The sequence below is a fragment of the Oryx dammah genome, unplaced genomic scaffold, assembly GCF_014754425.2.
Source record: "Oryx dammah isolate SB20612 unplaced genomic scaffold, SCBI_Odam_1.1 HiC_scaffold_18, whole genome shotgun sequence".
In the NCBI taxonomy this organism is placed as follows: Eukaryota; Metazoa; Chordata; class Mammalia; order Artiodactyla; family Bovidae; genus Oryx; species Oryx dammah.
In genome coordinates this window covers 47,479,555-47,615,835 of record NW_024070202.1, presented here as the reverse complement: position 1 = coordinate 47,615,835, position 136,281 = coordinate 47,479,555, and the positions used below count along the sequence as shown (strand labels likewise).

At 45.7% G+C, this 136,281-nt stretch overlaps 1 protein-coding gene and 1 pseudogene across 2 annotated transcripts; one reads left to right on the top strand and one right to left on the bottom strand.

Annotated features, from left to right (window-relative positions):
* Positions 1-45,885: 45,885 nt before the first annotated feature.
* On the bottom strand, positions 45,886-119,555 carry CDHR3 (cadherin related family member 3). Of its 2 annotated transcripts, XM_040260813.1 has the most exons (19): positions 119,404-119,555; positions 100,504-100,706; positions 94,130-94,295; positions 90,721-90,818; positions 78,711-78,805; positions 77,863-77,967; positions 72,433-72,581; positions 71,493-71,682; positions 65,635-65,806; positions 64,279-64,381; positions 63,055-63,153; positions 61,389-61,615; positions 58,573-58,744; positions 56,784-57,034; positions 54,611-54,792; positions 52,467-52,480; positions 50,954-50,985; positions 49,225-49,273; positions 45,886-47,507 (listed from the first exon to the last, which is right to left on the bottom strand). In XM_040260813.1, the coding sequence occupies exons 1-19, from the start codon at positions 119,447-119,449 to the stop codon at positions 47,116-47,118; spliced, it is 2,745 nt and encodes a 914-aa protein (XP_040116747.1). In that variant the 5' UTR covers positions 119,450-119,555; the 3' UTR covers positions 45,886-47,115. The 2 variants fall into 2 exon arrangements, with proteins under 2 accessions (XP_040116747.1, XP_040116748.1); XM_040260814.1 differs by lacking the exon at positions 63,055-63,153.
* On the top strand, positions 115,639-116,383 carry LOC120878238 (annotated as a pseudogene).
* Positions 119,556-136,281: the final 16,726 nt, after the last annotated feature.

Here is a 136,281-nt window from a genome sequence, read left to right as displayed (position 1 = left end):
TTGTGCTTTTTGTGTCTTAAAAAGTCCTTCTTACTATCATAAAGATATTCACCCTCTTTTCTTCAGAATATGTTAGTTTTGTTTTTTACTTTTAGGTCTTTAAACCATTGGGAGTATACTTTTGTATATAATATAAGGTAGGGATCTAATTTTAATTTTTTAAATACTCTGTTTTCATGATATTTGTTTAAAAGTTCATCTTTTGTTCCCTCTGTCGTATATCATTTCTGTATTATTTGTAGTTCTTTACATTCTATACCAATCCATATCAGCTCTATCACCCTTTAATTATGTAACTTTACAGAAAGAATTGCCATCTGAGAGGAGGAGTGCCAAAGCACCATCAGTGTTATTCACAGTGGTCTTGGTTGTCTTGAGCCCTGTACCCTTTCATATAAATTTTAGGATGAGCTGGTCACGTTCCTAAAAACCTTTGGGGTTTCAGTTGAAAAGAACTGCTTTGAATTTATGTATCAGTTTTGGAGAATTGTCATATTTATAAAATATATTTATGAGCATGATGTATGCCTCCCTTTATGTCCTTCAATAAAGTTATAATTTTCTGCATAAAGATTTAGATTGACATTTGTATCTTGTAGCCCTGGTTACTATTATACATAGTAACACTTAAGTTATGTTCTAAATTAAATTGTAATTTTTATTGCTGGTGTACAGGATTTCTCTATTATTTATTGACTTTATTAGTTTTTCTACAAGGCAGTCTTTCTAAACCATGTGTATGTGTGTGTCTATGTGTATCCTCAGTTGCTAAGTCTTGTCCGACTCCTGTGATCCAATGGACTGTAGCCTGCCAGGCTTCTCTGTCCCTGGAATTTTCCTGGCAAAAATACTGGATCAGGTTGCCATTTCCTGCCCCAGGGACCTTCCCCACCCAGGGATTGAACCTATGTCTCTTGCATCCCCTGCATTGACAGGCAAGTTCTTTTACCCCTCACCACCTGTAAACCTCTTAGTAATTTTAATAATTTGTAGGTTCCTCTACTTTTTAGATAGATAATTATATCATCTGCAAAGTGATAGTTTTGGTTTTTTATTATGTTTGAAAATTAGAGTAAATATTATCTTTAATTATAGTTATTTATACTTGTCATTGGAGTCTATGAAAAATAGAAAATATGCTTATTTGAAATTACAGTAGCTGCCATTTTGCTTCAGTATAGTAAACCACAGATTTACACCACCTTGGTGTAAATTGGTCATTCTAGTGATATGTAAAATTTGGTCAATATTAACAGTTCTTACATTGTGGAACAGACAAATAAATGGAAAATAGTTACCAGTTAAAATTAAAGTGATTAATACTGTTATATAATTTACAATATTGTCATACAGAGTCTATTTCCTACTGTTAGAATTTGGATTTTACTTGTATAAGAACAGTAATTACAAGTAAAGCCTTACTTGCTAGTCAAATTTGAAAAATTTAGCTGTTCAGTTTTTTTTTTTTTTTGCTGTGCCACACAGCATATAGAATCTAGTTCCTTGACCAGGGATCGATCCCACACCCCTTGCAGTGGAAGCACGGAATCGTAACCAGTGGTCTCATTCTCCATGATAATCTCTCTTACCTATCTATTCCCCAGCAGCTAATGGTCTTTGTTTCTGTTAGTTTACATTTTTTTTAAGTTGTATGTAAATAGAGTCATAGAATACATATTCTTGTTGGACTTCTTTCACTCAGCATAATTATTTTCAGATCTATGTTGCATATATCAACAACTCATTCCTTTTTATAGCTATTACACACAGTGTGTGGATATACCACATAGGTTTTATACCTTCACCTGCTGGTAGATACTTGGGCTGTTGCCAGTTTGTGGCTGATACAAATAAAGTTGCTACAAACATTTATATAAAAGTCTTTGTATGAATATGTTTCTCTTGGGTACATAGGTCATTGTGGATGGGATAGCAGAATCGTGGTAGAAACATTTAATTTTCTAAGAAACCACCAAGGTGGTTGTGCCATTTTAAATTCTCACCAGTAGTGTATGATAGTTCAGTTACTTCACATCTTCATCAACACTTGGTATGGTCAGTCTTTTTAATTTTGGTCATTCTAATATGTGTGTATATCTTTGTGATCCTAATTTGCAATTCTGTAATGGCTAATGTGGGCTTCCCTGGTGGCTCAGTGGTAAAGAACCCACCTGATAATGCAAGAGCTGCAGGGTCAGTCCCTGGGTCGAGAAGACCCCCTGGAGAAGGAACTGGCAACCCACTCCAGTATTCTTGCCTGGGAAATCCCAGGGATAGAAAGAGCCTGATGGGCTACAGTCCATGGGGTCCCAAAGAGTTGGGCATGACTGAGCGACTGAGCACAGTCTTTTTACAGCATGTGTTGGTCTATCATCAGAACTGAAAAGGGAGCTGTATGACTATAGTAGAGATCTCAGATAAATAGGGCCTTCATCACAGTATCATTCTCAAGGCCCTGGAGGATGCTTTGGTTTTCCTTGTCTCCGTTACACTTCATTCTCTTAGCTCCATAACCACACACTAGACCTCTTTACCCTAATTGCTCCTTCTCGGAAATCTTTCTTACCCTCATTTTAATAATTTCACTGCATCTGTTCTCTGACCTTATCAGAACTGCTGGTCAGTCTCCTCACGTTCTGGTCATGTCTTCTGGTTTTACTTTCTTCCCTGACTGGCTACTCCTCTCATGCCAGCACTCTCAACTTCCTTGCCTCGCAGAAGCACAACCACAGATCGTTCTTTCAGCTTTCTCTGTTCCTACTTTAAGACTGAACATATTGCTTGACAAAATCACTCAACTCTGCAGATTGATCTTACTCTTGAAAGTGAAAGTCGCCTAGTCGTGTCTGACTCTTTGCGACCCCGTGGGCTATATAGTCCGTGGAATTCTCTCTGCTAGAATACTGGAGTGGGTTGCCTTTCCCTTCTCCAGGGGCTCTTGCCAACCCAGGGAATGAACCCAGATCTCCTGCATTGTAGGCGGATTCTTTATCAACTAAGCCACAGGGGAAACCCAATTATACTGGAGTGAGTAGCCAACCCTTCTACAGCAGATCTTCCCAACCCAGGAATAGAACCAGGGTCTCCTGGATTGCAGGTGGATTCTTTACCAACTGAGCCACAAGGAAAGCCCGATCTTACTCTTAAATGTCTGAAATTTTACTAGATCTCCTTGGCAACCTTTCCTGGGCAGCTCTCCCATTCTTCACCATGTGTATGCATTTCCTGAGCCTTCTATAACAGATTACTACAAACATGATAGCAGTTCATTACTGACACATCAGTATAATACCCAGCCTGGAAATATACCATCTTATAAATAGTGACTTAGAATAAAAGGAAGTGTCAGAAGTCAATGGATTATAAAAGCATCATTCAGTAACTGGTATTGAGAAAATTGGACATTAAGGGGAAAAGTAAGCTAGATTCTCAACATTACTCCCCTAAATAAATTTCAAATTGATTTAAAAAATTAAATGCCCAACATTTAAAGGAGAAACACAAAATGGATAGTAACATTCCTGGAAAACAGTTTATCCAATAAATATTGATCGGCTAAATGCTGAGCACTCTGCTAGATGCAGGGATACAAGCATGATGGATATACTGTTTCTGCAGTTGAGCCCATATTCTGAGCTATTTCACGATATACACCTAGAGTCTTGAAATTGCAAAAGGTGAAATGTTTTTTCACTCTAGAGTCATTTATATAGAATGCAGGTGTAACAAGTGGTACCAGTGCTTACAACCAGTTAGGACCTTGAATTTACATTCTACCATGAACATTTTCATATTTCTGGTCCTGCTAATTCCACTTTGAGCATCTTAAATGATCAGTGATGTGGTTCTACTCTTTCTCCCTGACAATAGGGAAGTCTTGGATTTGGCCCAGAATGGAACTCTTGAGATCAAGTACATGAGGTTGAACTATGGGTTAAGGAAGTAACTTGGAGCTTTTTTGCAGTGTTCTTATTTGTTTTTATAATTTCACAGAAGGGCTTAAGACATTTGTGATAACTAGCCTAATTGCTCATCTTCATTTCTGGGCAACATCCCCAATATATGGTAGAGCCTCCTCATTACCAACCAATAGCTACTCTAACTTTCTATCTCAAATGAACAGAACGCCATTTGCCCTTTGCCACCAGCTAAAAGACTATTTCCCAGCTCTCTTGCAGCTATATGTACCTTGATGGTTAAGTTCTGGCCAACTGATTGAAAACAGAATGTTGTGTGATAAAATGCTTTTAAAAAAGGGGGTCGGGGGTCGGGGGACTTCCATGGTGGTCCAGTGCCTAGGACTTTGCTCCCAATGCAGGGGAACTGGATTCAATCCCTGATTGGGGAAACAGATCACACAGGCTGCAACTAAGACCTGGCAGCCAAATAAATAATATACTTTAAAAAAAAAAGTGTGACTGCAAACATTTCATTAGAATCCAATCTTAAATAAAACCACTACAGCAAAACTGTGCTCAGTAGGAAACATTAGAAGTTTTCTTTTGAAAATCAGAAAAAAATTTCATTTCAGCACTCTATAGAGACCCTACACAGCACACTAACTCAAGAAAAATAATTTGAAACACATAATGTTTGAAAAGGAAGAAATAAAACTGTCATTATGCAGATAATATGATTGTCTATATAGAAATCCCCCAAAAAAGAGTCTAAAAATAAATGATTAGACATTATAAAAGACTTCAATATGATGAACACAAAAAATACAATTTCTACACACCAGACACAAACAGAAAGCATTTTTAAATATTAATATTGATTTACAATACCATAAAACTATGAAGTTCAAAGGGAAAAAAATCTTTAACAGATGTACAAAATTTATACATAAAAATCAAAATTTTAGAGACAAAGAGCAAGGATAACCCAGATATAACTGAAGAAGGAAAATAAGGAGAGGGGCCTATCTTTGCAGATAAAATGGTTTATTATAAAGTTAGAATAATTTAAAAAGTATGGTATTGATTCAGGACTATACCAGCAAACTGTCCAAGGGATGAAATATAGAGTCCAGAATTAAATTTGCTTATTTGAAGTTTTAAGTCACACTGGAAATAGTGGGAAAAGGAAACACTGATAAACAAATGGGACCAAAAAACTGAAAGAGGGCCTTACTTCATATACAAATATCCAGTCTAGAAGTATTAGCTTAAATATCTAAAGCAAACTAACTTTTAGAGGAAAATACAAGTGAATATCTTTCTAAGTATGATATCATAAAAGATGACATTAACAAATTCAGACATTAAAATGAGCCATCAAAACGTGAAAAGATACTTTCAAGAAAATAAAAGCTACAACTTGGGAGAAGTTATTACAACACAATTACTATGCAGAATAAATAAAGATTTCTACAGACAAATTAAAAAAATAAACTAAACACTGCACAGAAAATTCAAACAGGTGTTTCACGGAAAAGGAAATAGAGCTAAGAAACATTTGAGAAATGTAAATGAAAACCTTACAGAAATACAATTTTACAACTATTGATACACGTGAAGAAGTCTGACACATCAAGTTTGAAGGCTATGTGAATCAATGCAATCATGTTGCTGGTAAGAGTGTAAAGATAACCACTTTTGAAAATAATTTGTCATTTATCTATAAAGTTGTTCATGCTTTAAGACCCAGTAATTCCATATCTAGGTATATACCCAAAAGAAAAATTGGCACCTGTGTAATATAGAGAGAAGATTATTTATAGCAGAAAAGTTTGTTTTAGAAAAAGAAGTGGAAACAACCCAAATATCTATTGGCAGGAGAAAATAAAGATAGAATTTGGTAGAGTCACATAAGGAACTATAACAGAGGTGAAAATAATGAACTATAGTTCTACTAACTACATGAATGTCTCAGAAACAATGTTGAATAAAAAGAACAGGCTACAGAAAAGAAAGTATAATGTGACACCCGTTTTATTAACCAAGCAAATAGGATTATATACTATTTAGATATATATGCATATTGATAAAACTCATTTTAAAAAGTGAAAGAATGACAAACACCAAATTTAGGTGAGCAGTAACCTATGTGTGAGGCAGAAGTCAGGGACAGAGAGGGTGCCCTTAGGGCAAGGGAAGATGGTGGTGAAGTTATTGGCTAGGTGTTGTTTTCAGCAGGTGTTCACTAGCAAATAACAATGTAAAATAAAGCCATGCAAGGAACAATGATGAGAGTGTGTCATGAATCAAGATTTTATATTAATTGTATTTTGGGCACTTGAAATTTCTTTTTTAAATGCTGTGAAAAGTTTAAAAGAAATTGTCCTTAATCTCACTATACCAGTGCAGTAAGCAACTCCTCTTAAAAGTCTCAGTTAATGACCTGGAACATGCCTTTATGACTTTCCAGTGAAGTGTGAAGTGTTGCTGTTCTTGTCAACAAACTGTCAAGCCACTTGTGCCACTTCCAGCGGCTCTTAGGTCAGGGGAACAATCTGGAAGACCTTAGCTAGGAACTTTAGGAAAGAAAAAAGGTGTCAGCTAAGGCTCCTCAGGAACCATGTCTAGTGTATTTTACAAATCTGGTTTCAAAAGCTTCGTTTAAATTCTAGAGAAAACAAATTGTAGTATTGCAAAGTCAATGTTTTAAGTGTCAGCGTTTTGGGTCACGTTTACATCGTAACCCACTTTGTACTTCTGTGTGAGTCATGATTAAAATTTTCTTGAGAACTATGTAGAGCTCTCAGTTTCCATACAGATAGACAAATTTAGAAAGAGCAACCCAAAAAAGGAATCTGGGAGGCTAGAATGTGTATTTTTAGAGCAGCATCCCTTGAAAATGCCAACAAATACGAAGTCCACCCCTGACAGGGCCATGCTTAAAGGGGTGGACACTGATTCATGGAAAGTGACCAACTTAGGAGGAAAAAAACCCACAGTCCCTGCTGTGATTCCAACTAGCTGTACCTCAGATCTGTGCACCTAATACTTCACGTCACGTTAGTGTAATGACATGGAATCAATCAGTAATCAGTGGTCAAGGGATCAGCAGGTTGGGGGGCAGCTACAAGGGACTACTTGCCAACAAAGGTCTGTATAGGCAAAGTTATGGTTTTTCCAGTAGTCATGTACTGATGGGAGAGTTGGACCATAAAGATGGCTGAGTGCTGAAGAATTGATAGTTTTGAATTGTGGTGCTGGAGAAGACTCTTGAGAGTCCCTTGGTTTACAAGGAGATCAAACCAGTCAATCCTAAAGGAAATCAACCCTGAATATTCACTGGAAGGACTGAGCTGAAATTAAAACTCCAATACTTTGGCTACCTGATGCAAAGAGCTGACTCATTGGAAAAGACCCTGATGCTAGGAAAGATTAAAGGCAGCATCATGATGATTGAACAGCATCATCCACTCAATAGACATGAGTTTGAGCAAACTCAGGGAGATAGTGAAGGACAGAGGCTGCAGTCCATGGGATTGCTGAGTCAGACGTGACTTCGCGACTGAGCAACAACGGGGCCATTGGGATGCATGGAGTACCTTTATAGTACTTGGGGCACAACTTTACTATTCATAATGACCACGGAGAGTTTAGAATTATTTTTGCAATTTCTGACAGAAATCATCAAATCATATCTGATGTGTTTGATGTCAAATCCCTAATTAGGAATGTAACTCCCAAGTTTATAACCCTGATCTCATGATATAAAATATAACCCACCAGGCAGAAACATGTTTTATGATGATCTGATTTATGTGATGGTTTCGAGAAAATTTTTATAGTGACAACTGAGGGTTGCCCCTAATTGAAATTTAATTACATCATCGGTGTATTTACACCATAAATGTTTTCCTAAAATGGTGCCCTATGAAACAAATACTTGTCCCCATTATTTCACATTTATCACTTCAAAGTACGTTATCTTTCTGCTTGAATCACCCTTTGAGGTGGCACCTCCAAAATGTCAGCTCAGAGTTTCTCTACCCTTCAGCCTCTGTGATGAGTGAATTAATGATCTGTAAATGAATCCTTAAATGTCCTAAGGAATCTGCCATTTGAAAGAATCCTATTAGAAACCAAAGAATCCTTCTGAAATGCAAAGTACTCTTCTCCTTACTGAACTGACCTGAAGTGGGCTTTCTGGAGGGGAGCAAACCCCCAACAGAGCCCCTGCCTTCTTTTTGGTGGTTCTCATTGTCTTATGGGGGTGGGGGAGAGACCGGGAAGAAGCAGAAAATCTTTATCTCTCTTTTTTTTTTTTCAAGAAGAGTAGGAGGAAGATCGAAAATAGTTAGGTCTGGCGGCTTAATCTGGGTTGCCTGTTTTTGCCAGCAATCTGTAAAATGTGTTTTTCAAGGATAAGAAGTTTGGGCCCTGGGCCAAAGCTCATGCTTGTCATCGACAGGAAGATAAATGATCTCTTTAACCCACTGCTATACTCCATCTACCCTAGTACTTGATTGTGAACACGATGCCTGCTGCAGGCCCAGAGCTGCCCAAAGTTGATCCTTCCCTTTTTCTAGGCAGGACCTTCATGTTCCCAGTTGGGTGCGCGTGACAGGGCCTCCTTCCCTTTGTGGGTGAAATGCCAAACCAGCACCCATCCCTAGAATTGGTATTTAGCTTCTCATATTGCCTAAGAGGCTCTGGAAGAGAACTTGGAATACTCTTCCTTTCTACTCCCCACGAAGGTTATTTCCCAAGAGGTTGGAAGAACATACACAAGGTTCTTACAAGGTCCCAATGGCTGCCAACCACAGACCACCGAGAGTCTCTGGGGCAAGAATCCTGGCGGAGTTTGAGCTTCATGCATGCAGCTGGAGTGGATTGGCACCCTACTCTGCAGTGTTAATGGGATGTTTGCTCAATTGTGTTTCCCGTAAATTTACCACATTAGTGCTGAGGGCAGAGCTCAGAGCAGAAGGTTCAGGTATGAACAAGGGATAGGATTGACAACAAGACAGAGGCGTGACCCCTTCCTCCTTGCCCTCTCCTGCCTTTCCTGATCAACTGAAAAAAAAAAAAAAAAAAGCACTTGTAAAGGTTGAGAATTGTGTTATTCGGCAGTCTTTCTGAGATCTCCAAGCCCAGGAGGCAGTCTCTCAGATAGGTAGTTCTGAGGGATTGCTCCCAAGAGGTAAGGGAGGAGCCAAGATATATATATAGTTCAGTCAGTTCAGTCACTCAGTCGTGTCTGACTCTTTGCGACCCCATGGACTACAGCATGACAGGCTTCCCTGTCCATCACCAACTCCCAGAGCTTGCTTAAACTCATATCCATCGAGTTGGTGATACCAGCCAACCATCACATCCTCTGTCATCCCCTTCTCCTCCTGCCTTCAATCTTTCCCAGCATCAGGGTCTTTTCCAATGAGTCAGCTCTTTGCATCAGGTGGCCAAAGTATTGGAGCTTCAGCTTCAGCATCAGTCCTTCCTTCAGGACTGATTTCCTTTAGGACTGACTAGTTTGATCTCCTTGCAGTCCAAGGGACTCTCAAGAGTCTTCTCCAACACCACAGTTCAAAAGCATCAATAGGAATTTTGCAATAAAGATCAGGTAACTTAAAAGCTGACTATTAAAGAAAATCAGGTACCTCATGTTAATGAATCTAGTGCTTTTCTGCCTATGGAAGATCCAAGAGCCTGAGTTCATTGAAATTGTTCTTTTGATGTGCGCCTTAGCTATCCAGGGCCAGTATCCCGTGCTTCTCCATCCTGAATCCCCTAGGGTGCATTGCTGGGGGTGACTGGAGTGGCTGAGGGCTGGGCAGTGGGCAGCCCGTTAGTCTTTGTCCTGAGTTCCCTCAGGGCTCACTGTCAATCTGACTGTAGTGGCTTGAGGGCCGCTACTTCCTCTGTTTACTGATGTGGCAGGCAACATTTTTCATTCACAACCCCCGCCCATTTCATTCGCAGCCCCCAGGAGGGCTGTTTCCTCAGGGGTGAAAAAAGAGCCAGGGGCGGGGTGGGGGTGGTTCTCGCTCCTTCAGGCATGGCACAGAACAATGCTTCACAGGTGCCTGGGCACACATGAGATTTCCCTCCGCCTGTGCCCCACCCTTCTCCAAGCTTCCGACTGTCTCCTTGTCCATCCAGACCAAGTGGACAGGCCCGGACAAGAGGTGTGAGAGAGAGAGAGAGGCCCTCTGGCCAGGAAGCAGGGGAACCGACTGGGGGTGGGGTGGGGGCAACAGCCAGGAACTAAGTTGCCTGCTCACCCTAGTTTCCCCAAATCCTGCTTCTCAAACTGGGGTCTGAGTGTGAGGAAGACAGGACCCCGACGCAGCTAAGGGCTGGGAAGCAATGGGAGGGATAAGAGCAGCTATGGAATCAAAATGGTATCATCTCCTCGATCCCACTCACAGATTTGGAAAGGAAACATTGGGTGGTTTGTTTTTTTTTTTTTTTTTTTTTTTGGTAACATTACTTTTTAAATGAAGACAAACATTTTTTTCTGAAGTTGGGTCCAGCTAAGCACTATCATTTGTGACTAAAGAGCAAAACCCAAAATAGCTCCCCCAGCCTATAGCCTCCATTCACTTAATGCCTCTCTCACCAGATGCTCCTCAGACTCCCATTGTGTGCCCCAAAGGGACAGTACATTTCTTCCCTCAGGAAGCTCAAAGTCCAGGGATGAGGGGACAAGTTCATGGGTGCTGTCAGGGTGAGAGGCTGGGCTCTGATGGTGACCTGGGAGAAAGCTAGAAAGAAGGGTAGTAAAGCACCAGATTGGGGTGAGGAGCGAGCTCTCTACCAAGCGGTTACACCCCCTTGCTCAGGTCCCCTGCCCTCTCGGGCCCCCATTTCATCACCTGTCAGATAAAGGAGTTGGAGGCACCTGATGTGTCTTGCTGGCTTGATATGTCTGCGGTTCCCTTCACGGACACCTCTGCTGAGCTTTCTGCTCTCCGGGCATAGAGCCCAGCCTGAACACAGTGGGGGTGGGGGTGGGACGGGTGGGCATCATCCTGACTCCAGAAATCAAAGACAGGCATGGCCGGCCCCAGGGTTCCCTGTGTTGCCTGGTGAGTGGGAGTAGTCTGTGATAGCACTGGTCCTGAAATCTTGCCAACTGGGTGTGGGGAGCAGGCCTGGTGGAATCCAGGGTGTGTTCTCCCCAGAGGAGCCAGACTTGATTCTGGCTGCAGAGGAGCTTAGGATTTGTTCTGGAAAAGTGAACACCACAACCCCACCGCAGAGCGCATGCCCCCTACACCCCCAACCGTGTAGCCCTCTCATCCCATTCGTTGGTTGCTAGGCAGTACCTGAAAGGAAGTTCACCTCATGTGGGCAGGCAGCCAAGGGTGCATTTGTAGGGAATTTCATACCGCCTTATTCCACCAAAAAACACTCAATGTTACAGCATAAATGTGAGACTTAGGAGCTCCTCCCTCAGAAATGAACTTGTCCTCCCTTTATGCAGTGCTCTTTTCAAGACCAGTATTTACATCCTCCTGAGGAATTCCTGCCCCCAGTCAAGATTTAGCCTCAGAGGTCTCCTCCTGTCTATCCTGTGGGCTTTCTTTGTGCTCGGGCTTAAGAGTACAGTTCTGCCATTCATCTGTGGACGTGTCACTTTCCCCACCAGACGGACCCTGAGCAGATCCTCGGGAGTAGCAACTGTTCAGGGTGGGGCTTCCATCACCTAATACGAGACCTCTGCCAACACCAAAGTTCTGTGCAGTCACTTTCAAAGACTCTTTTCTTAACTCTCCTTATTTTAATTGTTATGGTCTCAACTCTTTCCATAACAGTTTACTTACTTATTTTGACCTCATTACTGAATGTTGGTGATGGGTCATCTGTGGTCTGAAATATACAGTGAAAAAATGCTGATACTGTTGCCTACTATGATTTCTGGGGATAATGACACAGGGGCCTCATGTCTTCCACCAACATCTATGAATTGTGTCAGGCTAACTTATTAGACCAAAAGTAGGGAGAGACATCAGGCCCATCGCATTGCAGGCAGAGGACGCAGTAATGCAAAGGCTCTGAGGCTGGAGGAATCACAGCTGTTCTAGGAGTTGCCAGGAGATCAGGGCGACCATGGCATACACTTGGGTGCAGGGTGGCAAGCAATCCCTACCTTCAGGCTTCTGCTCATTAATTTATTTTTTTGGTTGTGCCTAAGATAGCCTGGTGCTGGAGAAGACTCCTGAAAGTCCCTTGGACAGTAAGAAGATCCAACCAGTCAATCTTAAGGGAGATCAACCCTGAATATTCACTGGAAGGACTGATGCTGAAGCTCCAGTATTTTGGTCATATGATGCGAACAGATGACTTATTAGAAAAGTCCCTGATGCTGGGAAAGATTGAGGGCAGAAGGCGAAGAGGGCATCAGAGGATGAGATGACTGGACGGCATCACTGACGCAATGAACATGAACTTGGGCAAACTCTGGGAGATGGTGAAGGACAGGAAGGCCTGCCATGCTGCAGTCCATGGGGCCGCAGAGAGTCAGACATGACTGGGTGACTGAAGAACAAGAACAACAAGATAGCCTCGATAACTGGCAGGTCCAAGGAGTACCAGACAGGAACTCCATTCACGGTGACCCCGGGTAATGTCACTTTACCGCAATTGTTTCTGTTTTACTGATGAGCAAGACAATTTGGGAGAACACACCAGTGGTCTGCAGCAATTATTTTCATACATTTATGAAGACTTTTAAAATTCCCAAGGACCAGGGCTGGGGAGGGAGGTTGAACCAGGATGTACGATGGGGTCCCAAGTAATCAGAGAGTGGCATTGAGCTACCTACAGCCTGTGGCCCAAAGTCAGGGAGATTGTTTTTCTTTATCGTAAGTAGAAAAGGTTTTCATTTCTGTGTAATCATGCTCGTGCTATAAAGCATCCATCACTAGGATTCAAAAGAAAGAGGTAACCTCCTAATTTCTGCTAAAGAACTCCTCACGTCCTTGATTCCTGGTGACCATATGACATTCTCAAGACCCTATTTCCCTTCTAAGCCCCTTCCCAGACATTTCTGATCTCTCAGGCAACTCCACTGAAATGCTGAGAGATGTCTAATGCTAGACTTCTTAGGCAACCCCAGAGATTTCAGAAGAGAAAGAAAATTCTCACTGAATAAGCCCTTGTTATGTGACAGGTATTTGTGAGGGAGTTTACATCTGTTTCGTTATTTAATCTTCACAGCAACACAGTGTGAAGCATAGTGTCATTCCCCTTTGACAGAGGAAGAAACAGATGTGCAGAGAGGTTAATCAACTTGCCCTAAGTCACACAGCAGGGTCAGAATTTGATCTCAGATAGTTTAACTCTTTCACCTCCAGCATACTGTGCTTTAGAGACTGGGTAAACATGAGCATAAACATGTGAGGGACAGGGAGGCCTGGAGTGCTGCAGTCCATGAGGTCATAAAGAGTCGGACATGACTTAGCGACTGAACGACAGACATGAGCAGACCTCCAAGCCTGGCTCACTCTGTCTCTAGGTTCTAAAAAGTGTTATCTTTCAAATGCCTCTGTGGAATTCCACTGCCTTTAACTTTCTTGTATGGAAAATAATCACAGATCTTGAGGCTAAATTAACCAATCCAGAGTCACATGTACCCAGTGTTAAAAAGCTGATGGTGATACCAGTGACTTGTGGTGGCTTCCAGAAATCTGCAGGCCAAAGGGCAACTACTTAAAGGCATGGAAATTCCTCTCACACTACTTAACACTCAGAGGTACCCTGGGCAGGGGGTTAGGTGCCCTATCAGGGAGTTATTTACCCTGTTACCTCACCCTTCATGAAGGAAAGAAGCTGGAGTCCTTGGGGCCTGGAAGAACTTCAAGGGAGCTGCCCAACCACCAGGAAGGTGCTGAGGAGCATAGCCCAGCTCAGGGCAGGGCACCCTCTGGCTGAGAGCCAACAGGAGTGTCAGCAGAGTGTCAGAGCCTGTATAATTGCATTCTTCCTAATTTCTGAGGATAGTGAATCACTCTCCCTTCCTGTTTACCTAGAAGAGCTTATGTAGATAAAATCCTCCTGAGAAAGTCATAGAAAGTCACTTAAGAAAACAAGAGACTTATAATGAAACTTCCACATGAAGTTTGCGTGGAATAATTTGCAGTTGGCACGGGGCACTTGGAGGTTGGGAGAAGCCTTCTAGTGAGGTGAGCAAACAAATCACAAATCATTCCAGAAAGGAGCCCTGCTCACTGGATTTTATGTAGGAATGGCCAGCCTTGGAGGCATGGGAAGGGGCCGGGGGACACAGGTGAATGAGGCTTCTTTCACTTTGCTTCAGACTCAGCTCTCAGACCTCAGAGAGTTCCAGGTCCAGTTGCCTCTAAGTCACCCATGTCACCATGGCCAGCGAGACCTTGTCCCTGGGCACTCCACCAAGGAGAACCCCCTCCACTGGAGGCGTCAAACTGACAAACAAGTTAAACAAGAGCCTATGGTGCCTTCCCCGGACAGACCCCTTCCATGCCCTCTGCCTGCCTCTTGTTTGTATGAAAATTGTAGTCTCCCAAGTTGCCTCTGAATCATAAAAGCCTGGCTCAAGAATAAATGATTGAAAGGATGTGAACTGTTAGTGACAGAAGCAGCAACTGGGCCAGGAAAACTGGTAACAGTTTAAGTAGTAAAGCAGCCACATGGCAGTCATAGAATCCCTAGTTCCTAGCCGAAGTACCTGTGCGGTGCTGTGCTTAGTCGCTCAGTTCTGTCCAACTCTTTGCAACCCCATGGACTGTAGCCCGAGAGGCTTCTCGGTCCATGGGGATTCTCCAGGCAAGAATACTTGAGTGGGTTGCCATGCCCTCCTCCAGATCATCCCAACCCAGGAATTAAACTGGGGTCTCCTGCATTGCAGGTGGATTCTTTATCAGCTAAATTACCAGGGATGCCTGAAGTACCTAAATAACAGTATCCGATGCACATTTCCTGAGTTGTTTTACAGATACTAAAAGTGAAGTGAAGTCGCTCAGTCGTGACCGACTCTGAGATCCCATAGACTGTAGCCTACCAGGCTCCTCTGTCCATGGGATTTTCCAGGCAATAGTACTGGAGTGGGTTGCCATTTCCTTCTCCAGGGGATCTTCCCAACCCAGGGCTTGAACCCAGGTCTCTCGCATTGTAGACAGACGCTTTACCGTCTGAGCCACCAGGGAAGTCCTACAGATGCTGAACCCCTACCAAATGGAAGAAGTTAACTACGTGGTGACCATAATCACACAGTTAGTCCCCAGACCTGCTGAAGCCCGAGGATCGGTAATATCAACCCCTGTGACACTACCCTGTTACCTCACAATCAGAGAATTGTGCTGTTGGCTAATCACATACCCTGTGACACACTGCCCTGCCCCCACCTTTCCTTTAAAACTGCTTTCCTGAAACCAGTCTGAGGGTTTTGGGATTTTTGAGCATTAGTTGCACAGAACTCCCTGTCTGATACCTTACAATAAAACGCTACACTTTCCCATCAGCACAACTGGTGTTCTAGCTTTACTCTGTGTAGGTGATGGGACACACATTTGGCTCAGTAATGCTGCTTGCTTTCTGAACAAAGGGCAGGAGGTTGAGACTGGGGAAAGGCGCCCCATGGGGGCAGCGGCTACAGAAGAGTGGATTCCAGCAGCTGCTGGATGAGAAGGGCCCAGATGGCCGTCCCCAGAGAAAAAGGCGGCTCCCAAGAGTCCTCGCCTCCAGGCCAACCAAATGGTGGGCAAGGCACCCGGGAGCAAGCTGCTGACTCTGGCAGCTCTGAGCAGTCTTCTATTCTACAAAAAAAGGAAGGGGAAGGGAATAGCTCAGAACGCTGGCCTGGCTCCCAGAACCCGGGTCCTCCGGAAAGTGGAAACAGCTGCTCAGGCGGACAGCAGGCTTATCCAGCGCAGATATGCGCAGGCTCGAGTCCCTTAGCAGGCGCGGCTGCGCCCACCACACCCCCTCAAGCCTTGCCTCACCAGTGATGGCAGTACAGAGAGCCCTGGGCTGGGAGTTCAAGAGCTGGCTCAGCTCACTCGCTTCATCACCCGAGCATGAGTCAGTGACTCATGGGCACCTCAGAGAGGTTTGGTGGGGAGGACCCACACCTCCCTCCTAGCGGAGCTTCCAGGGCACCCTGGGCCTCGCAGCCCTCGCGGTCGAGGGCGCAGAGAAACGCACCCCCTGCAGGACCGCGAGTCCGCCTAGTTTTGTCCCACGCCGGGGAAGCCACGTTTTGCCTCTTGCACGGTTGGTTCACGTCCTAAGCAGTTCCTGGACCAACCGGTACTTAAGCAGTGTTTATTGTCTGATTAATAATGAGCCCTGTCAGAGGAGGCTTTGGGGCCCACGAATCTCAGCTCCCACTTGGAGCTGTGGGGCCGAGTTGGAAGCCTCCGCCGCTGCAGGGCTTGGCTTTCTTGGATGTAAAATGTGGCTAATACTTACACAGAGCGGATGGGTGCGTTAAACAAAGTAACATATGGCAAGCAGGAGGAGGCCCGATAAATGAGAGTTCTCTTTTGCTGAGCAACTGGAATCCTTGATCACTTCCCTCCAGAGGGAGAGTGTGAAGCTGGCTGAGCCTGTTGGGGCAGGGGCCTTCCTGGTTTTAGGGTCACATCTGCCACCACTAGGAGAGCGGGGCACATCTGCTGGGCTACTGAGCTTACCAAGAGCCCTTATGCTGCGGCTGTGGCCTCGAAGGGGGTGATAGGGTGTGTCCTGTTTGAACACAGCGTGATGTGACCCCGCCCTCTGGAAGGGCCTTGCTGCAACCCGGTCCTTAAGCATCTGTTCTCTCCACTGCTCACCCTGCTCCTCCCGCCTCCCCAGCTTCGCACCTGTTGTTGGCCCTGAGAAGGAAGGGGAGGAGTGGGTCTAACCAGTAACGGTTCTGGAACAGAGTGGGGGGTTTTCAGTGTGAGTGGCTCCAGGGAGCAGGAATTTTAACCCCTGCTTGACCTAAATCTATACAAGCCTCACAGCTATTCCTTCTGGTGGAATTCTGCGTTTCAGTGGCTGTAAGAAGACGGTGGTACATGTTGCTTGACAGCACAGAGCGCACTCGGGTACACTTTCCTGAGAGCTTCACCACAGATCTCAAGGCAGGCAGGAAAGGAGTCCTTTGCCCCATTTTACAGACAAAAGCATTGAGTCCCAGAGATACTGAGCATCTTGCCCAAGGTCACACAGCTTATTAGTGGAAGGATGGGCACTCATTCCCCCTAGACTTGGTGCTCTCCTTATAACAGGCCAGACAGAAGTGAGCCATTGTTCAGCGTCATGTATTGAGTTTGGGAAGATGTTTTGCATACACACACACACACACACACACACACACGTGTGTTTCTTTCCTGGATTCAGCTTCCTGTCACTGTAGGCAGGGAAGGGACATGGGAGGTTATCCCCGACTCCATTCTACAGACCTCACTTTAAGAAAACAGTAGGTAGGGGCTGCAAGCCTTGTGGCATCTCTGGGGTCTGAGAACACCTTTACTCTCGCCCCAGGCACTTTCAGGCTGTCCCCAGGCCCCAGGGCTTGCTTAGGTCCTGTTTCACTGAGGTCCTGGGCTAGGAAGCCTCAGGAGGCACCTCGGACCTGTTCTCTCTCTCAGGCTGGTGGGGACAGGGCCTGAGCTCCCCCTCCCCCCAACCCCTGAGGCTAAAAGGCAGGCAGCTGCTGCCAGGACCAGTGCCTTCTGCACAGAAAGAAAAGCAGTCATTTCAGAGTCACTTGAGAACTCCTTTTATCACACTATGTTCAGAAGCCATGCACCTACTCCCAGCTGCAGTGTAGTCCCCTTCACTGCGGTGTCCCCCTCACTGTGGTGCTGTCCAGAGGCTGCTGGGTGAGCACCGAACAGGGTCAGGGCAGAACCGGGAGGCATAAGAACAAAGACAGCAGAGCCCCAGAGCTTAGATTCAAATCCCAACTCCCTTTCTTGGTTAGCAGTTGGGTAATCTTAGGAAGCCCCTGAATCTGCCCACGTGCCAGATTCTCCATTTGCGGATGGTAATAACACCTACCGTGTGGGTTGTTATGCAGTTTAAATGAGGTAATAGGTGTAAATCATTGGTTGGATGCCTGTTTAGAGTGGTTGCTCAAACCATGTTCACTGTCACTCCAGTGACGTTAACTCTTCTCATGGCGGTGGTGCCCGGCACGTAGAAATCTTCAGGGCTGCTTCCCATGCTTCCCATGTCATGGGTTTCACTTTTAATATTGGAATATTTCCTTGAGGGCGGGAATTTGTGTGGTTACTTTGATATATCCTCAGTGCTTAGAAGACTATCTGGTGCCTAATAAAAGCTTGGCTTGTTGAATAAAAGGAAAAAAAGAGAGAGAGGGACTGGGAAAGAAGCAAGTAAATCTCCTTAGGCAAATGGTTGACAAAGATGGTCCTTGTCTTGGACAGACAAAGGACAGATCAAAGATATGCCTGGCCTGCTGTGTTTATAATGGCCATGCTGAACGATGGCAACCATGGTGGCTTGGGCTGGCTTGGAACACATGCGGGATGGGTCCTGAAGGAGTGAGAAGGGCTGGGATTCAGAGGTCCAAGAGCAGAGCAGGAGGAGAGCCACCCAGGACGATGGCCGTCCCTCAGTCACACCTGACTAAACGTCTCACCATTCTCAGAGCACTGAGTTTGGAAGTGGCACCCAACCCCACTGTTTAGAATTTATTTGTTGAACACATCATTATGCAAAAGCTCACCGTAGGATAAGCTGCATCTGGTTCTCACTCTAAACGTGGGTTCTGTCCCTTCAGGATATTCATTTAGCTGCCTATTTAGTTCTTAAAGGCTAACCAGGAAAGGTTTCCAGATTAAGCCCCAGAGGAAATGTGCAAGCAAGGTTCTGCAGTGGGCAGACCAAGGGAGCAGTGATTGGGTGTGGGGCCTCCTCAAGCCAATGGGAAGGCAGTGCTGTCCACGAGGAAGGAGAGGGGCTTACAACTGAGGATTACAGTCAGGTACCAAGCCAGAAGTCAGTCTGCCCACGTGGGCGCAATACAGTCGATCTGCTGACATGAGGTCGTGGTGAAGGAAAGTGCACTATTAATTGCAGGGCCAAGCAAGAAGTCCAGGCAGCTGGAGCTTAAAGGGCCTGAACTCCCATCAGGGTTTTTAAAAATAGGGTGAGGGAGAGGGTTGCAGGGTGTGTGATCAGATCATGGACATTCTTCTGCTTGGTGGTGAGGTTAATCAGGAGTCAATACCATCAACCTGGTTCCAGTCAGTCTGGAGGGGTCCTCCTGCTTATGGACAGCATACAGTAGTTAACTTTGTCCACCTGGTGGGGATTTCAGTATAACGCAAAGGACTTGGCTCAGAATATTATCTATAGCCCTTGAGGATCTAAAGGTCCTTGACTTTGCTTAAAGGCTGAACTATTATTATTTTGTCTTGTTTGGCTGTTTTCTGTCTGCATTTTCTCACTTCACTGGCTAAATTTAGTCCTTAAAACTCGGGGAAGACCTGGGAGGCCAATGGTTTTCTTCAGATAGGAGGCAGTGGGGGACCTGAGGAGGGTTCTGCGACAGGAAGTCCCCATAGGGTCCTACTTGGTTACAAGGGAGCCCCTCTTTTACCTGGACTTGGTCTAGAAGGTGCTAATTTTCAGCATACTTGTTGTTCAGTCGCTCAGTCGTGTCCGACTCTTTGTGACCCCATGGACTGCAGCACACCAGACTTCCCTGTCCTTCACCATCTCCCAAACCTTGCTCAAACTCACGTCCACTGAGTTGGTGACGCCATCCAACCATCTTGTCCTCTGTCGTCCCCTTCTCCTCCTGCCTTCAATCAACCAGTGAGTCAGCTCTTCCATCAGGTGGCCAAAGTATTGGAACTTCAGCTTCAGCATCAGTCCTTCCAATGAATATTCAGGGGTGATTTCCTTTAGGATTGACTGGTTTGATTCCCTTGCTGTCCAAGGGACTCTCAAGAGTCTTCTCCAACACCACAGTTCAGAAGCATCACTTCTTCGGCTTTCAGCCTTCTTTATGGTTCAAGTACATCAGTACTCACCTCAGTACATGACCACTGGAAAAACCATAGCTTTGACTGGACGGACCCTTGTCGGCAAAGTAATGTCTCTGCTTTTTAATATGCTGTCTAGGTTCGTCATAGCTTTTCTTCCAAGGAGCAAGCATCTTTTAATTCCAGCATATTTACCTTATCATAAGTAGTCTGAAGTCCCCATGGGCTTATGAGGTGATGTGGACTGATTATCTGTCTTAATTCCAGACTGAAAAGATGTTTTTGCAGCCCAGGTGACCAGGCTGAGACCTGAGAGAAGAGCCGAGGGAAGATGCTGAGAATGAGGCCTCGGGGGGTGGGGGTGGGGGTGGATCTGCCTGAGCCTTGGGGCTCTTCACCTGTACTGGTGGGGACAAGAAGGGAAAGGACAGGGGTCCCACTCAGACTCTGGGTAGGAAGGTACTTGGGGAAGGACAAAGAAGACACTCTGTAGGACCCAGCAGGTCAGGCCCCCCCTTTCCCTGGAAAAGGCCCAGAGTCACTGAGAACCATCTGAGGAGAGTTCTCCAGACCTGGAACCCTTCATGTCTCACCTCAGGAGCTAGACCTCATTACGGTCTTGGTTTGCATTTTTCTGGGTGCTGACAAGGTTGGCATCTCCATGTTTACTTAGCTCTGTGTCTTTCCTCTTCTGTGAAATGCCCATCATTTTTGCCTGTTTCTCTACTAACTGTTGATCCCTTTTAGACCCTTTCCGCGTGGCTTGGAGTACCAGACTTCATATATTCTTGATTTGAATCCTTTGTCACTTACTTGTGCATATGTTTTCCGGGTTTGTGGCTTATTTTTTGAGTTTCTTTAAAGCACCTGTGGTGGACTGAGGTTCTCAAATTTAAAGTAGTTGAAATTATTCATTTTTGATTTTATGGTTTTCGATTTTGTGTGTGACTACGCCTTCCCCATGAGACCCACTTCCTTTCTCTTCTGGTCGGATATGGCATCCGCAGGATGCTGCCACTGTTTAGGGACCTGGCCCGGGTCCCAGGTGGGATGGGCAGGCTCCAAGCATGCCTTGATGCCAGGAGGACTACCAGGTCAGGGTGCAGTCTTCACAGTGCCAATGCTGCCAACTGCACAGCAACAGGCACTGGGCACAAACTGCTACTGCTCTTGTGCCAGCCCGACCTCTGCTCTGGGTCAGTACAAAAGGTGCCAGTGAACCAGAGGCTGCAGGAGTCCACGTGGAGGTGAAGGCACCGCATCCGACTGGCAGTTCTCAGTACTGCAAGCAGCACAGAGCTGTCTGCTCACCACATGCCAGGATCTGCCAGGGACCATCTCGTAGCTAATGACAAATTCCTCCTGTCAGGGCCACAAAGCAGGGCTTTGTGATGCTGTGGTAGCCTGCATCCTCCCAGGGCAGGGCTCCAGGCCGAGCTGGTCGGCCCAGGCCACCATGGACAATGGAGCTACAGTGGAGTCTGGGCGAGCAGAGTGGTCAGTGTGAGGAATGGCAACAGCAGGCAACCTCTGGCAGTGGCCAAGTCCACACACGCCTCCCAGGGTGGCTGGGAGGGCAGGGCGTGTCTCACCAGTCACCTGGGCAACTTGAACCTGGTCAAGTTTGGCCAGCACCCAGGCAGGGTCCGCAGACGCCACAACATGATTTTCCTGTTCTCAGTCTCCCACGTTCTCCAGGAGGCCCTTGATAAATAATGAGTCACTCTGGTCCCTGGGCCTGTGTCTGGAGGACATGCTTAGGCAGTGAAGTGGAGAGAAGCTGATAGAAGCCCGTGAAAGGAACCCCAATCCTCAGCTCGCCTTTCTGCTCCAGGTTTGGTTGGAATGGTCCCTAGGGAACTGCCCAGCTGCAGGTCTAACCACCTGAGGTTGATGCTTGGGTTTTCTGAAGCCCAGCTCTCAGGCAAGAAGGGGGAAGTCTGGTTTTGAGAAGGGATACCAGTAAAAGTGGTATTTAAATTGGTGTTTTAAAACACCAATAGCAAATACAGTGGTATCAGGAGATTTTTTTTTTTTTTTTAAGCAAGACGCTTAAATGAAAATTTGCATCTTCCCAGTCAGAAGAGCGAGTCTTGGTCTCTGTGGTTCCCCCTGAGTGGTCCCACGGCTTGAGTCTCATTTCTGCCTCCATGCTCTGCCTGCTGCCTCCCACAACTTCCTGCCCAGGTATCCATCCCTTGGCCACCCCTGGTTATCACACTCACACACGGTTTCCCCTCTCTTTCCATGGACTATGATTCCAACAGTTTCTGTATAAAGATTTACATTTAGCTCAAAATATTTGACAGACAACCTCCCATTATAATAGATTCATATGGAATCCAATATATATTAGTATTAGACTAATTACATATTAGACTTGTAAGATATATATAGAGAGAACATCCAGTAGGTGAGAAACTCTGTAATGATCAAAGCGACGATGAATTCAGTAACCACATTACGTGATATTTTATTTATCCAGTGAACATGTAGGCACTTCTGAAAATCAGCAGTGCATAGGGTGTGCACGCTTTATTGTTTACTCAGGGGAAAAGCAGTAGAGAGTCTGCAGACCTCTCACAAAAGCTCTAGTTTCTTGAAGGAGACCCCATATCCTCAAGCCTGGGCATCCTCTTGAGTCCTCCGCTAAGAGAGAACAGGGCTTATAGACCCAGGTCTTGATCCAGCACATGTATAGCTAAGTCGCTTCAGTTGTGTCCTACACTTTGCGACCCTATGGACTGTAGCCTGCCATGGGATTCTCCAGGCAAGAATGCTGGAGTGGGTTGCTGTGCCCTCCTCCAGGGGATCTTCCTGACCAAGGGGTCGAGCCCTCAGTTCTTATGTCTCCTGTATTGGCCGGCGGGGCCTTTACCACAAGAGCCACTGGATCCAGGGTACCTGGTAAAGTGTGGATCTGGCCCAGGCTGTCTGAGCCCCAGCAAATTCTCATCAAGTCTGAACCTGGAAGGACGACTGGTTGGAATCAGAGGTTCATTACCCTTTTGGGTGATAGACCCCTTGGAATTTTCCCTGAGAAGTGCTTTTTGCAATTCAAGAAATTCTCAGAATCCTGGAGTCCCTCCATAGGTATCATGGACCCCATGTGGCAACTGATTGGATTGGGAAATCTCAAACATTCTTTAATTTCTAAGAATCTTTTATGAGTCCGTGAGGCTTGCTGCTAAGTCGCTTCAGTCGTGTCCAACTCTGTGCGACCCCATAGACGGCAGCCCACCAGGCTCCACCTTCCCAGGGATTCTCCAGGCAAGAACACTGGAGTGGGTTGCCATTTCCTTCTCCAGTGCATGAAAGTGAAAAGTGAAAGTGAAAGTGAAGTCGTGTCCGACTCCCAGCAACCTCATGGACTGCAGCCCATCAGGCTCCTCTGTCCATGGGATTTTCCAGGCAAGAGTACTGGAGTGGGGTGCCATTGCTTTCTCCTTGATGCTTACTGGACTTAAATTCCCTGGCAGAACCTTTCTGGAGGGGTGTTTGCCTCCTCCTCTGCTATACGCCTGTGTGGTCAACCATGACTGTGAGGGGTAACATGGTGCCACCTTGTGCTTCTGTTTTGAAACTGCACCTTTTCTGGGACCAAGCTCAAGACCCCCACTGTCCACCCCCAATTCTCTAACCTCATTTCCTGCTATTCTGATACTGGGCTAATTTTTTTCTGGCTTCAGGGCCTTTGCATTGACAGTCCTCATTGCCTAGAGGTGTGCTTTTGAAGCTATTTATGCAAATATAGTTAGTCATATAACAAATCATGAAAAAAAGGGAGTTTTTATGAAGCTGATTCTATTCTCATTTGACCTCACATTGAGAAAATATCACATGAGCACATTAAAGAATTTTTTGAAATTTGAGGGGGCTTTAAGAAAAGGCTAATAAAAATTATAGAGGGTATATTAGTCAGCTCTCCTTAAGTTTTGCTCCAATAACAACCTCAAAATCTCAGCAACTAGCAGCCACAAAAATCTTTACACTGAAGTTACTTTTTTACTGAGAGTCAGCTATGGCTTTGCTTTCTGAGGTTTCTTCATTGCAGATTGGAGGAGTTAATGAATAGCAGGGCAGTCTCTCACTTTTACCCCCTTCAAAAAGAAAGTGATACTGAATGAAGTAGCCCAGAGCCCCCTCTCCCCACTGCCCCCCATTAACAGCCTTTATGAGGAAAGGAAGGCTCAGAGTTGTGGAGTAGAACCTTCCTCTGGCTATGGGGATACTAGGTTCTGCCTTCCCAGAGCAGGACTGAAGCTGTCATTGCCCCAAAGCAGGAATGGGCTGCAGCCTTGGGTAAGGGACTGGAGATCTGAGCACTGGAGCCCTCCTGCTGCCAGCCAGGACTCAGAAGTGCCCAAGGTTGCACAGTCCCTAAACCTTTCCACTATAATGCTACAGTAGGGGAATGAGAGAGTTTCTGGGTGCTGTAAGAGGGCTTCGGGCAAAGGCAGTGAGAAGGAAGAAAGAAGAATCATAAGGAGAGCATAGGCCAGGAGGAAAGAGGGGGGACACGGAAGACCTGGGGTGTGTGGCAGGTCTCTCCAAGACAGCTGGAAACTGGCCTGCACAGCCAGCTTCCGCTGCTCTCTCCTTCGAGGAAGCACCATGAGCCAGCAGCTAAGCCTAAACCTCATTCTGATCCCTCACCTGAACCTCTTCCCACAGATGAAGGGATGTTCGAACAGACCACCTGGAACATAGATGGGTGGTTTGTGTCCTTCCCTTGAAAGATCTCTTTTCTCAGCCACAGGAAAACAAGTTTTAAAGTGGATTGGGAAAGAGGGGTGGGGTGCAGATATGGAAAGAATGAGGAGGGAACAGATGGTGCCTGCTAAGACAACCAGATTTTTCCCCCCAGTTAATCTGGGAATGACCTAATTTACATAGTATTTGCATAAATTTCCATTTCAAATTATAGCTGTCCTAACTTCAAGTATACAGGAGAAAATAAATGATATCAGGCAATCTACTGTAATTGAACTCAAGCTGACTTCTGTGAAAGGCAGGTCAAGCTTTCAAAGCCCGGCAGATGAGAGGAAGGAATTTTGTGGCTGTCCATTAGCAGAAGGGGGCCTGGAGAAAGACTCTCCACCTCTCAAATTAGGCAAAGTTACCACGGGTCCATGGTCGGGTCAGAAGAGATGTGGGGAGATGAGGAAATTCAACCTCTTCTCTCTCTACTCCCCCTTCCGCTGTGGGACCATCCTGGAAAGAAACAACATTAGGAATGGAGCAGAAAAAGCAGAGCCCTGTCCCGAAGTCAAGGTGGTGGCGGGGGGCCCTGCCCTCTCCAGGCCCAGCAGGCTCTACAGTTGTATGGAAAGTGGGTGTTGCTTCTGCTCATCCCCTACATCTGTCTGGATACTTTGCTCTCCATCCACTCATTCTTAACTTCCACCACACACCCTCACAGACACACCAACTGCATGAGAGTCAGAACACACACATGCCCTAGGGGGTACTGAAATGTCAGTCACTGTCACACACCAAGCTTGTCCCAGGTCGGAGAGGAATCTCAGGTTGGCTCCATCCACTAGATGTCCAGTCCTTCTGTCTCTGTCTCTCTCTCCATCTGGGATTACATCAGATCTGGGGAAGTGGCAGGGCAGTGAGCTTCGAGGGCAGATTAGATGAGGACAGAGCCATAGCTGGAGGCTGGGATGGTATCGTGCCCTGTGGGGATATGTTGGCTGCTGCAGAAGAAGCTCCCACCATGATGAGGGGAGGCAGCCAGTGCCCTCAGTAAAGGTCACTGTGTCTGCTGACAACTCCTGAGGACTGAACTCGGCATCTTCAGGGTCTGCATCCCCCCTCACCCCACTGATTTCTCTGCACAGGGCCCACCCCTCTGTTTCCCCCCATCTCTGCCCTGAGAACACGGTGGGGGAAGCCTTGAGCCTGAAACAGCTTTGGTCAAGAAGATCCCCTAGAGAAGGAAATGGCAACCCACTCCAGTATTCTTGCCTGGAGAATCCCATGGACAGACGAGCCTGGTGGGCTACAGTCTATAGGGTTGCAAAAAGTTGGACAGGACTGAAGCAACTTAGAACAGCACAGCGAGTATAACATACACAACAAAAACTTGGCACAAACAATAATAATATAAAATATCTCATGAGTAACTTTAAAATCTTAATTATAAGTTAAAATGATAATATTTTGGATATATTGGGTCAAATAAGATGCCTTATTAAAATGAATTTCACCTGCTTCTACTTTTTTGTGGCCCCTAGAGAATTTAAAATGACATATGTGGCTTCTATTCTGAAGTTGAAGCCAGAGATGCTCCCTCATGGCAGCTGCCTCGAGACAGAGCAGAGAACAGCTTGGCTCCTGGAGATGACAGGGAGTTTGAAGAGAGGAGGTGTTAAAGTCCAGGGAGAGGGGAAAGACGTTTATTAATATTTCCCCCAAAATTGACTTTGCCATATATTTTGTTGGGAAGGTGTGACCCAGAGACCATACAAGCCCAAAGAAAAATTTTAAAAAAGACCAGAGAAAAGTGTTGCTAGTAACAGCAAGATAATTGGGAAGAGAAAGGGCAAGGGGAGAGGTCTGAGTCTAGTGCTGGCCGATTTTTCAAAGGCTGAGCTTCTTGAGTTCTGGCCCCAACCTTCCTTAGGCCAGGCTGTGTGGTGCCTGAGGGCGGCAGGGGCCCCTGGATAGCTGCTTGGCCGTCAGTCAGTCCTGGGGTTAGAATGATGCTCCTGCCGGCCAAGGAGAGGCTCAGAGGCAGCCTCAGTAAAGCCAGGTTATCTCATCCAGCTTCTCCTTTAAAGGCCCTTCACCAGCAAAACCATGTTTTGGGGGGTCATCCCATAGCATAAGAAATACCACTTTAATACTTAAGTACTTAAATACTTTAAGCCAGGGGTCAAGGCCCCATAGTAAATATTTTAGGTTTTGCAGGCCAAGCTCGAGTCTGCCATGGTAGTGCAAAAGTTACCCTAGATGATATTCAAATGGATGAGTGTGGCTGAGATCCAACAAACACAGACACTGAAATTTGAATTTCATGTAAGTTTCATGTGTCAGGAAATTTTTCTTCTTTTGATTTTTTTTTCATATAAAATGATTCTTAGCTCATGGGTCTATAAAAACAGGCAGAGGGTTAGATCTGGCTGGTAGGCCATACTTTGTTCTAAGCAAACTCCAAGGCAGAAGGTTGGGTCCTCATCAATGCAAATTAAGAGTAGATTGATTTGATTTATAGAGGAATCTAAGGAGAATATTCCTTGAATGTGTGCATTTAAAGTAAGATTTGATTGTAAATTTTTCCTGACACAAAATGTTACCTTGCTTCCTTTCCCTACTTTGGTGTTTTTTAAATAGATATTTGTCATCTTGCAATGGCACCCCACTCCAGTACTCTTGCCTGGAAAATCCCATGGACAGAGGGGCCTGGTAGGCTACAGTCCATGGGGTCACAAAGAATCGGACACGACTGAGCAACTTCACTTTCACTTTTTACTTTCATGCATTAGAGAAGGCAATGGCAACCCACTCCAGTGTTCTTGCTTGGAAACTCCCAGGGACAGTGGAGTCTGGTGGGCTGCCATCTATGGGGTCACACAGAGTTGGACACGACTGATGCGACTTAGCAGCAGCAGCAGCAGTGTACTGCAAAACTTATGACCAGCATTTTTGGAAGAATAGAACAGAATAGAATAGGATAGGGTAGGATAGGATAGCATAAGAGAGAATAAAATATCAGAATTCATCATACATAATAAAGTTTGATAATGGAACATTTTATAGCTGTGAGTATATTCATGTGCATATTTTATATATGTATATGTGTACTGGGTTGTAATGCTAGAGATGTTTTTTTATAGTGGATTTTGGTTAAAAAGTTGAGAGCTTACCTTGATGAGTATTGGGGAAAAGAGGGGTTGAATTTCTAGTCCTCCTAGATCACCCTCAGGGTCTGGAATTTCTCTCTTCACCCCTGTGCCCCTGGGGGTTCCTTTGCTGATCCACCCTAAGAACCACGGGTCACATGTCCTCACAGTGATACACTGGCAGACGGGGTACTGAGATGAGGAAGGCACAGGCCGCACTTCACTGTCATTTTCATAGCCCACTACACCAGCAGCTAGTTCACCCTGCACCTTGAAAACAGTGGCTGGTGCATAAGAGAAGCTTGGCAGATGTGTGTTGCCTGAATGAGTGACCAAATCCGGACAGCAGGGTTGCATGTCCGAGTGCTCTGAGATGTGAGGAGTGCTCTGAGATGTGAGGAAGCACAGTGCAATTGGGGAACCGAAAGAAACTCAGTGAAAGTGACCTCAGTGGCTGTTCTGCCAGCTCCCCCTCCCGCCTGAGCTTACAAAGACTGCTCATCAGGGCATAGAAGGTTTTGGAGCAGACCACTCCTCCCCAACTTTTTCAGTTGTTGTTCAGTCGCTCAGTTGTGTCTGACTCTTTATGACCCCATGGACTGCAGCATGCCAGGCTTCCCTGTCCTTCACTATCTCTTGGAGCTTGCTCAAACTTATGTCCATTGTGTTGGTGATACCATCCAACCATCTCATCTTCTGTTGTCCCCGTCTCCCCCTGCCTTCAGTCTTTCCCAGCATCAGGGTCTTTTCCAATGAGTCAGTTCTTCGCATCAGGTGGCCAAAGTATTAGAGTTTCAGCTTCAGCATCAGTCCTTCCTTCAGGACTGATTTCCTTTAGGATTGACTAGTTTGATCTCCTTACAGTCCAAGGAACTCACAAGAGTCTTCTCCAACACCACAGTTCAAAAGCATCAATTCTTCGGCAGTCAGAATTCTTTTATGGTCCAACTCTCACCTCCATACATGACTACTGGTAAAACCATAGCTTTGACTATATGGACCTTTGTTGGCAAAATAATGTCTTTGCTTTTTAATAGGCTATCTAGGTATGTCATAGCTTTTCTTCCAAGGAGCTTATAATTTCATGGCTTCAGTCACCATCTGCAGTGATTTTGGAGCCCAAGAAAATAAAGTCTGTCACTGTTTCCCTTGTATTTGCCATGAAGTGATGGGACAAGAGGCCATGATCTTAGTTTTTTGTATGTTGAGTTTTAAGCCAGATTTTTCACTCTCCTCTTTCACCTTCATTAAGAGGCTCTTTTGGTCCTCTTCACTTTCTGCCATAAGGGTAGTGTCATCTGCATATCTGAGGTTATTGATATTTCTCCTGGCAATCTTGATTCCAGCTTGTCCTTCATCCAGCCTGCCATTTCACATGATGTACACTGGATATAAGTTAAATAAGCTGGGTGACATTATACAGCCTTGATGTACTCCTTTCCCAATTTGAACCAGTCGTTGTTCTATGTCCAGTTCTACCTGTTGCTTCTTGACCTTCATACAGGTTTCTCAGGAGGCAGGTAAGGTGGTCTGGTATTCCCATCTCTTTAAGGATATTCCACAGTTTGTTGCGATCCATGCAGTCAAAGGCTTTAGCATAGTCAATGAAGCAGAAGTAGATGTTTTTCTGGAATTTTCTTGCTTTTTCTATGACTCAACAGATGTTGGCAATTTGATCTTTGGTTCCTCTGCCTTTTCTAAATTCAGCTTAAACATCTGAAATTTTTGGTTCACATACTGTTGAAGCCTAGGTTGGAGAATTTTGAGCAATGTTTTGCTAGCATGTCAAATGAGTGCAATTGTACAGTAGTTTGATTATTCTTAGGTATTGCCCTTCTTTGGGATTTGAATGGAAACTGACATTTTCCAGTCCTGTGGCCACTGCTGAGTTTTCCAAATTTGCTGGCATATTGAGTGTAGCACTTTAACAGTATCATCTTTTAGGATTTGAAATAGCTTATTTCCTCAGGGCCATGAGCTCACCTGAAGACAGGACCATCTACCTTACTCAGTGAGAAATGCTAGTTATCTCAAAGACTTCAGAAAAATCCCAGCAACCCTGTAGAATTGTCCATTTCTGGGAGACTGAGAGTCAGGCAGTGATAGGCTGGGTGTTGAGGTCAAGCAAGGCTGGGCTTGTCAGAGAGACAGATGAAGAGGACTGTCCCAGGAGCATCACCATAAGCAGCCACAGCTCCTTCCCTTGTGCAGTCACCACTTAAAGAAATTCCTCCCCATGGCTCCTTGGAGACTCCTGCCCTTTGGCTTTGTGCCCCCAGGCTTGTGGTGGCATTAAAGTGCTGCTCCTTGTCACTAGGCTCTTGTGGTTCTAAGTGCGGTGGAGGCAGCTCTGAGGCGTGACTAGATCCCTCATCCTGGGGTCCTGCCACGTGGGTCCTATCTGAATTCCTGCCCTCAGAAACTGGATTTGAGGAAATCCCATAACATGAGTTAAGGAAAACTGGGGAGAGGGAAAGCTCAAGAGGCCAAAGGAGAGCCCCAAGACACAGGCAGACATTGTCACATTCCCCCATCCTGTTATCATTCCTGGTATCAGGGTGAATGGGCTCACAGGGTTCACCAAGTCGCTGAAGGAAGACACATGCTCCTGGGCTCCAGGCAGAGGAGATGTGCAGGCATTACCTGGAGCGTTGTGATGCCTCCTGGGAGGCGGTGGTAGAGAGGAAGCCTCAGTCTGCATGAACATGAGCTTGGGTGTAGCCCCTCCTGCTGGGAGAGGAGGCTTGGTACCAGCTAGCTGATCAACGCCACAATGCAGAGAGCTTCCAGGGACTCATTCCAGGGCTACCGCCCTTTACACTGTGACCTGCGGGCAGCTGCACACTCATTAGCATTCATGTCTGCCTCTGGCACAGCCCACTGAACACCAGCCAGCTGGCTGAGACCCTTCGTGTGCAAAGAGAGTCTGTGTTGTGCAAGAGTTCAGATAGTCTTGCATGTGTACTGATGGCTTCAGCTGTAACTGCCGCTCAAACCAAGAGCTGAGACTCTGTGACTGGACTCACGCCAGTCTCTGCAACGTGAACTTGGAGTAGACCGGGAGGGAGAAGGCAGAGCAGGAGACAGAGCAGCTTTCCCTTGCTGCTCTCACAGTCAGAGATTTGGTTGTGACATTTCATTCTGTGTTGTTCTATCATTTTATTTTCTTGAGGTGAAACAAACATCTGGTGCGCAGATCTTCATACATTTTAAAGGCCTCTCCCAGCCTCTGCACTGTTGTAACGCCGCCCCTTTCCTTCCCGCATGTTCATTTGAATATGAACTTAATGGACGCTAAATAAGTCAGCAGAGTTGCTCTTTTTCATGCGGTTGAGCAGATGTGTTTCTGAGGAAATGTGCTTGTATGGGCAACCTAAGCCTCTCCACCCAGACAGACCACAGGCGCAGCCGGCCTCTGGCACCCAGGAGAGTGCTCCAGCCACCTATCTGGGGGAATTGAAAGTGTAAATGGCACCCAGCCTCCTCTGTAAAGTTTCCTCCCCCCCACCCTCTCCCTTCCTCTGTATGCTAAGGACCCTGGGGTTCTTCAGTAAGGAAGGGACGGCCCCTGCCCTTGAGTGGTACCGACCAGTCCATTGCAGAAAAATCATCTGTCCTCAACAGACTTGATGGATTAAAAGCAGGGATTGATCTTTCAAGTTCCACCCTAAGTTCCAGCACTTTAGGAGATTCCTGGAAAAGCAGGACAGGCCAGGGAATGCTCCGGGTTGACTCATCCTTGGGTTGAAAAATTCTTGCCTAAAGTCTGACATTCCCAGTCTAAGACTTGAGAAGACTCGTGGAGGTTCTTGAGGGCAGCTAAAAGCTGGAGCAATCACCTGGGCTGGCTTTGTCCCCTCTCCCCTACAAAGGACTGTTGCTGAAGCTGTGTTGTGAGGGACCCTGGTGTGTGTGTGCGTGTGTGTTGCTCAGTTGTATATGACTCTTTGAAACTCCATGGACTATAGCCTTCCAGGCTCCTCTCTGTTCATGGGATTTTTTCAGGCAACAATATTGGAGTTGGTTACCATTTTCCTCCTCCAGGGAATCTTCCTGACCCAGGGATAGAACCTGCATCTCCTTCACTCCTGAATTGCAGGCAGATTCTTTACCTGCTGAACAGTCAGGGAAGCCACATGCAACCTGGGCTCAGGCACAAAGCAGCCACAAGCTGGGCGTGGGCTTTCAGGGTGTCTGTCTTCCCAGTCAGGCAAGCGTTCCCAGTATCAGGTGCAGCTTGATGTAGGAGAGAGACAGAGCTCCCAGACAGTGAGCCTGGCCCTGCTTGCTCCTATTAACCCAGTCACTTAGCCCTCTCTGGACTTTCCTCTCCTCATCTACATGGCAAAGGGGTTGAAGCAGCTGACCTCAAAGCTATTCACAGATTTAAAACTCCACAGGGAATTTTCTCTCCTCTAAACTCTGCCCACCCCATAGAATTGTTCTGTGACTGGCCCGAGGTACATCAGAGCCCTGCAAGCTGCAAAGCACTGGACACACCAGCCTTTCCAGGGACGATGATTCTGGGAGCCCTGTTTGGTCCAGAAATCCTCCCAGATACTGTTCTTAATGGATTTGCCAGACTCTTAGATCAGCGATTTAACAAAAGCCTGGCTGAGCCCGGATTAGGTTTCTGGGAGCCAGGACCTGGGGGGCCTGTCCGGTTGAGCCACTTTCTCAGAGCCACGTGACTCTCACAGACCAGGAGGCAGGCGGGGTGGGGGGCCCTCCCTCATGTCTGTCCCCTGCTCTGAAGTCCTGTGCACAGTGACATTGAGCAGCAGTGCACCTAAAAGGGACGCCCGACTGAAGAGTGGTGGGTCACTCACGCCCACCAGTGGTCAACACACTTCGCACAGAGTGAGGGGCCCCAGTCCAGACCGGCAGGTTCCAAGTTGGCTGTCACATTTGGCCATCTTCTCTGGAACCCATGACTTTGCCCCCAGGGAGGCAGGAGGAACAGAGCTGTGAGGAGAACCCTGTAGTGGCTGCCATGATGTATGATGTTTCTGCCACATTTACCTAGAAGGGCTTCAAAGTGCAGGCAGCCCCAGAAGGTTTCTAGGGGAAGTTCTTGTATCTCCTTGGAAAATCCCATTTAGCTGGAAAAACAAAAAACAAAAACAGCAAGGTGTTTACCGCTTACACGTGCAAGATCTTGTTTAACTTGCACACTTCTCCAAGGGGCAGACTTACAGCATCGTCATCCCCATCTTACAAGGTAGGAAACGGAGCACAAAAATGTTAAATGACTTACTCAAGGTCACAAATGTTTGACCCCAAGTATATCCAATATCAGAGTGCATGCCCTTAACCACTAAGCCACATCTCCTCCAGAGTGGGAATAAGTCACCTTGGTTTGTACACGTAGACCAGAGGCCACTTTTGACTTGAGATACTGCTTGGCAGCCAAGGTGGAAAGAGTCCTTGGTTGGTGAATTAAATACACAATGAACAAAGACCCCATAACTTTGGAGAAATGAGCTACCAAAGCAACTTCAGATACAACAAGGAATTAGACTTTACTGATGGTGTTCTAGACCTTGAAGCAGTCAGTCCAGGGGGAGAGGGTGCACCCCTGGTTTAATATCTTAGCCCAACCAGAGTCAATGTCAGGCCAGGGGAAACTCCATGTTGAAGTAGGGGGCGCTCTGGTGAAGCCCACCCTTCTCACCAGATTCCTTCCCATTGTCAAGCCTACTAGTTATGGATTTTTTTTTTTTTTTTACTAAGAAAGGAGGCAGCCTAGTATTTTTCAATTTGCTGAAAAATCACACGGTGAGTTAATGCTAGAGCTTGCAGTACTCCATATGTGTGGCTGGTCAGAGATGGGCCTCCCAGGTATGAACCTTTGGTTATTTTGAAAGCACTTTGGCTCAAAGCTGGATGTTCTGGAGTTGGCCTTAGTGGGCTGATGCCATACCACAGACTAAGCTAGGAACAAGTGGGATACCAGCACATGGGTATTCACAGCCCTCTCCCAGGGACAGGGGAAGTAGGCCATCATCAGGCTTAGGGAAAGGAGTTGAGAATGTTCATATCTCTAAAGGTACTTGACCCACAATGAGGGTAGCAGCTGGGAGCTCTGTGTCAAGGGAAAGGGGTGTTTAAATCCAGGCTCTCTCCTCAGAGTTTCTCAAACCCAGTTAACCCTTTGGCTTATAGGAAAATAAAGCTGACAACTTTCAGAGACAGCCAGTACGTGTGATGCAGCAAGAATAGAGGTACTGAACCTGAAGCCAGTTCTTCACAGTTATTATTAGCATCCATGTCCCTCATCATTATGATTTTATTCTGTTATTTAAAGAACAGGAGAAGTTACCAGACACATTGATCATGGGAGTGATCAAACACACCATTCCTGGCTAAGAACACTGCCTTGGTCATAGCCTCCAAGGAGAGAAGCGTCCTCAAGGCATTGCTCATCCAGACTTTGCCGTGTTTTGACCACACCATCCTTTGGCCACGTGTGATTGGACAGAGGAGGATGCTTGGCCCAGGACCACCATGCATGGACTGACTGGTATTGTCAGATGTGGTCCAGCTGGATCAAAGATCATTCAAGTTAGATCTTTCTCTCTTTGGGAGTTGATTTTGGAAATGAAGAGAAAACGAGCCAGCTGGTAGCAGGACAAGAATCATGGAGATACACTTAGAAGAGGGGTGTGAAGATTGTTATCGCTGAGTCACGCTTATGCTGGAAATCCAGGACCAATGGTTCTGAACCCAAACGCCTGTGCACACGGGCTGGCAGCTACCCTCACAGGTGGGTACCATATTGTGTTCAAGGTGGAGGATGTAACTTTTGTTGTAACTGAAGATATATGTTGTTACAACAGTGCACCTCAGACAGAATGTTGAGGGAAGTGCTTCAACATGTAGAATGGGAGAATCCCAAATGGGCACATTGTATGGGAGAGGTGTGAGAGGTATAGCGCACTGACAAGCATGGGCAAAGGAACCTCGTGTTTCCTAGGGTGTGTGCAGACTTGGTTTTGTGAGTACAGAGCACAGTTGGGGCCATAGCAGTTATCCTCAAATGAAAACACAGGCTTGAAGAGTAATCAAGTGAATGATATAAGTGGGGATGTAATTTAATCCCTTTGAAGCCTTGCCAAAAATTCTAGCGTTTGAACGTGCACCATGGAATTAGTCAGGACCCTTTTAGTTTTAAGTGACAAAGACTGAACTCAAATTAACTTACAAGGGAATTCATGGCTCATATAATTAAAAAATCTAAAGGATGGAACTGATTTTGGTCCTGGCTGGATCCAAATGTGCAGTATCATTGGAAATTAGGGGTAGCTAATTTCCTGGTAGCTCAGTCGGTAAGGAATCTGCCTGCAATGCAGGAAACCCAGGTTCAGTCACTGGGTCGGGAAGATCCCCTGAAGAAGGAAATGGAAACCCACTCCAGTATTCTTGCCTGGAAAATCCCAAGGACAGAAGAGCCGGGCAGACTACAGTCCATGGGGTCACAAGAATCGGACATGACTTAGTGACTAAACCATTGGAAATTAGTATCTATCTCTTACTCTTGCTTTCCCCCAATAGGCTTTATTCTTTGGTTGGCAGCAACTCCCACACGTGACATGATGGCAAGCACTGGCTTCATGTTTCATGCTTACCTCCCCCCAGCTGGAGAGCCTCAGCAGAATAAGAGTAATTCCCTAGCAATACAGCCCAAGTTCCAGGGATGGCTCTCATTGGTCCACCTTGGGACATGTATCCATCCCTGAACCAATCACTGAGGCCAGGGAAAAGCAGCAACCTAATTGGCCTGGCCTGAGTCCTGTGCTGCAGCTTTGGATCTAGGGCAAGATGTCAGTACCAGAAGACGGCTTAAATTAACAATAGAAAAATGGTTGTCCCTGGAGACATGTTGAATAGGCAGTCACACTAGATATCCACCTCGGCCCCAAACAAAGTAGTTGATGACAATCTCTCTGAGGTAATGATCCTTGAACTCCTCACATGAACCTTCTTGAATGCTGAATGACTTTCTGATTCCAGTGTCCATGAAAACTAACTATAATTTAATGGCAGATTTATCTATCAGGGTTCTTATTAACAAACAACTAACTCACTCTAGTATTCTTACCTGGAAAAGCCCATGGACAGAGGAGCCTGGTGGGCTACAGTCCATGGGGTCGCAAAGAGTTGGACATATCCCAGTGACTAAACAATGACAACTCACTCTACTTTGTTTAAATAGAAGAACAATGTATGAGAGGCTATTAGTGGCTCACAGACTCTCCGGCAGAGTTAGAGAAGAGGGCTTGAGGCTCTGCAGCTGTAAACCCTGGTCCGGTCACAGGCTTGATCCCACTGCCTCTGGCTCCTGTTACTGGGAGTATCTCTCCCTGCCCTGCCGCCTCTGGGGGCTCCACACTCTTTGCCATGCTTCTCCCCGATCACAAAGATGCAGTCCTGTGTGGCAACTGCTCCCTTGCTTTTTCCTCTTCTATTTAAGTTTCACGTTGCTGCATCCAACTGGCAGAGCCCAGGTCACATGTCTGTGTCTGAGCTGCAGAAGTGATTTGGGAAACTGAGTTCTGATCTCCATCCTAGTGAGGCAATGGCCCTACCATGGCCTATTTCCGTAACTTAGGAAGGCTATTCAAATGATGCTGGGCTGGCACCAATATGACCCCCATCCACTACACCACACTCCAAATAGTCAGGTCTTCTGCATCTTCTGGGTTCTGGAGAGATCACACAATGGAGCTAATGTTCTTTATCTCCATAAGTGGCTTCCCAGTAGATCTGTATCTGATTTTTGTGACCAATGGAACCCAGTTAATGTGGGTAATTTGGCAATGTAATTTAGATAAAATTTAGCTTGGGGATAAGTGTTTCCTTGCCAGTAAGATTGGATTGCCAGAGCTCATGATTTTTTCGCCAAAAAGAAAGCCTTCAGTGGGTCTCTTGATGGTCCCTGTAAAACATGCCTCATGAAGCCCTCCCAGGAGTGCCAGCCCACAGGCATTTAATAGGCCTTTTCACAGAGCTCTACAAGTGCCACCCTGGGCTATGATTTAACCACAGACCATCCCCAGCCATTGATAAGAAGCTGAGTTGCCAGGCAAGGGTCTTCTTGGCCTGATAAATTCCCCCTGGAGTCTAGAATCCTATAGCAGCACTTGCCAGGAAATTGGATTATCTAACCTCCCTCCTGTGCCCTCCATTGCCTGATCAGGAGCTGAAGTCATTCAATTAAGAGAGAGTTTTTGAGCATTTACTATGTCCCAGGCGTTGTACTAACACTGGACATACTTTGCCCCCCAGGGAGCCTTCAGACAAGTAAATTAGCCAAAGCTCAAATGGCGCGAAGGAAAGTAAGGAAGGGGATGAAAATGTTCAAGTGCCATTATTCAGAAAGAGATGCTTAGTTTTCATTTTTAAGCAGACTTATTGATCAGAATGATGATGGAAGCCATGGTCTTTGACCTAATGTAAAAGCATAGTCATATTTTCCCAACACGTGATCTAACAAAGAAATTGTTAGATCTGGAATTGGTGAATTCATTTATGTAAAAGTCTTTTAAAGGTAATGCCATTAAATGCATTCAGTTAGATTTAACAGATGAAAAGAATTAAATCAGAATAAATAATGACCACATCAGAAAATCTAGCCGCTGCAGTCAATTGAATATACATAACTGACTGTAGTAGGAAGTCTGGTCTGTGGCTCCTGGGAATGCGTGGAATTCCTCTCAGAATACTGACATATTCCATAAAGCAAAATATGGTCTTTGACAGCTAGGGAAAAGAGAACGTTTCTGCTCTAGACCCAGAAAACTCTCTTCATCAGGCCACAGGCCTCATCGTTTCCACGGAGGCGGTAAGTGCCCTCAGAGACCACTAGGTGTCGCTGTGAACCTGTGAGAACGCGGCCTCACGCTGCGGGCACATTTCAGCTGGGTCTGTTTTCAATCAACACGTTGTCAGTTTTTCTATCCGAGGCCCCAGGGGTGTGCTAGGAATTTTTATTTCCTGAGAAATCCTGTGATTCAGCTGCCCTTTGTTGGCCCTGCGCTAGAGAATGAAGGCTGTGCTTGCTCTACCAGCTCGCCAGGCAGGGGGCTCCCAGGCAAGGGTCTTCAGGCCACCAGCCACCTCTCCTCTCTCTGCTCTTCATCGTTAGCTTCAACTCTGTTGTCCCCCTCCCTTTTTGCCTCTTCACTTTCCTTTTTATCTTCCTCACCTGGTGCTCAGCAACACTAATGAGCCCTCAGTTGTTCCATGGGAAGGGCCCCATCCTGGAAGAATGGTCCAAGCCCTGGTGAATTTCAAGACATCCAAACAAGCTCCAGCATCAACTAGCTTGTACATTCTGTCCTCACCTTCCCCTTCTGATTCTACACTCAGCCTTGCCCCTTCTTCTAAAGCAACCCCAAGATTAAGGCAGTGTTGGGGTGGAAGCAACAGGAGGCTAAGCGGAATTCCAGACCCTGGTCCAGCATGAAGGAGGTTAGAAGCCACACCTACTTTCAGACCCCACCTGCCTCTATCACTTTCTGGCTCTGAAACCTCTGGGAGGTAACTCAGCCTTTCTAATCCTCAGTTCTTCATAGGTAAGTGAGAGAGTACCTCCAGATGCATTATATTAAAAAACATTATAAATACAAAGGACTCCATGAGATGTTGCACGTTATAAGCATTCTATAAACGCAAAGTGATCTTAATTATTATTATACAGACATTTAGACACATCAGCATACACTCAAACAGACATTCTCTGGAACCTGTGGCAAGATGGTGTGTTAAGGGAACAAAATCCAGGGGTATTTATTCAGAGATTCTAACCCTCTCTGTATGTAAATCAACAGTGATAAAGTTGTTCTGAGTCCAGCTGGGAGATGTCTTCATCAATAACCATAGTTTGCTTGGCAAAATGCCCGATCACTGTCCTGTGGTCTTCAAGGAAAAGGCCACTCATGGGTGCTGGCCACTCCCTCCTTCAGGTTTGGTAGGGCTGTCCTGGTTTCCAGCAACCACACTGCTGTTGTGGGTTTTTGTGGGTGGCCACAGGGTGGAATCCTGACTGTGGGAGCCCTGTGGCTGCTCTCTGCAGGGCCTGCGGCCTCATACTCTGAAAAGCTTGGGGGAAGTTTTAAAGAGAGGACCCAGTGTATTGGAGATGGTTTCTGGACCACTCAGAGGAAGCCAAGTGGCAAAAAGAGCCCCTGCTGACCAACATACATAACTGCGGCCCCTTTGCCTTGGGGAGGAGGAGGCTGTTTCTGACTGAACCAGATCTTGATTTAACATCTTTGGAAAGCACTTGAATACTCATAACCAAGAGGAGACTGCTTTCATTGAGCAGGTGACTGGTAGGGAATGCGTGTAGAACCGAGCACAGAATAGACCATGCCTTTCACACAGCCCAAAGCTGCATGCGCTGGGCTTGCAAGGCTGCAGGAGGCTAGTGGCTATTTCAGATCCCAGCTCAAGCCAGAGGGGAGAGGACACTCTCAGAGCACATCTGTTGGTCCAGAAGCTGGTAGTGATGCTGCCTCTGTGAGGGTTGATTTCTGCAGCTTGGGCTTTCAGGGAAGAAGAAGCCTTGGGCTTTCAGGGAAGAGATACTTGGTCAGAGGATCTGTCTGAGGGTTCAGTTATCTGACACCTTTCCACACCAGAACACAAATCAAAGGACATAACAGCCCTTCAGCATAGGCTCCAAGGAGGCACACCCAGGTTAGTGTCCTGGCTCTGTGACCTCTGGGCAAGGTCCACCCCCCAGCTTTCTCATTAACATGCAGCTAACCAGGCTATCCTCACAGTGCTGAGGATTTGGAGTTCACGTAACTAGTGTACCGGAGAAGGTGATGGCACCCCACTCCAGTACTCTCGCCTGGAAAATCCAATGGATGGAGGAGCCTAGTAGGCTGCAGTCCATGGGGTCGCTAGGAGTCGGACATGACTAAGTGACTTCATTTTCACTTTTCACTTTCATGCATTGGAGAAGGAAATGGCGACCCACTCCAGTGTTCTTGCCTGGAGAATCCCAGGGATGGGGGAGCCTGGTGGACTGCCATCTGTGAGGTTGCACAGAGTCGGACACGACTGAAGCGACTTAGCAGCAGCAGCAGCAGTGTACCCAGCCCATGTTAGACACACAGTTGCAATCCGGAGGTTTGTCCAGACCTGTCTGCAGACTGCTCAGGTGCAGAGGAAGCTCAGTGAGGTCAACCAGCACTCCAGACCATGGGCTACCTCCTCATGCCAGACCTTGACAGTGTCTGGGAAGGGCTGACACTATCACATCCTGGGCCGAAGGATGAGATAAAACATTTTAAAACATTTGTCTGTTTCAAAAGTTTGTGACAACCTAGTGGATTGAAGGTGAGAATGTAAAATAGTGCAAGGACTTTGAAAAACAGTGTCGTGGATTTTCAAAAAGATCAATATAGAAATATCATATGACCTAGCATTTCCACTCCTAGGTATGTAACTGAGAGAAATTAGAGTGTGTCCATACAAGAACTTGTACACTAACTAACATCCAGTGCACATTATTCATAATAGCCACGAGGTGGAAATAACCCAAATATCCATCAGTTGATAAGTAGATAAATAAAATGTGGTATACTCATGCAACAGAACATTATTCAGCCATAAAAAGGAATAAAGCCCTGATATCTGCTACAACATAGATAATTCTTAAAAACATGTGTAGTGAAATAAGCCAGATAATACAAAAGGACATATATTATATGTTTTCTATTCATATGAAATAGCCATAGAGACAGACAGTAGGTTAGTGGGTGTTAGGGCTTGAGGAGTTAGATAGTGGTGATGGTTTCACAACTCTGTGAATATACTTGAAAACCACTGAATTTATTGGTATGTGAATTAAATCACAAAACCAATAAAATTGTTACCAAATAAAAAAAGACAGCTTAGCATATCATTTGGAGGGTGTTCTGACTGGAAGAACAGATGAGATGGGCAGTACAGGGAATGGAGGAGCTCTTGTGAGCCTCATCTATAAATCAGATTAACCAGCTTCCCTCCCTCGGCTACAGATTGTTTCTGGACCCTGCAGGAATCACAAGGCTTCTGAGTGCACTGGGGACCCACATGGGCAGTGAGATGCTCTCGTCTAAGGACTGGGCCTGCCTCACTTAGCAGGCACCACACAGGAAAACTGCAAAGCTCAAAAGCATGCTTAACACTTGCAAGGATCATGTTCTCCCAAACCCAAATCAGGAGTGATAATTATGGTTCACATTCACAGGAATGGTAGGAGATACCATTTTAAGTAGTGACTGTCTGCAAAAATCCCATCTTGAGGCTCTGGTTTTCCAGGACACACTCACCTCCCTATTTCCTTCTAAACTGATTTGCTAAGAACTTAGATTCTCTTGGAAGTCACAGGCCACGGGTCTTCTTTTGTACAACTCAGGTCTCCTAGTAAAAGGCTTTTAATCAGAACTGTACTTTTTTAGATTGTGAGCTAATCTAATGCATGGCATGGATGAATAAGGTACCTGCGACCTTTTCCACAGCAGGGCACTGAGTTCCGATCGAGGAAACACCATCCAAGTCTGTTTGCTCTGCTTCTATGAAGCTTGTTTGGAATCTTGACAGGACTCAGTTCAATGCATAGAAACACTGAGGGCTTCTCTCTCACAGTGTGCTTGTGCGCACACGTGCGCGAGCACACACACACACACACACACACACCACCACCACCACCACCATCACCACTCCAGACAGCAATAACAGTGGATTTCACAGCCTGGTCAGGGGGCAATTGCATTCAGGAAGCATTGTTTGGTGTTACGTGAAATAACTGTATTTGGAAGCTTCCACTGAGGGAGTAGCTCGACCCTGCAGGGGCACCTTTATTTCGATGGGAATTGGCCCAGGAGAACTCAGGGCTTCTTTTGTAGCTGAAGCACTCCTTCCAAAAGTTCTTCAAGGTTTCCATGTGCCCACCACCCTGAACCAAGCCACTGCCATCTCATACCTGAATTAATCCAAAAGCCACCTCATTGGCCTCTCTACTTCCACCCTTGCTCCCTGCCTCCCTCAAGTGAATTCTCAGATCAGCATTCTGAGAGATGATTTAAAACAGAAAATATGTTGCACCCTTAACCCTGCCATGTCTCCTCATCACATTCAGAGCAAAAGCCAAAGTCTTTACCATGGTTTACAAAGCCCTACACGATGAGCCTCTCATCCCTCACTGCCTCATACACTCCACAGACTACACACACCCAACCCTACCCCCAGATATGTGCCCACTTTCCCACAGACACCTGTGCAAAGGCATTTCCTCCGGTCCTCATGTTCATCTCTGTTCCTCCAGCTAATCCTCAACCTGGTTTTCCCTTTGTGCTCTCTACCTGGGGTGTCTTACCAGTTACCTGCACGACTCTTTGCCTGCTTCCACTACTTGCCTCTCACCTAACTGTGGGCCTTCCTTGACCACACTATTTAAAGCAGCCATGCCCACCCTTCATAACCCTGACCTTGTTCATAGTTCTCAATAACTTTTACCACCATTAAGATATCATATATTTATATATAAGGGATATATATACCTATGACATGTGCATACATATGAGGTATACCTACATGTGATATATATGTACATGTGTATAACTGTTCATCTATCATTTCTATGGAAATAAACAAAGGCTAACTATATGAGAAAAGCAAAGCATATTTATTTGTACCTTACTATAGTAAGCAAGTCAGCCACCATCACTCTTGTTTTGGCAGAGACTCAAAAGCAGGCAGAGGAATGGGAAAGCTTTGTAGTGGAACAAAGGGAAGGCTCGAGGTGCTCTGATTGGAGGCTGTCAGCCTGGGAAAGCTGTCGGTGGGCTCACTGGAGGGAGTACATCCTATGGTGTACATTTAGTTTTCTCTGGCTGGTCCTAAGTTAGAAGTGGAGATAAAAATTAGGGAAGCTAACTGTTATTAATCAAGACCTGGCCACTTGGGACTGATATCCCAGGTGGGCTGCCGTCTATGGGGTCGCACAGAGTCGGACATGACTGAAGCAACTTAGCAGCAGCTACAGAACTTGTTTAGCTTCCTGGATTGTTACTAGAAACAGCCATTCCGCTTCCTGCAAGTCTGACTTATGGCAGGCTGGCTTCCCGGGCTGTTTATTGTAGATAAGGGGGTTGGTTTCCTGGGCAGGTTGCTACAGGTTGTGTGGGCCCAAGTTCTATTTTTATATATGGTTGGACCATCATCCATTTGAATATTCAGTCTCTCATCCCTCACTAGAATGTAAACACTAGGAACATTGTTTTATTTACTGCTCTCTTCCCGGAGCCTAGAGCAGTGCCTGGGACCTAATTGGCACTCAGTAACTATATGTTGATCACCATCACATTTGTGTAAATCTAGGTAGAGAAGAGGTACTCTGCTACATGACTCAGGTCGGAAACCAGCTGTCACCTTGCTTAATTCTATCCAGTTCTACAAATGCTTGTTGAATACTTGCCACGCCTCCAGAAGGCTCTATATTGGCTGTGGTTATTCATCCCAGGTGACACAGGACAAGCACTGGCTAAAAATTGATTGACAACCAAGATTCGGAATGCTTTAGCCTTCGCTCAACATTCTCTTCTCTCCCACTGCAGACTCACAGCTAGCTCTAAGAGTCCTTTAGTGTCCAGGTCATCCCTCACACTTTCAGAGACTGCTGTGGCCCCATCTGCTTTCTCCCATGCCCACTACCCATGAAACTCATTTATTTCCCATGCAGTGCCAGCAGTGGCTGCTGTCTTTTCAAAGAACTGGTTGTCTCAGTTGTATTGTTCCTTTGAGCAGGTGCCACATCTCACCTCCCACACACATAGTGGGGTCTCGGTGATCTGAGTCTAACCCCCATTCCCCACCCCATCCTGTGACTGACCTTTTCCCTGGCCTCAGAATACATCCATCCTCCACATAAGGAAGTCACAGCTGACTCAGAGCTGCCATCCAGAGTTTATAAGCAGTACACTGTTCAGATAACCCAAGATTGGGGCCCCTCCTTGGGCATCTCAAGTATTTTCTAATAAAGGCTCCCTATTAAATTTGCTTTTTTGGCCAAGCTGAGCAACATGCAGGATCTTAGTTTCCTGACCATTGATTGAATCCATGTCCATTGGGAATGTGAAGTCTTAACCACTAGACCACTAGACTTGGTTGTCAATCTACCAGACAAGTCCCCACATTAATTTTTTTAAATATTTAAGTGATTCTGAAATATATCCTCTTCCAAAAAGGAAATTCCAGACTTGGGTTAATTTATCTTTCAAATAGAACACTCAAAGAACCAAGAAACAGACCAGGATGAGAATGCAACTAGAATCTTCGAGGATGGGTCACAGCAGGCTGCCTGTGGCCACAGCAGGCAGAGTGTAAGCTCTGCAAGGGCACGACCCTGGGGCTGCTGTGTTGACAACGAATCAACACATAGCACACAGTATTCGCTCCGTAAACATTTACTGAATGAATGGGAGGTGTAAACACACACATTAAGTTTGAAGTTAGACATGCCAAGTTTCAATAGCCATCATTTTCTAGATTCACTCATTTGGTTGCTTTAATTTTCTCAGCCATTACAAAACACGTTACACAAAAAAGCAAACGATAGATCTACAGACGTGAAGTGAAGTGAAGTTGTTCAGCGTGTCCGACTCTTTGCGACCCCATCAACTGTAGCCTACCAGGCTTCTCCATCCATGGGATTTTCCAGGCTGGAGTGGGTTGCCATTTCCTTCTCCCTACACATGTGAGAGAGGGCTATAAGGAGCATAAGCATCATTGCCCAGTTTTTCTTCACATGTGCCCTGAACAAAACGGGACAGCGATGCAGACCCCGCTTCCTACTGAGCACGAGGGAAAGCTCCAACTTCAGAATTCACCATGGGCTTCCACATCCCTCGGTGGACCCCTCTGTGACCTGATCTCTGAACATGTTTGCTTTAATTTTTAATGACTCAGAATCAGGCAAGTCAACATTAGGTACAATACATTTACATGTGATTAAGTCCTTGGGAAAGAAATGTGAGAGAACTTTTACATGGTTCCCAGTGGAGAAGGAAATGGCAACCCACTCCAGTGTTCTTGCCTGGAGAATCCCAGGGACGGAGGAGCCCGGTGGGCTGCCGTCTATGGGGTCACACAGAGTTGGACACGACTGAAGCAACTTAGCAACAGCAACGATCCCTGGCTTGATTTTACTCAGGTAATTTATTTTTCAAACCTGGTTTAAATGATCTAGCCCTGGACCTGAGACTTTTGATTGCCCCTAATTTAATAGTCTAATATGCAAAAGAAAAAGGCAGTTTCTTTTGGCAGAAGTTTCCTGGTACCACTCCTGACCCATATCTTGGGCTCCTCAGTGTTCACATCTTGGGGCTTGGAAGACAATCAACTCTTCCTGCCCATCACCAGGGAGAGAAATGACTCTTCAAGCAGACCCTGGACTCTGAGAGGTCCCTCCCTGGGCCTAACTTAAATCTCTCTTTCTGTCCAAGAAGCACGATCCCTTCCTGCCCTGTCATCACAGGAGAAGGGAGAACAGCTGTTCACCACCCTCCTTTTAATCATCCTTAATGGGCTTGTAAACAGTTATCAGGCACCCCCTTCAGCCTTTTCGGAGCTTCATTTTACTTACATTGAGGCTGAGAGCTTCTGAGGAAGGCCTTTTACTTGGGGCTCCACAGACTTGCCGAGTCTTAAATGGGTAATCAGCCACTTCACCCACTTTAACCTCCACAAATGAGCAGCTCTGCCTTCTTTGCAAAATTTAAACCTATTCAAGGGAGTTCCCTGGCAACCAACCCTTTATTAATAAATCACACTTGCTCTAGGCCAGGACGGGGCATTTTCTAAATGTTTCTTTTTCTTGAGAAGTCACACCACTGACAGCAGGCACACAATAAACAGTGCAGCTGCTCCCGCCCAAGTTCTGCATTTGCAGGATGGATCCTGGCTGCCTCGTACAGGCCATCCCGGGCCTGGGGGAGTTCTCATCTGATACCCCAACCGGGAAAGTGGGTACTGCTCCAATGGACTCTCATCTAGTCCTTTCCTGTGGTCACAGCAGCTAGGGAGCAGGACATGGAGCGAAGGTGAGGATTGCTCGGCCTCCACCAGGCATACACGGAAAATATCCATTTCCTGTTCCATCACAGGGAGGCTTTATGTTTGGGTCATTGCTTGTGCCTACGGCGAATGTCTCAGCTGTCTGAACGGCTAGGGCTTCCTGCTGTGTCTCTACTCTGAGTCCTATGGTCTCCCTCAAGAGGAGGTAGAGAAAGAGCTGGACAGGTAGGTTGCCGGGTTGATGTTGTTTTAGCTTTGCAAAAAAGAGTGGCTTTATTTCAGAGGAGTTTTCACCAGGATGGCTAAAATGAAAAGGACTGACAACACCAAGTGTTGACCAAGGAGGAAAGCAATCAGTCGTTGCTGGTGGAAGTGTAAACTGGAGCCACCAACTTCAGACTCCGCAGATCCCAGCAATGGCTCTGGCCATCCCACTCCTAGGAATAGGCTCAGAAGAAACAAGTGTTTGTGCTACCAAAAGGTGTGGAAAAGGAAGTTCACTGTGCTGTACCCTATAATAGTAAAACAAAACAAAACAAAACAAAAAACTAGGAGCAGCCACCTAAATGTGGGATGGATAAATGACAGATGGTAGATTCCCTCAATGGGATAAGATATACAGTGAAGAGACCTGGATGGTTAAACACAGATGCTTAGTATGCTTAGTAAAAGGAGCCAGACACAAAAGAGTGTGTTCTGTGTAATCCCATTTATAGGAAATTCCAAAAAGGCAAAAGTAATTTATGACAATAAAGACCCGAATAGTGGTTGCCTCTGGCAGGAGTCTACATGGTATCAAGCTGAGTGCCTTAGATCTGTGCATCTTATTGCATTATCGGTTTTACCTTAATGAGAAAGAATTAAAGGTATCTAGTGTGTTTTCTTCTTTCCAGATGAACAACTTATTATTTACTCATCCTTTTTTCCCCCACTGCTCTGCCTCTTTAGGAAAAGATTAGAGGTGATTTACAATGGTGTTGAACTGTATTTATCAGTGAAGAAATCTGGGAGACACCAAAATTAAGGCAGGAAAAAAAAAAAAAGGTGGAACCAGATGGGAGGGTAGCCCTCAGAATTTAGGCAGTGGGTCTCCTGCACTGTCCAAGGGTGAATGGAATGGAATGCTGCTTCTTAGAGTCAACATGAAGAAGAAACACAAGTCCATGTTCAAGTTAACAGTCCAGCTGATCAGAGGCACAGATGATTGAGCAAAACCACTCCTGGGCCATCTCAGAAAAAGGCCACTCTGGGATCAAACCCATTTCTGTTTAAAGTTTGTCAAACATTCCTTCTGGGACCCTGGATCCCCTACATTTTCTGCCTCCCACCCTGCCCTCGAAGAATGTAAGGTGACGCAGCATCCAGACGGTCAAGTTTGCGCGCTGTGTTGCCCAGTTCACGTCTCCGGGGGCCGTCTGGGGGATGCCCCTCTCGTGAAGGCTGGGTTCTGTTCTTTGGGGTCCTCGGCATGCTGGCCTGGCTCCTGGGCCCCAGGCCTGCACCCTCAGCATGGACTCGGATGCTCAGACCATCTCTTTCCTTGTCAGTGCTCCTCGGTGGCCTGGTCCCTTCCCGAGGGACAGGTCTTCTTGGAGCAGCTCCCTGGGGGCTGGACTCTTTCCATTTTGGCATTTGGGTTAAGGAGTCTTTCCACTTTCTGGCTCCAGTTTTTGAGTTGAATTCATATATTGCCCCAGTAACTAGGGGGAAAAAGAAACACACAACCAGTGTATAAACAAAGGAATCCAAGTGCTTCTCTGCTCCCTCCTCTCCACTCAGCTCTCATCTCACCCCCAGCTAGAAAGAAGGAAAGCAGGCTTGTGAAAAACAGACAAGCTTCACCAGCCTGCCCTTTCCAAGAGCTGAGCTACATGGCTCTGACCACACGGGTTGCAGATCTCAATGCTACCCTAGAAAGAAAGGTTTAAGAGAGTCTCTTCCCCAGTGGCTCAGATGGTAAAGAATCTGCCTGCAGTACAGGAGACCTGGGTTCTATCCCTGGGTCAGGAAAATCCCCTAGAGAAGGACATGGCAAGCCCCTCCAATATTCTTGCCTGGAGAATCCCATGGACAGAGGAGCCTGGTGGGCTACAGTCCATGGGGTTGCAAAGAGTCAGACACAACTGAGCGATTTCACTTTCACACTTTCACAAGGTGACCTCAATGGCAGGACTAGAGGCCACAGAAGTCCGGAGCTTCAGATAAATTAGGTCTGTTTTCTCATGGAGTTACCCATTACGTTCTGATTTGTTTGTTTAAAAAGACCCCCTGAATCCCTGCTATAAGCAGGAACCCACCAAGTAAGAAAAGAAACTTTGATTTTTATTTACATTATGTTAGCAGAGATTTACAGACACAGACTCACAAATCTGGCCTCTATTGAGATGATGCAAGGGAGCCATTTTTATCATGTCGGTGCCAGCAGACGCTAATTGGTGTTTGTTCACATTAGTCCAGTTGGCTCATTTCTTCCTTTTTCCTTCTCTCAAAAACACAGACGCAGGAGAACAGCCTCGGCCCTTCCTGGCTTTTGCCCCAGAAGATCTAGTTTCCAGCGTGCCCCTGCTCCTGCAGCACGAGTGGCCTCTCAGGCAGAGGATCCCACCAGCACTTATGCTAATGTGGGCACATTATGGTAACAAGTACCTAATAATAGAGGGAAATTTAATTCCAGCAGCAGCAGCAGCCTCCCCTGGAGAGGAGCCATCCTCCTTCCGAGGAGGACCGAGCTGAGCCGTTCACATGTGAGGGTGGCAGGAAGCCAACACACTTGCCTCCCGAATTTGGTTTCCTTCCCTTTATTCACGTCTATAATTGAGCCTTTGTAAGTGAAGGGATGTGTGTAAAGGAGCTAAATTTGGAGCTGATTTCATGGGGGTGATGAGAGCTCTGGAGGCCAGCTTTACCTTATGTTCATCTTGCCGACCAAGAAGAAATTCTTGGCCCTGATCGAGGGAAAAAAGAAGCCAAGCTTGCCATTTCTCCATATCTCTCATTACCAACAGGATGGTGTTAGAAGCATTCAGAAAGGATGGGAGGAGTGGGGACGAGGGTGGGGGGAGATGGAGTCCCAGAAAGCAGGAAAAAAAAAAGTGGGTTATTTCACAAATTCCTTAGTTGGTTTGTGATTCAGGAAAGGGAGGCTAGATAGAGGCATAGTCCTTGACTGGGAGCCTCTCTGTGGAAATCTTCTGAGGCCTCACACGTGATCGTATGCTTGAATATCAGCCAGCCAGCTCTGCTTTGAGCTGATCTCATGCTATAGGGAAGGCTTGAAGGGTCAGCACTGTGTAGGCACCACAACCAAGTGAGGTGACAGACTTGAGTGAAGAGCAGGACATCGGATAGGGTCCTCCATGACTCTATCAGCCTGGAATATGAAAAGCCCACTGATAGGCGGCACTGCCATGTAATTACCTGGGTCTGTGGCTTCTCCATCAAAGACTGTGTTTATCTGGACTGTTTCCTAAGGAAAAGAGACAGTTTCAAGCACAGCTCTACACTCTTCCTCCCAGGTGAGGCTGCTCTTCCTTACAGCCCAGATTGCTCACCCAGGGCCGACCTGACAGTTATTTTTTCTATAGGTGTCATGCTAGGTGCAGGGGACACAGCAGTGGAGAGGCAGAGGTAGTTACTGCTTGCAGTCAAGCAGGAGCCATTGATAAAGAGGCACTGCAGTATACAGTGACGAAGACGATGATGAGAGAATATAGGATACTATGGGGTCTTTGGGCAGGGGGTGGGAAGAAGCCATTTAATGCAGACTTGGGGGATAGGAAAGCATCCTGAGTAAATTCTATCTAAGCTGCACAGAAGGAAGAGAATAAATGCCATGCAACACTGGCCAAGGTTGACATCATCCAAGATCTGCCAGGCAGATGTCACACACAGGACAGGCACAGAGCCGAGGCTAGTGCAGTGTTGCATCTGGGGCTGGCCTGCCTCACCTAAGCCTAGGGCTCCAGGCCTTTTTCTTCCCCAGATCTGTACTCTGTGCCGCCCCCCAGGATCTGACCTCTGCCTCATAGAAGCACCCCCACCCCTCATGTAGTGCCCTTCCATGATGCCATTCTTCAGCAGGCTCACAAGGATGGTGTTTGGAGTTTAGTGGGCCTTCCACCCCTGTTTTCATCATATAAGCCATTACCTACTCACTTGCCCACAACTCCCTGCTGTGAAAAGAGAAGGAATGAAGATTGTATGGCTTTCAGCCATTTGATCTGCTCAGAAGCTTCACCTTTTACATTGTTGGGAATTGATTTATTTAATCGATGAATTTCATTGTACATAGTTCTCAGTCTCTGTGTGGCATCACAATAAGATCCAGGAGACAGGGGATCACCTCTTCCTTCTGTTTGCACACAGACTGGTACTTATAAGCACTTAGGGGACAGGTCTGAAACAGCACTTCCTCCTAGTCTTGCATATCATTTCCCAAACTCATGGGTCTTGGGTCATAACAGAGTCCTATTGTCAGGGGCTAGGGAAACCTGGAGTGGTCACCTTCAAAATCTGTCACTTCCCATGGGGTGCATCAGATCAGTGAGAGAAAAGCAAAGAGGTCAGGTGAAGAGGCACCTCCCCAGCTATCCTGTAATGCTTCGCATTTACATGAACTCTTCACAGTTTTCACGATATTTCCCCACCTGTTATCTCATTCCGCTGATGAGGAATCTAAAGCTTAAAGAGGCTGAGGGACCCCCAAGGTCAAGGTCACATGGCCAAGCAGAGAGAGCCATTCCCAACCCCATGCACTACTCTTTTTCTATCACTTTTCCCACAAGGTTGTGGGAAAGCAAAGCAAAACTAAATCCCACTGAAGGCTGAAGCACCAGTTCTGGTCTTTAAGTTCCTCCCCACCTCCCCCAACTCACTCTCCTGGAGAAGTGGTGTGGATAATAAACACCACTATTCAATATTTATGAAATCCAGTTCTTCTGCGAATATATCAGCAGACAAGTTCAGTGGAGGGAACAAATTCTATCAGGAGCTCGTCACACAGCAATCAGTTCCAGTGGCCACGTACAGGCATCTCCCTGAATGATAAACACTCCCACGGGGCTGTGGCAGGGCTGCCTGGGAGGAGGACGAGAGCCTACCACCCCACCCTCCCCCAACCAGGTATCCAGGGGTCAGCCGTCCTTACCACCATGACCTCTCTCTTTGTGTTTTTCATTTCTGCAGGGAAGAGAACAGAAGTTAAGCTTCTTGGACACTAAATTGACCTTAAAATTCTACTTCTACCATGAGCTCTCATCTTCTCTGAGCTTAGTATTGCAGGCACAGCAAAGAATTTTCTGTCCCCAGACATTTTGTTGACAGCCTTCCATCTTCTCAGAAACACACACACATCATACACAATTAAAACAATTTAAAAATTCTTTTTCCATGTTATTGTTATTACTAGAAATTAGCTTTTAAATGGCTTTGTACGTGCGTGCTAAGTCGCTTTAGTTGTGTCTGACTCTTTGCGACTCTATGGACGGTAGCCAGCCAGGCTCCGTTGTCCATCAGACTTTCCAGGCAAGAATACTGGAGTGGGTTGCCATGCCTTTCTCCTGCGCATCTTCCCAACCGAGGAATCAAACCCAGGTCTACTGCATTGCAGGCAGATTCTTTACCGTCTGAGCCAGCAGGGAAGCCTAGTGCCACTGGGAAGCTCAAAATGGCTTTATAGGTAAATAAGAAATTTAAAGTTGCTACATTGATTGTGTGAGAATTCTTTGCATCATTACGCCCTTTTTAAAAAGTAACTAGGATGAGAGATAGTTTGTGAAAACTCTCACTTATTACAACTATCTCATTTGATATGATCACTAACTGCTACAGTCGAATTTCTAACCCTGTTTAGACAACCCTTGTGCGTGTCAGATGCCTGCACCAATGGCTGGAGTGGTCAGAGCAACCATTTATCACAAACACTCTTTCCAGTTCTTTGCCCGTCCCTCCCCATAGCTTGGATTCTCCCTGAGGCCACAGCTTTGGTGGCAGTGGTGACCTCTCCTCAGATGGACCTTGCGCTATTCACCAAAGCCCTGAAATCACTCAGGTCTCCCAGCGCATCTGACTGCACCCAGCCCTCATTTCTAACTAGCCTAACCTAAATAACATGAGAAAATGACCAAATCCATTACACTCTGAGAATAAAGTATCATTTATCCGTCAAAAAAGAGACATTGGTCTAATACGGAGCACTAGCTGTCCCCTCCGTGTGCGGCAGTGCATAGATTCTGTGTTTAACCCACAGAGAATTCTTCATTCCTGACCTGCTTGGTGGGGAACAGACCTTTAGATGCTGATGTTGAACTGACTGGAGGAGACTCAGTAAGGAACAGGCAGGACCAAGTGAGAGATCTGAGTGGGCCAAAGGGCCCTTGCAGTCGGCCCTGCCCTCCCCTCCCTCCAGCTGCGTGTGACCTCTGTTTCATTTCATCCACAGATGAAGCAGCAGAAAACCCACTAAGACAGGACTGTGCCCTGATTTTCCACTAAGTTGGAGTGCTTTTATATATTAGATTGGCCGAAAAGTTCATTTGGTTTTTTCCACAAGATGTTACAGAAGAAACCTGATTGAACGTTTTGGCCAACCCAAGAGTACAACAGAGCCAGCAAAAAAGACAACAAGAGCAACAGGCAAAGGTACCTGGCATCATACATACCTACTCTCTTCACCCTGTGAGGGGAGAAAGGGGGGACAAGAATTAACCCGAGAGTATTCTGCCCTGGTTTACACGTGACAACATGGAAGCCTTTGGGCAACTCTGTCCCCCAGGATTCAGAGTCTGATTAAGAGAAGGACCAGGTCTGGGGACTAAAGTGAAGACTGGACTCCCAGCCCTGCTTCATCACTACTGGGTTGGGACTAAGGAGGTTCTGAGAATTTGATGAGCTTGAAAACTACTGCTTTCTAGAACTTCAGGGACACTATTTCCTCTGACACACTGAGGGAGGGCCAAGACCACCCCCATCAGACGGCCTGGCCCTTCTTCCTGGCTGGGCTTCTTCCCCAGGAGCCGTCTGACCAGAAGCAGTGGCTCACCCTGGGAAGGTTCAGCGACTAGGAGTTAAATTTTGGCTTTCTGTAACATGAAGAGCTGGACGCTTGGATGTTAAGACCCTTCCTGTGATAATCTTGAATTCTGCAGTTCTGTGACCTTAATTTTATTCTTTGTTACTGGACAAATGCTGGTTGCCATATGATACAACAAATTGCCAGAGAGGCCAGGTCTGAGTCTGAATCACCAGCTAGTTTTCCCTTTTTAAGTCAACCTTGTTGAAAACAATATTTCAAATGTATATGAAAGCAACCAGGTTCAAGGTGCATATTTAACCACAAATTGCATGTGAGTTGCCATGTCTGCAGGATTACTTCCTTTAAGAACTTCTGCCCAAATCCCATTGCAGAGCACCACCATCCTTACAAGCTTAAGCATCACTCTTTTGGAGCCAGTTTTTTTTCTCAGATCAATTTGTGAGTACAGTCCAAATAAAAATGCCTTTTTTAATTTCAGCAGATGCTCAGGGATTTCTTACCTTGAAGTCAAGGTTGCCAATAGCAACGAATGTCCCCAATAAATATGGCAAAATGCAATGCACATCTTTATGCTAATACCTTATACTTTTATACAGTCTTTCATCCATAGACTTAAAATTATTTGACAGTACTAGTTAATCTTCAAAATACCTTTAAAAGATGCATGTATCTTATCACCCCTTCTTTTTGCCAGTGAGAAATTCCAAAATTGGGGGTTCCAATACCACAAGATACTTGAGTGTAGAGCTAAACTTGGAATCTAAAGTCCTGTACTCACTGGGACTCAGCCATGAAAAATCATGCAACAAGATTTTAGAGACTAGTGTATTATGCATTTACTCAACATCAGGAACAGTGCTAAGTGCTTCCTTTGCATTTGCTCATTTAATAGTTTGGTGTTCAAATAAAGAAATTGAGATTCACAGAGGCTGTCATTGCTTAAAACCATGTACTCAGAAAATGGTAGAGCCAAGATTTGAACCCTAGCCTTATCTGACTCCAAAGCACAGGCTGAGAAACCCTCATGTTCTCATTGTAAGAGCTACTGAGACTCAAGAAACTGGCTCTGGAGAACCTTATAACAATTCAGTGCTTTCTGCACTTCACTCTAGTACCTCCCTTTAGCTGGTAGTAGACACTCTATAGAGCATCACTGAAAGATGCATATTAGTGAGCAGATGAGGATCCAAGGGAGAAGAAGCAGACCTGCATTTACAGCCCTCGAGAGGGAGGGATCAGGGCCATGTGCAAAAGAACAATGATTATTTAGTCACATCAAAGCCCAGTTGAGTCACTGGAGCCAGAAGCTTAATTCCCTTATAAATTTCTCATGCTTCCTCTAATTCCATCCCATTCTTTAAATATTCCACAAATAACAGCACAGCATATTCTACTGCTACTCATGACTGGCCTTGCTTCTGAAGCTTTTATCTAGGACAACGTTACCAAGAAGTTGAAACCCCAATTTCATTGAGAACACATCAAGGACAGGTAGGTGCTAGGGAAAAGCGAGGGAAGGGCTTTCTGGTCTGTCAGAAGGGCTTTCTGGTCTGTCAGAAGGGTTTTCTGGTCTGGTTTGGTGAAGGAGATCCACCAGGACAAGGAGAGCTGGATGCCTTCCCCATACCTCTGTTTGCTTCCTTTATTCCATACACCCTCTCTACCCTGTGGAGAAATCTGAACTGTCTACCTTTTCTTCTCCAGACATCACCAGAAGCAGTGTCCTCTGAAAGGAAATGATGGAAGGAACCCAGCCCACTGGCAACTTACAGAGGCTTCTTGTGCGTTTCAGTCTTGCAGGGACAGTGTCTGCGGATGGCTTTGGCCAGCAGTATGATCATAGACACCAGGAGACCCAGAAGCAACATGGAGCCCAAAGTGATGACAAAAGGCACATACCAGGCAGATGGAGAATATGCGTTCTTCCTCAGGATCTGGTAGGTGACCCTTGGCTTGAATGGTAGAAGCAGGAGAGTGAGTGCGGGCTGGCGGTGCCTCTGACTTCAGCACCCTCTCGTGTTGGGTGGCTGAGTGTTCCTTCTGCACTTTGTTCTTGCTCTAAATATCTGATATCTGTGTGCTCATCATTCTAGCTGCTTTACCCATCACCTTATTTATAGTCTTGCCATACATCATCCAAGGAAATGGCAACCCACTTCAGTATTCTTGCCTGGAAAATCCTATGGACAGAGGAGCCTGGAGGGCTACAGTCCCTGGGGTCGCAAGAGTAAGACATGACTTAGCAGCTAAACCACCATATGTGATCCATTAGACCAAAGCCCAGAAAATATAGGGGACTGGGAAGCGACTCTAGGCTTAATTTCATTCACTCTCTTCCCTTTTCCCAAAGATAAAAATTCCATTGCCATTTTTTTCCCTCCCGAATCATGGCATAATCTAAGGACTAATATAGCCATTGTCTTTCACTGGGAAGGCATGAGCCATGAAAGTTGTTGTTTTTTTTTTTTAATAGTCTGTAGGCTTCTCAGTGTTCACTCACTACCAGCTTCATTGCCAGCTGAGCAGGCTGTTATTACAGTGAGACCTCAAGTTCAGTGTTTGCTTCCCAGAGAGGGAGACAGATAACAAACAAGTTATAGAGATTTCCAGATGGGGGATGTCACAACTAGGTTGTGTAATAAGTCCCAGAAAGATGGCGGTTCCTTATTCAGAGGCACCAACTGGCTCCTACCATCACTGAAAGCACTTGAGGTCCCCTAATGCCTCCATTCATTGGAAGGAGAGGAGAGGAACATTGAGCAGCTCTTGGTAAGACTTTGAGAAGCAGAATTTGAACACCTATCATAGGTTGCTTTCTGAGGTTCTGATTCCTTCTGGTGTACTCCAATTGTGGGGCTGCTGGCCAAGGGCACAACTTTTACTAGGAGCAGGAGGAAAGGGGACAAAAGAGTCTGTATGAATAGAAGCCAGTTGATCAAAGAGTCAGGGGCGATAATCCTCTTGTTAGATTTTAAGATTCTCCCCTCCTTTATCACACTGATTCTATTGTGACACCTGCTTATTTTCTTCCTACTGTTTAGGACAATTTGTAGTTAGTTTATTAATTTGCATCCCTACTTGTAACCCATCTCCCTCTCTAAATCAGAGGTACTCAAACTTAAGTGCAATCAAAAGACTTATTGAAAACAAATTTCTGGACTCTATCTGCAGAGATTCTCATCCAGTATACCTGGAGGTGTGAAATTCCAGGTTTCAGCATTCTTCCCTAGAGGTCGTAGTGATGATCATGGTCAGGGAGGTATAACTTTAATGTTCTGGGGTGGGCTGAAGAATTTGCTCTTCTAACAAATTTTCAGGTGATGGTGATGTTGCTAGTCTGGGGACTCCACTCAGAACCACTGACCTATACTAGTAATATAAGCTCCATGAGAGCAGAGATCATTTTTTACTTATTTACCAAAGTGCTTGGTGTATTATAGGTATTAAATTCGTATCTGCAGATTGAATGAATGGAATTTTTTTGGAGTGGAGGTGGGGAGTAGAGTACAGTTTGGCAAATAATGACTCTTCGAAAGAAGTAGAGAAGAGCATCTGGCAGCTTAGCTGCTCTCATGGACAATGATTCACAGTGGCTCTTAGGAGCAAGCAGAGGGGCTTGTGAAGGCAGCATGTCCATGGATATTGGCTCCTTTGTCACAAGGACTCTGGATGGTCAATACCTGATCTCTCACAAGTCTGCATAAATGCACATCCTTCTTTACCAGATTAGGAAAAGTTAATGGTGCTATAAGCCCAAGGTCTCATCCAGATCTTTTTCTACCACCCAGTGATTAATCCTATCCAATCCCTGGTTGGTGGTGCTGTCAGTATCCTAACACTTCAGCTCTTTTCAGTCCATCCCATATTTCTCCTAGGTCAGAGGGCCCCACCAATATCAATTACAGGGGATGTATCTGAGAAGTCCAGCTCCCAGAGCCCTTACCTTGGGAGTTGTGGTGATAATCGTGGTTGGGTGAGGAATGACACTAATACTCAGTGTCACGGTCCCGGTTTCAACAAGAGCCCCAGCTCTCTTCCTGCTGGACAGTAAGTTGTCATCGGTTATGTAGACCAGCAGTTTGTAGTTCCAGATCTTATCAAGCCTACTAGCATAGTCAAAGCGAGTCGCCAGGATCAGGCTTGTAACATTGGACCCAGCGTTGGGAGAGAAAGTGAAATGATTGTTGATATTGCCTAAATGAGATTTGATGCAAGGATTTTGGGAAAAAGGAAGAAAAGAGCATGAGAAATAAAGGTTTAAAAGAAAACACCATCCAGTCTTTTTCCTTAAACATCCACACCGCAGATGTAGATTGTTTCTGATGTACCAGGGTGGGGTCAATGATAGACTATGATCCTTATCTACCCCAGAGATTTCATGAGTGAAATCTGGTTGTGTTGCTCACAACCAGTGTGGCTGCAGTGAAAACAAGAGCAGAAAAGGGCACCGGCACGTGTGTCTCAGGAGAACGGCCACCATCCTGCTGGGCGTCAGGCGGAAACCGAACAGTCCTGGTGCGGTCAATGACACCTTCAGCATTAGTTTAGTAACCACGTGTAACTCATACTCAGACCAGTGGGCAGCAAGAAGGAAGGGGGGCCACGGTCTCTAGCCATAGGCCAAAGTCACTCCACGCCTTTCATGGAACGTGGCTGGTCACACCAGTGACAGATGACCCTGGAGTCCCCTAAAGGAAGGTACCGCCTGCTCAGGCAGGGACTGCAGTCCCCATATCTGCCTCCCTCCACCCTCCCGTGGTGGGGGCCGCAGGCTCACAGTTTCAGGAGCCCAGAGCAGAGAGGCTGCCCCTCCCAAGCAGCCCTTGCTCATTCCTCCGATAGCTCCAGACTCGTTACCGACTGAAAACCAGTAAATGGAACAAGGGATGATGCAATTGTTACTCCCTTAGCAGCAAAGTGCCCCGTTGTAAAGACCTGGAGGGTTCTCAGTATGGATTATTTCCATCTCTGGCAGTCACAGTTGCTGTCTCCAGGCAGGCTCTGCCCCTGGTGACACAGCCTGCTCGAGAGGCTTCCTGCTGCCTGAGTTCCTGCTTTGCCAGGGCTCAGTGGGTGGCCAAGCTGGATTTCTACTCTCTCACGTGAAATTGCTCTGCTTGTTTGGGTTTAAATCTCTGGCCCCAGCACTTCATTAGATGAGTTATTTTGGTCTCATTTCCATTGAGGGGTGCTCTTTTTTCTCTCTCCCACAATGGTATATTTTTAAAGAGAGAAAATGAATGGAGCAGAAGAGAATTCCTGAGGACACGTTTCAAAATGCATTTAATCTATTTCATCTATTATTATCCAGAGAGAGGTTTGGGATCCCCTGCCCCCACTATAAGCTTGCAGCAAAAGAGCTGGGGGAGGAGTTGAACTAAAATATTTTTTTAACTACACTAATCTGATTCATGAATCATGAGACAGGCTGAGAATGGGAGGGCGGGAGTCACCATCAAAGGGATTCACCCTTCCTTGGGCCTTTGGGCAGCTAAGCATGGGAGTCTGGGAAGAATTAGGTGAGAAGGGGAAGCCAAGGCAGGAAAGAGGGGTTCCAGAACCATTAGACCCCTCATCCTTGCTTTCCTCATTCAAGACAGCCCACCCCTCACTCGGTGCCAGATCAGTATGTGAACTCTGCCTCCCCACCTCTTCTACCTAAACAGCTGCTGCAGCCTCCAACACCAGGAGCCCACAGCAAGGATCCAGGAACACTGACATCAATATCATACCTGCACCAATGGAATAACGAAAAGACCTAGGGCTGGAATCAAGGTCAGTACATGTGAGCTTGAAGTTGTGAATATTTGTGCCAACTTTCAGATCCACTGGGATGGCCAGGAAATATGAGTTTGGGGTACAAATTGGTTTTTCATCATTTTCTTCAATGATGTTCACAGTAACCTAGAGCAGCAAGAAAGTGGCCTTGTGAAGTAGTTATCATTTAGTCCTTACTGTGTGCCAGGCACTGGGCTGTGTGCTTTTTGTGAATTAGTGAGGTTTAACCTCACCTAAGATCATGGAATCCGGTCCCATCACTTCATAGGAAATAGATGGGGAAACAGTGGAAACACTGTCAGACTTTATTTTTGGGGGCTCCAAAATCACTGCAGATGGTGACTGCAGCCATGAAATTAAAAGACGCTTACTCCTTGGAAGAAAAGTTATGACCAACCTAGATAGCATATTCAAAAGCAGAGACATTACTTTGCCGACTAAGGTCCGTCTAGTCAAGGCTATGCTTTTTCCTGTGGTCATGTGTGGATGTGAGAGTTGGACTGTGAAGAAGGCTAAGCGCCGAAGAATTGATGCTTTTGAACTGTGGTGTTGGAGAAGACTCTTGAGAGTCCCTTGGACTGCAAGGAGATCCAACCAGTCCATTCTGAAGGAGATCAGCCCTGGGTGTTCTTTGGAAGGAATGATGCTAAAGCTGAAACTCCAGTACTTTGGCCACCTCATGCGAAGAGTTGACTCATTGGAAAAGACTCTGATGCTGGGAGGGATTGGGGGCAGGAGGAGAAGGGGCCGACAGAGGATGAGATGGCTGGATGGCATCACTGACTCGATGGACGTGAGTCTGAGTGACCTCTGGGAGTTGGTGATGGACAGGAAGGCCTGGTGTGCTGCGAATCATGGGGTTGCAAAGAGTTGGACACAACTGAGCGACTGAACTGAACTGAACTGACCTGAACCTCACCCAAGATAGATAATATGATTATTCCCACTTTATAGATGGGGCAACTGAGGCTTAGGGAGATTAGGTAATTGACCTAAGGCTATTCATTCAGTTGGTGAGTGGTGGAACTGGGATTTGAACTAAGGTACCCTACTCCAAGTCCTATGTTATTACCTTTATCATGTGTGTGTATGTGTACATGCATGTATGCATAATATACATAATAATGTATTTCCACACCCCTCACACACATGCATCTAGACACATGCACTCATCCCCAGATGATGCTGAGTTGTTTTTTCAGTAACAATGATGGATCTGTGGTGACCCTCCTATGCTTCTTTGCTTGCTGCCTCTCTGAGTTGGAAGTGCTACCTTTAACCTTGGAAGATAGAGCAATGGCTCTCAACACTGGTTCCACTTGTCTGGCCCACTCCAGACCAAGTGAATTAGACTCTCTGGAAGTTGGTGCCCAGGCCTGTTTTTTACGTTCCCCAGCTGATTCTAACACACAGTCAGGGTTGAGAACCACTGGGATAGAAGGAGGCGACCCGGCTTAGCCAGGCTCTCATCTGTAACCCAGGCTATCAGCACCACACTGAGCTGGTGGTGCTGGCAGGCCACAAGCAGGGGCCAGCCTGTTCTCTTTCATCACCATCTTTTATGCCTGGTGAATTGGAATATGGACTGGGATGCCTGCCAGCACAGAACATTGAATGTCAGCCCTGAAAGGGACTTATGTGATCATCACCCTTTTAAAAAGCTTATGAATTTTTGAGTCGTATCCATTCTACCTTTGAAATTTGGGGATTTCAGTTATTCCTGAGCCTGGGAATAAATTGAAATGTTCTCTCTAGTTAGCTCCCAGAGTGGACTCCATTCATTCCTCTCAAAAACCCAACCTAACAAACACAACAATTACCTTCAACTAAGCACATCTTTTCCTTAGCTAGCAATGCTGAGTCTCACACATCGTTAAAAACATTGTCCCACTAATTCAAAGCAAGTCATCAGAGGAACTGGACTATTCAGGCATTGGGTTATGAGGTGATTCTCCAGGTGAGAGAGAGAAATCAGGGTACAAAGTAAGCATTGCTCAGACCCCCTTGGAAAATTGGGATCAAAGTTGAGAAATGAACTCTGCCTCCTAACTCTGAACCAGTCATTCTTTCTATCACACAGGGATGACTGCTGCTAGCTGAGTTCATTTTGCCTTATGCTTTTTCACTTTATTAACAAGAAAGACCAAGAAATATTTCCCTCTTTGTGGCCCTCATATTATTCTCAAATAGTCCTAAACACTGTTAGCACAGACCCAGGCTTCTCAAAGTATGGCTATGGACTAGCTGCATAGGCGCCACTTGGAAGCATGTCAGAAATATAGGTTCTCAGGCCCTACTCAGACCTCCTGACTCCTGAAATGCATGTAACCAGATTCTCAACATCAGATGTGGCAAAGCAATATAGTCCCATGTCTAGCCAGATAGTTTTTTTTTAAGACCTAGCTCACCTGCTGTGATGTGGGTGGGTTACGAATAGGGGAAAACTTCGAATACTTGGGGGTGATCCACAGCACCAGCCCACCACAAAAGCAAGAGGAGATTTAACAGCAACAGAAGGAAGCATGCCCCCAGGGCAGCCTTCCATCTCAGTGCTTCTCCCAGTACACACAAACGTGGGCTTACAGATGTCAGTCTTTACTTCCTGGCACTCCTGTGTGTGTCTGATTGTGCTGTGTGGGATACCATTAGCCACTTCCTGCAGGGGGTGCCCTTTTAAGATTCTTTATTGCTACAGCCACACCTGGAGGGTGCCAGGGAGACCCAAAGTCAACCACTTGGATGCGTGTGAATGCACCACAGCCCCACTCACAGTGACTGAGCTGCTGTCCTCGCTGTTGGTGGCCTGGATTCGGAGAATATAGACAGGGATTGTTTCATAGTCTGCTTTAGTCACCAGCTGGAGTTCTCCTGTTTGGGGATTAATCCAAAATATATTTGGATACTGCTGGCTGGCCCCCCCAGCAGAGATGGAGTATGTGATGCGGCTCTGGGGGAAGTCTTTATCTGTCGCTTGCACTCGTCCAACCCGGGTTCTAGCTGGAAGAATAAAGTACCTGTGATTACTCCTGAGAATAATATCTGAGATTAGTCCTGCTTTGGGGGTGAGGGGAGGAACCAGGAGCAGACATTCTCAGTGCCATGGGCCGACAGACTTTTAGAGGCCTCTTTGCTGTTCAAACTCTGTGTGTTTTATATCTTCAATTCTATTACATTCAAATTACGTTAATGACACCCACTAGGAAACTGGCCATGTGATCCAAGCAATACTGTGAAGTGTAAAAGACAATTCATGCCTTTATATAGACTCCAAGTATGCCAATTATTATATGATCATAACACTGGAAAGAACATCCTCCCATATACATCTTTTTACAGCAGTGTTGTCTTTTTTATTTTTCAGATTTTTCTCTAATGAGCCTGGGGTGCTCTTATAAGCAAAATAAAAACTAATTTTTAAGGGGTTAGCCACAGGATGATTAGGATATTTTTGATTTTTAAATCCTGTTCCATTTGGCTTATTTTACAAGTCTTGTTGGTGGGGCTGCTGGAATTTTGTCTTGCTTGTTTTGTAGTTCTTCCTCATAAATTATACTCCTCAAGGGCAGAATTTTCTTTTATTCAAATACATAGGCTGGCATTATGTGTTTGACTCAAAACAGGTGATTAACAATTGTATCAGGATCTATAAATTCATAAAAAGCCCATTCCTGTTGCATTTGTTATTCACTGGGTAAGGCATAAGGAACTAAAAGCATTTTCTTGAGACCTGCTGTTTGTGTTTTGTTTAAAATGTAATGTCAGGAAATGGAGCTCATCATAAAGAGAGAGAATGAAATTAAGAGATTATTTTAGAGGCAGAGTTTTGGTTTTGTTTGGTTTTTAGTACAGAAGTAGCCACAATCAAAGGCTGTAATAAACTCTGATTATTGTAGAGTTAACAGTGTTCTCTTCAAACTGGGAGAGACAGGGAGAAACTCAGCCTGATTGGAAGGAGCCTGCAGAAATCAAGAAGTCCTAAAGGGTGGGAAAAAGGGGCCTCCAGGGAATCCTGTGATGGAAAGAGAGAGCATCTTTATTTTGTTTGTAAATGAGAGAAATCTAGAAATGGGAAGCCTTCTATTTTTAAATCTCAATTCTGAGTGAGCTGGATAAAAATCACAATGGAGACCAAGGGAAAACTTGGGCTGCAAAAAGAGAGGATTAGCAGAATCAGGCACCCAGACAAAGAGGCAATCAGGGGGTTCAGAGAAATGCAGTTTAGTCAACAGTTTTTTAAATCTAGATTTCACTTGAAGGGCTCCTCCACAGTGAGGACAATTTAAAAAGAAGTAAGAGATGCAGTAAACAGGAATCAGCGGTGATTTGCTGTGCATAATACCACCAGGGCCTCTGGCAGGGAGCCTCCCGCCGCCCAAGTGCCTCCATATGAATGGGTCCCTCAAGGGCCCTGCAGTCCTGTCTTGTAGGTTACTTACGTGGGCTCAGTTCTGACACGGCAAATACATAGGATGGACTATCAAAGACAAGAGGAAACTCATTTTCTGGGCTTGTTAAGATATAAATGTAGATGTTATCTATAAGTGGAAATAGGAGAAACATTAAATCACAATACAGGCATCTCTCGATCTGTTGCCCTTTATTGTAATTTGCAGATAACTGCATTTTTTTTGCAAATTGAAGACTGTGGCAACCCTGTGTCAAGCAAGTTGAAAAATATGGCACTATTTTTCCAACAGCATTTGCTCACTTTTGTGTCTCTGTGTCACATTTTGGTGTTTCTTGCAGTATTTCAAACTTCTTCGTCATTATTATATTGTTATGGTAATCTGCGATCAATTAACTTTGATGTTACCATTGCAAAAAGATTATGACTCACTAAAGGTTCAGGTGATGGTTAGCATTTTTAAACAATAAAGTGTTTTTAATTAAAGTATGTTCATTACTTAAAATTTTTTATTATCGTTCTTTTGGCTGTGCCATGCAGCTTATGGGATCTTAGTTCCCCGACTAGGGGTCAAACTCATGCCCCCTGCGTTGGAGGTGCAGAGTCTTAACCATCTAACCCCCAGGGAAACCCCTGTACATTATTTTTTCAGAAGTAAAGCTATTGCACACTTAACAAACTACAGCATAGTGTAAATATAACTTTTATATGCACTGGGAAACCAAAAAAATTCACATGACCTGCTCTATCACTTTGTGCCAAGTCAAGAGTTTGAACAGGAACTTGACAATTATAAGGAGACACAGATACGGGGCTTTAAGTAAGGAAGTAATATGATGACATTTGTGTTTCCTGAAAATCACTGTCAGAAATGTGATGGGTGCGTTGGAAGTGGGCAAGACTAAAGGTGGGGAGAAAGACTCTTAAAAGACTCTTAGCACTGTAATTCGGCTACAGAAGAGGAGGTTCTGCCTTAGAGCAGTACTAGTAGGATGGGGATGGGGTACAGTGGAGGGGGAGGCACCAGGTCTTTGAGATTTTAGTAGGTGACACAGAAGAAAGGATCTGGAGACTGATTAACTGTTCTTGGTGAAGGACAAGAGGAGACTGGTCTGATTTTCAAGTGTTGGGGGTGTTGGAAGTCTCCTTTTGAATACCAATACATCCCCAGCCCAGGACTAAGCATGGTCTAGCACAGTTTAGTCACTTCAATTTAAGGAAGATGCTTTATGAAATAAATCAAAATGATACTTACTTTTATAGTAAGGAGCAGCAACATCCTGTACCTGAATTATCATGGTATATTTATTGCCGGCTGCTAGATTACTTGGATTTTCATAATCTAGATCACCAATCAACTAGATTAAAACAGAGAGATCGGATTACACAGAATAAACAATCCTTTTAACTGAACTGACATTTTCATATACTGTTGGTGTACATGTAAATTGCAAAACCTTTCTGAAAAGCATTTTGGCCATAGAAGGAGCTTTAAAAAGTTATGTCCATGCCCTTACTCACTACTAGAGGACTTATTTGATGGAATTTAACAAGAGACAGAATCTATGTTTAAACATGTTCATCAAGCACTATTGTCCAGCATAGGCTCAAGACTTCAAGTAAGTTGAAGAGAAACATGATACAGAATCCTACATGCAGGGCTATTTCCATCATTTAGAATATTTATGGATATATGTATAGACTATACATAAAATTTGTGCACAGGGAAGCAGACAAGAAGGAAACATATCAACATGTTAATAGTGCTTATTACTGAATAGTAATGCTTTCCTGTGTTTCCTGGTATAGTAAACATGTATTAATTTCTTAAACAGAAAAATATAGAAGTTATTTTTAGTTGATGTGATGAATAAAATTGGTATAACTCTTGAGGATGGGAAGTGAAGAAGGGGGTAGATGAGATGATGGCTGGTGGGCTGCTTGTTCTTCCTGAGGCTTTATCTCTGATGCAAAGACCACCTCCCCCATCAAGACCACTCCCTTTAAGACCTCCACCTCCCCTGCCCTTCTATCTTTCTCCTTCATTGTCCCCACAACCGTCCGATGGGAACCTTGTTGTGAAAGATCTCACACAGCTCACTGAGACCCGCCTTTCATGCCATGTTCTTCCATTTCGGTATTGGCCCCTGTAGAGATACTCCTCTTTTTCTTATCCTCCTTTGGGTCTCCCATGGTCCTACAGTGTGGAATTTAACAAGACACGCTCATGACCCCAGGCCCTGCTCTCTCTCAACTCACACCACTATGGCCAGGAAAGAGCCCTGAAACAAACAAAAGTGCTTGAGCCCAGAGGGAACAGAGGTGACTGTGGAGGCAGCTAACCGGACTCACAGGCTGCCAACTGCGAGCCATGCAAGAGAGAATCCAATCCCTAGCACCCCAGGCATGACCATGCATAACGAACAATTTCTGGAACTTGGGTAAAATAAAGACCAAATGGGGAAAACAGAGTCACTATCAGTTTGTCAGTTACAGTCAGTCGGAGAGGAAGTTACTTCGGAAATTTCTCTCTGTGGGGCAGCAGGAGGACTATGCATGTTAGACGAACCTCCCCAGTGCCGTTTCGATGATGCAATGCCCATTAACTGACCACGATTTTCCCAGAGCCAGCTGGATCCTGTAGAAACCTGCTGCCTCTCCCCACTCCAGATGGCATGGTGAAGTTGAATCGGTTGTTTGGTGCTTCGCTGTCATCATCAAAGCAGAACTTGTTCAGGTCCAGAAGCGACGTCCCCCTGGCTGCTCTCTCAGGCACCATAATGCTGGCAAAAAGACACGATTCAATATTTTCCTCAACAAATGGTGACTGAGTGTTCCTTCTAACATAGGCCTTAGGCTAGACAGCCTAACTTTCATTTCAACTGAAAGCAAGTCTGTAGTTAAGGCACTGCCCACCCAGCTGGCGTCCCCGCTCTGTCCTTGCCTCCTTTCAGAAGATTCTTAGCCCAGCAGCCAGAGGGAGCCTGTGAAAAGTGTTGTCAGATCATCCCACTTCTCTGCTCCTAAATCCCAGAAGGCTCCGTATTTCCCTCCAAGTCCTAACTCCGATCTATAGCATCTTTCATGATGCGTGCGCGCCACTCACCCCTACCCCTTACCTGTCTGAGCTCATCTACTAACTCTTATTGTTCATTGCCCTCCTGCCCTGGCCTCCCTATGCTCCTGGACACTCCCTGGGCCCTGGCCTCAGGGCCACTGCAGTTACTGTGCAACGCTCCTCCCATAAATGTGCACACTGCTTGCTCTTTCTCTTTCTTTAGTCTTGAATCAATGGCACCTTCTCAGGAGGCTCCCTGGCTACCCCATCTAGAATGTCAACACCCTTGTCCATTGCTCCCTCTCCCCTTCCCTGCTTTACGTTTAATGCTTGGCACTTCTCTTTTTTCAATACACTTATATAGTTTACTTACTTATCCTGTCTATTACCTGTCCCGTTCCCCTGACCCCTGGCTCCAAGAATGTAAGCTCCACAAGGGTGAAGATCTTTATCTGCTTTGTTCTTGGCATGCTCAGGAAATACTTGTTGAATGAATGAATGGTAGCTTATGGGACTAGTACAGGAGTGAAGAAAAATATAAGAGAAATATAAATTATGTCCCTGCATGCAGGAATTGATAATCTGATTGGGAGAGATCCCTGTACCCCTACACCCCTCCGCTCCCATGCTTAGAAGATTACAAGTTCCTCTACTTGTGTTCTCATGACTTCAAAGGCATGGAAGGTCCTCCAGACACCTTAGCATCATTTATTCAATAGAGGCTTATTAAGGGTGGAATTCTGGGTCCCAATCTCAGTTCACTCCTGGAGTGAGGCAAATATTAATAACACGCAAATGAGTAAAGCTGCTGCCAAACTCAGAGGCATCTGGTCAAGCCCAGCTTGGAGTGGAAGACTCCAAGGAAGTGTGGTTGACACCTCCAGGCTTCAGTTCATTGAGTGTCTTCATGTGTCTCCAGGTTTCAGTTTTTCCATCTGGAAAATAGACTTGTCAGTTAGCTTCTGCTACAAAACAAACCAGCCCAAAACCTAGGGGCTTAAAACAATGGGCACTTATTCTTTCTTACAACACTATTGGTTATCCATTTGCTTTTGCTTCTAGTCCTGCTTGGCTGGTCTGCCCAGTCACTGATGGCTTGCTGGGGGCTGATGCTCCCGGAAAGCCTCACTCACACCTCTGGTGGGAAGGTGGGTGGTCTCTCCTTTGTATTGTCTCTCATACTCCAGGAGGCTAGGCTGGGCTCTTCTCATGGAGATCTTAGGAAGTACTACTTCCAAAAGTTGCAAGAGAGGGCAGATCCCAATGCGTAACACTTTTCAAGCCCCTGCGTGCCATGTTTGTGAATGTTCTGATGGCCAAAGCAATTCACCTGGTTAAGTCCAGATTTAAGGAGTAGAAGGAGATACCCATCTTTCAGCGGGAGGAAAGGCAAAATCACACTGCAAAACAGCCTGTGTATAGGCAGAGAGGAATTTGTATGAGTGCTGTTTTTTTTTTCCTTTTCTTTCTTTCTTCCTTTTCTTTTTTCTGTACCTACCACAATCATGTTTTGCCTTGGGAAGAATTTCTTATAAAAATATATTATGGCTGTCATGAGAATGTGCCTGGAAGACTTTCAGCTGAGGGAAGATAATGGACTGCAGATCCCAGCTGCCGGGCTCTAAAACCCATTGCTGGATTTGCAGTGAGGTCATGTGCCAATGACAGGGCAGGACAGAGATACTAAGGCAGACTCATTCCTGTCCTGTGACAGCTGACTTTGGCTCCTGGACTCCCCATTGCCCTAGCCAAGTTCATGGACTGCATAGCTGACTAGAACATTCTCACCCACGCATCCTCCCTTGTTCCTTTACTTAGGTCAGGCTTGCATCACAATCTGATGGCTCTTGCAGCCTAGCCTAGCTCTGTCCCCATCTTCTCCCATAGGCATTTCCACTAATAAAACCCTTGCGCTTTTAATCCTGTCTTGGCATCTTGTTCTCGGAGCATCAACATGAGTTAAATTCTCTGATACTCTGTACTATCACTTCTCTCGGCAACCAAATTATGCTGCTTTCTACCTTCCACATTAGCTCTTCATGGCAGCTAAAATGGGCTTGGCAAACATGGAGCCAAGTCTGACGGCGAGGATGGTCTTGGGCTGCTGAAGATAACTGGGTTTACTTCCAGGAAAGTGGTCTTTATTGCAGGTGTAACTACATTTCCATGATGCCACCACAGGCAAAGATCGCCTCTGTGTCTCATCTGGACAGGAGTCCCAGCATCTCTGCTCCTATCTTGATTGCATGATGTCTGGATGCTTAGAACAGATACTGTCTGTTAAATACCAACTCTATGCATCCTCAGTTCAGTTCAGTTCAGTCGCTTATTCGTGTCCGACTCTTTATGACCCCATGAATCGCACCACGCCAGGCCTCCCTGTCCATCACCAACTCCCAGAGGTCACTCAGACTCACACCCATCGAGTCCATGATGCCATCCAGCCATCTCATCCTCAGTCGTCCCCTTCTCCTCCTGCCCCCAATCCCTCCCAGCATCAGAGTCTTTTCCAATGAGTCACCTCTTCACAGGAGGTGGCCAAAGTACTGGAGTTTCAGCTTTAGCATCATTCCCTCCAAGGAAATCCCAGGGCTGATCTCCTTCAGAATGGACTGGTTGGATCTCCTTGCAGTCCAAGGGACTCTCAAGAGTCTTCTCCAACACCACAGTTCAAAGGCATCAATTCTTCGGCGCTCAGCCTTCTTCGCAGTCCAACTCTCGCATCCATACATGACCACAGGAAAAACCATAGCCTTGACTAGACGGACCTTAGTCAGCAAAGTAATGTCTCTGTTTTTGAACATGCTCTGTATTTCATCTCCTCATCACCAAGAGGTTTGTATTCTTGTCCCCATTTTACAGATTAAGAATGACTGGTTCAGAGTGTTTCAAGACCTATCCCAGAAAGCTGATATATCTAGGCAGTATCCTCTATTGTTAGTGTAAAGAGGCACAGTACATTTTACTTTAGGTTCCATCAGTGACTCTCCAGGCCCTAAAGGGTTCAGAAATATGAGCTCTGAGTACAAGTCTGCAGAAGCCAGGAGGCTGCAATCATGCAAAGACTCTAGGGTCCTGAAGCCAGACATTTCACGCCCTCCAAAAAAGGCCTTCACTTTCAGTTGCTTAGGGCCACCTGGCATGTTCTTTTCATTCTCTCCTGCCACTTGGTATTTTCCCCCTAAACGCATGACTTGGAACACCACTCCCCCTCATTCATCACTCCCTGCCTCAAAGGCAGGCTGCCCTCACTCCCAGTCATCTGACCACGGTTCCTTCCCCATGCAGAGGTGACAGGCCCAGCCGCCTTATGAGTCGTCGACCTCCTCCGCCTACGGCTCACAAACAGCTTGCCAGGCGCTTTCAGCCAAGCGCCTGACAATTTACAACCAGAGCGGGGCTGTCACGGAGCCTTTGATGCCTCCATCGGGGCCATGGGCTCATTCATCACCAGCCTGGGAAAGCCGCAGGGGCTGTTTCTATCTCCGGGCTGCCCGGACCCACGGGGGTGGCGGGAAACACAGCACAAAGCCACCTGCCTCTTTGGATCCCTGGGCAGCTTGGGGCCCTCCCACCCACTTCTACCTGAGTTCCCAAACCCCACTGCAGGGTCCACGCCAAGATCCCTGAAGAAGGAATGCACATCCAGAGGCGAGGCTGTCAGAGCCTGTGGCAACACCGGTTCTGTCCTTTGGTTCAGTTTTGATCTGATGGTGTTTTTCCGCTCTGGTGTGGTGGGAATGGAGAAGACACCAAGCATGGGAGGATGGTGGGCGATGCGGTCCAGGGTTTCCCAGCCCCCGGAGTGTGCAAATGAGGCTAGGGTTTGGGAGTAAAAACTTCCTCTTCCAAGACGGCAGAAGAAGGAGCCCTTTTGTTGCCCTTTCTCATGCTCTGGCTTTCGAGGAGAGACTGCAGGTTACACCTGCTGGAAAAGCCCAGAGCCCTCCTAGAACCTTGTTTGGAGTTATCTTTAGTAAAAAACACAGTTAGCTCAGTTCCTGGCTGGTATTGACCTTCAAGGCTCATTTGAAGAGAAGATTATCAAGACAGTCTAGGATATTCAAAATGTGATTTTACCAGCTAATATGGAATGCAGTCTGCAAACTGCCATCTCACACATCAAGGGCTCTGTACTGCAGGAAGCCACAGGATACACTTATCAGAAGTGCATTGAGGGGAGAAAATTGACCAGGAAGATTGGAGATAGCACAGCCTCTCCAGTCATTCATACCCAGAGTTCTTACTCTTCAACCGTCTTCCCCCACCTCTCAGGGCAGGAGAACAAAGGAGAAAGCAGGAGGGTCTAGAAGAGCAGGACATGAGGAAGAGAATTTCCCAAGATGCACTGGAGCTACACAGTAGCCTTAGCATAGATTTAGATTCACAAAGAAAGTGAGAGTGTAAAGTTTATGGATCATCTCTACTGCATTCCGGACCAGACTTCTCTTAACAGAGGTGGGTTTGATTTATGTAGAAAATGGAAGTCCAGTCCTAACTATTCAAGACAACTGTTCCCACCCATCAAACAGATTCTGCTGTTGGGGTTGGGATAGGAACTTGTCAGATTTTCAAGGCTATTATTGATTTGATAGGAGCCTCAGCAAGAAGCAGATGGCAAATTAGGATAATTCTGGGAGGTTTAGTAAAGGAACTATTACAGTGTGTACACAGGGTACATGAAAACCTCTTGGAGTTTGCCCAAGTTCATGTCCATTGAGTCGGTGATGCTATCTAACCATCTCATTCTCTGCTGCCCAGAAAGATGGTACTGTTTTCCAAAAGACATGTTAACTTAAAATCACAGGGGACTTTATTTAAAAATAATGGTGAGTAGATTGTGAGACAAAAATCAGGTCAAAATATCCAAAAGAACTTGTATCTGTCTTTCCCCTCTTCTCTGCTGCCTTTTGTTTACAGGCAATTAAGTTGTGTAAAGTGAATTAGATGCTTTGTTTTAAGTAAACACTTGGTTTGATTTATTCATATTACTGATGGCATGCTTCTCTGGGAGCTCCTAGTTACTGGTCCTAAGTCTGAATTATCTATTATAACTGCTAACCCACAGTACGGTCTTGCCGTGAGTCGAATAAATAAAGAAAAGTCACAGTCCAGAGAGGGTCTGACAAGTCCTGTGGACCTGTCACCAATAAAAATGAACGTGTTGTAGAGGAGAGCAAAATAAAAATATTTTTTTAACAGAGTAAGGAAATGAAGAAGGGAGATACAAATAGGAAAGAAAATGGAAGAGAGAGGAGAAAAAATGAGGAAGGAAAGTTTCTCACTGAAAGAGACAGTTCAAATCCACTTATTTTATTGAGCATGTCTCCAGTGCCCACAATCCTTCAGTCCCCACCAGACTATAGCAGAGAAGCCAAGGGCCCCTAAAAGGGGTGACGTGAGGCAAATACCTGAAGGTGAACTTGGTGCATGTCGAGGGGTTGTCATTAATATCTTCCACAGTGAAGGTTATCTGCTTGCGATTCTCTTGACCCCCGGAGGGTCTATCCTTCACCAGAACCTCCAGAGATATGACGGGATTTTGTCTTAATTCACCTGCATCTCTGTCTATCCTGCGTGCCACTTGGATGGCCCCAGTCACTGAGAAAGCAAAGGTCAGAACATGGCTCTCTGGAGAGAAACGAAGAGTCAGAGACAGATGAAGACTTGGAGTAAACTGGAAAAGAACGTTTTGATGTGAGGACTGGCTTACAAAGAGAATATCCTCTATACACATACAAAAGAAAAAAACAAAAACAAAACCCTCATGTAAGTTCCTGTCTTGGACATTGATTGGTCTGGGTTCTCTGTTCAGGAGGTTTCAGGGTTAAATAAAATGCCTTATTAAAATGAATTTCACCTGTTTCTACTTTTTGTGGCCCCTAGAGACTTAAGAATTACAAATCTGTCTTCTGTTTCTTTTGGACCGTGCTGGTCTGGGTTCTCTGTTTAGGAGGCTTCAGGGTACCCTCACAATAGTGAACTCATTTGCCCCTAGACACCCACCTGCCTCAAAGGGGAAGTAGTGATACAGCTGTCGCACAAGACCCTGTTCAGTGACCCCAACCCCTAGGCCAGCTGCTTTTAGTACACCTATTATAGGAAATTCCCTGCTGGCCCAATGGTTAGGACTCTGTGCTTTCACTACTGAGGGCCTGGGTTCAATCCCTGGTCAGGGAACTAAGATCCAGCAAGCCATGAGGTGCAGCCACAAAAATATACCTATTACTCCAATAACTTATAATAGTCTATAGATATAAAGGCATGCCCCAGACCAAAAGAGAAAATATTTGTAAAACAAGCCAAATGGCTGAATTTAGGAATACACAAGGATGTATGTGTTTGACTTACATTGATTGATCATGAAATAGCTGTTGACAGTAGTGATGCTGTAGAGAAGGAAGCTGGTAAAACCTCTATCATCAGGGTCCTCCGCTGTGATATGGGCCACGATGATTCCTGGACTCAGCTCCTCAGGAATGGTGTACATGTGCGTCAGGCTGGAACAGAATTTCAGCAGACACAGCTAATTTTCAGGGGCACAGGAGGGTGGAGTCTGGGAGGTGGGTATTTTGGTTCAAGCTAAATATAGCGCTGAGCTGTTGGAATTGCATCAACGTTGTTTGGGAGGGAGAACTCAGCAGCTGAAAAGAGGGGTGACTGCCTTTTGTGTTTCCAAAGATCACGTCCCTGTGGATGCAAAGAAGTCACCACGCTGTGATGGCAGCGATTTATATCGGCTTCAGTCCCTGCCTCCACGCAGGCCTGATGCCATTTCAGATCAGTCTCAGCATTCACATCTTTTAAAATAAGGATCATTGGCCTGTCCAGCTGTCTTCTCTTCTCCCAATATGTGTGCAGAAGTCCCCTAAATTCTTTTGAAAATCCCTCTGGACACAATATCCAGAGCCATGGTTTCCTGACACCCATCCCATAGCTGCTATTAGAGGTTCACAATAAATCATGAACCTTCTCTGTTCTAGTGTCTCTGCTCACTTTTTAGTTCTTTTTTTTTAGGCCGAGGAGGCAGAATTCATGCACAGAACGTGTATGCTTGTCCAAGTTGTGTTAACCATGAGGTCAGTTCTCTGAAGGGAGAAACGAGCCCCCCGCCAGAAGCCAAGGTCAGCACACTGCCCTCCAAGGATGACTTCTTACAAGGTAATCCCAAATTACCAACTTACCCACCTTTCTCAGACTTCCACTACCTTGCAACAAGACAGATAGGTTTGAAGTGTTAACTGCACAACTTGGTAATTGAGTAATTTTGCATGTACCAAGGGAGGCTTATTATTTAAAATAACTCTGCAGAAAGTCCTTTTGTGGAGGAAAAATCACTTCTGTGGGGCAAAGTCATCTCTATCATCTCTAATTTCCCGGTCTCCTAAATTTGAGTTTTCCCACGCGGGAGCTTCTTTAAGAGGGGAATGCTATAGCCTATATCCAAAGGATTGAACTCATTTCATGAGCTCAGAAAGCCTCTGTGTTTTCGTGCCATCATCTGCAGAGCCAGAGGGAGGAAAAAGGGGAGGGGACCTCTGGGGGAGTCAGAGGCAGGCCCTCCCTGGCCAGGCTCCTCCCCAGATCCTGGGCCTGCCCTCGCTTGTGGGGTGACCCCCTGAAGGCTCACTCCACTGTTGGGGGACAGTAATCTTGTTCAGGCCAAGAGGCCACCCCAGGGCTCTGGACCTCTCACCACTGGTAGTCCCACAGAAGCCACCTTTCATTCTCAGGGAAACTGTGCCACCCACTGGGGTCCAGGGAGGGACAAAGTTGGTGTGTCCAGGGAAGCAGGGGTGGCAGGAACCAACAGCAGCGACAGAGGGGAGAGGGATTCGGCTCTGGCTTCTCAGGCTGCACCAAGCCCTTATTCTACTGTGTGAGAGCCCCTGTTTCTAACATGTTGGATTTTTTGGGGGGATGCGACATTGAGGGGGTTCTGTTAACTTCCAACAAAGAGATCGCTAAGACAACCATGCTACCTTCACAGCCTCACCCTTGCTACCCCAAATGTGGTTCCTGCTTTTCTAAACCAGCTTCCTGAGGATGTGGCATCTGCAGACAGACCTCTAGCCCCTCCAGACCACTGAATTAGGATCCACATTTTCAAAGATGCCCAGGGAATGTGTAGGCACTTTAAAGTTTGAGAAAGACTACATGTGTAAGGAATTGGGCTTCCCAGGTGGTGCTAGGGGTAAAGAGCCTGCCTGCCAGTGCAGGAGATATAAGGGTGGTGGGTTCGATCCCTGGGTCAGGAAGATCCCCTGGAGGAGGGCATGGCAACCCACTCCAGTATTCTTGCTGGAGAATCCCATGGAAAGAGGAGCCTGGCAGGCTACAGTCCATAGGGTTGCAAAGAGTTGGATACAACTGAAGCAACTTAGAACAGACACATTGTAAGGGATCCTAGAGGTAAAAGCCACAGGTTCCCAGCCTCTCATAGAACAGACAGAGGACACCTTGGGAGAGAAATCCCCTTCCTCCCAGCCTCCTTTTTTTTTTTTTTTTTTTTTTCCTAAGACAGTGGTTTGCAGCTGCAGGTGATTCTGTTGTTTGTCACAACTAGAGGAGCAGGCTGCTATTGGCATGTAGTGAGTAGAGACTACGGATGCTGCTTAACAACCTGTGATGCCCAGGACAGCCCCACCACAGAAAGTATCCTTCTTGACATGTCAGGAGTGCAGCTGTTTAAGACCCTGTTCTGTGGGCTCATCTAGTCCACGCTGGGTGCTCCAGGAACTCAGGTCCCATGAGGAGAACTGATCAGGCTATTGGTGAAGATACAATTGCCTAGATAGAACATCCTTTCCTTGGCTGACTTGATATTGAGCCTGGCAGAAGATAAAATCTGTGGTTCATCTGGCTTGAGGATCCAAGGCCCAAGTGTGTATAAAATATCACTTAACTTAGAAGTGTCACCCTGAGACCACAGCAGAGATCTGTTCATATGCACTAAAACCAGGACCCTGGCAGTTCCCTGACAGGAGAAGCTCTGATATTACCACTCCCCATACTCTTCTCTCCATGACACTGGCTCACCAGAGCCAGGGCCCATGGCCACACTCGGGGGAAAGGAGGTGAATCCGGGATGACCTGAGATGGTGTCTTTTAAGCCTCTAAACTGTGTCTACACTATCTGGCACAAGGTTGAAAAGGACTGCGAGTCAATGGAAAAGGGGTGGGCAAAAAAGAGAAAGACCCTCCTGCACAACTCTAAAACAAGGATCTCTGCAAAAATATAGAGCACTCTGCCTGTGATGTAGATGGGTGAATGTAAGTCAGGTTTTCTTCTACTCAGCTGCCCAGCTTTCATAATGGCAGCATCCTGGAGTGCATGTTGCAAGTCCAGGAAACACTGAGACATTTGTCACCATCCAGGAATACAATGGTGAGACATTTTCAACAACAGAAATAGTACTTGAATTGATTGGGTTCATTGCAGAACCTTAACAAATAGTCAAGAGAGGAGAGTTGCTTCCACATTTTTCATTTCTACTTCATACTCAAACTCAGTCTACTCAAGTCCATTTGAGGAATTAATTGTGTTAATACTGAACTAAATAACTTATGTTTAATCCCAATTTTCCAGTAGTCATGAATGGATATGAGAGTTGGACCGTAAAGAAGGCTCAGCACCAAAGAATTGATCCCTTTGAACTGTGATGATGAAGAAGACTCTTGAAAGTCCCTTGGACAGCAAGGAGATCAAACCAGTCAATCCTAAAGGAAATCAACCCTGAACATTCATTGGAAGGACTGCTGCTGAAGCTGAAGCTCCAACACTTTGACCACCTAAGGTGAAGAGCTGACTCACTGGAAAAGACCCTAATGCTGGGAAAGATTGAGGGTAGGAGGAGAAGGGGGCGGCAAAGGACAAGATGGTTGGATGGCATCATCAACTGAAGGGACATGAGTCTGAGCATACTCAGGGAGACAGTGAAGGACAGGGAAGCCTGGTGTGCTACAGTCCATGGAGTTGCAAAGAGTCAGACACGACTGAGCGACTGAACAACAACAAATGTTTAGTCCAAGCACTGATTTGGAGGGAAAGAAGAATCATGGTTCAGGGAACCAGGAAACCCTCAAAGTCAGCATCCAGTTTGAAACTGAGCAAACCTGTTAAAGGAGCAGATGGCCAAGGGACTAGGTTTGCTCTAACTGAGCAGCCACCCTGCCCCCTTTTAGATCACAAGTCCTTCTAGACCACAAGCTCTTGCAGACCCATCCCTACCGACATCCAGGGGAATACTCTGAAAGAAAGTTGACTATTTTTTTCAAAAAAATGTTTAGACAGTCACATAGTTCATGCTTCCTGTCTGGGATGGAGCCTAACAGGTTCATCTCTCAAACTGAAAGTGAGAACCAGAGTTCCAGAGCCATCTCTGGGGGCCTCACCAAACAGCCAAGGTCATGTTCTCTTTCTGCAGAGGCGAACTGCTTAATTTTGAAAGACATAGTTCAAACCAGATGGCCTACAAGTTCTGTCCCGTGGGTGAACTTGACAGTCTGCTTTCCCACCTCACAGACTGGGAAGGGGATCACAGAACGTGTCAGCTCCAGCCCCACCACCGTCACCTTCCTCTGGGGATCACTGATGAATCCTCATTGCCATGTTGGCCAATACTTGAGTCCGAATCCAGGCTGGAATGTCACAACTATTTATAAGCTGCCTGTACTGTGCTCCTGCAGGAGCCTGTCAGCAGGAATGTACTGAGTCATCCTTCTGAGCTTAACCTGGCAACAGGCATGGATGGGAAATATTTCATGGGAGTATCTCTGCTGCTGTTCCCTTCACGTTGACACCCAGCATCTGGGCTATAGATTGTGATAATATCCAGAAGTTTCACAACGGTGGTGTGTTTTGCCAAAAGGCACTCAGCCTGTGAGTGGCTTTAATACCTCAATCTCAGAATACTTTACAAGCATTCTACATAGTTCTGGGGCCCAGTGGCTTTTTGTTGGTGGGATCTCCTGAGCTGAATTTATTCCATGAATAGAGTGAACCAAGGCAGGGCATTTTGCCAGTTTCCTTATTGTGGTTTTTGAGCCTGGCTCAGAAACTGGGGCAGGCAGAATTTTGTAACCAGTAAGTCAGGCTGTTTGCAGAGTCATATGCTGGCTCAGAATCCCACCTCCCTCTCCTAAATCCTCCTATGGGTGACAGGCTCTGGTCTCCCTTTTGTGCCTACGCTACTGCCGGGCACACTCCCGCAGGCCGTCTCCACCAGATTCACTTCCTCATGTCAACTGTATGGAGGAGCTGCCAGACACAGGTCCTGGATCCACCGCAGCAGGAAGAAACTCAGAGCACCCAGCAGTGAGCCGATCCCTTAGGCATCATCAAAACAGCCCTTCCCTCAGTCAGAGACAATGATATCCCAAGAGTGGAAAATGATATCCCAAGAGGAAGGAAAGTGTCTGGACTAATGACATTCTCTAGGATTGTGCTCTTACTAACAGTGAGTGCTTTATCCTATGAGTACCTCATATTTACCTTCTACGTGTGCCCATTGGCAGGCCTTGCACAAGGCCAAGGTGTGTGACCCCCACCCCATCCCCAACATCCTAAGAATCCCATGGTGCACATGTCTACGGGCTGTGGAGGCCGGGGAACTGAGGTGGAAGGTGGAAGTCCAGAGGCCCAGGTAAAGGACCCTGATGGTCTGGAGCCTCTTCCCTCTCCTTTTATCTCTCCTCCAGGCAGGGCAAGGGGCAGCCCTCCACTGGAGATGAAATGAGTCTGAAGAGACTTGAGACCCCTCCCCATGCCCCAAGGCCTACCTGGTGAAGCGTGGGATCTCATCATTGATGTTCACGATGTTCACGTGCAGCTCCGTGGATGCTCCGAGTCCTTGACTATCTCTCACTTCCACAATGAGATGATAACTGTCAGGAAACAGCCCAAGTCAGGGAGGGAGTCAAGCTTTGCTGACACTACCACAAATGAGGTGGAGGGAGTGGGGAAAGTGTCTTTCCCCTTTCTGGCCACCTCCTCTCCATATGCCCCTGCAGAGTTAGATCTTCTTTCCTCATCTCTAAGACCCTTCCATTTGTCATCCTATAGTTACTGTCCATGGCTGCCATCTCATGGTCTCCACATTACACACTCTGTCCTCATCCTTCTTCATGATATCCCAGCAAAGTGCCTTCTACACCTATGTAAGGAAACCAAGGCTGTGCAGATTAAGCAGCCCTGGTTTTCATACCTGGTGCAGAGCCCAGAGCCAAACATGGTTGACCCCAAAACCTCTGTGTTTTTGTCCTTGAACCCTGGACTCTCCTCACCTCCTTCCTCAGAGGCCTGCTTGCCTCCACCGTTTTGCTCTAATGTCAGTGGACAGCTCCGATGGCTACCTCCCTGGAGCCAGAAGGGCATCCAAGGCAATCCTCCAGATGCCCCAGGGACCCTCTCCCACACCTTCATCCCTGTGGTCCAGAGAGTAGGATTTTTGGACAGGGAAGGAGGCCTTCTGGATAATGGCCTTGCTCCTGATCCCTCTTTGGAGCTCACTACCCCCTGAACCTGGCAGCAAGGCCACAAAACACTCAGGGCCTCCCTGGCTGCACCAGGCCTGCTCTTGGACCCTCAGATAAAAGGTACTTCAAGTAAGGTCATTGGCAAAGGCTACCTGCTGTGTCCTGCTTCAAAGTCAAATTCTGTTGTGGAGAAGAGAGTCCCGTTAGCAGACATTCTGAAACTCTTTGAAGGGGAAATCAGGAGATACTAAAAAACAAGGGAAAAAGCATAACTAAGCACACCTATGCAGCTTTCCCCAGGAAGTGAGGTTGTTCACGTCACATTTTATATTCATGGCCCATGGAACCTTTTTGATGCAACAGAATGAAGGCCCAAATGGGCAGTTCTCTGGCTTAATGGTTCTTGATTCAAGAAAACTCTGGATCAGTTGGTCTGAGCCTTTGACCCTGATTGGCAGTACCCTGAGAAGCTGGTCACTGGATCCTATATCAATTACAGACAATGCACATAAACAGCCCCCTGCTTCTGAGTCCAGCCACCATATTCTGACTTCTGGCTTTGATTCAATCATATGATGAGCACCCATGGATAGACGGGGTGGGCCTCCTATGGACTGGTCCTTAGTAGGATGAACAAATAAGCCTGTGTCCCTTTCAGAGCAAGTGATGCTGGGTCACTGGATCCTACATCAATTACAGACAATGCACATAAACAGCCCCCTGTGCATCAGATGAGGGGCTTGGTGATGAGGCCACACCTTTGGGTACAGTTCCAAGGAGGGTGGCCAGCCTGTCCTGGTTTTCTTGTGACTTACCTGGGTTTGACACTGACGGCCCCAGGCACACCAGGACTGGGGGTCACCCTGGCTCAAAGCCCCGCTCCTTCCTTCCCTTGCCATGTAACCTAACCTCTCAGAGACTCCTTTCTATCGTTTATTAAGAGGGAGGTTTTAATCATGATAAGTTAACTCAACCCTCAAGTTATTCCTGTCTGGAAGCCTTAAGATCCCAGCTGTTCCAGCCTCCTGAGATTCCGGGATCCTGGCTCACCTGCCCATTGAGTGTGCTTCATGGGCATGGTGGCTCCATGCCTGTGACCCCGGGGAGGCTGGGAGCCCCTGGAGGGCAGGAACTGCATCCTGCTCAGCTCAGAGTCCTTGTGGCGCTCTCAAAAGGAAAGTCGAGAGGAACTCCAGATGTCCTGCCACCATTCCAAAAGTCCCCCAAATGTCTCAGTCCACTCCAGAGGAACCTGATTTCCCTGCACTGCCTCGATGTTCACGCCGAGTATCGACTCACACCATGGTGGCACGTGTGACAGCCCTGTGGGAAAGCCTCGTGGGAAAGCCTCGAGGGAAAGCCACAGATCCCTGTATAAACGCGACGGGAAGCCTGACTCTTCTGCTACAGCTCGGGAGGAAAGCGGACGTGCATGTCCCCACTCGAGACGAAGACTCCCCTGTGGAGACTCCAGAATTACCCCAAGATCCATGTCAGCCCTGATTCTGACTTCTGGCTTTGATTCAATGTCTTGGCTTTAATCAACACTGTTTCAACACAGCTCCCATGTATTAAGAAATAGGACAATCCTAAAGGAAATCAACCCTAATATTCATTGGAAGGACTGATGCTGAAACGCCAATACTTTGGCTACCTGATGTGAAGAGCTGATTCATTGGAGAAGACCTTGATGCTGGGAAAGATTGCAGGCAAAAGGAGAAGAGGGGATGACAGAGAATGAGATGGTTAGATAGCATCACCCAGTCAATGGACATGAATTTGAGCAGACTCCAGGAGATAGTGGAGAACAGGGGAGCCTGGCATTCTGCAGTCCATGGGGTTGCAAAGAGTCAGACATGACTTAGCAGCTGAAAAACAATAACAAAGCAAATATGATTCAGTCTCTTCCCTTAAAAGAACTTGGGACATGATGTGGTATGAAAATGTTCACAAGTATTGTTCATTGAAATGATGGCAGAGAAAAGGGAAGAGACAAGTGCGAGAGAAAATAACCTTAGCAGGTACTGGCGTCAAAGTTGGAAGCTAGCTTGGACTCTTTAACATTTTATTGAAGAGCTCTGGCAACTGGTCAAGTCTTTGTACAAGTTGGGGAATTGAGAGCCTGTCCTCCTTGGTTCCCAGTGCTCAGCCCAGCTCTCTTGTGGGCCCCCCTGCCCAGCATCACTTGCTCTGAAAGGGACACAGGCTTATTTGTTCATCCTACTAAGGGCCAGTCCATAGGAGGCCCACCTCGTCCATCCATGGGTGCTCATCAGGAACATGGAGTCCCTTCCTTGCTCCCATGATGAAGTCAAGAAGCCGGTGAAGGCTCTGGATCAGAAGAGCTGAATCCAAGTTCTGGATCTCACCTCAGGACCTGGGACAATTCCATTCCTTGCCTGTAATTTAGGGATGAGACCACCAACACATGTTATGCTGCTGCTGCTAAGTTGCTTCAGTTGTGTCTGACTCTGTGCGACCCCATAGATGGCAGCCCACCAGGCTCCCCCGTCCCTGGGATTCTCCAGACAAGAGCATTGGAGTGGCTGTGTTATGGTGGGGATTAAATCAAATGCACACAGTATAATGAAGAGGGCTGCAGCAACATGTGAGGCTTGCATATTTATAGCCATTTATTCCAAAGGGCTTTAAGGGTAGAAGCTGTCATAATTTGCAACTAGGATGAGGGATGATCCCTGATCAGATCAGAAGTGAAGGTTTTGTGACCAGAGTCACAGCCCCTGAAGTCTAGAATCAAAGGAAACACTGCCAAGCTTTCCAACCCAGTGATTTGCTGTGTTGTGATCGCAGCTGAGCTCCCCGTAGAGAAGAGAGAATGCACAGAAAAGAGATGAAAGCTCTCCTTTGGGGCCAATATAAGATTTTAAAACCATTTTGAAGTGCTTACTTTCTGTTTATTATTTAATAACATTTTCTAGCTGTAATGAACGTATTTTTAACACAAAAATTGGGAAAGACAGAAAAGTTTAAAAGAAAATATTAATCACCTATAAAATCTCATCATTTTCCTGAATAGCCTTCTGTTCTTTTCTATGTAAACATACACTCTCCAAAAAAATTGAGATGATGTTCTAATCAAAATCATAATATTTTGTTCTTTTGATTTAGAGCTTGAGCATTTGCCCATATTCTTGTCTTATTTTACAGCCTGGTTGGTTAATGATGATATAACATTCTACTGTAATGGCTTGCTTTACGAAGTCTTCCTTGCTGGTTACTTAAGTGCTTCCAACCCATTGTTAAGAGGAAATATTTGGGCAACGCCAAGGACTGCCCTTCTCTCAGTTCCCACCACACTCCCTCTCCAAATTGTATGAACACCTTGGCAGCACTCAGAGATGTGATACTTATCCCAAGTCCCTCACCGACTGACTGGCGGGGCTTGCAGCTGGCAGCATGCGGAGCAGTTCTGGCTCTGTGAGCAGAGCTTTTCCTGCAGAGAATCCTCACATATCCATATATCAGAGGTCCAAGCTGAAGGTGCTGGAATGTAGGGTTCAGAGCCTGGCAAGGCATTTAGTACATGCACCTGAATCGGTTGGCCTTTTCGCATGTGTTTTAAAATGCTCTAGGAGATAGATCCCCAGATCTGGTTGTTTTCCAGACAGTCAAAGTCTTGGGATGCAGAGATGACAGACAGCCCTGCTCTGCTGAAGATGACGGTCAACCAAAGGAACAAACAAAGATTTGGACCAGGCACTCTAGGAGAGATAAATGTAGGATATGATGGGACACAGAGAAAAGACTCTTAAATCCGTCTGGAACGTGAGTCACAGGTTGGAGCCTTTGAGTCATGAAGTGGCTCTGGATCCAGATTGGAGCCCGACTACTGAATCTGAATCCTGGTTCTACCACTTTCCAGCTGTGAGAACTTGTGCAACAAAGAGGAATACTAATGCCCCATGCAGTGATCACGCCAAGTTCTAGACCTGTGCCCAGCCATGATAAGCCCTCCATGTATGCTACCTACTACTGTCCAGTTAGAATGTGAGATCCATGAGGGAAAGGGCTTCATTTTAGTCACTGCTCTATCCCTGTGCCTAATACCTAGTAGATGCTCAATCAATATTGGTTAAATATTGGGACTTTATTCTAGCCTTTTCCCATCTGAGACCAGCATTCCCACCTTAAAGAATCTTAACAAAACAAAAGGACAACAATAACAAAAATCTTGCCAGCCTTTATAAAAAAAAAAAAATTCTGTTTCGATTTGGTAACGCTAGACTGGGGTATGAAATCTCCAGTTATGTCTCCTGTCTCAGCAAGGAAGAAAAAAATCAACAGCAACAGACAGAAAAGGTGGAGAGCTGGAGAATTAGAATATGGGGACTTTCTTTTACATTTTTATTAAGAGGCTGATTTCCTGGAATCCTGATTTTTTTTCTTTAAGAGCCAGGCTAATTTCCTTTATCCCTGAACTTATGAGCTTGTGTTAATGGGAAGAGCAGTTTTGTACTTAGAAGGGAGATGATATCCATAGACTAAAAATATTGTGTCATGTGGCCATTTGCCAGCGACTCAGCAAAGCTTTCTGTAAAACCTGGCATTCTCTCCCCTTTTTAAAGGCTTGTTTAATCAAAGCTGCTCCCTTGATATTCATTCTTGGAAAACAGAAATTAAATAGAATGAAAAGCAGCGGCAGCCCCTCTCTGCTCCAGCACTGGCTAAGAAAAGTCCTGAGTAATCAGATCAATTCGGTGAACAAACGCTTGTCAGACAAGCTCTCTAGCCTCCCTGCAGGGAATATTCCTTTACCACCACCCCAGATTTCTCTATTTGCAGCCCCTTGGCAGCAGCATTTTGCTCATGGACATAGAGCTTCGGGGTGGAGGACGTTGAGCGAGTTTCCTGCCCCATTCATCCTTTATTGTGCCACCAGTTCGAGGAGGAGGGAGGATGTGAGAGAGCTGGCCCAGTTTCCTGAAATGTCAGGCTCCCCTGGGAGGATGCGCCACCTCCGGGCTGGCTTCCCCCCCCACCCCACCCCCCGCCGCTGCAGTTGACGTCATGGGTGAATAATGATTCAACCTGTGCTGGTTTGCAGCCCTCGGTTGCTTCCAGGCCTGCAGTGGAATCAAGCAACAAGCATTCAGCCTTCCAACTCATAGGAACACAGCAGGCAGTTTCCAGGGGCCAAGTTTCCAGAGGGAAAGCAGGACTCTGATTCCTTCCAAGTCTGAAGAGTGCCAGTAACTTCACCAGCCACTGAGAGCATGCCTCCAAGCCCACCCAGAAGGTCCAGAGAGAGCAGCCTCTTCCTACTGGGCTGGGGCAAGTTGTAAATACGGCATCACAGTCCAATTATTTTTCAGTGTAAGCTGAACATTTTATAAAAGCCCCATTCCTCTCTTTTCACCCTTCCTCCCCAAACCAGCTCAGAGGTGGGAGGTGGGGGATGCAAGTGGGAAGGAAGGGTACCTAGGAGAAAAGAACAACTATCATTTAAAAAAAAAAAAAAAAAGCCCAGGTCAAGCCTTTAACTCAGCTGGACTCGGCTTGTGTATGTATAATCATGAGGGTGAGCTAGGTGGGTTATAGACAACTATTTGTTTTTAAGGTGAGCCACATGTATAAATGCAAAATGCTATAGATATACCATCCTTTACTGAGGAAGCTTCAAACTTTCCTTTCTTCTGTCAGTCTTTTTCCCTAACCATCAGCCTTGGGTCTTGTTCTTTGATTCAGTCTTCACTAATCTTAAGGACAACAATCCCCTTCTCTTCAAGGAAGTATCTCTCCTGATGTCTGAATAGTCATCAGTGGTGGTGTATTTGGAGTAGGAATTATCCAATAACACTGCTTTTTCCTTTCTTAAGCAGTCTCACAAGAACCTTCGGTGTAAAGCATTTTGCAAAGACTTCCGGTGGTGACTTCTGAGTTAGGCAGATGCCTGGGGGGCAGTGAATGGGATGTATGTGTGTGTGCACCTGTTGTGGGGGTGGACGTCCCTGGGGGAACAGGAAGGGTGCTATCACTCAGGAAAGAAAGGGGCAGGACACCAAGGACAATTTGCCAGAAAGGGGTAGAAGGGGATGAGCAGGATCCCTTCGTTCTCACTGGCATTACCTGGCCCTGGCAAGGACCTCAGTTCCTTCCCTCATCAGGAAATAGAATGCTGCTCAAGGCAGCTTAAAAGTCCCATCCAATGGGCCAGGCAGGCATCTGAGAAGTTGCTACCACTTTTCAGAACCATGAACAAGATGGACGCGGAGAGAGAACTGCCTCCCCCTGTTGCCTCTCCCGGTAGCCCAGCTGGTAGCAAGGTTATGGCTCTTTTGATTTCATCCTTTGTCTGCCCTGGTGAAGATAAAGCACATTTCACTTTATGCAGAAGTCCTTCCCTAATGGAAAGGCCAAGAGAAAGCCCCTTAATGGAGGAATTGCTGCACTAGATCACTTTGCCTCCAGCTGTGAAACTGATTAACGTTCTTTGAGTCTCTGAGGAGGTTTTGCTGCAGTCACGGTGGCCATTTCCAAGCAGCAGGGGGCGGGGAGTGTGGGAGTTGAGTGGGAGGGAGTGGGGCCCATAGAGCCTCCTTCAGGAGGTGGAGAAAGGGCAGGAAGAAATGCCAATGAATATAATTATCCACCTAGGGACCATTCTGCATGTCTTTGTGTCCTGATGCTTGCTCTGAGCCTGCTCCACGTGCACCCATCACAACACAGAAGGTGCATGGGCAGGGGAGCAAGTACTAGGTCTCAGCCACACCATCCAGCACAGAAGCCACCAACCACAGGCACCTGTGATCACACAGCATTTGCACTGTGGCTGGTCTAAAGAAAATGAGCTGTAAGGGTAAAATACATGAGTCTGAAGGCATACTATGAAAGAAGGGTGTGAAATATCTCATGAATCATTTTTATGTTGGTTATATGTTGAAAGGATAACAGTTTGGATATATTGAGGTCAACTAGGCTAAAATGAATTTCACTTGTATTATTTCACCTTTTTCATAGGGCTACTAGAACATTTAAACACATAGCACTCATTTCTGACTCACAGTCCAGCTCTATTGGGCAGTGCAGGTCCAATCAATGTGCAACCATATGCTTTAAAACTTTCTTTAAAACAGAGGGAGCAAGAACCACCATGTGACCCAGCAATCCCTCTACTAGGCCTATACCCAGAGAAAACTGTAATTCAAGCAGACACATGCACCTCCATGTTCACTCCAGCACTGTTTCCAACAGCCAGGACTTGGAAGCAACCTAAACATCCATCAACAAAGAATAACACGAAGGATAAAGAAGATGGGGTACAGTGGAGTAGTGCTTAGCCAGAAAAAGCAACAAAATTGGGCTATTTGCAGAGATATGGATCCACCTATAGAGTGTTACGGGCCTTCCCTGGCGGCTCAGAGGGTAAGGTGTCTGCCTACAATGCGGGAGACCCGGGTTCAATCCCTGGATCAGGAAGATCCCCTGGAGAAGGAAATGGCACCCCACTCCAGTACTCTAGCCTGGAAAATCCCATGGATGGAGAAGCCTGGCAGGCTACAGTCCATGGGGTCGCAAAGAGACACGACTGAACAATTTCATTTCATTATAGAGTGTTACGCAGAGTGAAGTCAGAAAAACATACATATATTAAGGAGTATATGTGGAATTTAGAAAAATGGTATGTGTACACGTGCTCAGTATTGTCCAGCTCTTTGTGACCCTATGGACTGTAGCCGCCAGGCTCCTCTGTCCGTGGGATTATCCAGGCAAGAATGCTGGAGTGGTTTGCCATTTCCTCCTCCAGGGGATCTTCCCAACCCAGGGATCAAACCTACATCTTTTGCATCTCCTGCATTGGCAGGTGGATTCTTTACCACTGAGCCACCTGGGAAGCCTGATTTGCAAAGCAGGAATAGAGATACAGATGTAGAGAGTAAATGTCTGGATGCCAAAGGGGAGAGGTGGTGTGGGAGGAACTGGGAGATTGGGATTGATGTGCGTGGATGCTAAAACGCTTCAGTGATTGGGATTGACACATATATACTATTGATACTATGTATAAAATGGATACCTAGTGAGAACCCACTGTATAGCCCAGGGAACTCTTCTTAATGTGCTGTGGTGACCTAAATGGGAAGGAAATCCAGAAAAGAGAGGATATATGTGTATGTATAGCTGATTCATTTTGCTTAACAATAGAAACTAACACAACACTGTAAAGCAACTCTACTCCAATCAAAATTAATTAAATATAAATAAATAAAAGGAAGGGAGCAAATACAGTGGTTTTTCTATTAGCCTCAGTTTACACAGTCTGTGACAGACAGTTTCACTTTATTAAGTTGGCTAAGGGTGGAGATTTGTTGTAAATCTCCACCCTTGGGGTTGGGGGTTCTGGAGCTGCTCTTGAACTAGCTTTTTATTCATCTTTCCTCCTCTAGTTGCTGCCACCAGCAAGGTGACTCCTGGATCCTGGAACCCACCAGGTAAGATGAAATGTACACACCAAGCTCAGGTGGCTTCCTGCACATGTGTTGGTGTTTTCTTTAAGTCTGTGCTTGTTTATTCAGGCCAGTGATTCTCAAAGGGCAGAGGGCATCAAAATCACCTGGGAAGTTTGTGTTCCAACTCAGCATTCCAACAGAGGCTGGGAATCTGCATTTTTTGAAGTATCCTAAGTATGTCCGCATGTAGGGCTGGAAACACTGTCTGAGAAATACTCATTGTTGCCAGCCTTTTTGACCAGACCAGTCACGCAAGGTATCTGGCAAATATGCAGATTCTCAGGCCCATCTCAGACCCATAGAGTCCAAAACTCCAAGGGAGAGACCTGGGAAGTGTGGGAAATAGTATCTTAAAGCGGTGAAATAGGTCGGACAGAGAAAGAGTCATATTGGATGACAACACTTATATGTGGAATCGAAAAAATACAACAGACTAGTGAGTATAACAAAAAAGAAGCAGACTCACAGATATAGAGAACAAACTAGTGGTTACCAATGGGAAGAGGAAAGTGGCAAGGGCAATATAGGGGGAGGGACTTAAGAGGTACAACTATTAGATATCAAATAAGCTACAAGGATGTATTGTACAACATGAGGAATATAGCTGATATTATATAATACCTCTAAATGGAGTATAACCTTTAAAAATTGCGATTCACTATATTGGACACCTGGGAGTTGGTGATGGACAGGGAGGCTTGGCGTGCTGCAATTCATGGGGTCGCAAAGAGTCGGACACGACTGAGTGACTGAACTGAACTGAACATATACTATTGTACATCAACTATATTTCAATTAAAAAAAAAAAGCAGCCGTTCTTAACCCTGGGTTTGCAAGAGCTCACTCAGGGTTAGAGGATCAGGGTTAGAAAACCAGATGCCTGGGGCCACACCCAAGATCAGTCACATCAGACTCCTCAGGGGTGGGACCCAGATCTCTGTGCTTTTGAAAGTTCCTCTGGTGGTTTCAATTTACTGCCAAGGTTGAGAAGCACAGATTTGGTCAATAGGAAATTAACCCATCTCCTTTCTCCTTGTAGGAAGCAAAATATGTCATTTAGTACCCTCAAGCGGCCAGAATAAAATGTCTGTGTATAAAGGTCACGGCATATTACTTCCTAGACTGTTATTACTTTTTGCTAGTCTGAGAAAGTTTCCTTCTAGATTGTGCTCACTGCTCCTGCGGGCTGGCTGTGACTTTCCGTGCAGCTGTTAGTCCCAGCACAGGTGTTAAACACTTCATTAACAATTTCTGCTGCAGTGCCCCATCCCCAAACAATCCTAAACTCACTGTAGAAGCCACAGTTGCAGCCACCCGGTTCCAAGCCCCTGCAACTGCTCTCTGAAATCTTTGGATGGCATTACATTTTCTTTTAATGGAGCAATACCATTGTATTGGGCTTCCACAGTGGCTCAGTGGTAAAAAACAAACAAACAAACAAAACCTGCCTATAACATAGGAGACTCAGGTTCGATCCCTGGGTTGGGAAGATCCCCTGAAGGAGGCCATGGCAGCCTACTCCAGTATTCTTGCCTCAAGAATCCCATGACAGAGGAGCCTGGAGGTCTACAGTTCATAGGGTCACAGAGCGTCAGACATGAATAAAATGACTTAGCATGCACACACCTGTTGTATTTGCTCCCAACCTGGGCTACTTTCTTTCATCTAAAAGGGTAATGACCTGACTTAGGACATACATTTGAGGGGGCCATGACCTTGTTCCTCTGCCTAATTTGGGGAAGATATATTTTAAAAATGGAGATTTAAAAATAAATATTTTTCTTCACAGCTGAGATTCCTTCCACTCTGATGCCCACTGCCTCTTGTACAAACTTTATAAATTTTATTGAGTTATCATTATTTCTTGTATGCATGAATGTCTCTCACCTAGCCTATAAACTTCTTGAGGCACAAAGATATATCTTATCCATCTTTGTCTCCAGAGCAGCTAATAGGAAGCCTGGCACATAGTGGATTCTTGGTAAATATTGAGATGAACCAAATGTAGAAATGAGATACTATGCTTTGGGTTGCTAACGTAATCTCTATCCAAAAATCCCTTTTCCCCCAGTCACTACCAAGCAACAGTTGCATAGGACATGGTTCTGGCCAGTGAGAAGTAAGCAGAAGATCTCTGGGTAGGGTTTTTAGGAGGGTCTTGGTTTTTCCACCATAAAAAGGGACAAATTAAGTTGGCCTGCTCTGTTTACCCTGTACCCCTTCCTGCTTTCTTTTTTTCTTTTTTCTTTTTCTTCCTGCCTGGGACTTAGGGGTAAAGCCTGGAAGTGCAGCAGCCATATTGTAATAAGGAGGTGAACAAAAAGAGAACAAAGCCAGCATGCACTGGATAGAACTGCAGAAAAATAGGAAGAAGCTAGATTTCTAAGGGTGGCAGCTGTGCCAGCCCTGGACTGCTTGCATGCCTGCCTCTGGTCTTCTATTATGGAAGAAAACTAATCCCATATTCACCCTGTGGTTAAATTTTCTGTTACTTTCGGACAAACACATTTGTAACTTATAAAACAAGTGTGTTATTAATAAGTATGCATTAAAGCACCTAGTATTGCTCTTAACACATAGTAGGAACCCATTAAGAATATGAATATTAATCACTTATTCATGCAAATAGAATCTTGGATGAATGATTGGGTTGGTTGGTTGTTTTTTTGACAGAAGGATTGTCTTCTAATGATAACAAACTGATAACCTTAAAACAGCTTTGTTGCAAACCCTGTAGAACCATATTCTATCGGACCTGGAGTTCACTCCCAAAGCTCTCTTCTTCCTGTTAGAGAAAGTAGCCTTGCTGAAGCTGTAAATCAGGCAGCGGATGCAGAACAGCCTCCTTGTATCGCCAGTTCCCAGGTATCATATTTCAAGTGTTTGCTTCTCTGTAAGGCAGGTTTTCCAAGGTTAGTCAGGAGGCATTAGCTTTTGTTTTGTCCTCTCCAGCCTGGGCTGCCTGGCTGCAGGGGGTACACAGGCCCTGCTGGTGGGCAAAACTGGGAGCTGAGGCATCCTTGCTCAGGAATAAACTAGGAAGCCTCTCGGTCTGAGGGTGAGTAGTTAGGAGAGCTCCATTGGAAGACCCCTTGAGGAAACTGATTAAAGGTGGAGATCAGCTCTCAGACTGGACCGTGAGGCAGCAACGCCTCAGGACTGTGTCTCCTGCTTTCCTTCGAGGAAGTCCTCCTTTACTTTGGAATTCCTGAGATTCTCTTAGAATTTTCTTTTAAAACTGGCTCCAAGCCGTTTGGCTTCATCTCTTGAAAAGGAAGTGTTATTGCCTGCCTTTGAGGTACACATTTCACGTTTATTTTTGAATAATATAGCTGTTTTTTAATTACCTTGGAATTAAAAAATGCTGAGCAATTTCGATACACCAGGCTAGGTGACTTTCCGTGCATTATCTAATACTAATAATCTCCTTACTGTGGTTCTTGTTATTCTATTTTTCTTCCATTTTACAGACGGAGAAATTGAAGCTCAGAGAGGTTAAGAACTTGTCCAAGACCACACAGAACCATGGATTCAATGTGGGATGTCTGTCTCCAGAGACCCCTCGCCTATTCCAGCCTCCGGCTCTGTGCCTGGAGGTGGACAGCACTTCCCTCCCATTGCCACTTTCCAGCCTGCCCCACTGAGACTCCAGGCTCCACACAGAAAAGCTGCTTTTCCATTTAATAAGGAAACTTACATTGAGGGGTAGGTTTTGACTTGTGTCTTCTGGATCGAAGGCCTCCACCTGGTAAACGAATCCAGGCTTTGTTCCTTCCACTATGTAGAGGTCTAGACCTGTACCAGGGTCCAAAGAGGAATAAGACACATTTTATTAGGTAAAGCAAAGGAGGAATTCCAAAACCAGGACAGCCATTCACAGTCAAAGGGAGCCAGGCGTATTGGTGTTGTGGGAAAGAAGACAGCTATAGTAAAGGCTGGCCTACTGGCCAGCTTGTAGGGGTGGATCCCTTTATAGGGGTTAATAAAGAGCTAGGGTTGGCCAAGCTGGTGTCAAGTCTTTGCGTATCTCGCAGGCTGAGGGGTGACTAGAGGGAAGGAAGTAATGAGGGTAGAGAAGTGGAAAGTAGCCCAGGTGGGAATTTCCCATGTGAGGCTGCTCCCATTCCAGATCCACTTTCGTGTGTCCTCTCCTCTTAAACTGAACCAAGGTTACCCCTCAAGTGCAGTCAGCATCTCAGCAGAAAGTCACTGAAATAAGAGGCCTCATAATGGAACATAGAGGAGATGGGAAAAGGGAGAGAGAGGGCTACGGGGGGCTCAGCAAAAGGGACCAGAAATGGATGTCATCTACTTCAGAGTTCTTGGCAGGCAGCAGGAGGGCAGGCAGGGTCGCTGGGTACCGCCAGCCCTGCCTGAGGGGCTGCCATGCTCCACTCCAGTGCCCTCTTTCTGAGAAGTGACTAAGAATTTTAACATTAACTCACTCTTTTGGAGACACTGTGCTGAGGGCTTATATATTTTCTCCTTTCATCTTCATAACAGCCCTATAAAGTAGATGTTGTAATAATTATCTCCACCTTACAAACAGGATTAGAGGAGTTGTGGGGTTGTCTCAGCTGGTAAAGAATAGAATCACAATTCAATAACAAAAAATGAATAAGATATCTGAATGTTAGTGAGCAGTGTTATGGGGAAAAATCGGGGAAAGGAATGTGGTGAGTTGGATTGCTATGTTAAATAGAGGGCTTCTGGAAGGTTCACTGACATTCGTGTCAAGATTCTTAAAGGAGGAGACTTAGAGAAGAAGGGGAAGGAGCAGAGGAAACAGTGGATGCAAAATGCCAGTGTAGAGTGTGCCTGGGGTATACACAGGTGGGTGAAGAGATGTGAGGGAGAGGGGATGGGGATTGGTAGGGGCTCATCAGATCTTTTGGGGCCTTAAGGAGACTCTGACTCCCGGTGTTTAATAGGATCCCTCTGGCTGTAGGGCAGGGAAGCCAGTCAGGTGGGCACTGCCGTGGCCCATGTGAGCCATGGTGGAGATGCTGGGGAGGGGCTGGGTTTTGCATAGACTTAGAACCTGGTGGGATTTCCTAATGGATTTGATGTTGGGTGTGAAAGACAGAGGGGAGTCAAGGATAACTGTGAGGTTTGGGCCTGCAAAACTAGAAGGATAGAGTTGCCATTAACTGAAATAGGGAAGATGAGAAAAGCAGATTTGGGCAGAGATGGTAGGAAGGGGGGCTTCCCAGGTGGCTCAGATCGTAAAGAACCCGCCTGCCAAGCAGGAAACTCAGGTTCGATCCCTGAGTTGGAAGATCCCCTGGGGTAGAAATGGCTACCCACTCCAGTATTCTTGCCTAGACAATCCCATGGACAGAGGCAGCCTGATGGGCTACAGTCCATGAGGTCCCAAAGAGTTGAACGCGACTTAGCTGCTAAACAAAGATAACAAATGGTGGTGGGGAGGGAGGCGGAGCGGGAGTCAAGTGGTCGGGGGTACATCTCAGTTTAGACTCCAGCACCAGTTCCAGGGTGTGCGTGGGGTGGGGCGGGGAGGGGGCTTCCCACACCACCAAGCACTTCTTTAAAACTGCCTGGGTGTCCCACAATCCAGCTCATTCAGACACTGTCTACCCAGAGATAGTATCAGACTTTACGGGTGCGGGGCTCCATCCTACAAGACAGCCCCTGCCCCTTCAGATGCCAATCACAGGCCTAGGTGGGCCCCTCCGCTTCTGACCAACCAGGTCTAGACTGGAGGTTCCCACAGTCCCCTCCTCAGGTTGGAATAATTTGCTAGAGGGGTGTGCTCTAGTGCACTCAAGGAAACATTTACTTACTAGATTGTTGATTTATTATGAAAGGATGTAAGTCAAGATCAGACAGATGAAAGAGATGCATAGAGCACAGTGTAGGAAAGGGGCAGAGAGTTTCCACGCCCTCTCCAGGCACCCATCCCCCCAGGTTCCGCATATTCACCAAGCGCTCTGAACCCCTTTCGGGCTTTTATGGAGGGTTCATTGCATAGGCCACTGTGAAATCATTGGCCGCTGCTGACTGAGCTCAGTTTAACTCCGTCTCCAGCCTCTACCCCCTCTCCACTGTTCAGCCCTCTAATCACATAGTTGTTTCCCCTGGTGGGCAGCCCCCATCCTTAGGTGGGGTCTAAAAGTTACCTCATTAATGTAACAAAAGACACCTTTATCACTCTCATCACTTAGGAAATGCCAAGAGTTTTAGGATTTCTCTGTCAGGAGGGAAAGAAAACCAAATATATATTTCTTACTATAAATCACAACATCACAGATACCGATTAGACATCCAAATGGAGATGCTGGGTAAGACAGTTTCTATTTGAGTCAAGAGTTCAAGGGAGAAGCTGGTGTAGCAGCTTCCTAATTATCTTGGAAAACAACTCTTGCATGTGTGTGATGTGACTGAATTTCTAGCTGGCTTTGTCCAGAGGATAGTAGAATGCTAGGTTGAAGTTTAGCCATCTTACTTGATTTTAATATTAACATGCTATACTAAAGCAGATTCCCTATGAGAAGACCTCAAAATAGTTTGTATAAAATATAATGTTGATAGGTTAATAAAGATGACTAGAAAACAAGCCCCCCAAACAAACAAACAAAAATAATGATGGACTTGGGAGCTGTCAGTGTATACATGGTCTTTGAAGCTAAGAGTTTAGGGGAGATGACACAGGAAGTCATCTTATGCTCCAGTCCCCTATACTGTGTCTACTCTATAGCAGATCCCAGATACACAGTCCCCTGGAGGTGTTGGCATCCATGGGGAGGATGTACCATGGAAGTCAGCGGCCGGTACCCAGTGCTGAGCCTGAAACGGTCTCAGCCCACATTCCTCCAGCATGATCCACTTGCGGACCCTGAGCTCCAGCTCCCTCCCCAGGATCAGGAGAGGCCCAAGCCATGGATGGCTAGGGCTTTGTAAATTATTGGGTGTTATTATTGGGAGTCCTGGGCAGGAGGACATTTCATTTATTCCCTGTTCATTAAGCAGCTGCCTTTTCCAGAGAAACAGCTGTTTGTTTATTTACTCTTCTGTTTTCCTCCATCCCCCAGGGTCCCGCCTGATGCCGCTGTTTGGACTGCATCATACTCCCCAGTGTGTCTCACCTTTTGCCAAGTTACCCTGAAATTCAGGCGGTTCATTCACATCTGTCACCTGGACCGTCAGGACCTGAAGGTCAGTGACAGCCACGTCATCCTTCACATAAATCTGCAAGTCAAATATGTGTGGTCCTTCTTCAAAATCTAATTGTTCCATCCCGGTGGTGACAACCTAAAAGCAAATGCAGAAGTCATAGTAACCATGTGTTAAGAAAAGATCTGTTTTGCGTGTATACATTTTGCAAATGGATATTAACTAGCAAAGAGGCAACCAGCATCCTGAAAACCATCTTTCCCTCACTGTCAGGGGAATGGGCTGTTTTGCCTGAGTCTTTTCTACATAAACCCCATGACACTACACTAAAAGGGCTCCTGAGTGCGCTTTTCACAAGAAGACACACATTCAGGAGACATCCTGGTTCCATCTACTGGAGATGGAAAGCATGAAAGCTTTAAAGCCTGTCACTATTTGGGGTAGGCTCCTAGGCAAGTCTCTTAGATACCCTGCATACAGTTTGATTTTCTCTTCTTTAAGAGTAAGATGCCTCACTTCCCTGGGATAGCTGTTAAGTTGCCTCTTCACTCATTTCTCCCTTCTAATTTTCCAAGGCAATATCCAAGACTAAATAAGAGGAGAAGGATAAATCTGCAGAAATAAGAAATGATATTTATTTATATCAATAGCCTCTTTGGGTTTGGGGGTGCATTTCTACACAGCCTCCCACTATTGGAAACGTGTGCTCTGCACAAATGTTTTGGAGATGTGGGAGGGGCACCAAGAACCAGGGCCAGAGACATATCACTGGAATCTAATCTGTGGCCAACAGGAACCTTGGTGGTGCGTAGTGGGAGGGCCCTGCTGAGGTTACTTAGAGGCCAGTCTCTGACCCCTCACATCAACAGGCACATCCCTGCCACCAGCTTAGCTGTGGAGCTCCAAGAAAGCCCAGAGCCCTTTGCACATCAAGGACTAAATTTCATCAATGTCTTAATTATGTCTCAATTAATAACCTTTTGGTTATTAGTGCAACTGGGGCCAGGCAAGGAGGCCTTTAGTATTCTCTGTTGAGAAGAACACTTAGCTCCAATCCAGTTTCCATCACTGGACTTCCGTGTGACCTTGGGAACATTACTTGACTTTTCCCCGATTTCGTTTCCACATGACTATCATTAGGTAAATAAGTCTCACCCTAGTTAAACAACTGGAGTATAATACAAGATATGAAAACAAAGAGCTAGATCAGGGTACTGTGGAAAGTCAAGGAGAAAACATTCATTGTGAGATGTGTTTAGTCAAGGAGGACTTCATGGAGGAGGTGGTGGGCATCATGTTTGACTTTGCATAAATCTGGATTGATTATGAGAGGAGAGGATGATCACGGATGTGAATGAACCCATGCTGTGGAGGGAGCACATAGTGAGGAGGGTTGAAAGAGACATCGCAGTACTCCTGTCACCATCCACGAGCAGGGTCAGCCTAGGCACCACACAAGTGGAGATAACCTGCCTCTCTGCTTGGCACATGGGCAGTGAGAGGCAGCATAACACGGAGGTCAAGAGCTTAGACCCTGGAGCCAGACTGGCTTTAAAGCCCAGCCTTCCCATGGCTTAACCTTGCTGTGCCTCAGTTTCCCTAGCTGTAAAGTGGGGATACTGATGGCATCTGCTTCCTAGGGTTGTTGTGAGGATTCCATGAACTAATCCATGGGTTACTTAGATCACTGTCTGGGGCTGAGTGAGCACCCAGCAAATGCTGCCTTTTGTTGTCATTAGATGTTGAAAACTGTTCAGTGAATGGGCACCCATCAGAGCTGCTCCCCCATCACAACTATTGACTCTGCTTCCTGACTTACCCCCTAGCTTCCAGCTAAGCCTGGAGCCCTCTTCTGAATCCCATGCTTCCAGACCCTTCACCATAGTGTTCCCTATTGACAGCCCTTCTCCTTGGGACTGGTTCAGTCATCCTAGAGGAAGGAACTAGAACAGTCAAGTAAGGGTCTCAAATGTTGTCTCTTGAAACCAGAGGAATTGGGTTGCTGCCAATACATGGAAAGGTTGCTTTTGTTGTTGTCTTTATCAGCATCCTTCGATAGCTCAGCAGGTAAGCAGAGGACTGTAGACCTGATAGATGTGGACATCCTTAAGTTGCTGGTTTGATTCTGGATCAAAGGAAATGCCTTGCTTGTTAGTTTGTCAGCAGAGTAGTAGTGCAGCAGGAGCATACTGGGCCCATAACCCAGAGGTCGATGGATCAAAACCATCCTCTGCTAAGTGTCCTCTTCTAGAGAAGGGAATGGCTACACACTCCAGTATTCTTGCCTGGAGAATTCGAGAGACAGAGGAGCCTGGTGGGCTATAGTCCATGGATTGCAAAGAGTCAACATGGCTGAGTGACTAACACCAGCATGAATTAAATGTTCATGTGCCAGGCTCTTGCCCAGCTGTTTTGTGGAGTATTTTATTTAATCATCACAACAACTAGGTGTAGGTTGGGAAAACTTCCCCTATTTCATTCATCAGGAGACCAGGGCAGGGAGGGGAGAGAATTCCAAGAGTCATGGCTGAGAGTGGTGGAGCACTCTCCCCCCCCTTTAAGAAAAGTGTTTATTTGCCTGTGCCAGGCCTTAGTCGTGGTGCGTGGGATCTTTAATTGTGCTATGTGTAATCTTTAATTGCAGCATGCAAACTCTTAGTTGCAACATGTGGGGTCTAATTTCCTGCTCAGGGATCAAACCCATGTCCCTGCATTGAACATGGAGTCTTAGCCACTGGACCACTAGGGAATTCCCTGATGGAGCCTCTTTGATGGTGGGCAATCTAGCTGCAGAGTTTTCGTAAAAGAAGATAAGTTTGGTTTTAGGTTTGAGGTTGTTTTGGACAAGACTGGGACACGACTGAGCAACTTCCCTTTCACTTTTCACTTTCATGCATTGGAGAAGGAAATGGCAACCCACTCCAGTGTTCTTGCCTGGAGAATCTCAGGGACGGGGGAGCCTAGTGGGCTGCCATCTATGGGGTCACACAGAGTCGGACACGACTGAAGTGACTTAGCAGCAGCAGCAGCAGCAGAGCAAATCTAAAGTGTCCACAGTTCTAACAACAGCAGATGAGGACAAAGGGGCATCAAGCTCAGAGGTGTGCTAATGGCAGGGGAGCAGCTGTGGCTGCTACGTGACCTCAGAGAGTGCCTGCTCTAGCAGCTCGGCTGTCACACCTCCGTGACTCCTGGGAGCTTTCCTTCTTAGTGCTGCTCCAGGAGGAAACCCCAGCGATGAGCCTCAGGCATCCCTCTTGCTGGGCAATAATGAGGCAATGCAGTGTGGGAGTGATGAACAAGGGTTCTTGGGGTCAGCCTGCCTGATCTCAAATCTGAAGTCTGCCACCAGTTAGCTATGTGAGCTTGGGCAAGTTGCCCAACCTCTATATGCCTCAGTTTCCCCACCTTTAACATGCAAATAATAATAGCATAGCACTTCATAGTGTTGTTATGAGGATTAAATGAGTGAATTCACAGAAATGTTTAGGGGAATTCCTGACATATGTTAAGTGTTCCGTAAATGTGAGTTATTGTCATCATCATCATTAATCCTCCTCGTACCCCTCACATGCCTCCATCATTAATCCTCCTTACCCCCAGAGTCTCAGCAGCTGTGTCCCAAAGCAGGGTGGCCTGGCCTCTGGCATGACTGGAGGTCACCCTTAGGAAGTCCTACATGACTGAGTCCCAAGGCCAAGAGTGACAGACCTCTGGGCTGGAGACCTCAGAACCTCACAGCTAGGTGACCTTGCAGAGTGTCCAGGAGGAGTCAGGTTCTGCCATAGAGATGGCATCGTCATGTTCTGTAGGAACAGCCCTTGTGAGCAGTTTGGGTTGGAGAATAGGATCTTCCTGGAGGGGATGGTTGATGATATTGGGTAGTTTCTGGGGAGAAGCAACCAGTCGTTAAGAACGTGTGAACCTGTGGCCTATCCTAGTACTGACACAAGGTCCTGGGTAGCTGCAGACTGTGGTGCCAGGAGGGTACCAGGATTGGGACCAAATGCTGAACATTTGAGCCCAGATCAGTGGAATGGCTAAAAAATTCTCCATTTGTAGAGGTCAAGAACAGGATGGAATTCCTCCTTGACTGACAGCCGTGTTTGAATCACATGTGATGTGGGGAGGGGATATATGAGAGTGAAAGATTTGGATACTTATCCAAACAGTAATAGCTGTGCGTGGCAATTGGAGGGGACAGAGCCTGAGACTGGTAGTAGGAAGACCTGAGTCAAGTTCTTATTTCATCCTTTCTGGCTCTGTGATATCAGAAAGATCAGTTAACCTTGATGTCTCATTGCGATCTTATTTATAAAATAGGGATTTACAACTTTAATAGTGATAATATCAGTGTTAGTAGTAACAATTAAGAGATCAGGATGTGAATGTGCTTTGAAACCTCTGCCAATCTGAAATAGTTTGGTCATCCTCATCATTAAAGGCAATAGACTGCAAGAAGCTGAGAATGAGGGCTCTCAAGGGGAAATAACCCAAACATCTGTCAACTGATGAACAAATAGACAAAATGTGGTATATCCATATAGTGGAGTATCATTCAGTCATTTCAAGGGAATGAAATACTGATCCATGCTACAATGTGTGTGACCTTTGAAACTTTATGCTTAAGTGAAAGAAGCCAGTCATTAAAAAAAATACAATATGATTCAATTCATATGAAGGGACAGAATGGGCAAATCCATTAAGACAGAAAGTAGGTTAGTGGTTATCAGGGCCTGGGGGGATAGGAGACAGGGGAGTGACTACTAATGGATTTGGGGTTTCATTTTGGGGGATGAAAATGTTCTAAAACTGGATTGTGGTGATGGTGTGTGAATAGAGTAAAAATGACTGAACTGTATACTTTCAATGGGTGAATTACATGCTATGTATATTATATCTCAATAGAGCTGTTTTAAAAAAAATAGAGCTCTAAAGCCAGACTGCCTGCCTTCCAGTGTCAGCACAGCAATAGCTGTGCAACACAGGGCAAGTTATTTCACCTCTACTAAATTTTTCCTCATTTCCCCTATCGGTACAAAGGGGACAATCACACAAATAAAATCACTGGATTGTTGTGAATATTACAAAAGAACACATGTCAAGTGCTTTCCGCAGTGTCCAGCGTATACTATGTGCTCTGTAAGTGTAAGCAACTGGCAAGGCTTAGAGGCACAGATGAGCAACCACTGTTAAAGATGAACCAGATGTCAAGGGAGCAGGTCTGCAGGCAGGGAAGTCACAGGAACGGTAGCTGGGCCCCAGGAATGTGCACTGGATGCTGAGGCGGAGGTTGCCTGAATGTGTGCTCCTTGCGTGCCAGAGGGCCCACCCCTGGGGTGAGGAGAACACAAGATGCTGGGCTCTGGCCCCCAAGTCCATGGGCTCCACAGTGTGTTCTGAGGCCCAGATATGCACCCTTTTTGAAAGTTCCCTTAGTGACTCTAATCATCACCTGGGTTTAAGAACATCTCGTATGTTTCTCAGAGAGGCAACCAAGCTCAGACCAAGCAAGCCCACTGGGTACCCCTAGAACCCAGAACAATGGCAGGTGGGAGCTGGGGCAGGGCTGATGATGACTGTAGGAGGTTCCTGTGCCCACTGAGGAATGAGGTAGACATGGGAGAGAATGCACTCCAACGGGGTCCAGACACCTACACCCTAAAGACACCCTTAGAAGGCCTTTGAGGTTGTCAGTGGAAAACATGCAATCAGCAGGTTCATCCTGCCTAAGGAGAAGTGACAACTTTTGGAAAGACCAGATGACAAACTAGAAAACAGAGCCACAGTGGCATAGCTCTTGAATGTGATTGACTGGATCTGAATTGTCCAAGAAGAAACATTCATGCAGTATGGCTAGACATCCAGACTTATATTTTTATTAAGGGTGTGTTCTTCCATATGCAATATCTTCTTATAAATTTCCTACTGAAAAATCACAGAATCATAGAAAAGAAGAATCACCGGGTACTAGTTCATCAGGGTCTGGTTTCTAAGGAGATAATTACACAAACTATTCCACCCAGGAATTCGGCTACCATTGGCACTCCTAACACCTGTTATCATATGAGGGTGATTGGCAATAAGAAATGAGCCTTTTATTTGTAACAAATTGGACATACTGTTCATTTGGACTGGATTAAATGGAGGGAAAAAGGTCCAAAACCTACAGAGGCATCTAGCACAGAATGCTCTAGAATGCCCCGAACAGAATGTCCAGATCTCACAAGAGGGAAGATTAAAGCAGGAAAAGAGGAAGAAATGACCACTGATCCAGAATTCCACCCATACCATCTTCAGGGCCCCTCTTTGTGAGCAGCTCCCTTGGGAATAAGACAGTGCTTACCTCAAAGTCAGTGTCCGACAGCCAGTTCACCCTGAAGGCCCGAGTGAGGGGACTGGAGTTGATTATCAGGGGAAACCCTGGGACCACAGGTGACAGTGATGCTGATAATTTCACAGAAAACATGTGCACTGAAGTCTCAGGTGGAGAATTCTCTGCCACTTTGCTCATAGCGGGTAAGTGGATTAGCTGTAGTGCCTGTCCGCCTGCAGATATAAAAAGGATGCAAAACCACATTAGCACAAAGCCTTGTGCTGAAAACAAGGACTTAGCAGCTTGGTTTGTGGCTTCAACTCGTAGCTCAGGGCGAAGCTGGAACCCGGTCACTCTCCAAGAATGAAGATTCTTGCCAAGAGCTGGAAATGGAATGTGAGATCTTCTTGGAGCCAAGAAAACAACCACCACTATACAACCATGAAATCTGCTTCTGACATTCTGGAAATAAAGCTTCTGTTTTTCCAATTACCTCTCTGCTTCCTTTTGTATTTCTCCCAACTTTTGTAGAGAGGCAGGGAGAAGGAAACGTGAAATTTTAGAACATGACACCCCCTTGAAGGACCCAGTCTGGCCACAGCATCCTCTGTCTTACAAAGGCTAGGGAAACTTCAAGAGTTTATTTTCCTTCTCTGTGTCAGTGTTAGATAAAGAGAACATTGATAATGGGGTGTGCTTGACTGGAGAACTCCAAAATCACACCTCTCCCCATATCCCTAAGTATAATCTCATGGACAATGACTTGTTATCATTAGATGCTGAGGGCATCATGTACAGCCTTGATCGGGACATTGTGCTCAATAGAGTAACTCCTGTTTCAAAGAGAAGGAAGTGAGAGACTCAGGGCAAGCCTGTGAATTTCCTTGGGTTGCACTACAGACAGGGAATTTTATGATGTCAGAGAAAATGTGTTATTTTTTGCTACCAGGAAAGCTTTGGGATGGTCTAAGTTGTCTTTGACACTCTAGAGGATTCTGCCAGCACAGAGGAGAGGAGTGGGCTGTGATCTTTATGCTTCTATAACAACACTACTGTAGGGGCTGAATAGTGCCCCCTCCTCCAATTCATGTCTACCCAGAACCTCAGAATGTACCTTATCTGCAAATAGAGTCTTTGTAGATGGAATTATCTACATCTAGTTAATTATCTATCTAATTATTATCTAATTATCTAGTTAAGAGGAGGTCTTGCTGGATTAGAGTGAGCCCCAAATCTAGTAACCAGTGTCCTTATAAGAACAGGACAGGACACAAAGACACACACAGAAGGAAGAAGCATCATTAGGACAGAGGTAGAAACCATAGCACCAGGACCCAGGGACCCCACAGAGACTGAGACAGAACTGTTTGAGCATCTCCTGTGGAGGTGCGGGTCAGCAGTGGACTACCACAGGGGCAGGGGCTCTGGGTGGGGCAGACTTGGGTTGGCATAAGCCCTCCTGGAGGAGGTCACCAATAACCCCACCATAGCGCTGCCAGAACTTAGCAGGACTGGGAAATAGACTCTTGGAGGACACAAACAGAACCTTGTGCACCAGGACCCAGGAGAAAGGAGCAGTGACCCCACAGGAGACTGACCCAGGCTTGCCTGTGGGTGTCCAGGCATCTCCAGCGGAGGCGTGAGTCGGTGGTGGCCTGCTGCAGGGTTGGGGGCACTGAGTGCAGCAGTACACGCATGGGACCTTTTGAAGGAGGTCACCATTATCTTCATTAACTCCACCGTAGTTCTGCCCCCAGGTAAATAGCAGAGAGGGAACACAGCTCCACCCATCAATAGAAAACTGGATTAAAGACATGAACAGTATGAAAAGGCAAAATGATAGGATACTGAAAGAAGAACTCCCCAGGTCAGTAGGTGCCCAATATGCTACTGGAGATCAGTGGAGAAATAACTCTAGAAAGAATGAAGGGATGGAGCCAAAGCAAAAACAATACCCAGCTGTGGATGTGACTGGTGATAGAAGCAAGGTCCGATGCTGTGAAGAGCAATATTGCATAGGAACCTGGAATGTCAGATCCATGAATCAAGGCAAATTGGAAGTGGTCAAACAAGAAATGGCAAGAGTGAACGTTGACATTCTAGGAATCAGCGAACTAAAATGGACTGGAATGGCTGAATTTAACTCAGATGACCATTATATCTACTACTGTGGGCAAGAATCCCTCAGAAGAAATGGAGTGCCATCATGGTCAACAAAAGAGTCTGAAATGCAGTACTTGGATGCAATCTCAAAAATGACAGAATGATCTCTGTTCATTTCCAAGGCAAACCATTCAATATCACGGTAATCCAAGTCTATGCCCCGACCAGTAATGCTGAAGAAACTGAAAATGAATGGTTCTATGAAGACCCACAAGACCTTTTTAGAACTAACACCTAAAAAAGATGTCATTTTCATTATAGGGGACTGGAATGCAAAAGTAGAAAGTCAAGAAACACCTGGAGTAACAAGCAAATTTGGCCTTGGAGTACAGAATGAAGCAGGGCAAAGACTAATAGAGTTTTGCCAAGAAAATGCACTGGTCATAGCAAACACCCTCTTCCAACAACACAAGAGAAGACTCTACACATGGACATCACCAGATGGTCAACACCAAAATCAGATTGATTATATTCTTTGCAGCCAAAGATGGAGAAGCTCTATACAGTCAACAAAAACAAGACCGGGAGCTGACTGTGGCTCAGATCATGAACTCCTTATTACCAAATTCAGACTTAAATTGAAGAAAGTAGGGAAAACCGCTAGACCATTCAGGTATGACCTGAATCAAATCCCTTATGATTATACAGTGGAAGTGAGAAGTAGATTTAAGGGCCTAGATCTGATAGATAGAGTGCTTGATGAACTATACAATGAGGTTCGTGACATTGTACAGGAGACAGGGATCAAGACCATCCCCATGGAAAAGAAATGCAAAAAAGCAAAATGGCTGTCTGGGGAGGCCTTACAGATAGCTGTGCAAAGAAGAGAAGTGAAAAACAAAGGAGAAAAGGAAAGATATAAGCATCTGAATGCAGAGTTCCAGAGAATAGCAAGAAGAGATAAGAAAGCCTTCTTCAGTGATCAATGCAAAGAAATAGAGCAAAAGAACAGAATGGGAAAGATTAGAGATCTCTTCAAGAAAATTAGAGATACCAAGGGAACATTTCATGCAAAGATGGGCTCGATAAAGGACAGAAATGGTATGGACCTAACAGAAGCAGAAGATATTAAGAAGAAGTGGCAAGAATACACAGAAGAACTGTACAAAAAAGATCTTCACGACCCGGATAATCATGATGGTGTGATCACTCACCTAGAGCCAGACATCCTGGAATGTGAAGTCAAGTGGGCCTTAGGAAGCATCACTATGAACAAAGCTAGTGGAGGTGATGGAATTCCAGTTGAGCTATTTCAAATCCTGAAAGATGATGCTATGAAAGTGCTGCACTCATTATGCCAGCAAATTTGGAAAACTCAGCAGTGGCCACAGGACTGGAAAAGGTCAGTTTTCATTCCAATCCCAAAGAAAGGCAATGCCAAGGAATGTTCAAACTACTGCACAATTGCACTCATCTCACATGCTAGTAAAGTAATGCTCAAAATTCTCCAACCCAGGCTTCAGCAATACATGAAGCATGAACTTCCAGATGTTCAAGCTGGTTTTAGAAAAGGCAGAGGAACCAGAGATCAAATTGCCAACATCTGCTAGATCATGGAAAAAGGAAGAGAGTTCCAGAAAAACATCTACTTCTTCTTTATTGACTATGCCAAAGCCTTTGACTGTGTGGATCACAATAAACTGTGGAAAATTCTGAAAGAGATGGGAATACCAGACCACCTGACCTGCCTCTTGAGAAATCTGTATGCAGGTCAGGAAGCAACAGTTAGAACTGGACATGGAACAACAGACTAGTTCCGAATAGGAAAAGGAGTACGTCAAGGCTGTATATTGTCACCCTGCTTATTTAACTTCTATGCAGAGTACATCATGAGAAACGCTGGACTGGAAGAAACACAAGCTGGAATCAAGATTGCCGGGAGAATTATCAATAACCTCAGTTATGCAGATGACACCACCCTTATGGCAGAAAGTGAAGAGGAACTAAAAAGCCTCTTGATGAAAGTGAAAGAGGAGAGTGAAAAGGTTGGCTTAAAGGTCAACATTCAGAAAACGAAGATCATGGCATCTGGTCCCATCACTTCATGGCAAATAGATGGGGAAACAGTGGAAACAGTGTCAGACTTTAATTTTTTGGGCTCCAAAATCACTGCAGATGGTGACTGCAGCCATGAAATTAAAAGACGCTTACTCCTTGGAAGAAAAGTTATGACCAACCTAGGTAGCATATTCAAAAGCAAAGACGTTACTTTGCCGACTAAGGTCCGTCTAGTCAAGGCTATGGTTTTTCCAGTAGTCATGTATGGATGTGAGAGTTGGACTGTGAAGAAAACTGAGTGCTGAAGAATTGATGCTTTTGAACTGTGGTGTTGGAGAAGACTCTTGAGAGTCCCTTGGACTGCAAGGAAATCCAACCAGTCCATTCTGAAGGAGATCAGCCCTGGGATTTCTTTGGAAGGAATGATGCTAAAGCTGAAACTCTGGTACTTTGGCCACCTCATGTGAAGAGTTGACTCATTGGAAAGGACTTTGATGCTGGGAGGGATTGGGGGCAGGAGGAGAAGGGGACGACAGAAGATGAGATGGCTGGATGGCATCACTCACTCGATGGATGTGAGTCTGAGTGAACTCCGGGAGTTGGTGATGAACAGGGAGGCCTGGCGTGCTGCGATTCATGGGGTCGCAAAGAGTCGGACACGACTGAGCGACTGAACTGAACTGAACTGAACTGAGCATGGCCCCACCCATCAGAAATAGACCTAGTTTCACCCTAAGTCAGTCTGTCCCATCAGGAAGCTTCCATAAGCCTCTTGTCCTTCTCCATCAGAGGGCAGACAGACTGAAAACTACAATCACAGAAAACTATCCAATCTAATCCCATGGACCACAGCCTTGTCTAACTCAGTGACACTATGAGCCATGCCATGTAGGGCCCCCCAAGACGGATGGTCATGGCAGAGAGTTCTGACAAAACATGGTCCACTGGAGAAGGGAATGGCAAACCACTTTAGTATTCTTGCCTTGAGAACAGTATGAAAAGGCGAAAAAAACAGGACACTGAAATATGAACTCCCATCTGGGTCGATAGTACCCAATATGCTACTGAAGATCAGTGGAGAAATAACTCCAGAAAGAATGAAGAGACAGAGCCAAAGCAAAAAGAACATCCAGTTATGGATGTGACAGGTGATGGAAGCAAGGTCCAATGCTGTAAAGAGCAATATTGCATAGGAACCTGGAATGTTAGGTCCATGAATCAAGGCAAATTGGAAGTGGTCAAACAGGAGAAGGCAAGAGTGAACATCAATGTTTTAGGAATCAGCGAACTAAGATGGACCAGAATGGGTGAATTTAACTCAGATGACCATCATAATGTGGGCAAGAATCCCTTAGAAGAAATGGAGTAGCCATCCTAGTCAACAAAAGAGTCCAAAGTGCAGTACTTGGATGCAGTCTCAAAAATGACAAAATGATCTGTTTCCAAGGCATATCATTCAATATCACAGTAATCCAAGTCTCTGCCCCAGCCAGTAATGCTAAAGAAGCTGAAGTTGAATCGTTCTATGAAGACCTACAAGACCTTCTAGAACTAACACCTAAAAAAGATGTCCTTTTCATTATAGGGGACTGGAATGCAAAAGTAGGAAGTCAAGAAACACCTGGAGTAACAGGCAAATTTGGCCTTGGAGTACAGAATGAAGCAGGGCAAAGGCTAACAAAGTTTTGCCAAGAGAACACATTAATCATAGCAGACACTCTCTTCCAACAACACAAGAGAAGACTCTACACATGGACATCACCAGATGGTCAACACCGAAATCAGATTGATTATATTCTTTGCAGCCAAAGATGGAGAAGCTCTATACAGTCAGCAAAAACAAGACCGTGATCTGACTGTGGCTCAGATTATGAACTTTTTTCCAAATTCAGACTTAAATTGAAGAAAGTAAGGAAAACCACTAGACCACTCAGGTATGATATAAATCAAATCGCTTATGATGAACAGTACAAGTGAGAAATAGATTCAAAGGACTAGATCTGATAGAGTGCCTGATGAACTATGGACGGAGGTTTGTGACATTGTACAGGAGACAGGGAGCAAGACCATCCCTAAGAAAAAGAAATGAAAGAAAGCAAAATGGCTGTCTGAGGAGGCCTTACAAATAGCTGTGAAAAGGAGACAAGCCAAAGCAAAGGAGAAAAGGAACGATATACCTATTTGAATGCAAAGTTCCAAGGAATAGCAAGGAGAGATAAGAAAGCCTTTCTCAGTGATCAGTGCAAAGAAATAGAGAAAAACAACGGAATGGGAAAGACTAGAGATCTCTTCAAGGAAATTAAAGATACCAAGGGAACATTTCATGCAAAGATGGGCTCAATAAAGGGCAGAAATGGTATGGACCTAACAGAAGCAGAAGATATTAAGAAGAGGTGGCAAGAATACACAGAAGAACTGTACAAAAAAGATCTTCACCACCCAGATAATCATGATGGTGTGATCACTCACCTAGAGCCAGACATCCTGGAATGTGAAGTCAAGTGGGCCTTAGGAAGCATCACAACAAACAAAGCTAGTGGAGGTGATGGAATTCCAGTTGAACTAATTCAAATCCTGAAAGATGATGCTGTGAAAGTGCTGCACTCAATATGCCAGCAAATGTGGAAAACTCAGCAGTGGCCACAGGACTGGAAAAGGTCAGTTTTCATTCCAATCCCAAAGAAAGGCAATGCAAAAGAATGCTCAAACTACCTTACAATTGCACTCATCTCACATGCTAGTAAAGTAATGCTCAAAATTCTCCAAGCCAGGCTAAAGCAATACATGAACTGTGAACTTCCAGATGTTCAAGCTAGTTTTAGAAAAGGTAGAGAAACCAGAGATCAAATTGCCAATATCCATTGGATCATGGAAAAAGCAAGAGAGTTCCAGAAAAACATCTACTTCTTCTTTATTGACTATGCCAAAGCCTTTGACTGTGTGGATCACAACAAACTGTGGAAAATTCTGAGAGAGATGGGAATACCAGACCACCTGACCTGCCTCTTGAGAAATCTGTATGCAGGTCAGGAAACAACAGCTAAAACTGGACATGAAACAACAGACTGGTTCCAAATTGGGAAAGAAGTACGTCAAGGCTGTATATTGTCACCCTGCTTATTTAACTCACGTGCAGAGTACATCATGAGAAATACTGTACTGGATGAAGCACAAGCTGGAATCAAGATTGCCAGGAGAAATATCAATAACCTCAGATATGCAGATGACACCACCCTTATGGCAGAAAGTGAAGAGGAACTAAAGAGCCTCTTGATGAAAGTGAAAGGGGAGAGTGAAAAAGTTGGCTCAAAGCTCAACATTCAGAAAACGAAGATCATGGCCTCCGGTCCCATCACTTCATGGCAAATACATAGGGAAACAGTGACTGACTTTATTTTGGGGGGCTCCAAGATCACTGCAGATGGTGACTGCAGCCATGAAATTAAAAGACGCTTACTCCTTGGAAGAAAAGTTATGACCAACCTAGACAGCATATTAAAAAGCAGACATTACTTTGCCAATGAAGGTCCATCTAGTCAAGGCTATGGTTTTTCTAGCAGTCATGTATGTGAGAGTTGGACTATAAAGAAAGCTGAATGCCGAAGAATTGATGCTTTTGAACTGTGGTGTTGGAGAAAACTCTTGAGAGTCCTTTGGACAGCATGGAGATCCAACCAGTCCATCCTAGAGGAAATCAGTCCTGAATATTCATTGGAAGGACTGATGCTGAAGCTGAAACTCCAGTAATTTGGCCGCCTGATGCGGAGAGCTGACTCATTTGAAAAGACCCTGGTGCTGGGAAAGATCGAGGGCAGGAGGAGAAGGATCGACAGAGGATGAGATGGCTGGATGGCATCACCGACTCAATGGACATGAGTTTGAGTAAACTCCAGGAGTTTGTGATAGATAGGGAGGCCTGGCGTGCTGCAGTGCATAGGGTCACAAAAAGTCGGACGTGACTGAGTGACAACTGAACTGAACTGAGAAACCATAGTGATGCAGCTACAAACCAAGGCATAGCAAACAACCCCTAGAAGTCAGGATGCAGGTGTGGAGAAGCATCTCTCTCAGAGACTCTAGAAGGAACCAACCCTGTTGATACCTTGATTTCAGATTTCTGCGTTCCTGAATTGTGAGAGAATAAATTTCTGCTGAGTTAAGATATTCAGTTTCTGGTAATTTGTTATAGCAGCCCTAAGAAACTGATACAATTGCCACTTACTCGGTGTTCCAAATAAATGCATTCTGTAAAATGCTTTCCCTCATTTATTCCTTAACACAATCCTTTTGGATAAACATTAGTGTCATTATTTTACAGATGAGGAAACTGAGCTGAAGCACACACAGTGAATAATAAGTAACAAAGTCAAAATTTACACCAAGGTCACCTTCTCAGTCAGCTTCCAACCGTGGCCACCATTAACCATTGGGGACAAAGTCCCTAGAATGGCAGGAGGTACAGGCAGGACAGATCTACAGGGTGGAAAGATCTGAAAAGTGCAGAATTTCTAGAAACAAACAAGTCATGGGAAAACATTGGCTTTTATAGGAGAATGCTTTTACTTCAAATTTGAGGGAGGGGAGGCAGAGGAGCAGGTGGAAATGCAGGAAAAATTGAAATATAAACACATCCATTGATACAAGCATTCCTAAATCTAAAATCATCTGATTTCATTTAGAGAGTAAAATGCATTATGCATAAGTTAGTTTTTGCTGACAGAATTATCTGGTTTTATGGACAAGGACTGTGCAAGGACTCAGAAATATCAAAATAGCTGAGGTTTAGGGTGATGTGAATACAAATGGATTTTTTTAATCTATTAAAATTGACTTTAATATTATAGCATTCTTGTGATTAAAAAAAAAAAAAACCCAGCAGCAATATAGTATGTCTAGAGTATTTAGAGGCAAAAATTTCCCCAAAATAGTTTTTAAAAATGAGCAAAATAATTGCTATGGTGGGTTGGGTTTTGTGTGTATAATCCCCTCAGGCCTTCTTTTCCCAGCATTGGAGTCTCCAGCACACCGCCCTGCCCAGCCAAGTTGTTCACAGGACTGTTCCCTTTCGGCTCAGCAGGGCAAGACAGTCACGAGCAAACAGAAAGACTGGCAATTTGTTTCCAAGGACCCCACCTGATCTTGCTGCAGTGATTTGTGCCTCTCTGACCAAGGAAAGAGGCTTCTATGTATGTTTAAGCAAAGATGTAACTCATTAGATTTTTCTCATGAACAGCCCAGGTTAGGGCTTCCCTGGTGGCTCAGTGGTAAAGAATCCTTTTGCCGGTGCAGGAGACACAGGTTCAATCCCTGATCCAGGAAGATCCCACATGCCATGGGAGCACCTAAGCCTGTGCACCACACCTATTGAGCCTGTGCTCTGGAGTCCAGGGACCACAGCTACTGAAGTCCGGGTGCCCAAGAGCCTGTGCTCTGCAACAAGAGAAGCCCCAGCAATGAGAAGACCGCACGCTGCAACTAGAGAACAGCCCCTGCTCGCTGCAACTAGACAAAAACCTGTGCGGCAACAAAAGCCCAGCACAGTCAAAAATAAATAAAATTTGGGAAAAAAATTGGCAAGCTTTCTCTGTAAAGAGCTTGATAATAAATATTTTAAAAAGAGAGAGAGAGAATAGCCCAGGGTAAGGTAGCTCACAGCCCAAAGGAACAGACTAAAACTAGTAACCACTCACGTTCACTGAGTACCTATGCACCGGGCATCGTGCTAAGTATGCCTGATTTCATCTGCTCTAACCATGGTCCCTGGAAGTAGGCATCACTGCCACCACTTCACACCCCTGAGACTACACACCCAGTAAGTGGCCACGAGGGCCCTGGTTCATGCATCTGGGTCTGTAGATAGCAGACTGCGTGTCTCTACTATAGGCTTTTGATCCATGCTTGTCAGATGACCCTGCACGTGAGATGAGTTGTGGATATTCTATAACCTGGTAACACCATAGCAAGATGGTGCTGGGGCCGGTAAGAGATTGGACTCTCTACCCAGAGGTTAGATTAGGGTGATGTGACATGTAAGAGGCCTTTTAGGGGAACAGCATAAGGAACAGGGCTGGAGTATTAGCTTGGTACAGTCTCACCAATGAGAGGCTTGCTAAGCCCTACTCAGAGGTTCACACAACCTCAACCTCAACAGGAAGATTACTGCAGCCACCAACCTTACTGTGGTAAACTGGAGAGATTGCTTACCAAATATCCCCAGTAGATAGCCTCTACTTTGCTTTGTGGGTAGTATATCCCTTGATCTTATTGCATTAATCATAACTTCAATAATTTCTGAGTTTGAGAGGCTAATTCTAGAGAAGAACCAGTCTTCCAAGCCACAGCATCTGACTCCAGGGGCAGGGCTCCTTTTCATGGTTCCATGCTGCCTCCTTACACTTACAGGGCTTGCCCTGGTCTGCCTTGAGTGGTCCCACTTCCTCATGGTGGTGAGGGAAGTACTGGGGAGGGAAAAGCGGATCTATCCAGTGACCTCAGGCACTTTGTGTTGGAAACTGTCTGGATAAAGCCAGACTGTGTCTGTGAATATTTCTGTGGACATTCTTGCTGGATCTGTTCTGCTCTTCTACTGGTGGTCTTTCCTCCCAGGAAAAGGTTATGTGTGCCAGAGTGGTGTAGCTGAATTCTAATAACTTTGAGGCAGACACTCCAGGGACATTGATAAGGCAAGTGGCCAAGCTGGGATCTCCCAAGTCTTAGTCCAACAACCAATTCCTCCAGTTTCTTTGCTATTAAAAGCAGTGGTAACAGTATTAATAGTAATAACTAGTGGCAAGGGTCCACACTCTAAAAATAGAGCAATTAATATGGTATGGAATTCACCAAATATTCAATTTGTTCATTCTACAGATAAGTTTAAGGGACGTGTCCAAAGGCACTCTGCTAATCAGGCCTTCCCCGGCAGAGGGAAGGCCAGGAACCAGGGGCCATCTCTCCCTAAGACATGACGCACTTTCCTTCCAAACTTTCTCTGGTGGTCTGAGTGCTGGAGATCAGGAAAGAGGCTTTAATAGAATTTGACTTACACATGCATCTTAATTAAGAAGCAAATTAGAATTGCTTGATGGGTACACTTTGAAAAAGAAAAGGCACACAAAATGACTATCAGTCACTGAGTCCACTGAAACATCTAGCCTATGGCCAAGAGCTTCAATGGATGGTGGGTTTGCTTGTTTCCAAATAAGCGAAATCACTGCCTTGCCAGAAAGGGTCCAAGGAGGCCCCCTCCCTGGAGCCCGTGTTGGGATAATGAAGGCCTCTGTAGCCGCCGTTCCAGGGGAGGAAGCTGGCCACCTGGGTCTCTGACACCAAAGGTGATGAGGTGGCTCAGGAAGTGTGGGGACAGTCCTTCTTCTCCCTCAGGGGATGTAGCTGCTGTCTGACTTACTACTCTGTTTTCAGTACACAGGGCAGTACTCATCTGAGGCTGTCGCTCAATACATGCCTCTTTCTTCTGGTAACTAATCAAATCGTAGCAAAAGAATCCAGAGGAATGTTGTGAAAGGGGCAAGAGAATTGGAGTCAGAGCCAATCTGAGTTTTGCTGCTACGTGACTGTGTGGCCTTGGGCTGGTCCCTCAAGTTCTTTGGGCCTTTTGTCCACTCTGTCTCTCAGGGATGTGGGGCTACACTGGAGTGGCCATTAAACATTTCCAGTTGTTCAATTGTTCAAGGAGATGCACAGGACCCAAATGAGAATGCTTCCACATCCACAGTTGATTACAGAAAATGGAGACAGTATAGCAGTTACATTAAAGTAAGGATGTGCATCCCAGCTGAATGCTGCCTCATAGCAAGAGGACGGGAGAGGCCCAGAGCCAGCAGGCTCCTGCTATCTTCTTTCCCTAAGGCCATAGCTAAGTGCACTTGCTCAGACCAGAAACCACCATCACTGATACCTTGGAAACAGTGAATCCAAATTAGAGTCTCTGCTGGAACTGTTTGTATTGAGTATTTCGCTGGTCCTATAGGCACCATCCTGTTACATAACTAGCCCCAACAGCAGAACCCTCTGATGGGCTCACCAAGACCAGGGGCAAATCGTCAATCTCACCCTCATCAATGAACATTGCTTTTAGGCTGGGGCAGACCATCCACAACCTCTAGGGACCCATGGTTACAATGCAGTGCTATTAGTCAGCAGCCTCCTTGCCTTGAACGAGAGTTAGCTGTGTGCAGGAACTTTAGCAAAGCCACTTAGACTAATTCCAGTCCTACTAGAATTCACTCTCATGGGTACCATATAAGAAAACACATATGTTCAGTACACTATAAAACATTGTAGAATGTTGTTGTTTTAGCATATGCAACATCTTCCTGTGTCTTTCATTTTCACAATGTTATTCCTTCCTGGATGGGATGCTCACCCACCCACTTTGGGGGGCTCATTCACGCCCCCCAAAGGCTAATGGAAGGTAGGACACAGAAGAAAAGGTGGTGAGACTTCTAATGATTCTGTAAATGACACTAGGTCATCATTAGCAAGAGAGGGAGGTGTTTGTCTTGGAGCATCACTCTGGTTCAGGCCTGAGAAGGGCGGGTTTCTTGCCAACATCTAATTCTGTGGAGATGGAAAAGCAGACAGATTCCAGTAACTTGAGTGTTTCAGCAGGAGTGAGGGAAAGACAACCAGGTTCCCTTGGAAAAGGAAGAGGAAAGTGGGGCTGAGAGGAGAGATGGCCTTTGCTTTTCTGAGGTTGTCTTAATAGGAAAGAGACATGGTAGAAAAGAGGAAACTTTTTGTAACATTCTTTGGATCCCATATATAGGATTGATCACCCACAGAAAGACTTTCTGGAAATGGACTACATCTTCCTGCCTTTTCAAATGATGAGAGCATTAAGAAGGATGTACACCTGGTCCTCAAGGAGTGTAAGACACTGAGCCTTGGGCCTCTTTTGATTTCCTGACTCACCTAGCTGGGGGCCAGGCCCAGATGGTAGACTTGTGGATCACCCTAGAGAGATCAAGATGACCTCACATTTGGTGCTCAGTGGACAAAACTCAGGTCAACGAGCCTGATACCTTTTTTGAGTTCAAGTGGATCTTCTAACTACCAAGGAGAGCCTTCTCTCATTAAACACCCTGGCATTTTTCATTTCTGTGAGACGCAGACAAAAGCTAGTTCCCTGGAGACTTTCTCAAAGTGGAGACAGCCTCAGTGTGCAGTGGATTTAAACATACTGAGGGGCCTTTGCTAAGTCCTCCATCTCCCAGGAGTGACACGTGTTTTTTGGTACTGATGGAGCCAGAGATTGTTTCACCCCAACTCTTTCTTGTGCTATGGCTGAGAGTCTTGTGGAGTTTATGTTTTTTAAAGGCCTTGCTTTCTAAGTTGTTACTGGAAAGGGACACTTTAGCATCCCGAAGAGAAAATATTTTCTTTCCCTCATCTTAATAGGAGGTGAAAAAGACAGACGCCAATCTCAATGCCAATATTAAGCAGGCAGAGGATCTGAATTTCTGCATTTGGGGGATATCAGTAAATGCGGAAGGAAAAAAACAGGCCCCCAAAGGGATAATGATCAACAACAACAAAAATCTATTAGATACCCTGTGTGTGTTGGTACTCAGAGACCACAGAGGAATAAGGAATATGAAACCTGTTATTGTAGGGCTGGCATTCCAGTTGAGGATTCCAGGACAGACACATAATGGATGAATTATAACTCCTGCTACTTTCCATTGAGCACTTATTCTGTGTTCAGTTCAGTCGCTCAGTCGTGTCCGACTTTTTGCGACCCCATGAACCACAGCACGCCAGGCATCCCTGTCCATCACCAACTGCTGGAGTCTACCGAAACCCATGTCCATTGAGTCGGTGATGCCATCCAATCATCTCATCCTCTGTCGTCCCCTTCTCCTTCCTTCAATCTTTCCCAGCATCAGGGTCTTTTCAAAATGAGTCAGCTCTTTGCAGCAGGTGGCCAGAGTATTGGAATTTCAGCTTCAACATCAGTCTTTCCAATGAATGCCCAGGACTGATCTCCTTTTGGGTGGACTGGTTGGATCTCCTTGCAGTCCAAGGGACTCTCAAGAGTCTTCTCCAACACCACAGTTCAAAAACATCAATTCTTCCATGCTCAGTTTTCTTTACAGTCCCACTCTCACCCTTGGCACCCATTCCATGTGCAGGCAAGAGGAGCTCCAGGGTACAACAGAAAGAGCACCCACTAAAAGCTAGGGCAATCTGTGAAGGCTCTGTGGAGGAGGTGGGACTTGCCTGGACCTGGAGGATACACACCAGTTAGACCAAATGAGAGGAACAGAATACTGGAAAGTGTTACTTTGTCTGTGATTACTTTGGTGATGCCTGTTTCCAATCTGCTAAAGGCAGGTACTGTGACTGCCCCCCTTCCCCAATCCTCTGTGACCCTGGTGTTTTTGAGATCAAGGGTAAGGAGCAGGTTTTCAGACTCACCTAAGAAAGTAACAGAGGAGCAGTCTGCATCACAGCAGACCTTCCAAAAAAATTGTATTTGACATGTGGCAAAAAAAGTGCAGTGCAGTGTGTGGTCTTTTGGAGGGAGAGGGCTTAGAATATGGTTTTTATTTTAAAATCTCAAGTATTTCTTGTAGATTTTTGTGATATGTTTCTTTCACACATCTGATGAGAAGATTCCAAATGATTATGTTTCAGTATGAGATCTGGGTTTTTCTAACCTCACTTTTCCCCTAATGACAATAAATGTCACCTCTTAACTCAAATGATTATGGTCCTAAAAGCCTATATTTCTGGGAAAATCTCCAATGTTTAATTCAAGTAAGAGTCTGAGCAGCTCAAGGCCCAACTTCACACTCACAGTTCCTCCTGCCCTCTAAAAGTTCAAATATTATTAGGAGAACTGTGATTTATTTATCTATTAACAGAACAAAGGGGAAAAATCAAATAGTCTTATTTATAGGTCTTGAGAAAAAAATTTGATTTAAAAATCCATTTTGGGCTCAGTCAGACGGGCGCAGAGATGCTTCTGGAAGTAACATCGTGATGGCTGCCCAAGGAGAACCCCAAGTTCAGTTCAAATTTGTATTGGTTGATGATGGTGGTACTGGAAAAACTACATTCATGAAATGTCATCTGACTGGTGAATTTGAGAAGAAGTATGCAGCTACCTTGAATGTTGAGGTCCATCCTCTTGTGTTCCATACCAACAGAGGACTGATTAAGTTCAATGTATGGTATACAGCTGGTCAGGAGAAATTTGGTGGACTGAGAGATGGCTATTATATACAAGCTCAGTGTGCCATTATAATGTTTGATGTAACAGCAGAGTTACTTACAAGAATGTGCCTAACTGGCATAGAGATCTGGTACAAGTGTGTGAGAACATCCTGATTGTGTTGTGGGGCAACAAAGTGGATATTAAGGACAGAAAGGTTAAGGCAAAGTCAACTGTCTTCCACCAAAAGAAGAATCTTCAGTACTATGACATTTCTGCCAAAAGTAGCTACAACTTTGAAAAGCCCTTCCTCTGGCTTGCTAGAAAACTGATTGGAGACCCTAACCTGGAGTTTGTCGCCATGCCTGCTCTTGCCACGCCAGAGGTGGTCATGAACCCAGCCTTGGCAGCACAGTATGAGCCGATTTAGAGGTTACTCAGACAACTTCTCTCCCGGACGGAGATGATGACCTGAGAGAAAGTGAAGCTGGGGCCCAGAGTCGGAAGTCTAGTTTTATAGGCAACTGTCCTGTGACGTCAGTGGTGCAGCGTGTTTGCCACTTTACTACATAGCTAAGCAGAACACGTGCTTAATCTTTGGATGCTGAAGGAGATGCATGGGCTTTGGAGTGAATGTGGCAGTTTAAAAAAAAACAACCTTCATTTTTTGGACCCGCATATTTAGGTGTTTTGGAACACAGTTGTTTCCTCCCTGAGTTTCAAATATAAGACTGCTCTAGTCACATGACAGTATTGAGAGGTGGAAGCTTGTTTGTTACTGTCATTCCCATTCTTTTCGTTTAAAATCAGCATGAAGTTGTATTTCAAATATCTAAGCAAGTGAATTCATCTTTTGTTTAACTGAGCGTTTTAAAACCACTAACAGGGAAAGTTGTGCCATGTTACTACCTGAATTGCCTTTGCTTTTACCACTTAATTTGAAGTCAATTAGGTTAAATGCTCCTAACTTTCTGTATACTTGAATTATTTCACACAAATGTAATGACAAGTCAACAGTATTGTATTTGATAAGTTGTTCAGTTCAGTTCAGTTGCTCAGTCGTGTCCGACTCTTTGCGACCCCATGAATCGCAGCACGCCAGACGTCCCTGTCCATCACCAACTCCCGGAGTTCACTCAGACTCATGTCCATCGAGTCAGTGATGCCATCCAGCCATCTCATCCTCTGTCAGCCCCTTCTCCTCCTGCCCCCGATCCCTCCCAGCATCAGAGTCTTTTCCAATGAGTCAACTCTTCGCATGAGGTGGCCAAAATACTGGAGTTTGAGCTTTAGCATCATTCCTTCTAAAAAAATCCCAGGGCTGATCTCCTTCAGAATGGACTGGTTGGATCTCCTTGCAGTCCACAGGACTCTCAAGTTGTTAAGAGGTGTAAATAATATCAATAGTTAGGCGAAAATAACATCTATCCCACCTGCCTTTGGGCTTAGGTAGTGTCACCTGGAGATGAGATTTATGTGACCTGTCAAAGGTGGCATTTGCTTCAGACATTTCAAACAGTTAAAAATTATCTTTGCATTTTATGACAAAAGTGACCATTTTCTAACGTAGAGCCTGTCAAAGTCCAATGAGTTCATACAAATGGTTGCAGGAACTTGAGGGACTTCTCATTTGTTAAAAGTGAATATAATTGTGCATTTACTTTTTTGTCTTTTGATGTTACACGTTTAATGTAAAGTTGGTATTCTAGGAAGATGTTCCATGTTTACCTACTGTGAAGCACTCCCAAGCTTTAAAGGTTATCAAAGATTAAAGATTTCATTGTTTGATGTTTTTTCTCCCCCCAAAGAATTTTTGTGGGTGGTGTAAGAATACCACAGGGTGCTGCAGCATAAAAGTAGATCTTAGGTAAGCTTCTCAGTGATGTGAACCGAATGCCAAGCTTTCAGTAGATTAACCACTTATATTGTATGGTTTCCACATGTAAACATGAATTGGGTCTGTCTTGCCTAAGTTTGATCTCACTGGCACCATATTGTAGCAATTAGAAATCAAGACAAGCTATTTTGCTCTTGTAAGTACTACTGTACTATAGTTCAGTTTACCAAAGTTCTTGAAAGAGATGTCCAATTATCCTTAAATGATTACTTTCCTACCTAAAAGCAGGGAAGGATCCCTTTTAAGTATATGGAAAAATGGACTATAAAGGGCAAAAATGGATATATTTTCATTTGTTAAAATATTGAATAAATATTAATAGATTCACTTACAAAAAAAAATCCATTTTGGGATTTCTTTGGTGGTCCAGTGGTTAATACTCTGAGCTTCCAATGTAGGGGTCATGGGTTTGATCCCTGGTCATGGAACTAAGATCCTATATGCCAAGTAGCCAAATTTTAAAAAATAAAAGTCCATTTTTATTTATAAGCAAATAGCCTAAATAAGAGTAAAAGCTAACCCCTTAACATATAAAACATTTCTATTTCATACCAAAATTTAACATGATGCTTTATGGAGAACAAGACAAGAGTGTACACTCTTATCATTATTTATCAACAGTCTGAAGGCATAGGGCCAGTAGTTGAATAAGAGAAAGAAAAGAGATATAGGAGAACAAGGAAGGAAAAGTATAAACATTTATTATTTTCAAACCTGGAAAATCCATGAAAATCAATAGAAACATCATTACAAATAAGATAATTCATTAACAGAATTCCATACATTATATAAGGATCAATTAAAAGATAAAGGGCAAAAGAAGATTTCATTTACAAATGCTAAAAAAGAAAAGAAAAAGAACTAGAAATATAATCAAAATGTGCAAGATCCATATGAAGAAAATCTCAGAATACTCATGAGAAAATGAAGACTTGAACATGTTTCTAGAACCCTGTTCTTGAATAGAAAGACTCAGTGTCGTACAAATCAGTAACATTTACTAAGCATTTACTAGATAACAGACATTCCTCTAAGCGTTTTACTGTATAACTCATCAAAGATGTAAATTACCCCCAAATTAATCTGCAAATGTAATATGATTGAATTCTATACATTATGCATATACTACCTATTCAAAAATAAGATTTAATTTAAAAAGCTCAATTTCAATAATCCCAGCTGACAACACTGAAAAATCATCCAAGATTCTTGAAGCACTTGAATAAGGAAGAGGGAGTGCCAGGAACAGGAGGTGAATCTTTGCCTTCTATCAGAAGTTTTCTTCTCTCAGGACTCAGACACTGACCCCTCTGTACCTCAGTTTCCGCGTAGGGTGACTTGGCAACCTCAGCTTGCCGCTAGAAAGCTCCAGAGTAAGGCCAGAATCTGCACAAAGTCTAGCTGACATACACACAGAGCTCTGCCAGGAAAGCTCTTTCCCAGCTTTAGGTCTTGAAAGGACTACACAGGCCAAGAGGGGAAGTGGAACAGTCTGTATAAACATGGATTAGATGGGGCTTTTGGGGCACCCTCTTCTCCAGATATCCCACCCCGGCCTCACAGGGCTCCCTGATGCTGACAGTCCCACACTTGAACAGGGCCCCCCAGGGGCAATTTCCTCCTTCGGGGACTTTATCACACAATGATATCTAGCAAACTGAGTGGGCCAAGTCAGGGAGTAAAACGGAGCTCCTACCTGACAGCGCACCCAGGAGAAGCAGGAAGAGGACGACCTCCTGCATTTTGATAGTTCACTTCTGTGTACCCTTCTCGTGCATCGTCCAGGGCCTGAACCCCGCGTTATCACACCTGGGGTCTATTCTAGGTGCTGCTCACCTTCTGCTCCTGGCTTTGTTGCCACTCAGGAAATCAAACAGAGGCTTTGGTGTCACTAAGGGAGACTCCAAACACCACAGGACTGTTTGTGCTCTGATTACCTGCTTCTCTGATGGCATGGTACCAAGAGGTCAGCCAACCAGCTGATGGGGTCAGCTCAGAGCCCATCTTGAAAGTCCACATCCAAGGTGCGTCTGCACAGAGAGCCCCAGAAGAGAAGTCAAAAGAGCAACGAAAGAGCAGAGACACTGAGGTGATATGAAAAGCTGAACACAGCAGTGCCATCCCCGACAGGCTCCGTCGTCCTGTCACCAGGCACCTTGTCATCCACAGAAACGGGTAGGAAGTAAGAATTTTTCTGCTGTTCTGAATTGTTGAGTCAGACTCAGATTTGGAGACTAAAGCATTCATTCTAAAGAGAGGAGCCAAGAGCTGGGGCCAGACCCCTCCTCAAGCAGACTCCATCCGTGGCTCCCCGCAACTCCCCCTCCCGCCCCGGTAGCCCTCAAAGATGTCTGTGGAGGAAGATTTTGGTGGAAGCTTGAATGCACAGGGAAGTGATGTGGCCCGTCCCTGGGGCTGCATTGCCCTGCTCCATGCTTCCATGTCCTGTACAGCCCTGTGTGAGGCTCCAAGCCCTGGTGAGTGAGACACAGCTCGAGTCCAGCATCCACTCAGACAAGGAGCAGTGGCCGTGCAGAGGGAGGGTGAGAGTAGAGCAGCCTGTTCCCTCAACGTGGTGCAGTAGGAAGACAGTGGACACAGTGGAAGGAAGCAGGACTTGGACCCTCTCTTCTGTTCCTTTCACTCAAGAAATGCCTGCCGGGGGAGGCGTGCCCACCCAGCCAGCCCAAGGTTGGTGGCAAGAGACGGGTGGGGGCACCAGGGACATGAGCCACTGGGAGACCCTCAGGAGCTCTGAAGACTACATGTGCCCCCTAGTGAAGCAGCATCTGGATACACAGAGGTCAGCCCTGGCCAGTTAGTCTGTAAGAGCCCCGAAAACTGCCACAACAGACTGAGAGAGACAACACGGAAGGCCAGCTAAGGAGTCATGCTTGTCCCCTTCCCTCACCTCCTCCCCAGGCAAAGAAACCAGAAAACACCCCACACCCAGGTGCCAATGCTGCAGCAGGGGAGAGGCTGAAAGCAAGATTTAAGTTGAGATTGAGACGGAAGCTGTGAAAGCTATCAAGGACGATGACTAACTGAAAGTGAACAGGAAACAAGCTATTAAGGAACAAGAAACGGAGCTGTAAAGGAGGCAGATGAAAAACAATGACTGGAGGAAACAAAGCCGTTTCTGTTTATATGCCCCTGGATCGAGACTCCTAGATAAACCAGTTACAGCCGCTCCTAGGCACAAGGAAAGTGAGGCTCAGAGAGGATGCGTAACTTGCCCATTATGTCCAAACCTTTGCCAAGCCCTTTCTAGCCTCCTCAGTGACGCTTACAGCCTCTTTTTCCAGTTTGGCTGCCACCACTGGGGCTTAGGGGCTTCCCTTGTGGCTCAGCTGGTAAAGAATCCATTTGCTATGTGGTTCGATCCCTGAGTTGGGAAGCTCCCCTGGAGAAGGAAAAGGCTATCCACTCCAGTATTCTGCCCTAGAGAATTCCATGGACTGTATAGTCCATGGGGTTGCAAAGAGTCGGACAGGACGGAGCGACTTTCACTTTCGCTGGGGCTTACTTAGGTCCTGGCATCTGACTGAGACGGTCTCCATAGCATCCAATGAATCCTATAGGAAACCATCAGGTTATTTTCCCAAAAGTACAATTTTGATCCCTCATTTTTCCCTTGAGAAAAGTCGACTTTTCCTATATAAAGCAGGAAGTGAGATTCAGAATATAATGTCAGTCTGTAGGTAACTTTCTGTCTAAAATAGGTAAATGGCAAGGATAACATAGGTTTTGTTGTGTGAGCTTAGGCAAATTACTTACCCTTTTAGAATCTCAGTTCCACTTCTACAAATCAGGAAGAATAACCTGTGATGGAGCATTATTGCAAATAGTCCATGAGCTAATGAAGTGAAACAAACTGGCCCATAGCATGTGTTCTAGCAATACTGTATTTTTCCTAACAGGGCTGTAGTGAAAGCTGCAACATAGTAGGTAGTCAATAAACGTGGGCTGAAAAAAAAGATGAAGAAACAGTTGCCAAGTTACCAATTCTCACCTCTCAGTTTTTCCAGTCATATTAGTTACTGTAAATAATCCATTTCATTATGCATAATTAAAGCTGAAGTGATGCCTCAGATTAAGTTATGGAAGACGTCAGAATAATTAAGGCTTTGAATGAAAGAAACTCACATCTGTTTAATTTTCAGCCTGACTGCACAGCGTTCTTCACGTTGCCTTGTTTTCACCAGAAATAGGGGAATCTCCCGTTCCCTCCCCTCTCTGGTCCTGGAATCATAAAGGTCAGATTTTGGGATCTGCTATGGGTTTTTTTTTCCTCCTGTAATGACAGCTTCTATTTCTAGGCCCTAAGGTTGTTTCTGCCATTATCGTGTTATATTGTCCTTTTGTCAGCTCACATCTCCTTCTGAAATCATGTGGTCCAGGTATCTAGGACCCAGCTGGGCCAGAATCACACAGAGGCTAAACAGGACCCTGAGGCCCCCTGCTCTCTTGTTCTGACCTCTGAGATCCTAAGTCCTGGTTCCACCCAGGTCTCAATCAGGTGAGATGAATTGGGTAGCTTGAGGGCAGGCAGCCCTCTGGGGTCACATGGAAGACCTGGGGAGACTTCCGCATCATGTCTGGCCTAGCGATGGCTCAGACCCATAAAGCACCTGAAGGGACTTTTCTGGGATCCAGCTACTGCAAGTGTCTAATTTGCTAGCAAAGGCGTTGTGTTCTGAAGATTCATCAAATTGGAACTTGGAGCATACTTTCCTACAGATGGATGACTTGCCACCTACAAACCCTTACGTTCTCTGTGCCAAAGCCTTTGACTGTGTGGATCACAAGAAACTGTGGGAAATTCTGAAAGAGATGGGAATACCAGACCACCTGACCTGCCTCTTGAGAAATCTGTATGCAGGTCAGGAAGCAACAGTTAGAACTGGACATGGAACAACAGACTGGTTCCAAAAAGGAAAAGGAGTATGTCAAGGCTGTATATTATCACCCTGCTTATTTAACTTCTATGCAGAGTACATCATGAGAAACGCTGGACTGGAGATTGCCGGGAGAAATATCAATAACCTCAGATACGCAGATGACACCACCCTTATGGCAGAAAGTGAAGAGGAACTAAAAAGCCTCTTGACGAAAGTGAAAGAGGAGAGCGAAAACGTTGGCTTAAAGCTCAACATTCAGAAAACGAAGATCATGGCATCTTGTCCCATCATTTCATGGGAAATAGATGGGGAAACAGTGGAAACAATGTCAGACTTTATTTTGGGGGGCTCCAAAATCACTGCAGATGGTGATTGCAGCCATGAAATTAAAAGACGCTTACTCCTTGGAAGAAAAGTTATGACCAACCTAGGTAGTATATTGAAAAGCAGAGACATTACTTTGCCGACTAAAGTCCATCTAGTCAAGGCTATGGTTTTTCCTGTGGTCATCTATGGATGTGAGAGTTGGACTGTGAAGGCTGAGCACCGAAGAATTGATGCTTTTGAACTGTGGTGTTGGAGAAGACTCTTGAGAGTCCCTTGGACTGCAAGGAGATCCAACCAGTCCATTCTGAAGGAGATCAGCCCTGGGATTTCTTTGGAAGGAATGATGCTAAAGCTGAAGCTCCAATACTTTGGCCACCTCCTGCGAAGAGTTGACTCATTGGAAAAGACTCTGATGCTGGGAGGGATCGGGGGCAGGAGGAGAAGGGGATGACAGAGGATGAGATGGCTGGATGGTATCACGGACTCGATGGACGTGAGTCTGAGTGAACTCCAGGAGTTGGTGATGGACAGGGAGGCCTGGCGTGCTGCGATTCATGGGGTCGCAAAGAGTCGGACACGACTGAGCGACTGAACTGAACTGAACTGAACTGAACTTGATATGCAAAACGCTGTAGACTTCAGACGAGAACTTCCTTCAGTAGGTCTGTGGGCAGGGAGGGCCACCTTTGTGTCTGGGGGGAAGCTCTGTCCGTAGTTCCCATTCATCCAGTGCTGGAAAACTGGGGACTTCCAGGATCCAAACCCTGGGACAGGACCCCCAGGTCATACCATTCACGTGCCCTGCCTCACAGGCCCCTCTTGGGCAGGGAGTACTCAGGGCCCAGCACACATTCTCAACAGCAGCAGCCATGCTGATGGCATGAAGCTGCTTGCAGGAACGGGAAGCAGTCCTCGGCAGGGGCTTCCCTGTGTAGCCGCTGTACTGGCATGCACACAGCTCCAGCACCCAACTCCCAGGGTTCTCTCACACATCTGTCTCCCGTCAGTCCTAGGGTGCCTTTCCAGGCCAGAGAAGCTCTTAAACTTTATTGCATCCTGGTTGCTTCACATGTAACACTGAGCCAGATACATGGCTGGTGCTCAAAATATTGTGGACTTACTCAGTTTACTTTCTACTCCCTTGCCCTGTGCCATTCTCTCCCCTACCCAGAACACCCATCCAGTGAGAGCCCCTCAGCTCTGGTGGGGAAGGAAATTAAATTGCACAGCCTTCCCTACTTCTGGAACCTCAGGAGCACTCACTCCCAGACTGGCCATGAGGATCCCAGGAGGGGCCCCTCTGAAGCTGAGCCTCAGTAGGAAAGGGAAAATAATTTCCCTCTGCCCTCTGAGTCCTCAGCTGAGACCCCAGTAATAAAAGACAGATTAGCAAGAGAAAAACAAGCAGAAGTTTTAATATGTATACTTCATGGATAACGGGCCTCCCTCGGCGGCTCAGCAGTAAAGCATCTGCCTGCCAATACAGGAGACATTGTGGGTTCAATCCCTGGGTTGGGAAGATCTCCTGGAGAAGGAGATGGCAACCCACTCCAATTCCATGGGCAGAGGAGCCTGGTGGCTAGAGTCCATAGGGTCGCAAAGAGTCAGACACAACTGAGCAACTAAACAACAACATGGTACACAGGAGATAGCCAGGGAAAAATGAGTAATTTCCAGGGTAGCTTAGAATTCAAGATTAGACACCATCTTAATAGGGAAATAGGAGGGTGGGGTACATAATCTTACAGGGAAGAAAATTATTTTGGGGAAAGATTTTTAGGGCCCTTAGAAGAATAGAGAGGAGGTGTGATGGTTTTTGATAGTTTGTCTGGCTGTGGTGTCCACCTCTAGGCAAAACACCACATCTCTTTTCAATTTGCATTTTTCATCTTGTGAGTGAGGTTGAGCATCTTTCCCCAATATTAAGGAATCAATACTGCTTCCTTTTCTGTAAATTTTCTGTTCATTTCTACCATTTTTCTACTGAATTTTTGATATATCTCTTGCTGGCTTGTGGGAAGTCTTGCTATGTTAAGGAAATTAACACTTTGTCTGTAACAGGCATTGCACATATTTCCCCAGTTTACCATTTGATTTTTGAATTTGTTTATAGGAATTTAGGCCATGTAAAAAATGTTTGTTCTTACATAGTCAAATTTATCACTTGTGTTCCATGGCTAAGTAGCACACAAAATCTCTCTGAGATAATTTTTAAAATTTCATCTTTTCTTCTAGTGCTTTGCTATGGTCTGGATGTTTGTGTCCCCCTAAAATTCATATCCTGACATCCTGATGCTCAATGTGATGATATTAGGAGATGGTGCCTTTGGGAAGTGATTCACTCATGAGGATGGAGCGCCCGTGGAAGGCATTAGTGGCCTTATCAATGAGACCCCACAGTGGCCCCAGAGGGCTAGCTCCCCCTTCTATCAAGTGAAGATACACTGGAAAAAGGGTCATCACCTGACTATGTTGGCACCCTGATCTCAGACTTTCAGCCTCCAGAATGGTGAGAAATACATTTTTGTTGTTTATAAGCCATCTGGTTTGTGGCATTTTGTTATAGCAGCCTGCATGGACTAAAGCATACATTTATCATTTTATTTTCCACTGGAGGCCTCTGATCTATTTGGAGTCATCCCTTCAGGTGTGAGGTGGGATTCAGTGGGAATTTCTCTGTCCAGCAGCTGTCTCAAAGTTCTCTTTAACTAGCTGAGCTAGAGCCCTCCTGGTTGGCCCCACAATTTGAGGACAATGGAATACTTTTTTACCTACATCTCCAAAGGGTGGTTATGCTTGGGACAGAATTATTAAGTCAAGAAAACGCCTTGGGGAGCTCTGAACCAGAAGACCATGGTCAGGAAGAAAGAGCAGCTTCTGCCAAGAGATGCCAAATGCACATATGCAGGACTCTACATGTGTATGAAGGTGTTAGCAGGAAATGAGAATTTCTGTCTAGAATTTTCATTTAAACTGCTTTAGAAAATTTAATCTAGCTATTTTCAGATACACCCAGTCAACTTCACTGCCTTCCTAGCCAGTCTGGTTTGATAGACGAGTCACAGTCAAGATTTTCTTCTCCTTCTCTCTCCTTATCCCTGAAGCTTACAGCAATGTCTGGCTGCTTTCACATTCATCAACATGGTGTTGAGGGCTTGGGGAGGGGGTGGGGGCTGGATACCTACTCTTTGGCCCTCTGATGACTTGCTACTTCAGATAAACCCCATCCTTCCCAGTCTCCAAACTGGCCGCCCAGATCTCCTGAGTCCTGTCCATGGGCTGCATCCTTTCGAGGGAAGTGATGTCTCCTTGTTCTGGTCTCAAGGCCCCATGGGTCTGCTCTCCTCCAGATATCTTTTCTGTCTCACTCAGGAGTCTTGCGTATTTTCTGATGACCACCCATACTCCTTTAAGAATACAGGGAACTCAGGACAGCCTCTGGCCCTATATGTCACGCCGGCATTTCTACCCCATTGTTGATACAGAACAGTGGAAGCAAGCTTACAGTTGCCCTGCACTTCCTCCATCAAACAGAGCACAGGTCCCTTCCACTCTCAGATCTCCAAACTTACAAGGATTTTCTTGCATATCTCCAGCAGACATACCCACACCTGTGAGCTGGCCAGTAGGGAGGATTGAAAGGATGCATCATTTCTGTCTGCATCTAACTCCTTTTAACTCTTCAACCCTCCTCTATTTGGGTTGAAAGCTCTATTTGTTGGCTTGGAAAAGGGGAGAGTGTGGTTGGAGAGAAAGCAGGGAGAAATGGGTGTTGCTTTCTCATATCTTACTTCAGTTTTCTTCTGTTTATACCTGAATGGGCTTCCCAGGTGGTTCAGTGGGTAGAGAATCTGCCTGCAATGGAGGAGGTGGAGACACAGGAGACGTGGGTTCAATCCCTGGGTCAGGAAGATCCCCTGGAGGAGGGCATGGTCCTCAGTGGGAGGGCATCCCACTCTAGTATTCTTGCCTGGAGAATCCCATGGGCAGAGGAGCCTGACAGGCTACATTCCATCGGGTCTCAAGGAGCACAAGGGAAGTGACTAAGCACGCACGCATGCCTACCTAGACAATGGATTCTGAGGCCAAGGAGTTTTGGTCTTTGTTTTCTATTTCTGCACTGTTGGGATTATTGGAAACTAGGGCTGCCATGACAAAGTACCACAGACTAGGGGCCTTTAACAACAGAAATTTATCTCTCATCCCAGAGACTAGAAGTCTGAGGTCAAGATGTCAGCACAGTTGGTTCCTTTTGAAGGCCCCGAGGAAGAATCTGTTCCATGTTCCTCTCCTGGCTGCTGGTGGTTTGTCGGCATCACCCTGCTCTCTGTCTTCATCTTTTTATAGCATGGTCTCTGTGTGCATGCCTGTCTCTGTATCCAAGTTTTCCTTTTCATGAGAATGCCATGGACTTCCCTGGTGGTCCAGAGGTTAAGAATCCACCTGGAAGCCAGGGGACACAGGTCCCATCCCTGCTCCGGGAAAATCCTCACACACAGTTCTCTAAAGAAACTTGACTAATACTAGTACAGTACCAGGGATTAGAATTTCAACACACCTTTTGGAGGAACACAGTTCAACCAGCAATAGAAACTTCAGGGTACAAGTGACTGATGTGTAGGCCTGGGCTGAGGGAAGTATTGCATTAATATTATGCATGCACTACACTCCAGGTCTGCTGCCGTTGCCCGTGGCGCTGCTTACAATCCCACCAGCGATGTGTGAGGCTTCCAATTTCTCCTCATCCTCCATTTTCTTAATCTATAGGTTTCCCCCTGCCTCTTTTTTCTCTTATAAATCATTTTTTTGTTTATTAAACTGGGTCATTTTTCTTATGGATCTTCCCACAGCCTATATTTTAATGATTATTTTCCCATGCACTGTTTAAAATGTTTGTGTTTTTGCTGTTTTTCCTGTTAACTATCCCATTCCAGGCAACGCACCCCCGACTCCACTCAGGCCTTCTGTCTCCACAAGAGCATCAAGCCCTTCCTGCCCCAGGGCCTTTGCACTCACTCTTTCCTCTGTCTGGAACATCCATCTCCTCCACTGGCCCTGGGACTGATTCCTTGTCAACATGCAGGTCTTCAGTTAAATGTCCCTCTTCTAAGAGACCTTCCTTGACCACCCACTCCTGATCACTCTCCCTCCAAGCTCCCTCATCCCATTCATCCATGGAGCTGACCACAGTTTTCACTGTGTATTTCTTCATGAGGCTATTTATTTACAGTCAATCAGACTGTGAGTGCCAGAAGCAGGGCCCACATCTGTTTTGTTTCCGACTGCAGTCCAGTATGGGTCACAGCACCATTAACTTGTTAAACAAATGAATGAGTCAACACAGGAATGTTGGACCTGAGCTCAAACAAGTGGCAGGATTCTGTGTATCAATCCAACCCCTAGATCCCAGACAGAGGCCATTACAGAGAAGACAGTCATAAATGAACCACCCATTGTAAGCAGAGGAATCAATTAAAGCCCTGTTTATGTTTCTTTGTCAAACATAATCACCTAGTGTTTGAATTAAGGTCAGGCTCATTGTTTACAGCCTCAACTGAAAGTCCAAATTTGATAGGGATTCTACAAGCTTCAGTTGCTTGATTCCCAGGCAGAGGGCCTAGCCTTCCTTATCCAGATGTGAAGAACTAGGAGGTACTGGTCCCTCTCAGGTTTGTCCTGTAACATCCAGAGATGTTCTGCAACTTTTCCCATCACGAGATAGGTGGGGGCAGAGCAGGAAGCCCATGGACTTGGACTTAACCTGGAACCCTGCTCCTCTATTTACATGCTTTGTGACTGGGCAGGTCGCTTAAACCCCTGACTCCGCTTCCTCATCTGCAAGGTAAAAATAATAGTACTTTCTCCCTTGCAGAGTTCATTGTGAGAATCAAAGGGTGCATCTGTGTGAAGTATCAAATTCTGGGCACATTGCAGCTGCTCAGACACAGTATCATTGCATCCCACAGAGAGGCACTGAGTGCTACGTTGTTGCCAAGATTTTTAGGAAGCCACTTGCTGATGCTTACACCACCATCATAAAGGAAGGAAGATAGGAAAGAAAGGAAGAGACAGGAGAGGAAAGGAAGGAAGGCAGGCAGGGAGAAATTTTTCCTTCAGGTTAAAAATTACTACCCTTTACAAAATCACTATAAACAAGACCTTCATTGATAAATTTTCCAGCTACTGTCGTTGTTCACGTACTTTAAATCTTTTTTTGAAGTAGCAGGGTATACATTATCAAAATATTATAAATGAGACTTTCACTGCACTTATAAGTTGCAGTAACCAAATTTATAGTGATGGAAACAGAAACCTTATATCACAGCTATCTCTATAACAAAAGTGAGCATTCATACAGTGCCTTCATGTGCTAGAAAAGGCTCGACATATTTACTATATATTAACTCTGGGATTTCTTTGGAAGGAATGATGCTAAAGCTGAAACTCCAGTACTTTGGCCATCTCATGCAAAGAGTTGACTCATTGGAAAAGACTCTGATGCTGGGAGGGATTGCGGGCAGGAGGAGAAGGGGACGACAGAGGATGAGATGGCTGGATGGCATCACTGACTCAATGCACGTGAGTCTGAGTGAACTCTGGGAGTTGGTGATGGACAGGTAGGCCTGGCATGCTGCAATTCACGGGGTCACAAAGAGTCCGACACGACTGAGCGACTGAACTGACTGAACTGAACTGAACTCATTTAGTCTCTACAGTACCACTGTGGGACAGCTGTACTAATATTATCCTCCTTTTCACTCGATGAGGAAACCAAGGCACAGAGAAGTTCAGGAACGAGCCTAGTGTTAGAAATCCAGGAAGTGATGGAGCCAGGATTCAAACCCAGGCAACTGTGCTCCAGAGTCTGGGCTCCCAGTCACTGTATTGGTAGCCTGTCTGCCTCCGCTTATTGCACTACAGAGGACACCCACATACACAGATAACACACAAATAGAACAGTGCCCCTTGCTCCTAGCACTTCTCTAATAATCCTATCCCTGTATTCACTGGGGAAAAAAACTAGCTGTGGGGGAGGCGGGTATGGGAAGAAGCCACAGACCTGAGGATCACACCTGGTTTGGTTTGGTTCTTTCTTTTTTTCATTTGCTGTTTGCTGCTAGAGGAAGAAGTCCTGCTGTCATTCACTGAACTGGGGGGCAGGGAGGGGCTCCATCGTGGGGAAGGAAAGGAAGGTGTTTCTGGGATCTGGGTGCTTATGACTCTCAGCGTTTTCAGCTCAGGGTGTTTTCATCTCCCTAATGGGCACCAGCACCTGCTAGCAAAGCAGTCAGCTTGCCTGTGGGAAAAGAAAGGATGAGATGATTGAATGCTCTGTGCTTTGTTTGGGGGAGAGAAGAAGAGCCCCAACCCTTGATGGATCCCTAGGGCAAAGGCCTGAGAAGAGGGGCCAGCACCAGTGTCTCTGCAGTGAGAGCCCCCCTAAAGACAATGGGTAACCGGAGACCAACAGGGCCCCTTTCCCAGTGAAGAGCTCTATGGCAAAGCTGGCCCATGGAACCACCCACAAACCTAGACCGAGGCCTGGGGCAGCAACCTGAGAGCTCAGAGGCCCTGGACTCTCGTGGGTGGAGGTCTCCTGGGCTTCATGGCAGGGGGCCCCATCACACAGGTCTGGACCTCTTGACTTTTACCAGTGCAGCTAGACTCTGGTAAAACTGAAAAGAAGAAAGGTTTTATTCAATGCCCTCAGTTTTGGATGTTTCTCCAACAGATTTCCAGGAAAGATTTTTTTTTTCTTTTTTTTTTAACATGTGTTCCCCATCCTGGACCCTCCTCCCACTTCCCTCCCCATCCCATCCCTCTGGGTCATCCCAGTGCACCCAGGAGAGAATATTCCAGCGAACAATTATTCCTGGAAGTCAGTGAGTTCTCCAGCCATATGAACTTGAGAGAGGAGGGGGAGGGAGATCAGGCAAATAAAGGTTTTTACTCAGATTTTCTCTATTCCTACCCTAGCAAAGCGGTCTGAGAAAGACAATAACCTTTTTTCTTTAAGTGTTTCTGGGGTTTTGAATTTGGCAGGGTCCTTTCTGCCTGAGATGTAGGCACTTTTTCTGCATTTCCTCTTCATGGGGATAAAGACTCTGCCCCCATTAAGGGGATATGAAGCAAGGGGAAAAGAGGTGGGGAAGGAGGGAGCCCACCGAGCCCAGGCAGGGGCTGGCCTGTCTCTGCTCTTGGCAGAAGTGCGTGGTTCCACCAAGCTGGGCCCAGGGCTCTCTTTGCGTCATTGCTTTGCCTGCTTAAGGATGATTGGCTGATTTGATTAGTTGACACACTAGTGTCCCTGGGAAATTCTAAGTGATGCAAACAAGCATGAAAGGAAACACAGAACAAGCTGAGGTTTCTCTGTACCCAGGATAGAGGACAGCTCTGCTTTCATGCATCAGTTCCCCGGGTTGGTAATTAATGCTGAGGTCTTGCTAGAGTGGAGGCCAAGGCCAGAGTTTCCTTGAAGAGTCTTCTATATAATAGGGTTGGTTGTGAGCTACTTGACTCACAGCCTTTGATGATGTGTGTTTGTGGGGGATGGACTACACCATTCTATCCATGGCAGCGCCCCAAATAGAAAGTGGCCATCACTGAGGAAGAGCCAATTCAGAGCTCCTTGGGTTCTAACCAGGAAGGTGGTATTTGTGGCAGATGAGGTTTTAGAGTATGATAACCAGAAGATGTTTCTTTTTGAGCCAGATTGAGGAAGACACATTGTGTGTGTGTGTAAATACTGTAATTTGAATACATGGCTTTTGGCAATAACTGTTGGATTGGCTTAATCAGTTACACATGGTGTGTGTGTGTGTACCTGTGTGTGTGTATATGTAAGTACGACTGGGGTGGACCTGCCAGAGACTCCCCATTTCTGTCCTCTTTTGAGGAATTTGTCCTCCCATGGACCCTAGAAGGAGGGTCAGTCTACCTTGTTTATACAGGTGACTGGACCACAGTGTTCAACCAACTCAGGGGACACTAGGTCGTTGTTGGGGCTTTGCCTGTCATATTTTCTCTTTTTTTTCCTCTCTCAAAACATTGACCTAAGAAACAAGGAGATGGTCCAATGACGATGGTTATGTCCAATCAAGACGGGGGGGAGTGTGCCCATGAGTAGGTGGGAAGGCAGAGAGAAGCTGGAGACAGGAGCTGACACACAGAGGAGAGCCAGAGACCCGAGGAGAGAGGCAGGGACAGCCTGAGATGCCAGCACCCCAGCTCCACTCCAAGGGATCTAGAGAGTCTTCACTGCCAGCCTCAGTGTCTGGAGGTTGTGTGTTGAATCCTTAATGTCCTAACAGTAACCCCTATTAAACTCAACTAGTCTGAGTAGCTTCTGTTCCTTGCCACTAAATAGTCCCTAAGACAATGTGATTGGGCAAGATGAGGGAATAGATGTCTAAGACCCCCAAAGATAAGTATATTGCAAAGAGAGTTGTCAGGATGTCTGTGATATACTTTGAAATACTTCAGCAAGTAAGCTCAGTCATATTGTGTGTGTGCTGGTTCATTTAAGCTTTAAGCTTCTACTCTAAGAACCATCAGTTACTCGAATGGAAAATTCCACTCCAGAATAATCAGCTAGGATTTTATCAGAAAAGCCACATTCCAGAAGCCACTACCTCGAATGCTTCTGTGATCGTGTCTCACTGACTACTTACGGCTTTGTTCATTAGTGAATGTGAGGAATGGATTTTTATTCTTGAAATTAGTTCATTGTTAGTAAGATGAACATTAGAAGTGGATTCCTGTTGGTGAAATTAAAGATATTCAAGATGGGTGGATTGGCTAAAATATTATAGCTATGTATGTTCTTCCCTGCTTTTTGAGCAGCATGGCTCATGGCCACAGAGACATGTGGCCCAGGAAGGGCTCACTGCCTGGCTGCAGGTGGTACGGTCAGTCGACTCTGTCAGCCACCCACGCCCTCACTTGTGGAGAGCCTCTTGCCCAAAGCCACTCTTCCTGGGGCAGCCCTGATCCAGTGACCAAGCCAGGTGGGGGATAAAGCCCCAGCCATTCTGACCAAATGCAAGACAGCCCTGATGGGCAATATACAGTCCTGAGCTCAACACTGGTTGGTTGAGGCCTCATGGGAAGTGCATTGTTGTTCAACTTTTCCCTCTGCCTAGTTTTCCTTTATTTTGGAAAAATTATTTATTTTTAAAAATCTTTATTGGAGTATAGTTGCTTTACAATGTTGTGTGAGTGATATACAGTTACTGCTGTATAGCAAAGTAAATCAGTTATATACATATATCTACTCTTTTTTAGTTTTTTTTTTTTTCCCCATATAGGCCATTACAGAGTATTGAGTAGATTTTCCTGTGGTATGCAGTAGGTCCTTATTAGTTATTTATTTTATATATAGTAGCATATACACATCAATCCCAATGTCCCAATTTATCCGCCTCTTTCCCCCTCCTTTTTAAAAACTTTAAATTTTACTCAAATTATTGTAACTGAAGCAGATTCGAACAGAGCAGTTATTATTAATAAGTAGATAATAATTATTAGGTTTATAGTATATTAAGTTATTAGCATTGACTTAATGTTAATAACCTTTTGGTTTGTAGCTTATTAATCTCCATCAATTTGTAAATAAATACCTAATTATATCATGCTGCTACTGCTAAGTCACTTCAGTCGTGTCCAGCTCTGTGAGACCCCATAGCCGGCAGCCCACCAGGCTCCTCCGCCCATGGGGTTTTCCAGGCAAGAGTACTGGAGTGGGGTGCCATATCATACTTTTGATAAATAGTAAGAGAAAACAAGGATCAGTGAAGCTTGAAAGAAAGAAAGTGAAGTCGCTCAGTCATGTCTGACTCTTTGCGACCCCATGGACTGTAGCCTACCAGGCTCCTCCATCCATGGGATTTTGCAGGCAAGAATACTGGAGTGGGTCGCCATTGCCTTCTCCAGGAGATCTTCCCAACCCAGGGTCTGAACCTGGGTCTCCCACATTGTAGGTAGACGCTTTACCGTCTGAGCCACCAGGGAAGCAGTGAAGCTTGAATTGACATTCAATTATTTTAAACTTTTTTTTAAGCAGAACTAACTGGTCATATCCGAGAAGGCAATGGCAACCCACTTCAGTACTCTTGCCTGGAGAATCCCATGGACAGAGGAGCCTGGTAGGCTGCAGTCCATGGGATCACGAAGAATCAGACATGACTGAGCGACTTCACTTTCACTTTTCACTTTCATGCATTGGAGAAGGAAATGGCAACCCACTCCAGTATTCTTGCCTGAAGAATCCCAGGGATGGGGGAGCCAGGTAGGCTGCCATCTATGGGGTCACACAGAGTCGGACACGACTGAAGCGACTTAGCAGCAGTAGCAGCAGCAACTGGTCATATATATTAACTGGTTGCATTCATTTCTGATGATGGATCCTTCCCCTTCCTTTTATAGGGTTTGATCCCTAATAAACATTTGGTACCCTGAACTCTGTCTCAGCCCCTGCTCCCAGAGAACCTAACTGGTGACAAATAGGGAAGAGGACACCACCAAGATAGATAGCCCTACATTAGGGTGCTTGGGCTGCCAGAACAAAACAGTGATACATATTTACTGTCTCACGGTTCTGGAAGCTAGAAATCCAAAATCAAGATGTTGGCAAGGTTGGTTCCTTTTGAGGCCCGTGAGGAAGAGATCTGTTCCAGGCCTCTCCCTGGCTTGTAGAAGGCTGTCTTCTCCCTGTGTCTCTTCACACTATCTTTCCTCAATGCATATTTGTGTCCGAGTCCAAAATTCTGTCTGAGACCTTACCAGAAACATCATTAGCATTCATATTTCTAGCAACATTCTGTTCGTGATGATGTATGCATTTTCTAAGACAATAGGAACTTTCTCTACAGCTCTTCTCTTTGAGTTCTTAACCAGAATCTCTTTTAATGTCCATATTTCTATTGACAATCCCTTCAAGGACATCTAGGCTTTTTGTATCATGCACTTCAAATCTGTCCAACCCCTACTCTTACCCAATTCCAAAGTCACTTCCACATTTTTATGTATTCTTTACCCCACTTCCTAGTACCAAAATCTCTATTAGTCAGGGATCTCCAGAGAAACTGAATTAATAGGAGATATAGTGGTAGTGTTAGTCTCTGAGTTGTATCTGACTCTTTGTAACCCCACGGACTGTAGCCCGCCAGGCTCCTCTGTCCATGGGATTCTCCAGGGAAGAATACTGGAGTGGACTGCCATTCCCTTGTCCAGAGGATCTTTGAGACCCAGGGGTCAAACCCAGGTCTCCTGAATTGCAGGCAGATTCTTTACCAACTGGGCTACAGGGAAGATCCTAATAGGAGACATATCTATACATATAGATAGATGTATCATACAGATAGAGAAAGAGAGAGAGAGATTAAGATTTATGTGAAAGAATTGACTCACTTGATTGTGGAGAGTAGCAAGTCCAAAGCCCAGAGGACTGGTTGGCAGACTGGTAATTCAAGTAAGAATTATCATTGCAACTCTTGAGTTAACTGGTGAATCTGAGGGCTGGAAACTCAGGCAGAATCTCTGGAGTCAGAATTTCTTCTTCAGTGATGTGTCTCAGTCTTTGCTCCTAAGGCCTTCAACTGATTGGATGAGGCCCACCCCCACTGTAGAGGATAATTTGCTTTATTCAAAATTTACTAATATAAGTATTAATTGCATCTTTAAAAAAATGCCTTCATAATAACATCCAGACTGGTGTTTGACCAAGCAGCTGGACACCATACGCAACCAGGGTGATACATAAAATTAACGACCATAATGTACCCTTAGGCATGGTAACTGAGGCTTGATCCCAGGCAACCCAGCTACTGGGCCTTGTGAAGAGGAGCTCTGGCCACCTGCTGCTGAGTCTCAGTGTAACAGAAGCCTGCCTCTGGTGAGATTATGCCTCTGTCTCGTGACCTTCACACGCGAGGTGGCAGTAAGAGCTCCGACGACAGAAGGCTACTCTCCACTGAACTTACCAAACAGTTTGTGAAACTATTTGAACCTGTTAATAAAAATCGCTTAATAAATTTCTGTATGCATGACCAAATTTGGTGTAAGATTTGCTTCCTTTCCCAACTGGGAGCTTAGTTGTAGGGTAAATAGTTTACTCTCATTTACATCAATCTTCTTTTAATAGCTATTGTCAACTAGTAAGACCCCAAGAGCTGTGCATCCTGACCCGACTGACTCAGACCAGTTCATAATAATGGAGACATGTGGTTTCCTCTTAGCTCAGGGCCCCTCACATGACTCACCCCTCATTTCATTCAGGTCTGTCTGTTAAAATGTCAGTCCTTCCTAGCAGCCTTCCTTGATGAATCAAACTCCATCAGTCAATGGAA

Bases quoted from the DNA above. Each gene is read 5' to 3' on its own strand.
- CDHR3 (XM_040260813.1), bottom strand. From the start codon at position 119,449: ATGCAGGAGGTCGTCCTCTTCCTGCTTCTCCTGGGTGCGCTGTCAG. The intron at 65,807-71,492 runs GTATTTGCCTCA...TCTTTTTGCCAG, and splicing joins TGCACCAAGTTCACCTTCAG to CATTATGGTGCCTGAGAGAG. The intron at 61,616-63,054 runs GTAAGTAACCTA...TTATTCTTCCAG, and splicing joins CGTGTCAGAACTGAGCCCAC to CTAGAACCCGGGTTGGACGA.